The 140308-nt window shown below is 45.8% G+C and overlaps 3 protein-coding genes across 6 annotated transcripts in view; 1 reads left to right on the forward strand and 2 right to left on the reverse strand.

Annotated features, from left to right (window-relative positions):
- The first annotated feature begins 39058 nt into the window (after positions 1 to 39058).
- Positions 39059 to 66056, forward strand: LOC139410544 (fructose-1,6-bisphosphatase isozyme 2-like). Its single transcript, XM_071155814.1, has 8 exons — positions 39059 to 39338; positions 43234 to 43396; positions 45852 to 45944; positions 48834 to 48842; positions 52650 to 52790; positions 53836 to 53973; positions 63784 to 63903; positions 65826 to 66056. Exons 1-8 carry the CDS (start codon positions 39163 to 39165, stop codon positions 66009 to 66011), a joined length of 1026 nt encoding a protein of 341 aa, XP_071011915.1. The 5' UTR covers positions 39059 to 39162; the 3' UTR covers positions 66012 to 66056.
- Positions 66057 to 86964: 20908 nt separating this feature from the next.
- On the reverse strand, positions 86965 to 120653 carry LOC139410543 (threonyl-tRNA synthetase 1). Its single transcript, XM_071155813.1, has 18 exons — positions 120493 to 120653; positions 119238 to 119309; positions 118659 to 118849; positions 114964 to 115087; positions 113913 to 114034; positions 113351 to 113468; positions 111344 to 111408; positions 111177 to 111255; positions 108576 to 108722; positions 106547 to 106645; positions 103424 to 103590; positions 102998 to 103160; positions 102359 to 102496; positions 92400 to 92477; positions 92148 to 92248; positions 91812 to 91916; positions 89196 to 89383; positions 86965 to 87635 (listed from the first exon to the last, which is right to left on the reverse strand). The coding sequence occupies exons 1-18, from the start codon at positions 120550 to 120552 to the stop codon at positions 87487 to 87489; spliced, it is 2166 nt and encodes a 721-aa protein (XP_071011914.1). The 5' UTR covers positions 120553 to 120653; the 3' UTR covers positions 86965 to 87486.
- Positions 120654 to 130410: 9757 nt separating this feature from the next.
- LOC139410545 (protein RUFY3-like) overlaps positions 130411 to 140308 on the reverse strand; it is a 58936-nt gene continuing 49038 nt past the window's right edge. For 2 of the 4 annotated variants that reach the window (XM_071155815.1, XM_071155816.1), the window contains exons 11-15: positions 132206 to 132325; positions 131248 to 131371; positions 131049 to 131125; positions 130784 to 130811; positions 130411 to 130499 (exon numbers count right to left, since the gene is read on the reverse strand). In XM_071155815.1, coding sequence (XP_071011916.1) covers positions 130467 to 130499; positions 130784 to 130811; positions 131049 to 131125; positions 131248 to 131371; positions 132206 to 132325 — 382 coding nt within the window. In that variant the 3' untranslated portion in view covers positions 130411 to 130466. Of the gene's footprint in view, positions 130500 to 130783; positions 130812 to 131048; positions 131126 to 131247; positions 131372 to 132205; positions 132326 to 136788; positions 137768 to 140308 lie in introns of those variants that run through there. The other 2 variants (XM_071155818.1, XM_071155817.1) reach the window with 2 other exon arrangements.

Here is a 140308-nt window from a genome sequence, read left to right on the forward strand (position 1 = left end):
AGGGATGTTCTCTGTTTAGTGAGTCCTCCAGATCAGCGGCAGTAGGGATGACCAGGGATGTTCTCTGTTTAGTGAGTCATCCAGATCAGAGGCAGTAGTGATGACCAGGGATGTTCTCTGTTTATTGAGTCCTCCAGATCAGCGGCAGTAGGGATGACCAGGGATGTTCTCTGTTTAATGAGTCATCCAGATCAGAGGCAGTAGTGATGACCAGGGATGTTCTCTGTTTAGTGAGTCCTCCAGATCAGAGGCAGTAGAGATGACCAGGGATGTTCTATGTTTAGTGAGTCCTCCAGATCAGAGACAGTAGGGATGACCAGGGATGTTCTCTGTTTAGTGAGTCCTCCAGATCAGAGGAAGTAGGGATGACCAGGGATGTTCGCTGTTTAGTGAGTCCTCCAGATCAGAGGCAGTAGGGATGACCAGGGATGTTCTCTGTTTAGTGAGTCCTCCAGATCAGAGACAGTAGGGATGACCAGCGATGTTCTCTGTTTATTGAGTCCTCCAGATCAGAGGCAGTAGGGAGGACCAGTGATGTTCTCTGTTTAGTGAGTCCTCCAGATCAGAGGCAGTAGGGATAACCAAAGTTGTTCTCTGTTTTGTGAGTCCTCCAGATCAGAGGCAGTAGGGATGACCAGGGATATTCTCTGTTTATTGAGTCCTCCAGATCAGAGGCAGTAGGGATGACCAGGGATGTTCTCTGTTTAGTGAGTCCTCCAGATCAGAGGCAGTAGGGATGACGAGGGATGTTCTCTGTTTAGTGAGTCTTCCAGAACAGAGGCAGTAGGGATGACCAGGGACGTTCTCTGTTTAGTGAGTCATCCAGATAAGAGGCAGTAGGGATGACCAGGGATGTTCTCTGTTTAGTGAGTCCTCCATATCAGAGGCAGTAGGGATGACCAGGGATGTTCTCTGTTTAGTGAGTCCTCCAGATCAGAGGCAGTAGGGATGACCAAGGATGTTCTCTGTTTAGTGAGTCCTCCAGATCAGAGGCAGTAGGGATGACCAGGGATGTTCTCTGTTTAGTGAGTCCTGCAGATCAGAGACAGTAGGGATGACCAGCGATGTTCTCTGTTTAGTGAGTCCTCGAAATCAGAGGCAGTAGGGATGACCAGGGATGTTCTCTGTTTAGTGAGTCCTCCAGATCAGAGACAGTAGGGATGACCAGCGATGTTCTCTGTTTAGTGAGTCCTCCAGATCAGAGGCAGTAGGGAGGACCAGTGATGTTCTCTGTTTAGTGAGTCCTCCAGATCGGAGGCAGTAGGGATAACCAAAGTTGTTCTCTGTTTTGTGAGTCCTCCAGAGCAGAGGCAGTAGGGATGACCAGGGATGTTCTCTGTTTAGTGAGTCCTCCAGATCAGAGGCAGTAGGGATGACCAGGGATGTTCTCTGTTTAGTGAGTCCTCCAGATCAGAGGCAGTGGGGATGACCAGGGATGTTCTCTCTATAGTGAGTCCTCCAGATCAGAGACAGTAGGGATGACCAGGGATGTTCTCTGTTTAGTGAGTCCTCCATATCAGAGGCAGTAGGGATGACCAGGGATGTTCTCTGTTTAGTGAGTCCTCCTGATCAGAGGCAGTAGGGATGACCAAGGATGTTCTCTGTTCAGTGAGTCCTCCAGATCAGAGGCAGTAGGGATGACCAGGGACGTTCTCTGTTTAGTGAGTCATCCAGATCAGAGGCAGTAGGGATGACCAGGGATGTTCTCTGTTTAGTGAGTCCTCCAGATCAGAGGCAGTAGGGATGACCAAGGATGTTCTATGTTTAGTGAGTCCTCCAGATCAGAGGCAGTAGGGATGACCAGGGATGTTCTCTGTTTAGTGAGTCCACCAGATCAGAGGCAGTAGGGATGACCAGGGATGTTCTCAGTTTAGTGAGTCCTCCAGATCAGAGGCAGTAGGGATGACCAGGGATGTTCTCTGTTTAGTGAGTCCACCAGATCAGAGGCAGTAGGGATGACCAGGGATGTTCTCTGTTTAGTGAGTCCTCCAGATCAGCGGCAGTAGGGATGACCAGGGATGTTCTCTGTTTAGTGAGTCATCCAGATCAGAGGCAGTAGTGATGACCAGGGATGTTCTCTGTTTAGTGAGTCCTCCAGATCAGAGGCAGTAGGGATGACCAGGGATGTTCTCTGTTTAGTGAGTCCACCAGATCAGAGGCAGTAGGGATGACCAGGGATGTTCTCTGTTTATTGAGTCCTCCAGATCAGCGGCAGTAGGGATGACCAGGGATGTTCTCTGTTTAATGAGTCATCCAGATCAGAGGCAGTAGTGATGACCAGGGATGTTCTCTGTTTAGTGAGTCCTCCAGATCAGAGGCAGTAGAGATGACCAGGGATGTTCTATGTTTAGTGAGTCCTCCAGATCAGAGACAGTAGGGATGACCAGGGATGTTCTCTGTTTAGTGAGTCCTCCAGATCAGAGGAAGTAGGGATGACCAGGGATGTTCGCTGTTTAGTGAGTCCTCCAGATCAGAGGCAGTAGGGATGACCAGGGATGTTCTCTGTTTAGTGAGTCCTCCAGATCAGAGACAGTAGGGATGACCAGCGATGTTCTCTGTTTATTGAGTCCTCCAGATCAGAGGCAGTAGGGAGGACCAGTGATGTTCTCTGTTTAGTGAGTCCTCCAGATCAGAGGCAGTAGGGATAACCAAAGTTGTTTTCTGTTTTGTGAGTCCTCCAGATCAGAGGCAGTAGGGATGACCAGGGATATTCTCTGTTTATTGAGTCCTCCAGATCAGAGGCAGTAGGGATGACCAGGGATGTTCTCTGTTTAGTGAGTCCTCCAGATCAGAGGCAGTAGGGATGACGAGGGATGTTCTCTGTTTAGTGAGTCTTCCAGAACAGAGGCAGTAGGGATGACCAGGGACGTTCTCTGTTTAGTGAGTCATCCAGATAAGAGGCAGTAGGGATGACCAGGGATGTTCTCTGTTTAGTGAGTCCTCCAGATCAGAGGCAGTAGGGATGACCAGGGATGTTCTCTGTTTAGTGAGTCCTCCAGATCAGAGGCAGTGGGGATGACCAGGGATGTTCTCTCTATAGTGAGTCCTCCAGATCAGAGACAGTAGGGATGACCAGGGATGTTCTCTGTTTAGTGAGTCCTCCAGATCAGAGGCAGTAGGGATGACCAGGGATGTTTTCTGTTTAGTGAGTCCTCCAGATCAGAGGCAGTATGGATGACCAAGGATGTTCTCTGTTTAGTGAGTCATCCAGATCAGCGGCAGTAGGGATGTTTAGTGAGTCCACCAGATCAGAATCTGTAGAGATTACCAGTGATGTTCACTGTTTAGTGAGTACTCTAGATCAGAGGCAGTAGGGATGACCAGGGACGTTCTCTGTTTAGTGAGTCATCCAGATCAGAGGCAGTAGGGATGACCAGGGATGTTCTCTGTTTAGTGAGTCCTCCAGATCAGAGGCAGTAGGGATGACCAAGGATGTTCTCTGTTTAGTGAGTCCTCCAGATCAGATGCAGTAGGGATGACCAGGGATGTTCTCTGTTTAGTGAGTCCACCAGATCAGAGGCAGTAGGGATGACCAGGGATGTTCTCAGTTTAGTGAGTCCTCCAGATCAGAGGCAGTAGGGATGACCAGGGATGTTCTCTGTTTAGTGAGTCCTCCAGATCAGAGGCAGTAGGGATGACCAAGGATGTTCTCTGTTTAGTGAGTCCTCCAGATCAGAGGCAGTAGGGATGACCAGGGATGTTCTCTGTTTAGTGAGTCCTGCAGATCAGAGACAGTAGGGATGACCAGCGATGTTCTCTGTTTAGTGAGTCCTCGAAATCAGAGGCAGTAGGGATGACCAGGGATGTTCTCTGTTTAGTGAGTCCTCCAGATCAGAGACAGTAGGGATGACCAGCGATGTTCTCTGTTTAGTGAGTCCTCCAGATCAGAGGCAGTAGGGAGGACCAGTGATGTTCTCTGTTTAGTGAGTCCTCCAGATCGGAGGCAGTAGGGATAACCAAAGTTGTTCTCTGTTTTGTGAGTCCTCCAGAGCAGAGGCAGTAGGGATGACCAGGGATGTTCTCTGTTTAGTGAGTCCTCCAGATCAGAGGCAGTAGGGATGACCAGGGATGTTCTCTGTTTAGTGAGTCCTCCAGATCAGAGGCAGTGGGGATGACCAGGGATGTTCTCTCTATAGTGAGTCCTCCAGATCAGAGACAGTAGGGATGACCAGGATGTTCTCTGTTTAGTGAGTCCTCCATATCAGAGGCAGTAGGGATGACCAGGGATGTTCTCTGTTTAGTGAGTCCTCCTGATCAGAGGCAGTAGGGATGACCAAGGATGTTCTCTGTTCAGTGAGTCCTCCAGATCAGAGGCAGTAGGGATGACCAGGGACGTTCTCTGTTTAGTGAGTCATCCAGATCAGAGGCAGTAGGGATGACCAGGGATGTTCTCTGTTTAGTGAGTCCTCCAGATCAGAGGCAGTAGGGATGACCAAGGATGTTCTATGTTTAGTGAGTCCTCCAGATCAGAGGCAGTAGGGATGACCAGGGATGTTCTCTGTTTAGTGAGTCCACCAGATCAGAGGCAGTAGGGATGACCAGGGATGTTCTCAGTTTAGTGAGTCCTCCAGATCAGAGGCAGTAGGGATGACCAGGGATGTTCTCTGTTTAGTGAGTCCACCAGATCAGAGGCAGTAGGGATGACCAGGGATGTTCTCTGTTTAGTGAGTCCTCCAGATCAGCGGCAGTAGGGATGACCAGGGATGTTCTCTGTTTAGTGAGTCATCCAGATCAGAGGCAGTAGTGATGACCAGGGATGTTCTCTGTTTAGTGAGTCCTCCAGATCAGAGGCAGTAGGGATGACCAGGGATGTTCTCTGTTTAGTGAGTCCACCAGATCAGAGGCAGTAGGGATGACCAGGGATGTTCTCTGTTTATTGAGTCCTCCAGATCAGCGGCAGTAGGGATGACCAGGGATGTTCTCTGTTTAATGAGTCATCCAGATCAGAGGCAGTAGTGATGACCAGGGATGTTCTCTGTTTAGTGAGTCCTCCAGATCAGAGGCAGTAGAGATGACCAGGGATGTTCTATGTTTAGTGAGTCCTCCAGATCAGAGACAGTAGGGATGACCAGGGATGTTCTCTGTTTAGTGAGTCCTCCAGATCAGAGGAAGTAGGGATGACCAGGGATGTTCGCTGTTTAGTGAGTCCTCCAGATCAGAGGCAGTAGGGATGACCAGGGATGTTCTCTGTTTAGTGAGTCCTCCAGATCAGAGACAGTAGGGATGACCAGCGATGTTCTCTGTTTATTGAGTCCTCCAGATCAGAGGCAGTAGGGAGGACCAGTGATGTTCTCTGTTTAGTGAGTCCTCCAGATCAGAGGCAGTAGGGATAACCAAAGTTGTTCTCTGTTTTGTGAGTCCTCCAGATCAGAGGCAGTAGGGATGACCAGGGATATTCTCTGTTTATTGAGTCCTCCAGATCAGAGGCAGTAGGGATGACCAGGGATGTTCTCTGTTTAGTGAGTCCTCCAGATCAGAGGCAGTAGGGATGACGAGGGATGTTCTCTGTTTAGTGAGTCTTCCAGAACAGAGGCAGTAGGGATGACCAGGGACGTTCTCTGTTTAGTGAGTCATCCAGATAAGAGGCAGTAGGGATGACCAGGGATGTTCTCTGTTTAGTGAGTCCTCCAGATCAGAGGCAGTAGGGATGACCAGGGATGTTCTCTGTTTAGTGAGTCCTCCAGATCAGAGGCAGTGGGGATGACCAGGGATGTTCTCTCTATAGTGAGTCCTCCAGATCAGAGACAGTAGGGATGACCAGGGATGTTCTCTGTTTAGTGAGTCCTCCAGATCAGAGGCAGTAGGGATGACCAGGGATGTTTTCTGTTTAGTGAGTCCTCCAGATCAGAGGCAGTATGGATGACCAAGGATGTTCTCTGTTTAGTGAGTCATCCAGATCAGCGGCAGTAGGGATGTTTAGTGAGTCCACCAGATCAGAATCTGTAGAGATTACCAGTGATGTTCACTGTTTAGTGAGTACTCTAGATCAGAGGCAGTAGGGATGACCAGGGACGTTCTCTGTTTAGTGAGTCATCCAGATCAGAGGCAGTAGGGATGACCAGGGATGTTCTCTGTTTAGTGAGTCCTCCAGATCAGAGGCAGTAGGGATGACCAAGGATGTTCTCTGTTTAGTGAGTCCTCCAGATCAGATGCAGTAGGGATGACCAGGGATGTTCTCTGTTTAGTGAGTCCACCAGATCAGAGGCAGTAGGGATGACCAGGGATGTTCTCAGTTTAGTGAGTCCTCCAGATCAGAGGCAGTAGGGATGACCAGGGATGTTCTCTGTTTAGTGAGTCCACCAGATCAGAGGCAGTAGGGATGACCAGGGATGTTCTCTGTTTAGTGAGTCCTCCAGATCAGCGGCAGTAGGGATGACCAGGGATGTTCTCTGTTTAGTGAGTCCTCCAGATCAGAGGCAGTAGAGATGACCAGGGATGTTCTCTGTTTAGTGAGTCCTCCAGATCAGAGACAGTAGGGATGACCAGGGATGTTCTCTGTTTAGTGAGTCCTCCAGATCAGAGGAAGTAGGGATGACCAGGGATGTTCGCTGTTTAGTGAGTCCTCCAGATCAGAGGCAGTAGGGATGACCAGGGATGTTCTCTGTTTAGTGAGCCCTCCAGATCCGAGACAGTAGGGATGACCAGCGATGTTCTCTGTTTATTGAGTCCTCCAGATCAGAGGCAGTAGGGAAGACCAGTGATGTTCTCTGTTTAGTTAGTCCTCCAGATCAGAGGCAGTAGGGATAACCAAAGTTGTTCTCTGTTTTGTGAGTCCTCCAGATCAGAGGCAGTAGGGATGACCAGGAATGTTCTCTGTTTATTGAGTCCTCCAGATCAGAGGCAGTAGGGATGACCAGGGATGTTCTCTGTTTAGTGAGTCCTCCAGATCAGAGGCAGTGGGGATGACCAGGGATGTTCTCTCTATAGTGAGTCCTCCAGATGAGAGACAGTAGGGATGACCAGGGATGTTCTCTGTTTAGTGAGTCCTCCAGATCAGAGGCATTAGGGATGACCAGGGATGTTCTCTGTTTAGTGAGTCCTCCAGATCAGAGGCAGTGGGGATGACCAGGGATGTTCTCTCTATAGTGAGTCCTCCAGATGAGAGACAGTAGGGATGACCAGGGATGTTCTCTGTTTAGTGAGTCCTCCAGATCAGAGGCAGTAGGGATGACTAGGGATGTTCTCTGTTTAGTGAGTCTTCCAGATCAGAGGCAGTAGGGATGACCAGGGACGTTCTCTGTTTAGTGAGTCATCCAGATCAGAGGCAGTAGGGATGACCAGGGATGTTCTCTGTTTAGTGAGTCCTCCATATCAGAGGCAGTAGGGATGACCAGGGATGTTCTCTGTTTAGTGAGTCCTCCTGATCAGAGGCAGTAGGGATGACCAAGGATGTTCTCTGTTTAGTGAGTCCTCCAGATCAGAGGCAGTAGGGATGACCAGGGACGTTCTCTGTTTAGTGAGTCATCCAGATCAGAGGCAGTAGGGATGACCAGGGATGTTCTCTGTTTAGTGAGTCCTCCAGATCAGAGGCAGTAGGGATGACCAAGGATGTTCTATGTTTAGTGAGTCCACCAGATCAGAGGCAGTAGGGATGACCAGGGATGTTCTCAGTTTAGTGAGTCCTCCAGATCAGAGGCAGTAGGGATGACCAGGGATGTTCTCTGTTTAGTGAGTCCACCAGATCAGAGGCAGTAGGGATGACCAGGGATGTTCTCTGTTTAGTTAGTCCTCCAGATCAGCGGCAGTAGGGATGACCAGGGATGTTCTCTGTTTAGTGAGTCATCCAGATCAGAGGCAGTAGTGATGACCAGGGATGTTCTCTGTTTAGTGAGTCCTCCAGATCAGAGGCAGTAGGGATGACCAGGGATGTTCTCTGTTTAGTGAGTCCTCCAGATCAGAGGAAGTAGGGATGACCAGGGATGTTCGCTGTTTAGTGAGTCCTCCAGATCAGAGGCAGTAGGGATGACCAGGGATGTTCTCTGTTTAGTGAGTCCTCCAGATCAGAGACAGTAGGGATGACCAGCGATGTTCTCTGTTTATTGAGTCCTCCAGATCAGAGGCAGTAGGGAGGACCAGTGATGTTCTCTGTTTAGTGAGTCCTCCAGATCAGAGGCAGTAGGGATAACCAAAGTTGTTTTCTGTTTTGTGAGTCCTCCAGATCAGAGGCAGTAGGGATGACCAGGGATATTCTCTGTTTATTGAGTCCTCCAGATCAGAGGCAGTAGGGATGACCAGGGATGTTCTCTGTTTAGTGAGTCCTCCAGATCAGAGGCAGTAGGGATGACGAGGGATGTTCTCTGTTTAGTGAGTCTTCCAGAACAGAGGCAGTAGGGATGACCAGGGACGTTCTCTGTTTAGTGAGTCATCCAGATAAGAGGCAGTAGGGATGACCAGGGATGTTCTCTGTTTAGTGAGTCCTCCAGATCAGAGGCAGTAGGGATGACCAGGGATGTTCTCTGTTTAGTGAGTCCTCCAGATCAGAGGCAGTGGGGATGACCAGGGATGTTCTCTCTATAGTGAGTCCTCCAGATCAGAGACAGTAGGGATGACCAGGGATGTTCTCTGTTTAGTGAGTCCTCCAGATCAGAGGCAGTAGGGATGACCAGGGATGTTTTCTGTTTAGTGAGTCCTCCAGATCAGAGGCAGTATGGATGACCAAGGATGTTCTCTGTTTAGTGAGTCATCCAGATCAGCGGCAGTAGGGATGTTTAGTGAGTCCACCAGATCAGAATCTGTAGAGATTACCAGTGATGTTCACTGTTTAGTGAGTACTCTAGATCAGAGGCAGTAGGGATGACCAGGGACGTTCTCTGTTTAGTGAGTCATCCAGATCAGAGGCAGTAGGGATGACCAGGGATGTTCTCTGTTTAGTGAGTCCTCCAGATCAGAGGCAGTAGGGATGACCAAGGATGTTCTCTGTTTAGTGAGTCCTCCAGATCAGATGCAGTAGGGATGACCAGGGATGTTCTCTGTTTAGTGAGTCCACCAGATCAGAGGCAGTAGGGATGACCAGGGATGTTCTCAGTTTAGTGAGTCCTCCAGATCAGAGGCAGTAGGGATGACCAGGGATGTTCTCTGTTTAGTGAGTCCTCCAGATCAGAGGCAGTAGGGATGACCAAGGATGTTCTCTGTTTAGTGAGTCCTCCAGATCAGAGGCAGTAGGGATGACCAGGGATGTTCTCTGTTTAGTGAGTCCTGCAGATCAGAGACAGTAGGGATGACCAGCGATGTTCTCTGTTTAGTGAGTCCTCGAAATCAGAGGCAGTAGGGATGACCAGGGATGTTCTCTGTTTAGTGAGTCCTCCAGATCAGAGACAGTAGGGATGACCAGCGATGTTCTCTGTTTAGTGAGTCCTCCAGATCAGAGGCAGTAGGGAGGACCAGTGATGTTCTCTGTTTAGTGAGTCCTCCAGATCGGAGGCAGTAGGGATAACCAAAGTTGTTCTCTGTTTTGTGAGTCCTCCAGAGCAGAGGCAGTAGGGATGACCAGGGATGTTCTCTGTTTAGTGAGTCCTCCAGATCAGAGGCAGTAGGGATGACCAGGGATGTTCTCTGTTTAGTGAGTCCTCCAGATCAGAGGCAGTGGGGATGACCAGGGATGTTCTCTCTATAGTGAGTCCTCCAGATCAGAGACAGTAGGGATGACCAGGGATGTTCTCTGTTTAGTGAGTCCTCCATATCAGAGGCAGTAGGGATGACCAGGGATGTTCTCTGTTTAGTGAGTCCTCCTGATCAGAGGCAGTAGGGATGACCAAGGATGTTCTCTGTTCAGTGAGTCCTCCAGATCAGAGGCAGTAGGGATGACCAGGGACGTTCTCTGTTTAGTGAGTCATCCAGATCAGAGGCAGTAGGGATGACCAGGGATGTTCTCTGTTTAGTGAGTCCTCCAGATCAGAGGCAGTAGGGATGACCAAGGATGTTCTATGTTTAGTGAGTCCTCCAGATCAGAGGCAGTAGGGATGACCAGGGATGTTCTCTGTTTAGTGAGTCCACCAGATCAGAGGCAGTAGGGATGACCAGGGATGTTCTCAGTTTAGTGAGTCCTCCAGATCAGAGGCAGTAGGGATGACCAGGGATGTTCTCTGTTTAGTGAGTCCACCAGATCAGAGGCAGTAGGGATGACCAGGGATGTTCTCTGTTTAGTGAGTCCTCCAGATCAGCGGCAGTAGGGATGACCAGGGATGTTCTCTGTTTAGTGAGTCATCCAGATCAGAGGCAGTAGTGATGACCAGGGATGTTCTCTGTTTAGTGAGTCCTCCAGATCAGAGGCAGTAGGGATGACCAGGGATGTTCTCTGTTTAGTGAGTCCACCAGATCAGAGGCAGTAGGGATGACCAGGGATGTTCTCTGTTTATTGAGTCCTCCAGATCAGCGGCAGTAGGGATGACCAGGGATGTTCTCTGTTTAATGAGTCATCCAGATCAGAGGCAGTAGTGATGACCAGGGATGTTCTCTGTTTAGTGAGTCCTCCAGATCAGAGGCAGTAGAGATGACCAGGGATGTTCTATGTTTAGTGAGTCCTCCAGATCAGAGACAGTAGGGATGACCAGGGATGTTCTCTGTTTAGTGAGTCCTCCAGATCAGAGGAAGTAGGGATGACCAGGGATGTTCGCTGTTTAGTGAGTCCTCCAGATCAGAGGCAGTAGGGATGACCAGGGATGTTCTCTGTTTAGTGAGTCCTCCAGATCAGAGACAGTAGGGATGACCAGCGATGTTCTCTGTTTATTGAGTCCTCCAGATCAGAGGCAGTAGGGAGGACCAGTGATGTTCTCTGTTTAGTGAGTCCTCCAGATCAGAGGCAGTAGGGATAACCAAAGTTGTTCTCTGTTTTGTGAGTCCTCCAGATCAGAGGCAGTAGGGATGACCAGGGATATTCTCTGTTTATTGAGTCCTCCAGATCAGAGGCAGTAGGGATGACCAGGGATGTTCTCTGTTTAGTGAGTCCTCCAGATCAGAGGCAGTAGGGATGACGAGGGATGTTCTCTGTTTAGTGAGTCTTCCAGAACAGAGGCAGTAGGGATGACCAGGGACGTTCTCTGTTTAGTGAGTCATCCAGATAAGAGGCAGTAGGGATGACCAGGGATGTTCTCTGTTTAGTGAGTCCTCCAGATCAGAGGCAGTAGGGATGACCAGGGATGTTCTCTGTTTAGTGAGTCCTCCAGATCAGAGGCAGTGGGGATGACCAGGGATGTTCTCTCTATAGTGAGTCCTCCAGATCAGAGACAGTAGGGATGACCAGGGATGTTCTCTGTTTAGTGAGTCCTCCAGATCAGAGGCAGTAGGGATGACCAGGGATGTTTTCTGTTTAGTGAGTCCTCCAGATCAGAGGCAGTATGGATGACCAAGGATGTTCTCTGTTTAGTGAGTCATCCAGATCAGCGGCAGTAGGGATGTTTAGTGAGTCCACCAGATCAGAATCTGTAGAGATTACCAGTGATGTTCACTGTTTAGTGAGTACTCTAGATCAGAGGCAGTAGGGATGACCAGGGACGTTCTCTGTTTAGTGAGTCATCCAGATCAGAGGCAGTAGGGATGACCAGGGATGTTCTCTGTTTAGTGAGTCCTCCAGATCAGAGGCAGTAGGGATGACCAAGGATGTTCTCTGTTTAGTGAGTCCTCCAGATCAGATGGAGTAGGGATGACCAGGGATGTTCTCTGTTTAGTGAGTCCACCAGATCAGAGGCAGTAGGGATGACCAGGGATGTTCTCAGTTTAGTGAGTCCTCCAGATCAGAGGCAGTAGGGATGACCAGGGATGTTCTCTGTTTAGTGAGTCCACCAGATCAGAGGCAGTAGGGATGACCAGGGATGTTCTCTGTTTAGTGAGTCCTCCAGATCAGCGGCAGTAGGGATGACCAGGGATGTTCTCTGTTTAGTGAGTCCTCCAGATCAGAGGCAGTAGAGATGACCAGGGATGTTCTCTGTTTAGTGAGTCCTCCAGATCAGAGACAGTAGGGATGACCAGGGATGTTCTCTGTTTAGTGAGTCCTCCAGATCAGAGGAAGTAGGGATGACCAGGGATGTTCGCTGTTTAGTGAGTCCTCCAGATCAGAGGCAGTAGGGATGACCAGGGATGTTCTCTGTTTAGTGAGCCCTCCAGATCCGAGACAGTAGGGATGACCAGCGATGTTCTCTGTTTATTGAGTCCTCCAGATCAGAGGCAGTAGGGAAGACCAGTGATGTTCTCTGTTTAGTTAGTCCTCCAGATCAGAGGCAGTAGGGATAACCAAAGTTGTTCTCTGTTTTGTGAGTCCTCCAGATCAGAGGCAGTAGGGATGACCAGGGATGTTCTCTGTTTAGTGAGTCCTCCAGATCAGAGGCAGTAGGGATGACCAGGGATGTTCTCTGTTTAGTGAGTCTTCCAGATCAGAGGCAGTAGGGATGACCAGGGACGTTCTCTGTTTAGTGAGTCATCCAGATCAGAGGCAGTAGGGATGACCAGGGATGTTCTCTGTTTAGTGAGTCCTCCATATCAGAGGCAGTAGGGATGACCAGGGATGTTCTCTGTTTAGTGAGTCCTCCTGATCAGAGGCAGTAGGGATGACCAAGGATGTTCTCTGTTTAGTGAGTCCTCCAGATCAGAGGCAGTAGGGATGACCAGGGACGTTCTCTGTTTAGTGAGTCATCCAGATCAGAGGCAGTAGGGATGACCAGGGATGTTCTCTGTTTAGTGAGTCCTCCAGATCAGAGGCAGTAGGGATGACCAAGGATGTTCTATGTTTAGTGAGTCCTCCAGATCAGAGGCAGTAGGGATGACCAGGGATGTTCTCTGTTTAGTGAGTCCACCAGATCAGAGGCAGTAGGGATGACCAGGGATGTTCTCTGTTTAGTTAGTCCTCCAGATCAGCGGCAGTAGGGATGACCAGGGATGTTCTCTGTTTAGTGAGTCATCCAGATCAGAGGCAGTAGTGATGACCAGGGATGTTCTCTGTTTAGTGAGTCCTCCAGATCAGAGGCAGTAGGGATGACCAGGGATGTTCTCTGTTTAGTGAGTCCACCAGATCAGAGGCAGTAGGGATGACCAGGGATGTTCTCTGTTTATTGAGTCCTCCAGATCAGCGGCAGTAGGGATGACCAGGGATGTTCTCTGTTTAGTGAGTCATCCAGATCAGAGGCAGTAGTGATGACCAGGGATGTTCTCTGTTTAGTGAGTCCTCCAGATCAGAGGCAGTAGAGATGACCAGGGATGTTCTCTGTTTAGTGAGTCCTCCAGATCAGAGACAGTAGGGATGACCAGGGATGTTCTCTGTTTAGTGAGTCCTCCAGATCAGAGGAAGTAGGGATGACCAGGGATGTTCGCTGTTTAGTGAGTCCTCCAGATCAGAGGCAGTAGGGATGACCAGGGATGTTCTCTGTTTAGTGAGTCCTCCAGATCAGAGACAGTAGGGATGACCAGCAATGTTCTCTGTTTATTGAGTCCTCCAGATCAGAGGCAGTAGGGAGGACCAGTGATGTTCTCTGTTTAATGAGTCCTCCAGATCAGAGGCAGTAGGGATAACCAAAGTTGTTCTCTGTTTTGTGAGTCCTCCAGATCAGAGGCAGTAGGGATGACCAGGGATGTTCTCTGTTTAGTGAGTCCTCCAGATCAGAGGCAGTGGGGATGACCAGGGATGTTCTCTCTATAGTGAGTCCTCCAGATGAGAGACAGTAGGGATGACCAAGGATGTTCTCTGTTTAGTGAGTCCTCCAGATCAGAGGCAGTAGGGATGACCAGGGATGTTCTCTGTTTAGTGAGTCTTCCAGAACAGAGGCAGTAGGGATGACCAGGGACGTTCTCTGTTTAGTGAGTCATCCAGATAAGAGGCAGTAGGGATGACCAGGGATGTTCTCTGTTTAGTGAGTCCTCCATATCAGAGGCAGTAGGGATGACCAGGGATGTTCTCTGTTTAGTGAGTCCTCCAGATCAGAGGCAGTAGGGATGACCAAGGATGTTCTCTGTTTAGTGAGTCCTCCAGATCAGAGGCAGTAGGGATGACCAGGGATGTTCTCTGTTTAGTGAGTCCTCCAGATCAGAGGCTGTAGGGATGACCAGGGATGTTCTCTGTTTAGTGAGTCCTCCAGATCAGAGGCAGTGGGGATGACCAGGGATGTTCTCTGTTTAGTTAGTCATCCAGATCAGAGGCAGTAGTGATGACCAGGGATGCTCTCTGTTTAGTGAGTCCTCCAGATCAGAGGCAGTAGAGATGACCAGGGATGTTCTCTGTTTAGTGAGTCCTCCAGATCAGAGACAGTAGGGATGACCAGGGATGTTCTCTGTTTAGTGAGTCCACCAGATCAGAGGCATTAGGGATGACCAGGGATGTTCTCTGTTTAGTGAGTCCTCCAGATCAGCGGCAGTAGGGATGACCAGGGATGTTCTCTGTTTAGTGAGTCCTCCAGATCAGAGGCAGTAGAGATGACCAGGGATGTTCTCTGTTTAGTGAGTTCTCCAGATCAGAGACAGTAGGGATGACCAGGGATGTTCGCTGTTTAGTGAGTCCTCCAGATCAGAGGCAGTAGGGATGACCAGGGATGTTCTCTGTTTAGTGAGTCCTCCAGATCAGAGACAGTAGGGATGACCAGCGATGTTCTCTGTTTAGTGAGTCCTCCAGATCAGAGGCAGTAGGGAGGACCAGGGATGTTCTCTGTTTAGTGAGTCCTCCAGATCAGAGGCAGTAGGGATGACCAGGGACGTTCTCTGTTTAGTGAGTCATCCAGATCAGAGGCAGTATGGATGACCAGGGATGTTCTCTGTTTAGCGAGTCCTCCAGATCAGAGGCAGTAGGGAAGACCAGGGATGTTCTCTGTTTAGTGAGTCCACCAGATTAGAGGCAGTAGGGATGACCAGGGATGTTCTCTGTTTAGTGAGTCCTCCAGATCAGCGGCAGTAGGGATGACCAGGGATGTTCTCTGTTTAGTGAGTCATCCAGATCAGAGGCAGTAGTGATGACCAGGGATGTTCTCTGTTTAGTGAGTCCTCCAGATCAGAGGCAGTAGAGATGACCAGGGATGTTCTCTGTTTAGTGAGTCCTCCAGATCAGAGACAGTAGGGATGACCAGCGATGTTCTCTGTTTAGTGAGTCCTCCAGATCAGAGGCAGTAGGGAGGACCAGGGATGTTCTCTGTTTAGTGAGTCCTCCAGATCAGAGGCAGTAGGGATGACCAGGGACGTTCTCTGTTTAGTGAGTCATCCAGATCAGAGGCAGTATGGATGACCAGGGATGTTCCCTGTTTAGCGAGTCCTCCAGATCAGAGGCAGTAGGGAAGACCAGGGATGTTCTCTGTTTAGTGAGTCCACCAGATTAGAGGCAGTAGGGATGACCAGGGATGTTCTCTGTTTAGTGAGTCCTCCAGATCAGCGGCAGTAGGGATGACCAGGGATGTTCTCTGTTTAGTGAGTCATCCAGATCAGAGGCAGTAGTGATGACCAGGGATGTTCTCTGTTTAGTGAGTCCTCCAGATCAGAGGCAGTAGAGATGACCAGGGATGTTCTCTGTTTAGTGAGTCCTCCAGATCAGAGACAGTAGGGATGACCAGGGATGTTCTCTGTTTAGTGAGTCCTGCATATCAGAGACAGTAGGGATGACCAGCGATGTTCTCTGTTTAGTGAGTCCTCCAGATCAGAGGCAGTAGGGATGACCAGGGATGTTCTCTGTTTAGTGAGTCCTCCAGATCAGAGACAGTAGGGATGACCAGCGATGTTCTCTGTTTAGTGAGTCCTCCAGATCAGAGGCAGTAGGGAGGACCAGTGATGTTCTCTGTTTAGTGAGTCCTCCAGATCAGAGGCAGTAGGGATAACCAAAGTTGTTCTCTGTTTTGTGAGTCCTCCAGAACAGAGGCAGTAGGGATGACCAGGGATGTTCTCTGTTTAGTGAGTCCTCCAGATCAGAGGCAGTAGTGATGACCAGGGATGTTCTCTGTTTAGTGAGTCCTCCAGATCAGAGGCAGTGGGGATGACCAGGGATGTTCTCTGTTTAGTTAGTCATCCAGATCAGAGGCAGTAGTGATGACCAGGGATGTTCTCTGTTTAGTGAGTCCTCCAGATCAGAGGCAGTAGTGATGACCAGGGATGTTCTCTGTTTAGTGAGTCCTCCAGATCAGAGACAGTAGGGATGACCAGGGATGTTCTCTGTTTAGTGAGTCCACCAGATCAGAGGCAGTAGGGATGACCAGGGATGTTCTCTGTTTAGTGAGTCCTCCAGATCAGCGGCAGTAGGGATGACCAGGGATGTTCTCTGTTTAGTGAGTCATCCAGACCAGAGGCAGTTGGGATGACCAGGGATGTTCTCTCTATAGTGAGTCCTCCAGATCAGAGACAGTAGGGATGACCAGGGATGTTCTCTGTTTAGTGAGTCCTCCAGATCAGAGGCAGTAGGGATGACCAGGGATGTTCTCTGTTTAGTGAGTCCTCCAGATCAGAGGCAGTATGGATGACCAAGGATGTTCTCTGTTTAGTGAGTCATCCAGATCAGAGGCAGTAGGGATGTTTAGTGAGTCCACCAGATCAGAATCTGTAGAGATTACCAGTGATGTTCACTGTTTAGTGAGTACTCTAGATCAGAGGCAGTAGGGATGACCAGGGATGTTCTCTGTTTAGTGAGTCATCCAGATCAGAGGCAGTAGGGATGACCAGGGATGTTCTCTGTTTAGTGAGTCCTCCAGATCAGAGGCAGTAGGGATGACCAAGGATGTTCTCTGTTTAGTGAGTCCTCCAGATCAGAGGCAGTAGGGATGACCAGGGATGTTCTCTGTTTAGTGAGTCCACCAGATCAGAGGCAGTAGGATGACCAGGGATGTTCTCAGTTTAGTGAGTCCACCAGATCAGAGGCAGTAGGGATGACCAGGGATGTTCTCTGTTTAGTGAGTCCTCCAGATCAGAGGCAGTAGTGATGACCAGGGATGTTCTCTGTTTAGTGAGTCCTCCAGATCAGAGACAGTAGGGATGACCAGGGATGTTCTCTGTTTAGTGAGTCCACCAGATCAGAGGCATTAGGGATGACCAGGGATGTTCTCTGTTTAGTGAGTCCTCCAGATCAGCGGCAGTAGGGATGACCAGGGATGTTCTCTGTTTAGTGAGTCATCCAGATCAGAGGCAGTAGTGATGACCAGGGATGTTCTCTGTTTAGTGAGTCCTCCAGATCAGAGGCAGTAGGGATGACCAGGGATGTTCTCTGTTTAGTGAGTCCACCAGATCAGAGGCAGTAGGGATGACCAGGGATGTTCTCTGTTTATTGAGTCCTCCAGATCAGCGGCAGTAGGGATGACCAGGGATGTTCTCTGTTTAGTGAGTCATCCAGATCAGAGGCAGTAGTGATGACCAGGGATGTTCTCTGTTTAGTGAGTCCTCCAGATCAGAGGCAGTAGAGATGACCAGGGATGTTCTCTGTTTAGTGAGTCCTCCAGATCAGAGACAGTAGGGATGACCAGGGATGTTCTCTGTTTAGTGAGTCCTCCAGATCAGAGGAAGTAGGGATGACCAGGGATGTTCGCTGTTTAGTGAGTCCTCCAGATCAGAGGCAGTAGGGATGACCAGGGATGTTCTCTGTTTAGTGAGTCCTCCAGATCAGAGACAGTAGGGATGACCAGCAATGTTCTCTGTTTATTGAGTCCTCCAGATCAGAGGCAGTAGGGAGGACCAGTGATGTTCTCTGTTTAATGAGTCCTCCAGATCAGAGGCAGTAGGGATAACCAAAGTTGTTCTCTGTTTTGTGAGTCCTCCAGATCAGAGGCAGTAGGGATGACCAGGGATGTTCTCTGTTTAGTGAGTCCTCCAGATCAGAGGCAGTGGGGATGACCAGGGATGTTCTCTCTATAGTGAGTCCTCCAGATGAGAGACAGTAGGGATGACCAAGGATGTTCTCTGTTTAGTGAGTCCTCCAGATCAGAGGCAGTAGGGATGACCAGGGATGTTCTCTGTTTAGTGAGTCTTCCAGAACAGAGGCAGTAGGGATGACCAGGGACGTTCTCTGTTTAGTGAGTCATCCAGATAAGAGGCAGTAGGGATGACCAGGGATGTTCTCTGTTTAGTGAGTCCTCCATATCAGAGGCAGTAGGGATGACCAGGGATGTTCTCTGTTTAGTGAGTCCTCCAGATCAGAGGCAGTAGGGATGACCAAGGATGTTCTCTGTTTAGTGAGTCATCCAGATCAGAGGCAGTAGTGATGACCAGGGATGTTCTCTGTTTAGTGAGTCCTCCAGATCAGAGGCTGTAGGGATGACCAGGGATGTTCTCTGTTTAGTGAGTCCTCCAGATCAGAGGCAGTGGGGATGACCAGGGATGTTCTCTGTTTAGTTAGTCATCCAGATCAGAGGCAGTAGTGATGACCAGGGATGCTCTCTGTTTAGTGAGTCCTCCAGATCAGAGGCAGTAGAGATGACCAGGGATGTTCTCTGTTTAGTGAGTCCTCCAGATCAGAGACAGTAGGGATGACCAGGGATGTTCTCTGTTTAGTGAGTCCACCAGATCAGAGGCATTAGGGATGACCAGGGATGTTCTCTGTTTAGTGAGTCCTCCAGATCAGCGGCAGTAGGGATGACCAGGGATGTTCTCTGTTTAGTGAGTCCTCCAGATCAGAGGCAGTAGAGATGACCAGGGATGTTCTCTGTTTAGTGAGTTCTCCAGATCAGAGACAGTAGGGATGACCAGGGATGTTCGCTGTTTAGTGAGTCCTCCAGATCAGAGGCAGTAGGGATGACCAGGGATGTTCTCTGTTTAGTGAGTCCTCCAGATCAGAGACAGTAGGGATGACCAGCGATGTTCTCTGTTTAGTGAGTCCTCCAGATCAGAGGCAGTAGGGAGGACCAGGGATGTTCTCTGTTTAGTGAGTCCTCCAGATCAGAGGCAGTAGGGATGACCAGGGACGTTCTCTGTTTAGTGAGTCATCCAGATCAGAGGCAGTATGGATGACCAGGGATGTTCTCTGTTTAGCGAGTCCTCCAGATCAGAGGCAGTAGGGAAGACCAGGGATGTTCTCTGTTTAGTGAGTCCACCAGATTAGAGGCAGTAGGGATGACCAGGGATGTTCTCTGTTTAGTGAGTCCTCCAGATCAGCGGCAGTAGGGATGACCAGGGATGTTCTCTGTTTAGTGAGTCATCCAGATCAGAGGCAGTAGTGATGACCAGGGATGTTCTCTGTTTAGTGAGTCCTCCAGATCAGAGGCAGTAGAGATGACCAGGGATGTTCTCTGTTTAGTGAGTCCTCCAGATCAGAGACAGTAGGGATGACCAGCGATGTTCTCTGTTTAGTGAGTCCTCCAGATCAGAGGCAGTAGGGAGGACCAGGGATGTTCTCTGTTTAGTGAGTCCTCCAGATCAGAGGCAGTAGGGATGACCAGGGACGTTCTCTGTTTAGTGAGTCATCCAGATCAGAGGCAGTATGGATGACCAGGGATGTTCTCTGTTTAGCGAGTCCTCCAGATCAGAGGCAGTAGGGAAGACCAGGGATGTTCTCTGTTTAGTGAGTCCACCAGATTAGAGGCAGTAGGGATGACCAGGGATGTTCTCTGTTTAGTGAGTCCTCCAGATCAGCGGCAGTAGGGATGACCAGGGATGTTCTCTGTTTAGTGAGTCATCCAGATCAGAGGCAGTAGTGATGACCAGGGATGTTCTCTGTTTAGTGAGTCCTCCAGATCAGAGGCAGTAGAGATGACCAGGGATGTTCTCTGTTTAGTGAGTCCTCCAGATCAGAGACAGTAGGGATGACCAGGGATGTTCTCTGTTTAGTGAGTCCTGCATATCAGAGACAGTAGGGATGACCAGCGATGTTCTCTGTTTAGTGAGTCCTCCAGATCAGAGGCAGTAGGGATGACCAGGGATGTTCTCTGTTTAGTGAGTCCTCCAGATCAGAGACAGTAGGGATGACCAGCGATGTTCTCTGTTTAGTGAGTCCTCCAGATCAGAGGCAGTAGGGAGGACCAGTGATGTTCTCTGTTTAGTGAGTCCTCCAGATCAGAGGCAGTAGGGATAACCAAAGTTGTTCTCTGTTTTGTGAGTCCTCCAGAACAGAGGCAGTAGGGATGACCAGGGATGTTCTCTGTTTAGTGAGTCCTCCAGATCAGAGGCAGTAGTGATGACCAGGGATGTTCTCTGTTTAGTGAGTCCTCCAGATCAGAGGCAGTGGGGATGACCAGGGATGTTCTCTGTTTAGTTAGTCATCCAGATCAGAGGCAGTAGTGATGACCAGGGATGTTCTCTGTTTAGTGAGTCCTCCAGATCAGAGGCAGTAGTGATGACCAGGGATGTTCTCTGTTTAGTGAGTCCTCCAGATCAGAGACAGTAGGGATGACCAGGGATGTTCTCTGTTTAGTGAGTCCACCAGATCAGAGGCAGTAGGGATGACCAGGGATGTTCTCTGTTTAGTGAGTCCTCCAGATCAGCGGCAGTAGGGATGACCAGGGATGTTCTCTGTTTAGTGAGTCATCCAGACCAGAGGCAGTTGGGATGACCAGGGATGTTCTCTCTATAGTGAGTCCTCCAGATCAGAGACAGTAGGGATGACCAGGGATGTTCTCTGTTTAGTGAGTCCTCCAGATCAGAGGCAGTAGGGATGACCAGGGATGTTCTCTGTTTAGTGAGTCCTCCAGATCAGAGGCAGTATGGATGACCAAGGATGTTCTCTGTTTAGTGAGTCATCCAGATCAGAGGCAGTAGGGATGTTTAGTGAGTCCACCAGATCAGAATCTGTAGAGATTACCAGTGATGTTCACTGTTTAGTGAGTACTCTAGATCAGAGGCAGTAGGGATGACCAGGGATGTTCTCTGTTTAGTGAGTCATCCAGATCAGAGGCAGTAGGGATGACCAGGGATGTTCTCTGTTTAGTGAGTCCTCCAGATCAGAGGCAGTAGGGATGACCAAGGATGTTCTCTGTTTAGTGAGTCCTCCAGATCAGAGGCAGTAGGGATGACCAGGGATGTTCTCTGTTTAGTGAGTCCACCAGATCAGAGGCAGTAGGATGACCAGGGATGTTCTCAGTTTAGTGAGTCCACCAGATCAGAGGCAGTAGGGATGACCAGGGATGTTCTCTGTTTAGTGAGTCCTCCAGATCAGAGGCAGTAGTGATGACCAGGGATGTTCTCTGTTTAGTGAGTCCTCCAGATCAGAGACAGTAGGGATGACCAGGGATGTTCTCTGTTTAGTGAGTCCACCAGATCAGAGGCATTAGGGATGACCAGGGATGTTCTCTGTTTAGTGAGTCCTCCAGATCAGCGGCAGTAGGGATGACCAGGGATGTTCTCTGTTTAGTGAGTCATCCAGATCAGAGGCAGTTGGGATGACCAGGGATGTTCTCTCTATAGTGAGTCCTCCAGATCAGAGACAATAGGGATGACCAGGGATGTTCTCTGTTTAGTGAGTCCTCCAGATCAGAGGCAGTAGGGATGACCAGGGATGTTCTCTGTTTAGTGAGTCCTCCAGATCAGAGGCAGTATGGATGACCAAGGATGTTCTCTGTTTAGTGAGTCATCCAGATCAGAGGCAGTAGGGATGTTTAGTGAGTCCACCAGATCAGAATCTGTAGAGATTACCAGTGATGTTCACTGTTTAGTGAGTACTCTAGATCAGAGGCAGTAGGGATGACCAGGGATGTTCTCTGTTTAGTGAGTCATCCAGATCAGAGGCAGTAGGGATGACCAGGGATGTTCTCTGTTTAGTGAGTCCTCCAGATCAGAGGCAGTAGGGATGACCAAGGATGTTCTCTGTTTAGTGAGTCCTTCAGATCAGAGGCAGTAGGGATGACCAGGGATGTTCTCTGTTTAGTGAGTCCACCAGATCAGAGGCAGTAGGATGACCAGGGATGTTCTCAGTTTAGTGAGTCCACCAGATCAGAGGCAGTAGGGATGACCAGGGATGTTCTCTGTTTAGTGAGTCATCCAGATCAGAGGCAGTAGTGATGACCAGGGATGTTCTCTTTTTAGTGAGTCCTCCAGATCAGAGGCTGTAGGGATGACCAGGGATGTTCTCTGTTTAGTGAGTCCACCAGATCAGAGGCAGTAGGGATGACCAGGGATGTTCTCTGTTTAGTGAGTCCTCCAGATCAGAGGCAGTAGGGATGACCAGGGATGTTCTCTGTTTAGTGAGTCATCCAGGTCAGAGGCAGTAGTGATGACCAGGGATGTTCTCTGTTTAGTGAGTCCTCCAGATCAGAGGCAGGAGAGATGACCAGGGATGTTCTCTGTTTAGTGAGTCCTCCAGATCAGAGGAAGTAGGGATGACCAGGGATGTTCGCTGTTTAGTGAGTCCTCCAGATCAGAGGCAGTAGGGATGACCAGGGATGTTCTCTGTTTAGTGAGTCCTCCAGATCAGAGGCAGTAGGGATGACCAGGGATGTTCTCTGTTTAGTGAGTCATCCAGATCAGCGGCAGTAGGGATGTTTAGTGAGTCCAACAGATCAGAATCTGTAGAGATTACCAGTGATTTTCACTGTTTAGTGAGTACTCTAGATCAGAGGCAGTAGGGATGACCAGGGACGTTCTCTATTTAGTGAGTCATCCAGATCAGAGGCAGTAGGGATGACCAGGGATGTTCTCTGTTTAGTGAGTCCTCCAGATCAGAGGCAGTAGGGATGACCAAGGATGTTCTCTGTTTAGTGAGTCCTCCAGATCAGAGGCAGTAGGGATGACCAGGGATGTTCTCTGTTTAGTGAGTCCACCAGATCAGAGGCAGTAGGGATGACCAGGGATGTTCTCTGTTTAGTGAGTCCTCCAGATCAGCGGCAGTAGGGATGACCAGGGATGTTCTCTGTTTAGTGAGTCATCCAGATCAGAGGCAGTAGTGATGACCAGGGATGTTCTCTGTTTAGTGAGTCGTCCAGATCAGAGGCAGTAGGGATGACCAGGGATGTTCTCTGTTTAGTGAGTCCACCAGATCAGAGGCAGTAGGGATGACCAGGGATGTTCTCTGTTTAGTGAGTCCTCCAGATCAGCGGCAGTAGGGATGACCAGGGATGTTCTCTGTTTAGTGAGTCATCCAGATCAGAGGCAGTAGTGATGACCAGGGATGTTCTCTGTTTAGTGAGTCCTCCAGATCAGAGGCAGTAGAGATGACCAGGGATGTTCTCTGTTTAGTGAGTCCTCCAGATCAGAGACAGTAGGGATGACCAGGGATGTTCTCTGTTTAGTGAGTCCTCCAGATCAGAGGAAGTAGGGATGACCAGGGATGTTCGCTGTTTAGTGAGTCCTCCAGATCAGAGGCAGTAGGGATGACCAGGGATGTTCTCTGTTTAGTGAGCCCTCCAGATCCGAGACAGTAGGGATGACCAGCGATGTTCTCTGTTTATTGAGTCCTCCAGATCAGAGGCAGTAGGGAGGACCAGTGATGTTCTCTGTTTAGTGAGTCCTCCAGATCAGAGGCAGTAGGGATAACCAAAGTTGTTCTCTGTTTTGTGAGTCCTCCAGATCAGAGGCAGTAGGGATGACCAGGAATGTTCTCTGTTTATTGAGTCCTCCAGATCAGAGGCAGTAGGGATGACCAGGGATGTTCTCTGTTTAGTGAGTCCTCCAGATCAGAGGCAGTGGGGATGACCAGGGATGTTCTCTCTATAGTGAGTCCTCCAGATGAGTGACAGTAGGGATGACCAGGGATGTTCTCTGTTTAGTGAGTCCTCCAGATCAGAGGCAGTAGGGATGACCAGGGATGTTCTCTGTTTAGTGAGTCTTCCAGATCAGAGGCAGTAGGGATGACCAGGGACGTTCTCTGTTTAGTGAGTCATCCAGATCAGAGGCAGTAGGGATGACCAAGGATGTTCTATGTTTAGTGAGTCCTCCAGATCAGAGGCAGTAGGGATGACCAGGGATGTTCTCTGTTTAGTGAGTCCACCAGATCAGAGGCAGTAGGGATGACCAGGGATGTTCTCAGTTTAGTGAGTCCTCCAGATCAGAGGCAGTAGGGATGACCAGGGATGTTCTCTGTTTAGTGAGTCCACCAGATCAGAGGCAGTAGGGATGACCAGGGATGTTCTCTGTTTGGTGAGTCCTCCAGATCAGCGGCAGTAGGGATGACCAGGGATGTTCTCTGTTTAGTGAGTCATCCAGATCAGAGGCAGTAGTGATGACCAGGGATGTTCTCTGTTTAGTGAGTCCTCCAGATCAGAGGAAGTAGGGATGACCAGGGATGTTCGCTGTTTAGTGAGTCCTCCAGATCAGAGGCAGTAGGGATGACCAGGGATGTTCTCTGTTTAGTGAGTCCTCCAGATCAGAGACAGTAGGGATGACCAGCGATGTTCTCTGTTTATTGAGTCCTCCAGATCAGAGGCAGTAGGGAGGACCAGTGATGTTCTCTGTTTAGTGAGTCCTCCAGATCAGAGGCAGTAGGGATAACCAAAGTTGTTCTCTGTTTTGTGAGTCCTCCAGATCAGAGGCAGTAGGGATGACCAGGGATATTCTCTGTTTATTGAGTCCTCCAGATCAGAGGCAGTAGGGATGACCAGGGATGTTCTCTGTTTAGTGAGTCCTCCAGATCAGAGGCAGTGGGGATGACCAGGGATGTTCTCTCTATAGTGAGTCCTCCAGATGAGAGACAGTAGGGATGACCAAGGATGTTCTCTGTTTAGTGAGTCCTCCAGATCAGAGGCAGTAGGGATGACGAGGGATGTTCTCTGTTTAGTGAGTCTTCCAGAACAGAGGCAGTAGGGATGACCAGGGATGTTCTCTGTTTAGTGAGTCATCCAGATCAGAGGCAGTAGGGATGACCAGGGATGTTCTCTGTTTAGTGAGTCCTCCATATCAGAGGCAGTAGGGATGACCAGGGATGTTCTCTGTTTAGTGAGTCCTCCAGATCAGAGGCAGTAGGGATGACCAAGGATGTTCTCTGTTTAGTGAGTCCTCCAGATCAGAGGCAGTAGGGATGACCAGGGATGTTCTCTGTTTAGTGAGTCCTCCAGATCAGAGGCAGTAGGGATGACCAGGGATGTTCTCTGTTTAGTGAGTCCTCCAGATCAGAGGCAGTGGGGATGACCAGGGATGTTCTCTGTTTAGTTAGTCATCCAGATCAGAGGCAGTAGTGATGACCAGGGATGCTCTCTGTTTAGTGAGTCCTCCAGATCAGAGGCAGTAGAGATGACCAGGGATGTTCTCTGTTTAGTGAGTCCTCCAGATCAGAGACAGTAGGGATGACCAGGGATGTTCTCTGTTTAGTGAGTCCACCAGATCAGAGGCAGTAGGGATGACCAGGGATGTTCTCTGTTTAGTGAGTCCTCCAGATCAGCGGCAGTAGGGATGACCAGGGATGTTCTCTGTTTAGTGAGTCCTCCAGATCAGAGGCAGTAGAGATGACCAGGGATGTTCTCTGTTTAGTGAGTTCTCCAGATCAGAGACAGTAGGGATGACCAGGGATGTTCGCTGTTTAGTGAGTCCTCCAGATCAGAGGCAGTAGGGATGACCAGGGATGTTCTCTGTTTAGTGAGTCCTCCAGATCAGAGGCAGTAGTGATGACCAGGGATGTTCTCTGTTTAGTGAGTCCTCCAGATCAGAGGCAGTAGAGATGACCAGGGATGTTCTCTGTTTAGTGAGTCCTCCAGATCAGAGACAGTAGGGATGACCAGCGATGTTCTCTGTTTAGTGAGTCCTCCAGATCAGAGGCAGTAGGGAGGACCAGGGATGTTCTCTGTTTAGTGAGTCCTCCAGATCAGAGGCAGTAGGGATGACCAGGGACGTTCTCTGTTTAGTGAGTCATCCAGATCAGAGGCAGTATGGATGACCAGGGATGTTCTCTGTTTAGCGAGTCCTCCAGATCAGAGGCAGTAGGGAAGACCAGGGATGTTCTCTGTTTAGTGAGTCCACCAGATTAGAGGCAGTAGGGATGACCAGGGATGTTCTCTGTTTAGTGAGTCCTCCAGATCAGCGGCAGTAGGGATGACCAGGGATGTTCTCTGTTTAGTGAGTCATCCAGATCAGAGGCAGTAGTGATGACCAGGGATGTTCTCTGTTTAGTGAGTCCTCCAGATCAGAGGCAGTAGAGATGACCAGGGATGTTCTCTGTTTAGTGAGTCCTGCAGATCAGAGACAGTAGGGATGACCAGCGATGTTCTCTGTTTAGTGAGTCCTCCAGATCAGAGGCAGTAGGGATGACCAGGGATGTTCTCTGTTTAGTGAGTCCTCCAGATCAGAGGCAGTAGTGATGACCAGGGATGTTCTCTGTTTAGTGAGTCCTCCAGATCAGAGACAGTAGGGATGACCAGGGATGTTCTCTGTTTAGTGAGTCCACCAGATCAGAGGCAGTAGGGATGACCAGGGATGTTCTCTGTTTAGTGAGTCCTCCAGATCAGAGGCAGTGGGGATGACCAGGGATGTTCTCTGTTTAGTGAGTCCTCCAGATCAGCGGCAGTAGGGATGACCAGGGATGTTCTCTGTTTAGTGAGTCATCCAGATCAGAGGCAGTAGTGATGACCAGGGATGTTCTCTGTTTAGTGAGTCCTCCAGATCAGAGGCAGTAGAGATGACCAGGGATGTTCTCTGTTTAGTGAGTCCTCCAGATCAGAGACAGTAGGGATGACCAGGGATGTTCTCTGTTTAGTGAGTCCTGCAGATCAGAGACAGTAGGGATGACCAGCGATGTTCTCTGTTTAGTGAGTCCTCCAGATCAGAGGCAGTAGGGATGACCAGGGATGTTCTCTGTTTAGTGAGTCCTCCAGATCAGAGACAGTAGGGATGACCAGCGATGTTCTCTGTTTGGTGAGTCCTCCAGATCAGAGGCAGTAGGGAGGACCAGTGATGTTCTCTGTTTAGTGAGTCCTCCAGATCAGAGGCAGTAGGGATAACCAAAGTTGTTCTCTGTTTTGTGAGTCCTCCAGAACAGAGGCAGTAGGGATGACCAGGGATGTTCTCTGTTTAGTGAGTCCTCCAGATCAGAGGCAGTAGGGATGACCAGGGATGTTCTCTGTTTAGTGAGTCCTCCAGATCAGAGGCAGTGGGGATGACTAGGGATGTTCTCTGTTTAGTTAGTCATCCAGATCAGAGGCAGTAGTGATGACCAGGGATGTTCTCTGTTTAGTGAGTCCTCCAGATCAGAGACAGTAGGGATGACCAGGGATGTTCTCTGTTTAGTGAGTCCACCAGATCAGAGGCAGTAGGGATGACCAGGGATGTTCTCTGTTTAGTGAGTCCTCCAGATCAGCGGCAGTAGGGATGACCAGGGATGTTCTCTGTTTAGTGAGTCATCCAGATCAGAGGCAGTTGGGATGACCAGGGATGTTCTCTCTATAGTGAGTCCTCCAGATCAGAGACAGTAGGGATGACCAGGGATGTTCTCTGTTTAGTGAGTCCTCCAGATCAGAGGCAGTAGGGATGACCAGGGATGTTCTCTGTTTAGTGAGTCCTCCAGATCAGAGGCAGTATGGATGACCAAGGATGTTCTCTGTTTAGTGAGTCATCCAGATCAGAGGCAGTAGGGATGTTTAGTGAGTCCACCAGATCAGAATCTGTAGAGATTACCAGTGATGTTCACTGTTTAGTGAGTACTCTAGATCAGAGGCAGTAGGGATGACCAGGGATGTTCTCTGTTTAGTGAGTCATCCAGATCAGAGGCAGTATTGATGACCAGGGATGTTCTCTGTTTAGTGAGTCCTCCAGATCAGAGGCAGTAGGGATGACCAAGGATGTTCTCTGTTTAGTGAGTCCTCCAGTTCAGAGGCAGTAGGGATGACCAGGGATGTTCTCTGTTTAGTGAGTCCACCAGATCAGAGGCAGTAGGATGACCAGGGATGTTCTCAGTTTAGTGAGTCCACCAGATCAGAGGCAGTAGGGATGACCAGGGATGTTCTCTGTTTAGTGAGTCATCCAGATCAGAGGCAGTAGTGATGACCAGGGATGATCTCTTTTTAGTGAGTCCTCCAGATCAGAGGCAGTAGGGATGACCAGGGATGTTCTCTGTTTAGTGAGTCCACCAGATCAGAGGCAGTAGGGATGACCAGGGATGTTCTCTGTTTAGTGAGTCCTCCAGATCAGCGGCAGTAGGGATGACCAGGGATGTTCTCTGTTTAGTGAGTCATCCAGGTCAGAGGCAGTAGTGATGACCAGGGATGTTCTCTGTTTAGTGAGTCCTCCAGATCAGAGGCAGTAGAGATGACCAGGGATGTTCTCTGTTTAGTGAGTCCTCCAGATCAGATGAAGTAGGGATGACCAGGGATGTTCTCTGTTTAGTGAGCCCTCCAGATCCGAGACAGTAGGGATGACCAGCGATGTTCTCTGTTTATTGAGTCCTCCAGATCAGAGGCAGTAGGGAGGACCAGTGATGTTCTCTGTTTAGTGAGTCCTCCAGATCAGAGGCAGTAGGGATAACAAAAGTTGTTCTCTGTTTTGTGAGTCCTCCAGATCAGAGGCAGTAGGGATGACCAGGGATATTCTCTGTTTATTGAGTCCTCCAGATCAGAGGCAGTAGGGATGACCAGGGATGTTCTCTGTTTAGTGAGTCCTCCAGATCAGAGGCAGTGGGGATGACCAGGGATGTTCTCTCTATAGTGAGTCCTCCAGATGAGAGACAGTAGGGATGACCAAGGATGTTCTCTGTTTAGTGAGTCCTCCAGATCAGAGGCAGTAGGGATGACGAGGGATGTTCTCTGTTTAGTGAGTCTTCCAGAACAGAGGCAGTAGGGATGACCAGGGACGTTCTCTGTTTAGTGAGTCATCCAGATCAGAGGCAGTAGGGATGACCAGGGATGTTCTCTGTTTAGTGAGTCCTCCAGATCAGAGGCAGTAGGGATGACCAAGGATGTTCTCTGTTTAGTTAGTCCTCCAGATCAGAGGCAGTAGGGATGACCAGGGATGTTCTCTGTTTAGTGAGTCCTCCAGATCAGAGGCAGTAGGGATGACCAGGGATGTTCTCTGTTTAGTGAGTCCTCCAGATCAGAGGCAGTGGGGATGACCAGGGATGTTCTCTGTTTAGTTAGTCATCCAGATCAGAAGCAGTAGTGATGACCAGGGATGCTCTCTGTTTAGTGAGTCCTCCAGATCAGAGGCAGTAGAGATGACCAGGGATGTTCTCTGTTTAGTGAGTCCTCCAGATCAGAGACAGTAGGGATGACCAGGGATGTTCTCTGTTTAGTGAGTCCACCAGATCAGAGGCAGTAGGGATGACCAGGGATGTTCTCTGTTTAGTGAGTCCTCCAGATCAGCGGCAGTAGGGATGACCAGGGATGTTCTCTGTTTAGTGAGTCCTCCAGATCAGAGGCAGTAGAGATGACCAGGGATGTTCTCTGTTTAGTGAGTTCTCCAGATCAGAGACAGTAGGGATGACCAGGGATGTTCGCTGTTTAGTGAGTCCTCCAGATCAGAGGCAGTAGGGATGACCAGGGATGTTCTCTGTTTAGTGAGTCCTCCAGATCAGAGGCAGTAGTGATGACCAGGGATGTTCTCTGTTTAGTGAGTCCTCCAGATCAGAGGCAGTAGAGATGACCAGGGATGTTCTCTGTTTAGTGAGTCCTCCAGATCAGAGACAGTAGGGATGACCAGCGATGTTCTCTGTTTAGTGAGTCCTCCAGATCAGAGGCAGTAGGGAGGACCAGGGATGTTCTCTGTTTAGTGAGTCCTCCAGATCAGAGGCAGTAGGGATGACCAGGGACGTTCTCTGTTTAGTGAGTCATCCAGATCAGAGGCAGTATGGATGACCAGGGATGTTCTCTGTTTAGCGAGTCCTCCAGATCAGAGGCAGTAGGGATGACCAGGGATGTTCTCTGTTTAGTGAGTCCACCAGATTAGAGGCAGTAGGGATGACCAGGGATGTTCTCTGTTTAGTGAGTCCTCCAGATCAGCGGCAGTAGGGATGACCAGGGATGTTCTCTGTTTAGTGAGTCATCCAGATCAGAGGCAGTAGTGATGACCAGGGATGTTCTCTGTTTAGTGAGTCCTCCAGATCAGAGGCAGTAGAGATGACCAGGGATGTTCTCTGTTTAGTGAGTCCTGCAGATCAGAGACAGTAGGGATGACCAGGGATGTTCTCTGTTTAGTGAGTCCTCCAGATCAGAGGCAGTAGGGATGACCAGGGATGTTCTCTGTTTAGTGAGTCCTCCAGATCAGAGGCAGTAGGGATGACCAGCGATGTTCTCTGTTTAGTGAGTCCTCCAGATCAGAGGCAGTAGGGAGGACCAGTGATGTTCTCTGTTTAGTGAGTCCTCCAGATCAGAGGCAGTAGGGATGACCAGGGATGTTCTCTGTTTAGTGAGTCCTCCAGATCAGAGGCAGTGGGGATGACCAGGGATGTTCTCTGTTTAGTTAGTCATCCAGATCAGAGGCAGTAGTGATGACCAGGGATGTTCTCTGTTTAGTGAGTCCTCCAGATCAGAGGCAGTAGTGATGACCAGGGATGTTCTCTGTTTAGTGAGTCCTCCAGATCAGAGACAGTAGGGATGACCAGGGATGTTCTCTGTTTAGTGAGTCCACCAGATCAGAGGCAGTAGGGATGACCAGGGATGTTCTCTGTTTAGTGAGTCCTCCAGATCAGCGGCAGTAGGGATGACCAGGGATGTTCTCTGTTTAGTGAGTCATCCAGATCAGAGGCAGTTGGGATGACCAGGGATGTTCTCTCTATAGTGAGTGCTCCAGATCAGAGACAGTAGGGATGACCAGGGATGTTCTCTGTTTAGTGAGTCCTCCAGATCAGAGGCAGTAGGGATGACCAGGGATGTTCTCTGTTTAGTGAGTCCTCCAGATCAGAGGCAGTATGGATGACCAAGGATGTTCTCTGTTTAGTGAGTCATCCAGATCAGAGGCAGTAGGGATGTTTAGTGAGTCCACCAGATCAGAATCTGTAGAGATTACCAGTGATGTTCACTGTTTAGTGAGTAATCTAGATCAGAGGCAGTAGGGATGACCAGGGATGTTCTCTGTTTAGTGAGTCATCCAGATCAGAGGCAGTAGGGATGACCAGGGATGTTCTCTGTTTAGTGAGTCCACCAGATCAGAGGCAGTAGGATGACCAGGGATGTTCTCAGTTTAGTGAGTCCACCAGATCAGAGGCAGTAGGGATGACCAGGTATGTTCTCTGTTTAGTGAGTCATCCAGATCAGAGGCAGTAGTGATGACCAGGGATGTTCTCTTTTTAGTGAGTCCTCCAGATCAGAGGCAGTAGGGATGACCAGGGATGTTCTCTGTTTAGTGAGTCCACCAGATCAGAGGCAGTAGGGATGACCAGGGATGTTCTCTGTTTAGTGAGTCCTCCAGATCAGCGGCAGTAGGGATGACCAGGGACGTTCTCTGTTTAGTGAGTCATCCAGATCAGAGGCAGTAGGGATGACCAGGGATGTTCTCTGTTTAGTGAGTCCTCCAGATCAGAGGCAGTAGAGATGACCAGGGATGTTCTCTGTTTAGTGAGTCCTCCAGATCAGAGGAAGTAGGGATGACCAGGGATGTTCGCTGTTTAGTGAGTCCTCCAGATCAGAGGCAGTAGGGATGACCAGGGATGTTCTCTGTTTAGTGAGTCCTCCAGATCAGAGGCAGTGGGGATGACCAGGGATGTTCTCTCTATAGTGAGTCCTCCAGATGAGAGACAGTAGGGATGACCAGGGATGTTCTCTGTTTAGTTAGTCCACCAGATCAGAGGCAGTAGGGATGACCAGGGATGTTCTCGGTTTAGTGAGTCCTCCAGATCATAGGCAGGAGGGATGACCAGGGATGTTCTCTGTTTAGTGAGTCCTCCAGATCAGAGGCAGTAGGGATGACGAGGGATGTTCTCTGTTTAGTGAGTCCTCCAGATCAGAGAGAGTTGGGATGACCAGGGATGTTCTCTGTTTAGTGAGTCCTCCAGATCAGAGGCAGTAGGGATGACCAGGGATGTTCTCTGTTTAGTGAGTCCTCCAGATCAGATGCAGTAGGGATGACCAGGGATGTTCTCTGTTTAGTGAGTCCTCCAGATCAGTGGCAGTAGGGATGACCAGGGATGTTCTCTGTTTAGTGAGTCCTCCAGATCAGAGGCAGTAGTGATGACCAGGGATGTTCTCTCTATAGTGAGTCCTCCAGATCAGAGACATTAGGGATGACCAGGGATGTTCTCTGTTTAGTGATTCCTCCAGATCAGAGGCAGTAGGGATGACCAGGGATGTTCTCTGTTTAGTGAGTCCTCCAGATCAGAGGCAGTAGGGATGACCAGGGATGTTCTCTGTTTAGTGAGTCCTCCAGTTCAGAGACAGTAGGGATGACCAGGGATGTTCTCTGTTTAGTGAGTCCTCCAGATCAGAGGCAGTAGGGATGACCAGGGATGTTCTCTGTTTAGTGAGTCCACCAGATCAGAGGCAGTAGGATGACCAGGGATGTTCTCAGTTTAGTGAGTCCACCAGATCAGAGGCAGTAGGGATGACCAGGGATGTTCTCTGTTTAGTGAGTCAACCAGATCAGAGGCAGTAGTGATGACCAGGGATGTTCTCTTTTTAGTGAGTCCTCCAGATCAGAGGCAGTAGGGATGACCAGGGATGTTCTATGTTTAGTGAGTCCACCAGATCAGAGGCAGTAGGGATGACCAGGGATGTTCTCTGTTTAGTGAGTCCTCCAGATCAGCGGCAGTAGGGATGACCAGGGATGTTCACTGTTTAGTGAGTCATCCAGATCAGAGGCAGTAGTGATGACCAGGGATGTTCTCTGTTTAGTGAGTCCTCCAGATCAGAGGAAATAGGGATGACCAGGGATGTTCTCTGTTTAGTGAGTCCTCCAGATCAGAGGCAGTAGGGATGACCAGGGATGTTCTCTGTTTAGTGAGTCCTCCAGATCAGAGACAGTAGGGATGACCAGCGATGTTCTCTGTTTAGTGAGACCTCCAGATCAGAGGCAGTAGGGAGGACCAGTGATGTTCTCTGTTTAGTGAGTCCTCCAGATCAGGGGCAGTAGGGGTAACCAAAGTTGTTCTCTGTTTTTTGAGTCCTCCAGATCAGAGGCAGTAGGGATGACCAGGGATGTTCTCTGTTTATTGAGTCCTCCAGATCAGAGGCAGTAGGGATGACCAGGGATGTTCTCTGTTTAGTGAGTCCTCCAGATCAGAGGCAGTGGGGATGACCAGGGATGTTCTCTCTATAGTGAGTCCTCCAGATGAGAGACAGTAGGGATGACCAGGGATGTTCTCTGTTTAGTTAGTCCACCAGATCAGAGGCAGTAGGGATTACCAGGGATGTTCTCGGTTTAGTGAGTCCTCCAGATCAGAGGCAGGAGGGATGACCAGGGATGTTCTCTGTTTAGTGAGTCCTCCAGATCAGATGCAGTAGGGATGACCAGGGATGTTCTCTGTTTAGTGAGTCCTCCAGATCAGTGGCAGTAGGGATGACCAGGGATGTTCTCTGTTTAGTGAGTCCTCCAGATCAGAGGCAGTAGTGATGACCAGGGATGTTCTCTCTATAGTGAGTCCTCCAGATCAGAGACATTAGGGATGACCAGGGATGTTCTCTGTTTAGTGATTCCTCCAGATCAGAGGCAGTAGGTATGTCCAGGGATGTTCTCTGTTTAGTGAGTCCTCCATATCAGAGACAGCAGGGATGACCAGGGATGTTCTCTGTTTAGTGAGTACTTCAGATCAGATGCAGTAGGGATAACCAAAGATGTTCTCTGTTTAGTGAGTTCTCCAGATCAGAGGCAGTAGGGGTGACCAGTGATGTTCTCTGTTTAGTGAGTCCTCCATATCAGATGCAGTAGGGATGACCAGGGATGTTCTCTGTTTAGTGAGTCCTCCAGATCAGAGGCAGTAGGGACGACCAGGGATTTTCTCTGTTTATAGATTCCTCCAGATCAGAGGCAGTAGGGATGACCAGGGATGTTCTAGTACTACACTGACCAGGGATGTTCTCCAGACTCATATCAAACATCTCCAATCGAAAATCAAATCTAGAGTCGGCTTTCTATTCCGCAACAAAGCCTCCTTCACTCACGCCGCAAAACTTACCCTAGTAAAACTGACTATCCTACCGATCCTCGACTTTGGCGATGTCATCTACAAAATTGCTTCCAACACTCTACTCAGCAAACTGGATGCAGTTTATCACAGTGCCATCCGTTTTGTCACTAAAGCACCTTATACCACCCACCACTGCGACCTGTATGCTCTAGTCGGCTGGCCCTCGCTACATATTCGTCGCCAGACCCACTGGCTCCAGGTCATCTACAAGTCCATGCTAGGTAAAGCTCCGCCTTATCTCAGTTCACTGGTCACGATGGCCACCCGTAACACGCGCTCCAGCAGGTGTATCTCACTGATCATCCCTAAAGCCAACACCTCATTTGGCCGCCTTTCGTTCCAGTTCTCTGCTGCCTGTGACTGGAACGAATTGCAAAACTTTTATCTCCCTCACCAACTTCAAACATCTGCTATCTGAGCAGCTAACCGATCGCTGCAGCTGTACATAGTCTATCGGTAAATAGCCCACCCATTTTCACCTACCTCATCCCCATACTGTTTTTATTTATTTATTTTTCTGCTCTTTTGCACACCAATATCTCTACCTGTACATGACCATCTGATCATTTATCACTCCAGTGTTAATCCTCAAAATTGTAATTATTCGTCTACCTCCTCATGCCTTTTGCACACAATGTATATAGACTCTCCTTTTTTTCTACTGTGTTATTGACTTGTTAATTGTTTACTCCATGTGTAACTCTGTGTTGTCTGTTCACACTGCTATGCTTTATCTTGGCCAGGTCGCAGTTGCAAATGAGAACTTGTTCTCAACTAGCCTACCTGGTTAAATAAAGGTGAAATAAAATAAATATTTAAAAAATATCCTCAACACACTCATTTACCCAACTTGACTTAATTTCAAAGACACTCAAAGACCCATCACAACTTGACTTAATTTCAAAGACACTCAAAGACCCATCACAACTTGACTTAATTTCAAAGACACTCAAAGACCCATCACAACTTGACTTAATTTCAAAGACACTCAAAGACCCATCACAACTTGACTTAATTTCAAAGCCACTCAGAGACCCATCACAACTTGACTTAATTTCAAAGCCACTCAGAGACCCATCACAATAGTTTCCATTATGCTCCAGCTGCGGCCAGAGAGTGGAGTGTACACTGAAGACCAACGGGGGAGGAGCCGACCTTTACTCTGCAGGTCAACTAAAGAGCAGGTGACATTTGAGTCACACTTGAACTTCCCTGAACCAGTCTGGAACGAGCCTCAATGTCAGGTCTTAGACCGTGTCTCAAACAGCACACTATTTAGTGGGTACAGTTTGACCAAGGCCCATAGAGGTGGCATCCTATCCCCTATTTAGTGGGTACAGTTTGACCAAGGCCCATAGAGGTGGCACCCTATCCCCTATTTAGTGGGTACAGTTTGGCCAAGGCCCATAGAGGTGGCATCCTATCCCCTATTTAGTGGGTACAGTTTGACCAAGGCCCATAGAGGTGGCACCCTATCCCCTATTTAGTGGGTACAGTTTGGCCAAGGCCCATAGAGGTGGCACAGCCTGGTTCCTCTCTAGGTTTCTTCCTAGGTTTTGGCCTTTCTAGGGAGTTTTTCCTAGCCACCGTGCTTCTACACCTGCATTGCTTGCTGTTTGGGGTTTTAGGCTGGGTTTCTGTACAGCACTTTGAGATATCAGCTGATGTACGAAGGGCTATATAAATAAATTTGATTTGATTTGATTTTGATTTGGCACCCTATCCCCTATTTAGTGGGTACAGTTTGACCAAGGCCCATAGAGGTGGCATCCTATCCCCTATTTAGAGGGTACAGTTTGACCAAGGCCCATAGAGGTGGCACCCTATCCCCTGTTTAGTGGGTACAGTTTGACCAAGGCCCATAGAGGTGGCAGGTAGCCTATCGGTATCTGTAAATATCAGAGCTGAAAATATAATCTGTCTTTGCCCTCGAGCAAAGCACTTAACACTAATTGGCTCTGGGCACTACCATGGCTGACCCTGTAAAACAACACAATTCACCACTACTATGGCTGACCCTGTAAAACAACACAATTCACCACTACTATGGCTGACCCTGTAAAACAACACAATTCACCACTACTATGGCTGACCCTGTAAAACAACACATAGATACTGAGTCATAGATGATGATTAAATGATTAGACTCATCACATCGATGAGTCTACTCACTATCTATCTATGATGAGCCTACTCACTATCCATGATGAGTCTACTCACTATCTATGATGAGTCTATTCACTAGTATCTATGATGAGTCTACTCACTATCGATGATGAGTCTACTTACTGTCTATCTATGATGAGTCTAATCAATAGTATCTATGATGAGTCTAATCACTATCTGTGAATAGACTACTCAATATCTATGATGAGTGTACTCACTAGTATCTATGATGAGTCTACTCACAAGTATCTATGATGAGTCTACTCTAGAATCTATGATGAGTGTACTCACTAGAATCTATGGTGAGTCTACTCACTACCTTTGATAAGTCTACTCACTATCTATGATGAGTTTACTCACTATCTCTCTGTGATGAGTCTAATCAATAGTATCCATGATGAGTCTAATCACTATCTGTGAATAGACTACTCAATATCTATGATGAGTCTACTCACTAGTATCTATGATGAGTCTATTCACTCACTATCTATGATGAGTCTACTCACTATCTATGATGAGTCTACTCACTAGTATCTATGCTGAGTCTACTCACTTGTATCTATGATGAGTCTGTTCACTAGTATCTATGGTGAGTCTACTCACTATCTATGATGAGTCTACTCACTAGTGTCTATGATGAGTCTACTCACTATCTATGATGAGTCTACTCACTAGTATCTATGATGAGTCTACTCACTAGTATATATGATGAGCCTGCTCACTGGTATCTATGATGACTCTACTCACTATCTATGATCCGTCTACTCACTATCTATGATGAGTCTACTCACTATCTATCTATGATGATTCTACCCACTAGTATCTATGGTGTGTCTACTCACTAGTATCTATGATGAATCTACCCACTAGTATCTATGGTGAGTCTACTCACTAGTATCTATGATGAGCCTACTCACTATCTATGATGAGTCTACTCACTAGTATCTATGATGAGTCTACTCACTACTATGATGTGTCTACTCACTAGTATCTATGATGAGCCTACTCACTATCTATGATGAGTCTTCTCACTATCTATGATGAGTCTACTCACTATCTATGATGAGTCTACTCACTATCTATGATGAGTCTACTCTAGAATCTATGATGAGTCTATTCACTAGTATCTATGATGAGTCTACCCACTAGTATCTATGATGAGTCTACCCACTAGTATCTATGATGAGCCTACTCACTATCTATGATGAGTCTACTCACTATCTATGATGAGTCTACTCACTATCTATGATGAGCCTACTCACTATCGATGATGAGTCTTCTCACTATCTATGATGAGTCTACTCACTATCTATGATGAGTCTACTCACTATCTATGATGAGTCTACTCTAGAATCTATGATGAGTCTATTCACTAGTATCTATGATGAGTCTACCCACTAGTATCTATGATGTGTCTACTCACTACTATCTATGATTAGTCTACTCACTATCTATGATGAGTCTACTCACTATCTATGATGAGTTTACTCTTTAGTATCTATGATGAGTCTACTCACTATCTATGATTAGTCTACCCACTAGTATCTATGATGAGTCTACTCACTATCTATGATGAATCTACTCTAGAATCTATGATGAGTCTATTCACTAGTATCTATGATGAGTCTACCCACTAGTATCTATGATGAGTCTACCCACTAGTATCTATGATGAGTCTACCCACTATCTATGATGAGTCTACCCACTAGTATCTATGATGAGTCTACTCACTATCTATGATGAGTCTACCCACTAGTATCTATGATGAGTCTACTCACTATCTATGATGAATCTACTCTAGAATCTATTCACTAGTATCTATGGTGAGTCTACTCACTAGTATCTATGATGAGTCTACCCACTAGTATCTATGATGAGTCTACCCACTATCTATGATGAGTCTACCCACTAGTATCTATGATGAGTCTACTCACTATCTATGATGAGTCTACCCACTAGTATCTATGATGAGTCTACTCACTATCTATGATGAATCTACTCTAGAATCTATTCACTAGTATCTATGGTGAGTCTACTCACTAGTATCTATGATGAGTCTACTCACTAGTATCTATGATGAGTCTACTCTAGAATCTATGATTAGTCTACTCACTAGTATCTATGATGGGTCTACTCACTACTATCTAGTCTTTCTAGTCCTTCTAGCATGGACATGTCTTACTGCATCCTTCTAGTATGGACATGTCTTACTGCATCCTTCTAGCATTGACATGTCTTACTGCATCCTTCTAGTATGGACATGTCTTACTGCATCCTTCTAGTATGGACATGTCTTATTGCATCCTTCTAGTATGGACATGTCTTACTGCATCCTTCTAGTATGGACATGTCTTACTGCATCCTTCTAGTATGGACATGTCTTACTGCATCCTTCTAGTATGGACATGTCTTACTGCATCCTTCTAGTATGGACATGTCTTACTGCATCCTTCTAGTATGGACATGTCTTACTGCATCCTTCTAGCATGGACATGTCTTACTGCATCCTTCTAGTATGGACATGTCTTACTGCATCCTTCTAGCATGGACATGTCTTACTGCATCCTTCTAGCATGGACATGTCTTACTGCATCCTTCTAGTATGGACATGTCTTACTGCATCCTTCTAGTATGGACATGTCTTACTGCATCCTTCTAGCATTGAACTTCTGTCTTTGAAAGTCCAGACACACACAAAATAATAAAATGCAAATGAATTACTTAAAAATAATACAGTGTGATTTTCTGGATTTTTGTTTTAGATTCCGTCTCTCACAGTTGAAGTGTATCTATGAAAAAAAATTACAGACTTCTACATGCTTTGTAAGTAAGAAAACCTGCAAAATCAGCAGTGTATCAAATACTTGTTCTCCCCACGGTACATATCCGTCTGTCTGTGACCAAAGGTTTGCTTCCACTCTATACCCTTCTCTACTCTCCCCCTGTACTGCCATCACAAATATAACCTCGGCGTTCAGCCATGCTGCTGGAATGAGGTTGACCTTCTCTGTTAACAGCTGCTCTCTCCCTCTCTCTCACACACACACAGCCTGACCCTCTCACTCACTCATACACCTCTCACAGACACAGTCGTGCTTCCCTACCCAGGAGTATCAGCCTAACCCGGACCCAACGAGGTAGAACCCCAACACGGCTACAACATGTCGGATAATAGCTCTAAGATCGACACGGACGTGTGGACCCTAACTCGGTTTGTGATGGAGACGGGGCGCCAGGTCAAGGGGTCAACAGGAGAGCTGACCCAGCTGATTAACAGTCTGCTGACATCCATCAAAGCCATCTCCTGCGCCGTGCGTAAGGCCGGACTCGCACACCTGTAAGTACTACACTGTCTCCCTGACTACAGCACACCTGTAAGTACTACACTGTCTCTCTGCACCTCCACCTGTAAGTACTACACTGTCTCTCTGCACCTCCACCTGTAAGTACTACACTGTCTCTCTGAACCTCCACCTGTAAGTACTACACTGTCTCTCTGCACCTCCACCTGTAAGTACTACACTGTCTCTCTGAACCTCCACCTGTAAGTACTACACTGTCTCTCTGCACCTCCACCTGTAAGTACTACACTGTCTCTCTGCACCTCCACCTGTAAGTACTACACTGTCTCTCTGCACCTCCACCTGTAAGTACTACACTGTCTCTCTGAACCTCCACCTGTAAGTACTACACTGTCTCTCTGCACCTCCACCTGTAAGTACTACACTGTCTCTCTGAACCTCCACCTGTAAGTACTACACTGTCTCTCTGCACCTCCACCTGTAAGTACTACACTGTCTCTCTGCACCTCCACCTGTAAGTACTACATTGTCTCTCTGCACCTCCACCTGTAAGTACTACACTGTCTCTCTGCACCTCCACCTGTAAGTACTACACTGTCTCTCTGCACCTCCACCCGTACCTTTGAAACATAATTCAAAAGTTATTGGAAAGTCCTGATTGAAAGTTATGAACCACTTTCAATTCATTCATGCAACATGGATGGCAGAAGAGATTGAGAGACAGACAGTGTTTGTGATAGAGGCAGTATATAGTGTTAATTAAGGACGTTCCCCTCTGCAGTGTGACATGTTTCTACGGTACTCCCCTCTCAGTTGAATCAGAGCAACAGGATGTTAACGTCAGTTAGCTAACTACTGTTTGAGAGTAACCTACAGGCAGCAGCATGTGAATGAAATGGGTGTGGTGAGTTGAATGCATGGGGACACATGCTTCTGCCATGACCTGTGATATTTAAGGCTGAATGTACTGTATGCTCCAGCAAGAGATAGCTGTTCTCTGGGACAGTACAGGATGTTGTATTCAGCAGGAGATAGCTGTTCTCTGGGACAGTACAGGATGTTGTATTCAGCAGGAGATAGCTGTTCTCTGGGACAGTACAGGATGTTGTATTCAGCAGGAGAGCATTTTTAAAGCCCTTTTTGCATCAGCCGATGTCACAAAGTGCTATTCAGAAACGCAAGCAATGCAGATGTAGAAGCCTGGTGGCTAGGAAAAACTCCCTAGAAAGGCAGGAACTTAGGAAGAAATCTAGAGAGGAACCAGGGGCTGAGGGGTGGCCAGTCCTCTTCTGGCTGTGCCAGGTGGAGATAATAAAAGTACATGGCCAAGATGTTCATAGATGACCAGCAGGGTAAAATAATAATAATCACAGTGATTGTAGAGGGGGCAACAGGTCAACACCTCAGGAGTAAATGTCAGTTGGCTTTTCATAGCCGATCATTCAGAGTTAGAGACAGCAGACGCAGTAGAGAGAGAGTCGAAAACAGCAGGTATGGGACAAGGTAGCACGTCCAGTGAACAGGTCAGGGTTCCATAGCCGCAGGCAAAACAGTTGAAACTGGAGCAGCAGCACAACCAGGTAGACTGGGGACAGCAAGGAGTCATCATGTCAGGTAGTCCTGAGGCATGGTCCTAGGGCTCAGGTCCTCCGAGAGAAGAGAGAAAAGAGAGAAAGAGAGAGAGAAAGAGTTAGAGGGAGCATACTTAAATTCACACAGGACACCGGATAAGACAAGAGAAATACTCCAGATATAACAGACTGACCCTAGCCCCCCGACACATAAACTACTGCAGCATAAATACTGGAGACTGAGACAGGAGGGGACTGGAGGCACTGTGGCCCCGTCCGACGATACCCCCGGACAGGGCCAACCAGGCAGGATATAACCCCACCCACTTTGCCAAAGCACATCCCCCACACCACTAGAGGGATATCTTCAAACCACCAACTTACTACCCTGAGATAAGGCTGAGTATAGCCCACGAAGATCTCCCCCACAGCAAGAACCCGAGGAGGGCACCAACCCAGACAGGAAGATCACATCATTGACTCAACCCACTCAAGTGATGCACCCCTCCAAGTTACAGCATGGAAGAGCACCAGTAAGCCCGTGACTCAGCCTCTGTAATAGGGTTAGAGGCAGAGAATCCCGGTGGAGAGAGGGGAACCGGCCAGGCAGAGACAGCAAGGGAGGTTCGTCGCTCCAGAGCCTTTCCGTTCACCTTCAGGTGAATTAAGATCCACAATATTTATTCCACTGGACAAAACTAGGTCCAGACTGTGGCAGTGAGTCGGTCTGGAGACATGTTGGACAAAACTAGATCCACTTTTCCATGTGAATATTAAAGTCACCAAAAGTCACCAAAAATGTTTATATTATCTGCCATGACTACAAGGTTTGATAGGAATTCAGGGAACTCAGTGAGGAATGCTGTATACAGCCCAGGAGACCTGTAAACAGTAGCTGTAACAAGTGTTTGAGTAGGCTGCATAGATTTCATGACTAGAAGCTCAAACCGAAAACGCAGCTTCATTAACTAGCACCCTCAAACACCAGTCTCAACGTCAACAGTGAAGAGGTGACTCCGGGATGCTGCCTTCTAGGCAGAGTTCCTCTGTCCAGTGTCTGTGTTCTTTTGCTCATCTTAATCTTTTCTTTTTATTGGCCAGTCTGAGATATGGCTTTTTCTTTGCATCTCTGCCTAGAAGGCCAGCATCCCGGAGTCGCCTCTTCACTGTTGACGTTGAGACTGGTGTTTTGCGGGTACTATTTAATGAAGCTGCCAGTTGAGGACTTGTGAGGCGTCTGTTCTCAAACTAGACACTCTAATATACTTGTCCTCTTGTTCAGTTGTGCACCGGGGCCTCCCACTCTTTCTATTCTGGTTAGATCCAGTTCACGCAGTTCTGTGAAGGGAGTTGTACACAGCGCTGTACGGGATCTGCAGTTTCTTGGCAATTTCTCGCATGGAATAGCCTTCATTTCTCAGAACAAGAATAGACTGACGAGTTTCAAAAGAAAGTCCTTTGTTTCTGTCCATTTTGACCCACAAATGCTGATGCTCCAGATACTCAACTAGTCTAAAGAAGGCCAGATTTATTACTTCTTTAATCAGGACAACAGTTTTCAGCTGTGCTAACATCATTGCAAAATGGTTTTCTAATGATCAATTAGGCTTTTAAAATGATCAACTTGGATTAGCTAACACAACGTGCCATTGGAACACAGCAGCGATGGTTGCTGATAATGGGCCTCTTTACGCCTATGTAGATATTCCATTAAAAATCTGCCTGTAACATTATCTGTTACACCTTCTCCTAGTACTGGAGAGTCTCCCTGTAACATTATCTGTTACACCTTCTCCTAGTACTGGAGAGTCTCCCTGTAACATTGTCTGTAACACCTTATCCTAGTACTGGAGAGTCTGTCTGTAACATTATCTGTTACACCTTATCCTGTACTGGAGAGACTCCCTGTAACATTATCTGTTACACCTTATCCTAGTACTGGAGAGTCTACCCTGTAACATTATCTGTTACACCTTATCCTGTACTGGAGAGTCTGTCTGTAACATTATCTGTTACACCTTATCCTAGTACTGGAGAGTCTGTCTGTAACATTATCTGTTACACCTTATCCTGTACTGGAGAGTCTGTCTGTAACATTGTCTGTTACACCTTATCCTGTACTGGAGAGTCTGTCTGTAACAATGTTTATAACAAATCCTTAATGGATTTAAACCACAGCATCTTTGACTGACTGACAGCTAATGTTGCATGTCGCTCTGCACGGACACCCACAGACACAGAAGGCATCTGCTCCAGCAGGTAGACTTCTCACAGTACAGTGAAGGTGGCAGGAGACGTGGTAACAAGGGTGTGTGTGTGCGTGCGTGTGCGTGTGTGTGTGTGCGTGTGTGTGTTCCAGCCAGGGCATTGCAGGGACAGTGAACACGACGGGTGATGACCAGAAGAAGCTGGACATCCTCTCTAATGACCTGGTCATTAATATGCTGAGGTCTTCATACGGAACCTGCTGCATGGTGTCAGAGGAGAACGAACATGCCATCATCACACCCAAGGAAAAGAGGGTATCTTTTCATCTTCTCTCTAATTGTTTAGATAAAAGTTTGGGAGACTAGTCTCTTTCTCGGTTAATCTTTCATCGATTCCTCACATTCACTCTCCTTGCCTCTTCTAAAGGCCACTGAGGTTCCTTGGACCTTCTCCTCCAATACGGGTGACGAGGAGGCAAAAAGATGGGATTTGAGGAGTCACAGAAAGGCAAATTGAGAAAGAGACATAAAAATGTGCTATAAGCTTACATACAGTACAGTCTCTAACAGCCTTCGAACACGCATTTAATTACCCTGGTGGGAAGTCATGTAATTTAATGACCCAGATTGGAAGTCATGTCATTTAATTACCCAGATGGAAGTCATGTAATTTAATGACCCTGGTGCGAAGTCATGTCATTTAATGACCCAGATGGAAGTCATGTCATTTAATAACCCAGATGGAAGTCATGTAATTTAATAACCCAGATGGAAGTCATGTAATTTAATGACCCTGGTGCGAAGTCATGTCATTTAATGACCCAGATGGAAGTCATGTCATTTAATGACCCAGATGGAAGTCATGTAATTTAATGACCCTGATGGGAAGTCATGTCATTTAATGACCCAGATGGAAGTCATGTAATTTAATGACCCTGGTGGGAAGTCATGTCATTTAATGACCCTGGTGGGAAGTCATGTCATTTAATGACCCAGATGGAAGTCATGTAATTTAATGACCCTGGTGGGAAGTCATGTCATTGAATGACCCTGGTGGGAAGTCATGTCATTTAATGACCCTGGTGGGAAGTCATGTCATTTAATGACCCTGGTGGGAAGTCATGTCATTTAATGACCCTGGTGGGAAGTCATGTCATTTAATGACCCTGGTGGGAAGTCATGTCATTTAATGACCCTGGTGGGAAGTCATGTAATATTAGTGTAGCAATATACATGTCCCCCTACCTCTACCCTCAGTTGACCCCTCTGGTCTCTCCTCCAGGATATATACGTGGTGTGTTTTGACTCCCCTGGTCTCTCCTCCAGGGTAAATACGTGGTGTGTTTTGACTCCCCTGGTCTCTCCTCCAGGGTAAATACGTGGTGTGTTTTGACTCCCCTGGTCTCTCCTCCAGGGTAAATACGTGGTGTCTTTTGACTCCCCTTGTCTCTCCTCCAGGGTAAATACGTGGTGTGTTTTGACTCCCCTTGTCTCTCCTCCAGGGTAAATACGTGGTGTGTTTTGACTCCCCTTGTCTCTCCTCCAGGGTAAATATGTGGTGTGTTTAGACTCCCCTGGTCTCTCCTCCAGGATATATACGTGGTGTGTTTTGACGCCCCTTGTCTCTCCTCCAGGGTAAATACGTGGTGTGTTTTCACCCTCTGGTCCCTCCTCAAGGGTAAATATGTGGTGTGTTTGACCCTCTGGTCTCTCCTCCAGGGTAAATAGGTGGTGTGTTTTGACTCCCCTGGTCTCTCCTCCAGGGTAAATGCGTGGTGTGTTTAGACTCCCCTGGTCTCTCCTCCAGGGTAAATACGTGGTGTGTTTTGACTCCCCTGGTCTCTCCTCCAGGGTAAATACGTGGTGTGTTTTGACCCCCTGGTCTCTCCTCCAGGGTAAATACGTGGTGTGTTTTGACCCTCTGGTCTCTCCTCCAGGGTAAATACGTGGTGTGTTTTGACCCCCTGGTCTCTCCTCCAGGGTAAATACGTGGTGTGTTTTGACCCTCTGGTCTCTCCTCCAGGGTAAATAGGTGGTGTGTTTTGACTCTCTGGTCTCTCTTCCAGGGTAAATACGTGGTGTGTTTTGACTCCCCTGGTCTCTCCTCCAGGGTAAATACGTGGTGTGTTTTGACTCCCCTGGTCAAATCAAAATCAAATCAAGTTTATTTATATAGCCCTTTGTACATCAGCTGATATCTCAAAGTGCTGTACAGAAACCCAGCCTAAAACCCCAAACAGCAAGCAATGCAGGTGTAGAAGCACGGTGGCTAGGAAAAACTCCCTAGAAAGGCCAAAACCTAGGAAGAAACCTAGAGAGGAACCAGGCTATGTGGGGTGCCGGGTGGAGATTATAACAGAACATGGCCAAGATGTTCAAATGTCCATAAATGACCAGCATGGTCAAATAATAATAATCACAGGCAAAACAGTTGAAACTGGAGCAGCAGCACTGGTCTCTCCTCCAGGGTAAATAGGTGGTGTGTTTTTATCCCCTGGTCTCTCCTTCAGGGTAAATATGTGGTGTGTTTTTATCCCCTGGTCTCTCCTTCAGGGTAAATATGTGGTGTGTTTTTATCCCCTGGTCTCTCCTTCAGGGTAAATAGGTGGTGTGTTTTGACTCTCTGGTCTCTCCTCCAGGGTAAATACGTGGTGTGTTTAGACTCCCCTGGTCTCTCCTCCAGGATATATACGTGGTGTGTTTTGACTCCCCTGGTCTCTCCTCCAGGGTAAATACGTGGTGTGTTTTGACTCTCTGGTCTCTCCTCCAGGGTAAATACGTGGTGTGTTTTGATCCTTTGGATGGCTCCTCTAACATCGACTGCTTAGCTTCCATCGGCACCATCTTCGCAATCTACAAAAGGGTGAGTAAGTCTGTAGTACAGTGCAAAGCATGTCAACACATTAAATCCTTTTTAGACATTTGTGTGTTCAACTATACATTATGGAAATACTTTTTAAGAAACAGATATACCTGACCGAAGTGTAGAAACAGATCAAATCAAATCAAATGGTATAGGTCACATACACATGGTTAGCAGATGTTATTGTGAGTGTAGCGAAATGTTTGTGCTTGTAGTTCCGACAGTGCAGCAATATCTAATAAGTAATCTAACAATTCCACAACAACTACCTAATACGCTTCTGTCAGGTACAGTGCCTTGCGAAAGTATTCGGCCCCCTTGAACTTTGCGACCTTTTGCCACATTTCAGGCTTCAAACAGAAAGAAATAAAACTGTATTTTTTTTTGAAGAATCAACAACAAGTGGGACACAATCATGAAGTGGAACAACAAATTAGTCAGCCCCTTTACTTTCAGTGCAGCAAACTCTCTCCAGAAGTTCAGTGAGGATCTCTGAATGATCCAATGTTGACCTAAATGACTAATGATGATAAATACAATCCACCTGTGTGTAATCAAGTCTCCGTATAAATGCACCTGCACTGTGATAGTCTCAGAGGTCCGTCAAAAGCGCAGAGAGCATCATGAAGAACAAGGAACACACCAGGCAGGTTCGAGATACTGTTGTGAAGAAGTTTAAAGCCGGATTTCCCAAGCTTTAAACATCCCAAGGAGCACTGTGCAAGCGATAATTTTGAAATGGAAGGAGTATCAGACCACTGCAAATCTACCAAGACCTGGCCGTCCCTCTAAACTTTCAGCTCATACAAGGAGAAGACTGATCAGAGATGCAGCCAAGAGGCCCATGATCACTGGATGAACTGCAGAGATCTACAGCTGAGGTGGGAGACTCTGTCCATAGGACAACAATCAGTCGTATATTGCACAAATCTGTCCTTTATGGAAGAGTGGCAAGAAGAAAGCCATTTCTTAAAGATATCCATAAAAAGTGTTGTTTAAAGTTTGCCACAAGCCACCTGGGAGACACACCAAACATGTGGAAGAAGGTGCTCTGGTCAGATGAAACCAAAATTTAACTTTTTGGCAACAATGCAAAACGTTATGTTTGGCGTAAAAGCAACACAGCTGAACACACCATCCCCACTGTCAAACATGGTGGTGGCAGCATCATGGTTTGGGCCTGCTTTTCTTCAGCAGGGACAGGGAAGATGGTTAAAATTGATGGGAAGATGGATGGAGCCAAATACAGGACCATTCTGGAAGAAAACCTGATGGAGTCTGCAAAAGACCTGAGACTGGGACGGAGATTTGCCTTCCAACAAGACAATGATCCAAAACATAAAGCAAAATCTACAATGGAATGGTTCAAAAATAAACATATCCAGGTGTTAGAATGGCCAAGTCAAAGTCCAGACCTGAATCCAATCGAGAATCTGTGGAAAGAACTGAAAACTGCTGTTCACAAATGCTCTCCATCCAACCTCACTGAGCTTGAGCTGTTTTGCAAGGAGGAATGGGAAAAAATTTCAGTCTCTCGATGTGCAAAACTGATAGAGACATACTCCAAGCGACTTACAGCTGTAATCGCAGCAACAGGTGGCGCTACAAAGTATTACCTTAAGGGGGCTGAATAATTTTGCACGCCCAATTTTTCAGTTTTTGATTTGTTAAAAAAGTTTGAAATATCCAATAAATGTCGTTCCACTTCATGATTGTGTCCCACTTGTTGTTGATTCTTCACAAAAAAATACAGTTTTATATCTTTATGTTTGAAGCCTGAAATGTGGCAAAAGGTCGCACAGTTCAAGGGGGCCAAATACTTTCGCAAGGCACTGTATATCTGTTTCTACACTTCTGTTAGGTATATGTGTATTTTTTTGTTATCTGTGATCATTTTGTTTGTCTTATTTAGTTTTTTAATCATTGTACCTAAACTGTATGTGTAAACATGTATACGTAGGGCCCAGCTGTAAAAGAGACCTTGGTCTCAGTCTGTGTTCCTTGTTGAAATAAAGGTATAATAAAACACAATCTAAAGAGATGGAATACAAATATGTACATATAAATATTTGGATGGGCCCTGACCTAGCAGCATAGACAATATGCAATAGATGGTATAAAATACAGTATATACATCTGGGATGAATAGTGAAATATATGTAAACATCATTATTAAAGTGGCATTAATAAAGTGACTAGTGTTCCATTTATTAAAGTGGCCAATGATTTCAAGTATGTATGTAGGCAGCAGCTTCTCTGTGCTAGTGATGGATGTTTAACAGTCTGATGGCCTTGAGATAGAAGCTACTTTTCAGTCTCTTGGTCCCAGCTTTGATGCACCTGTACTGACCTCGTCTTCTGAATGGTAGTGAGGTGAACAGGCAGCGGCTCGGGGGGTTGATGTCCTTGATGATATTTTTGGCCTTCCTGTGACATCGGGTGCTGTAGGTGTCCTGGAGGGCAGGTAGTTTTCCTCCGGTGATGCGTTGTGCAGACCACACCACCCTCTGGAGAGCCTTGTGGTTGTGGGCGGTGCAGTTGCTGTACCAGGCGGTGATACAGCCCAACAGGATGCTCTCAATTGTGCATCTGTAGAAGTTTGTGAGGGTTTTAGGTGACAAGCCAAATTTCTTCAGCCTCCTGGCGCTGTTGTGCCTTCTTCACCACACAGTCTGTGTGGGGTGGACCATTTCAGTTTGTCCGTGATGTGTACGCCGAGTGGCAGAAGTGTAGAAACAGATATGCCTAACAGAAGTGTAGTGTATTTGTGACATTCAATACATGCTGAGTGGCAATTTAGTATGGGTAAATCTGTTGTTCATATGCACTCTGTCTGTGTCTGTTCTCTGACGTGTGTCTCCTTGTGTCTCTCTCCATGTGCCTCTCCAGATTGACGAGGTAACTGCCCCACTGATTGCCTGCCTGATCAAATACACAAGCTAAGCTATGGAATTATATTATGGAACTGTTAAAGCTAGGATTGACACATTCCTTAGAAATTAGACACTAGCATGGACACATTCTTTAGACATTAGTCATTAGGATTGACACATTCTTTAGACATTAGTCGTTAGAATTGACACATTCTTTAGACATTAGTCATTAGGATTGACACATTCTTTAGACATTAGACACTAGCATGGACACATTCTTTAGACATTAGTCATCAGGATTGACACATTCTTTAGACATTAGTCGTTAGAATTTACACATTCTTTAGACATTAGTCGTTAGGATTGACACATTCTTTAGACATTAGTCGTTAGGATTGACCCATTCTTTAGACATTAGTCATTAGGATTGACACATTCTTTAGACATTAGTCGTTAGGATTGACACATTCTTTAGACGTATCAGGACTCAGGCTAAGACACAGATCCAGACACAGGAGGTGGATTGTACAAGTCTCAGAGTTTATTATAGTACAAGGGACAGGCAAAAGGTAAGTCAAGGCAGGCAAAGAGTTGAGATCCAAATCAGAGTCAGGCAGGTACAGGACAGCAGGCAGGATCAGGACAGGCAGAAAGGTCAGAACTGGGAAGACTTAGAAAAACAAAAATACAGGAACACGCTGGTAGGACATGACAAGACAAACTTGGAACAGACAAACAGAAAACGTAGGTATTAATACACAGGAGATAATAGGGACAAATGGGAGACACCTGGTGGGGGGTGAAGACACCTGGTGGGAGGTGTCAAGCACAAGACAAGTAAAACAGATCAGGGTGTGACAAGACATTAGACACGAGGTTTGACACATTCTTTAGACATTAGACTAATTAACAACATGACACTAACAACAATAGTATTAGTATCAGACATGCATAATTGACAGAGAAATTCAGTCCAAGCTGTGATTGAGTTGAAGGAGCTACAAAAGATGAAGGATCCATCCAGCACCAGCACCAGCAGGCTTAGAAGGCCGCAGTTACAATAACCAACAATAGAGGGTGCTGTTGTCCCACAGATCTGACATGCAATAATCATATCACGCTCAACATTTACACAAATACTTTATTTTATGGTAGTAGTAGATTTTATTTCACTGACTCAAGTTAGCATGTTATATCCAGTGTGTATAGCTCTATTAGGGGGAATATCCAGCTGGCCCATGTTAGCATGTTAGCATGTTATATCCAGTGTGTATAGCTCTATTAGGGGGAATATCCAGCTGACCCATGTTATATCCAGTGTGTATAGGTCTATTAGGGGGAATATCCAGATGATCCATGTTAGCATGTTAGCATGTTATATCCAGTGTGTATAGCTCTATTAGGGGGAATATCCAGATGGCCCATGTTAGCATGTTAGCATGTTATATCCAGTGTGTATAGGTCTATTAGAAGGGATATCCAGATGGCCCATGTTCTATCCAGTGTGTATAGGTCTATTAGGTGGCATATCCAAATGACCCATGTTATATCCAGTGTGTATAGGTCTATTAGGGGGATATCCAGCTGACCCATGTTCTATCCAGTGTGTATAGGTCTATTAGGGAGGAATATCCAGCTGGCCCATATTCTATCCAGTGTGTATAGGTCTATTAGGGGGAATATCCAGATGGCCCATGTTAGCATGTTATATCCAGTGTGTATAGGTCTATTAGAGGGGATATCCAGATGGCCCATGTTAGCATGTTAACATGTTATATCCAGTGTGTATAGGTCTATTAGGGGGAATATCCAGATGACCCATGTTAGCATGTTAACATGTTATATCCAGTGTGTATAGGTCTATTAGGGGGAATATCCAGATGGCCCATGTTATATCCAGTGTGTATAGGTCTATTAGGGGGAATATCCAGATGGCCCATGTTAGCATGTTAGCATGTTATATCCAGTGTGTATAGGTCTGTTAGGGGGGATATCCAGATGGCCCATGTTATATCCAGTGTGTATAGGTCTGTTAGGGGGGATATCCAGATGGCCCATGTTATATCCAGTGTGTATAGGTCTATTAGGGGGGATATCCAGATGGCCCATGTTATATCCAGTGTGTATAGGTCTATTAGGTGGCATATCCAGATGACCCATGTTATATCCAGTGTGTATAGGTCTATTAGGGGGGATATCCAGTGTGTATAGGTCTATTAGGGGGGATATCCAGATGACCCATGTTATATCCAGTGTGTATAGGTCTATTAGGGGGAATATCCAGATGGCCCATGTTAGCATGTTAGCATGTTATATCCAGTGTGTATAGGTCTATTAGGGGGAATATCCAGCTGTCCCATGTTAGCATGCTAACATGTTATATCCAGTGTGTATAGGTCTATTAGGGGGAATATCCAGATGACCCAGATGGCCAATATAGGTCTAGCCAGTGGACACATCCCGTGTGTAGCTTATGTTCTAATTCATGTCTACTTGGCAGAATCACAATCATGAAAATTTAGACTGCTCTCGGGGCAGGTCTGATTGTAGCTAGATATGTTCGAGTCGTGTCAGGAACAATTTTAGCTAACCCTAACTGTTTTCCTACCTAATTCTCCTAACCGTAACCTAATTTTCCTAACGTACCACATTAATTCTCCTAACCTTAACCTAATTCTCCTAACCTGGCATGTTAATTCTCCTAAACTTAACCTAATTCTCCTAACCTGGCATGGTAATTCTCCTAACCTTAACCTAATTCTCCTAACCTGGCATGTTAATTCTCCTAAACTTAACCTAATTCTCCTAACCTGGCATGTTAATTCTCCTAACCTTAACCTAATTCTCCTAACCTGCCACGTTAATTCTCCTAACCTTAACCTAATTCTCCTAACCTGGCACGTTAATTCTCCTAAACTTAACCTAATTCTCCTAACCTGCCACGTTAATTCTCCTAACCTTAACCTGATTGTCCTAACCTGGCATGTTAATTCTCCTAAACTTAACCTAATTCTCCTAAACTTAACCTAATTCTCCTAATCTGACATGTAAATTCTCGTAACTTCTTAATGATCGGACCCTTTATTTCATTGACATACCCCAAATCTAACTGTCCTGAAGCAGGGATATGCATATTCTTGGTACCATTTGAAAGGAAACTCTTTGAAGTTTGTGGAAATGTAGAATATAACACATTAGATCTGGTAAAAGACAATACAAAGAAAATAACAACTGTTTTTTGTACCTTTATCTTTAAAATGCAAGAGAAAGGCCATAATGTATTATTCCAGCCCAGGTGCAATTTAGATTTTGGCCACAAGACGGCAGCAGTGCATGTGCAAAGTTTTAGACTGATCCAATGAACCATTGCATTTATGTTCAAAATGTTGTATCAAGACTGCCCAAATGTGCCTAATTTGTATATTAATAACTTTTCAAGGTTCAAAACTGTGCAATCTCCTCAAACAATAGCATGGTATTCTTCCACTGTAATAGCTACTGTAAATTGGACAGTGCAGTTAGATTAACAAGAATTTAAGCTTTCTGCCCATATCAGATATGTCTATGTCCTGGGAAATGTTCTTGTTACTTACAACCTCATGCTAATCGCATTAGCTTACGTTAGCTTAACCGTCCTGCAGGGGACCCACCAATCCTGAAGAAGTTTCTCCTAACCTTAACCTAATTCTCCTAACCTGACACATTCATTCTCCTAACATTAACCTAATTCTCCTAACCTGCTACTAAAAGTCAGTGATCGTCAAAACTGGCAGACTTGCCCTGAGAGTAGTGTGAATATCCACTAATATGATACAATGTCTATTTTTGTCAGACATCAACTAACGACGCCACAGAGAAGGATGCGCTGCAGCCTGGCAGCAAGATTGTTGCCGCGGGATACGCACTCTATGGTAGTGCCACCTTGGTTGCCCTCTCCACCGGACAGGGCCTCAACTTCTTTATGCTGGACCCTGTGAGTTTGTGGAAGTAATAGCCCCATATTCAAAGTTAATTCACAGGAGTTTCCTTAGCGCAGGCTAATCCACCACCCACACTGAGCAACAGTGTTTACTCAGACTCGAGGACAGATATAGAGGACAGAGAACAGAGACCGAGGCAGGGGACAAGGACAGAGACAGAGGTCAGAGACAGAAGAAAGAGGACAGAGACAGACAGAGGTCAGAGACAGAAGAAAGAGGACAGAGACAGAGGACAGAGACAGACAGAGGTCAGAGACAGAAGAGAAACAATGTAAAAAGACATACAGAGGACAGGGACAGAGACAGAGGACAGAGGACAGTGGACAGGGAGAGTGGACAGAGGACAGAGGACAGGGACAGAGACAGAGGCCAGAGGACAGTGGACAGGGACAGAGACAGAGGACAGTGGACAGAGGACAGAGGACAGTGGACAGTGGACAGAGGACAGTGGACAGAGGACAGGGACAGAGGACAGTGGACAGAGGACAGTGGACAGGGAGAGTGGACAGAGGACAGTGGACAGGGACAGAGACAGAGGCCAGAGACCAGAGGACAGTGGACAGTGGATAGGGACAGAGACAGAGGACAGTGGACAGGGACAGAGGACAGAGACAGAAGAGAAACAATGTAAAAAGACATGCAGAGGACAAGGACAAAGACAGAGGCCAGAGGGCAGAGGACAGAGGCCAGTGGACAGTGGACAGTGGACAGAGGACAGTGGACAGGGGACAGAGGACAGAGGACAGAGGACAGTGGACAGGGACAGAGGACAGAGGACAGTGGACAGAGGACAGTGGACAAGGACAGGGACAGAGGACAGTGGACAGGGACAGAGGACAGTGGACAGGGACAGAGGACAGAGGACAGTGGACAGAGGACAGAGGACAGAGACAGATGCCAGTGGACAGAGGACAGTGGACAGAGACAGAGGCCAGTGGACAGAGGACAGAGGACAGAGGACAGAGGACAGAGACGGAGGCCAGTGTCGGTAAAATAACAAGTGAATGTCCTTAACTAACTGTGTTGTTTGGTTTCCAGGCGATTGGAGAGTTTATCCTGACAGAGAAAAATGTGAAGATCAAGCCCAAAGGAAAGATCTACAGTCTGAACGAGGGATACGTCAAATACATGCACCCATCCATCAAGGCGTACCTGAAGCACAAGAAATACCCAGAGGTACACACACGCACACATGATCATCACCTGACACCTTGAGCTTTGGAACCACAAATAACTTTTAGCGATCTTCCATTTCCCCATTAAACACACTAGCCTTATGGAACCCATTAAACACACTAGCCTTATGGAACCCATTACACACACTAGCCTTATGGAACCCATTAAACACACTAGCATTATGGAACCCATTAAACACACTAGCCTTATGGAACCCATTAAACACACTAGCCTTATGGAACCCATTACACACACTAGCCTTATGGAACCCATTAAACACACTAGCCTTATGGAACCCATTAAACACACTAGCCTTATGGAACCCATTACACACACTAGCCTTATGGAACCCATTAAACACACTAGCCTTATGTATTCTTGCTGACAGTGAGTCCAGTAGTCAGTTAGCCTCACAGTAACCTCTCTGTCTAGCCTTATGGAACCCACCATAAGTGTATTCTTGCTGACAGTGAGTCCAGTAGTCAGTTAGCCTCACAGTAACCTCTCTGTCTAGCCTTATGGAACCCACCATAAGTGTATTCTTGCTGACAGTGATTCCAGTAGTCAGTTACTCTCACCTCACGGTACCACTCACTAGCTCATACTACAGGTAAAGGGGGGTCAAACACAACCCCATTCACATCGAGGAGGCTGTAGTGGAGTGGGTCGAGAGTTCCTTTGTGTCCACATCACCAACAAACTATCATGTTCAAAAACTCACCAAGAAAGTCGTGAAGAGGGCACCACAACACCTTCTCCCCCTCAGGAGACTGAAAAGATTTGTCATGGGTCCCCAGATCCTCAAAAATGTCTACAGCTGCACCATCGAGAGCATCCTGACCGGTTGTATGGTAACTGCTCGGCATCCGACCATACGGTGCTACAGAGGGTAGTGCGTATGGCCCAGGATATTCACTGGGGCCAAGCTTCCTGCCATCCCGTACCTATATACCAGGCGGTGTCAGAGAAAGGCCCAAAAGATTGTCACCCAATACTCCAGTCACCTAAGTCATAGACTGTTCTTTCAGCTACCGCACGGCAAGCGGTACCAGAGCGCCAAGTCCAGGTCCAAAAGGCTCCTTACCAGCTTCTACCCCCAAACCATAAGACTGCTGAACACCTTCTACCCCCAAACCATAAGACTGCTGAACACCTTCTACCCCCAAGCCATAAGACTGCTGAACACCTTCTACCCCCAAGCCATAAGACTGCTGAACACCTTCTACCCCCAAGCCATAAGACTGCTGAACAACTTCTACCCCCAAGCCATAAGACTGCTGAACACCTTCTACCCCCAAGCCATTAGACTGCTGAACACCTTCTACCCCCAAGCCATAAGACTGCTGAACACCTTCTACCCCCAAGCCATAAGACTGCTGAACACCTTCTACCCCCAAGCCATTAGACTGCTGAACACCTTCTACCCCCAAGCCATAAGACTGCTGAACACCTTCTACCCCCAAACCATAAGACTGCTGAACACCTTCTACCCCCAAGCCATTAGACTGCTGAACACCTTCTACCCCCAAGCATAAGACTGCTGAACACCTTCTACCCCCAAGCCATTAGACTGCTGAACACCTTCTACCCCCAAGCCATAAGACTGCTGAACACCTTCTACCCCCAAACCATAAGACTGCTGAACACCTTCTACCCCCAAGCCATTAGACTGCTGAACACCTTCTACCCCCAAGCCATAAGACTGCTGAACACCTTCTACCCCCAAACCATACGACTGCTGAACAGCTTCTACCCCCCAAGCCAGAACACTGCTGAACAGCTTCTACCCCCAAGCCATAAGACTGCTGAACACCTTCTACCCCCAAACCATAAGACTGCTGAACACCTTCTACCCCCAAGCCATAAGACTGCTGAACAGCTTCTACCCCCAAGCATAAGACTGCTGAACACCTTCTACCCCCAAGCCATTAGACTGCTGAACACCTTCTACCCCCAAGCCATAAGACTGCTGAACAGCTTCTACCCCCAAGCATAAGACTGCTGAACACCTTCTACCCCCAAGCATAAGACTGCTGAACACCTTCTACCCCCAAGCATAAGACTGCTGAACACCTTCTACCCCCAAACCATAAGACTGCTGAACACCTTCTACCCCCAAGCCATAAGACTGCTGAACAACTAATCAAATGGCCACCAGGACTATTTACATTGACCCCCACCATTTGTTTTGTACACTGCTGCTACACGCTGTTTATTATCATCAAATGTATTTATAAAGCCCTTCTTACATCAGCTGATATCTCAAAGTGCTGTACAGAAACCCAGCCTAAAACCCCAAACAGCAAGCAATGCTGTTTGGCACCTCAGGAGTAAATGTCAGTTGGCTTTTCATAGCCGATCCTTCAGAGTATCTCTACCGCTCCTGCTGTCTCTAGAGAGTTGAAAACAGCAGGTCTGGGACAGGTAGCACGTCCGGTACTATGCATATTATCTATGCATAGTCACTTTACCCCTACCTACATGTACAAATGACCTTGTTTTACTAACCTGTACTAATGCACAATGACTAGGCACCGGTACCCCCTGTATATAACCTTATTTATATAGCCTCATTATTGTTATTTTGTGTTACTTTTTAATTGATTTTTTTACTGTGTTTTATTTTGTAAATCTTTACTTAACTCTATTTTCCTAAAACTGCATTGTTGGTTAAGGGTTTGTAAGTAGGAATTTCACGGTAAGGTCTACTACACCTGTTGTATCCGGCTCATGTGACAAATAACATGTGTTTTGATTTGATTATATTTTATTTGATCTGTGTGAGGATGCATCAATCAAATGTATTTTTAAAGCCCTTTTTACATCAGCCGATGTCACAAAGTGCTGTACAGATACCCAGCCTAAAACCACAAACAGCAAGCAATGCAGGTGTAGAAGCATGGTGGCTAGGAAAAACTCCCAAGAAAGGAAGGAACCTAGGAAGAAACCTAGAGAGCAACCAGGCTCTGAGGGGTGGCCAGTCATCTTCTGGCTGTGCTGGGTGGAGATTATAACAGTACATGGCCAAGATGTTTAAACGTTCAAAGATGACCTGCAGGGTCAAATAATATTAATAATCACAGTGGTTGTAGAGGGTGCAACAGGTCAGCACCTCATGAGTAAATGTCAGCTGGCTTTTCATAGCCGAGCATTTAGAGTTAAAGACAGCAGGTGCGGAAGAGAGAGTTGAAAACAGCAGGTCTGGGACAGGTAGCACGTCCGATGAACAGGTCAGGATTCCATAGCCGCAGGCAAAACAGTTGAAACTGGAGCAGCAGCACGGCCAGGTGGACTGGGGACAGCAAGGAGTCATCATGCCAGGTAGTCCTGAGGCTTGGTCATAGGGCTCAGATCCTCCGGGAGGGAGAAGGAGAGAGAGAGAATTAGAGATAGTATACTTAAATTCACACAGGACACCAGATACGATAGGAGAAGTACTCCAGATATAACAAACTGACCCTAGCCCCCGACACATGAACTACTGCAGCATAAATACTGGAGGCTGAGACAGGAGGGGTCAGGAGACACTGTGGCCCCGTCCGACGATACCCCCAGACAGGGCCAACCAGGCAGAAAATAACCCCACCCACTTTGCCAAAGCACAGTCCCCACACCCCTACAAGGATATCTTCAACCACCAACATACTACCCTGAGACAAGAGTATTGATCACAAAGATCTCCCCCACGGCACAACCCAAGGGGGGGCGCCAACCCGGACAGGAAGATCACATCAGTGACTCAACCCATTCAAGTGACGCACCCCTCCTAGGGATGGCATGGAAGAGCACCAGTAAGCCAGTGACTTAGCACCCGTAATAGGGTTTGAGGCAGAGAATCAGGGTGGAGAGAGGGGAACCGGCCAGGCAGAGACAGCAAGGGCTGTTCGTCGCTCCAGTGCCTTTCCGTTCACCTTCATACCCCTGGTCCAGACTACACTCAATCATAGAACCTACTGAAGAGATGAGAATTCAATGAAGACTTACAGGTCGAGACCGAGTCTGTGTCTCTCACATGGATAGGCAGACCATTCTGTAAAAATTGAGCTCCATGGGAGAAAGTCCTGCCCCCAGCTGATTGCTTAGCCATTCTAGGGACAATAAGGAGGCCTGTGTCTTGTGATCGTTGCGAACGTGTAAGTATGTACGGCAGGACCAAATCGGAGAGATAGGTAGGAGCAAGCCCATGTAATGCTTTGTAGGTTAGCAGTAACCTACTTAAAATCATCCCTAGCCTTGACAGGAAGCCAGTGTAGAGAGGCTAGCACTGGAGTAATATGATCACATCTTTTGGTTCTTGTCAAGATTCTAGCAGCCGTGTTTAGCACAAACTGAAGTTTATTTAGTGCTTTATCCGGGTAGCAGAGCATAGCAGTAGTCTAATCTAGAAGTGACAAAAGCATGGATTAATTTTTCTGCATCATTCTTGGACATAAAGTTTCAGATTTTTGCAATGTTATGAAGATGGAATAAAGCTGTCCTTAAAACAGTCTTGAAATGTTCGTCAAAAGAGAGATCAGGGTCCAGAGTAACGCCAAGGTCCTTCACAGTTTTATTTGAGACGACTGTACAACCATCAAGATTAATTATCAGATCCAACAGAAGATCTCTTTGGGACCTAGAACAAGCATCTCTGTTTTGTCCGAGTTTAAAAGTAGAACATTGGCAGCCATCCACTTCCTTATGTCTGAAACACAGGCTTCTAGCGAGGGCAATTTTGAGGCTCCACCATGTTTCATTGAAATGTACAGCTGTGTGTCATCCGCATAGCAGTGAAAGTTAACATTGTGTTTCCAAATGACATCACCAAGAAATAAAATATATAGTGAAAATCATAGTGGTCCTAAAACGGAACTTTGAGGAACACAGAAACTTACAGTTGATTTGTCAGAGGACAAACCATCCACAGATACAACCTGATATCTTTCCGACAGATAAGATCTAAACCAGGCCAGAACTTGTCCTTATAGACCAATTTGGGTATCCAATCTCTCCAAAAGAATGTGGTGATCGATGGTGTCAAAAGCAACACTAAGGTCTAGGAGCACGAGGACAGATGCAGAGCCTCAGTCTGATGCCATTAAAAGGTCATTTACCAACTTCACAAGTGCAGTCTCAGTGCTATGATGGAGTCTAAAACCAGACTGAAGCGTTTCGCATACATTGTTTGTTTTCAGGAAGTCAATGAGTTGCTGTACAACAGTTTTTTCTAAACATTATGAGAGGAATGGGAGATTCGATATAGGCCGATTATGTTTCATATTTTCTGGGTCAAGGTTTGGCTTTTTCAAGATTGGCTTTATTACTGCCACTTTTAGTGCGTTTGGTACACATCCAGTGGATAGAGAGCCGTTTGTTATGTTCAACATAGGAGGGCCAAGCACAGGAAGCAGCTCAGATAGGTGGTTAACCAAGTTTATAGCACGGCTTTAGATGATCCTTGGTTGGGGTCTAAGCAAAATATTTGTTGCGATTGCAAACTTGATAAAATGGGGGTCCGATAGTCCAGGATTATGAGGAAAAACATTAAGATCCACAATATTTATTCCACGGGACAAAACTAGGTCCAGAGTATGACTGTGGCAGTGAGTAGGTCCGGAGACATGTTGGACAAAACCAAGACATGTTGGATGATGGCTCCGAAAGCCTTTTGGAGTGGGTCTGTGGACCTTTCCATGTGAATATTAAAATCACAAAAAATGTGAATATTATCTGCCATGACTACAAGGTCCGACAGGATTTCAGGGAACTCAGTGAGGAATGCTGTATACAGCCCAGGAGGCCTGTTAAGGGTTGTGTGGGGGATATGGTCACTTATGTAAGCAGGAGGAGAGGCCTCATTTAACAGTTAATAGACTTAAGCTATGTTTCAGTCAGGCTAATCACATCAAGATTATGATCAGGGATTTGTTCATTCAATATTACTGCCTTGGAAGTGAGGGATCTAACATTAAGTAGCCTTATTTTGAGATGTGAGATATCACAATCTCTTTAAATAATGACAGGAATGAAGGAGGTATTTATTCCAGTGAGATTGCTAAGGAGAACACTGCCATGTTTAGTTTTGCCCAACCTAGATCAAGGCACAGACACGGTCTCAATGGGGATAGCTGAGCTGACTACACTGACTGTGCTAGTGGCAGACTCCACTAAACTGTCAGGCTGGTTAACAGCCTGCTGCCTGGCCTGCACCCTATCTGCTGCCTGGCCCCAGCCTCAAACTCAGGTCATGTGTGTACCTAACTGACCCTCTCTGCCCATTCATCACCATTTACCCGTTGCTGTCTTAGCTCTCCTGATCAACACCTGTGATTGCTTTATGCCTCTCTCTAATGTCAATATGCCTTGTCTACTGCTGTCTCAGTTAGTACTTATTGTATCTCTGGAGGCACCAGTTAAGCTAGGTGAGGTCTCCTCATGTGTGGGGGGTGGGACAAAAGAGCTATCTAAGGCATGTTGAGCAGTCGAATAAAACAATCTCTTTCATTGTCACTCAACATCTAGGTTTACCTCCACTATACTCACATCCTACCATACCCTTGTCTGTACATTATGCCCTGAATCTATTCTACCACGCCCAGACGTCTGCTCCTTTAATTATCTGTTCCCAGTGCACTAGACGACCAGTTCTTTTAGCCTTACCCTTATCCTATTCCCCCTCTGTTCCTCTGGTGATGTAGAGGTTAACCCAGGCCCTGTAGCCCCCAGTACCACACCTATTCTCCAGGCACTCTCATTTGTTGACTTCTGTAACCTTAAAAGCCTTGGTTTCATGCATGTTAATTAACATCAGAAGCCTCCTCCCTAAGTTTGTTTTATTCACTGCTTTAGCACACTCCGCCAACCCTGATGTCCTTGCCGTGTCTGAATCCTGGCTTAGGAAGGCCACCAAAAATTCAGAAATGTCCATCCCTAACTACAACATATTGTCACACCCTGACCATAGTTTGCTTTGTATGTTTCTATGTTTTGGTTGGTCAGGGTGTGATCTGAGTGGGCATTCTATGTTGGATGTCTTGTTTGTCTATTTCTATGTCTGGCCTGATATGGTTCTCAATCAGAGGCAGGTGTTAGTCATTGTCTCTGATTGGGAACCATATTTAGGTAGCCTGGGTTTCACTGTGTGTTTGTGGGTGATTGTTCCTGTCTCTGTGTTTTGCACCAGACAGGGCTGTTTTTGGTTTTCCACATTTGTTGTTTTGTAGTGTTCGTGTTTATCCTTTTTGTTATTAAACATGAATCAATATAATCACGCTGTTTTTTGGCCCGCCTCTACTTCACCACAAGAAGACCGTTACACGTATTCCGTCAAGATAGAACTGCCAAAGGCTGCGGAGTTACAATCCACTGCAGAGTTCTATCATACTATCCAGGTCTGTGCCCAAACAATTCAAGCTTCTACTTTTAAAAATCCACCTTTCCAGAAACAAGTCTCTCACCGTTGCCGCTTGTTATTGACCCCCTTCAGCTCACAGCTGTGCCCTGGACACCATGTGAATTGATTATCACCCATTTATCTTCAGAACTCGTGCTGCTAGGTGACCTAAACTGGGACATGCTTAACACAATCTCACACAAATTATCAAGGAACCTACCAGTTACAACCCAAAATCTGTAACCACGGGCACCCTCTTAGATAACATCCTGACCAACTTGCCCTCTAAATACACCTCTGCTGTCTTCAACCAGGATCTCAGCGTCACTGCCTCATTGCCTGCGTCGGTAATGGATCCGCGGTCAAACGGCCACCCCTCATCACTGTCAAACGCTCCCTAAAACACTTCTGCAAGCAGGCCTTTCTAACCAATCTGGCCTGGGTATCCTGGAAGGATATTGACCTCATCCCGTCAGTAGAGGATGCTCTTCTAAAGTGCTTTCCTCTCCACCTTAAATAAGCATGCCCCATTCAATAAATGTAGATCTAAGATCTGATATAGCCCTTGGTTCACCCCAGACTTGACTCCCCTTGACCAGCACAAAAACATCCTGTGGCGTTCTGCATCAGCATTGAAAAGCCCCAGGAATATGCAACTCTAAAGGGAAGTCAGGAAGCAATATACTCAGTCAGTTAGGAAAGCAAAGGCTATCTTTTTCAAACAGAAATTTGCATCCAGTTGCACAAATTCCAAAAAGTTTTGGGACACTAAAGTCCATGGAGAATAAGAGCACCTCCTCCCAGCTGCCCACTGCACTGAGGATAGGAAACACTGTCACCACCGATAAACACCTCGCGACACAACGCCTCTCCCGTATTTGACCTAAATAGTTTGTATGTATGTATTGATATGTAGAGCATTTTAAAAATGTATATAGTTCTTTCCTTGAGCTGCTCTTGTCTAAAGATGTTCTGTATTATGTAATTCTGTTTCATGTTTTGTGTGGACCCCAGGAAGAGTAGCTGCTGCTTATGCAACAGCTAATGGGGATCTTAATAAAATACCAAATACCAAAATTGCATATTTCCCAGCATGCTTTTCAAGTGAATGTGAGAGATGTCCACCTATGACTATGTTTGTTAGTGACAGAGACATATTTGTTACATTAATACATTTGCAGCACTGGATCCTTCACCAAGTGATTGCCTAAGTGAATGTATTTGAATTTAAATTGAACTCGTTGTGACTTGTACATTATACACTTCAGAAGGCCTTTAGTTATGTACTAGATATCCTGAAAATCGTGTTCTGAAAATCCTGGCTCATGGGCCACATTAGACCTGCAAGTCACAATACGCTGGTGTGTGAAGTGATTAGTTATTCCTATCGGAATCCAGCCAGTGGGAGGATGTCCAACAATTGGAATATTTTATCCCCCACCACCTGCATTCAGCCTGACTGCTATTGTGAAGGACTTGACAACCAATACTACCTAAACCATGTAAACTGGAGTATCTCAGTAACAGGTGTAATAAGTCCAACCCCTTACAGATTGGATTAGTTTAGAAACATTTCAGTTATTTATCTTTGTATAGTATAAGATTAATGAATCAATGTGCATGCAGAAACATAGATATTAAAATAAAAAATGTCTAAAAATCAACCTGCAACAAAGCATCCTGGGAAATACTGTATGATAAAGAGGCCCTTCAACATATTCTTTCACTCCGAGAGTTAACGGAAATGAACTCAACACAGTCGATTAACCAACACCACGCAGTGTTGATACCACTGTAATTCAAATAACACTTTATTTATTCACCGCAGGTGGTGTCAATTTTAATCCCACTGGTGTTAACACCACTAGAATCAACACTCAGATATAACACTGGTGTTAACCCCATTAGAATCAACACTCAGATATAACACTGGTGTTAACCCCACTAGAATCAACACTCAGATATAACACTGGTGTTAAACCCATTAGAATCAACACTCAGATATAACACTGGTGTTAAACCCATCAGAATCAACACTCAGATATAACACTGGTGTTAACCCCATTATAATCAACACTCAGATATAACACTGGTGTTAACCCCACTAGAATCAACACTCAGATATAACACTGGTGTTAACCCCATTAGAATCAACACTCAGATATAACACTGGTCTTAACCCCATTAGAATCAACGCTCAGATATAACACTCACAACACTTTTTACCTTAACACTGAGATTTTAACACGTGCAAATGTGCTGTGTAGCTGTGCATAGCCTCCTGTTGCTTGCTACTGTAGCTTCATCTATCGCTCTGGCAAACGAATATGGTTGTGATGGTATCAATCAAAACTGTACATCAATCAATCAAAGTTGTTTTGATAACAGTGTATGGTGATGAGAGTGAGTTCAGTGTCTTGTTGTCTCTGCCCCTATAGGACGGGAGCGCCCCCTATGGAGCAAGGTATGTGGGCTCTATGGTGGCAGACGTCCATCGCACCATCGCATATGGAGGAATCTTCATGTACCCCGCCAATGAAAAGAGCCCTAAGGGAAAGGTAGGTTTAGCCTTAACCATTGACCTCTAACCCCTAAACCCTGACCTTTAGCCCTAACCCTATCAACAAGAAGAGCCCCAAGGGCTAGGTAGGCAGGCCCTGACCCTAAAAGTATCCCTTGACCTCTAACCCCTGACCTCTAACCACACCAGTGAAAAGATTAATTGAATTATAGACCACAGAAAACAGGTTAAGTGGTTATTTTTGTATTTTTATAATTTATCTTTTGGGTGGGGGGGGGGGGGGGGTCAAGGTGAGGAGGGGGATTATTTAAGATAATGTTTGAAGAGGTAGGGTTTCAGATGTTTTCAGAAGATGAGCAGGGACTCTGATGTCCTAGATTCAGGGGGAAGCTGGTTCCACCATTGGGGTGCCAGAACAGAGGAGGAGCATGGACTGGGCTGAGACAGGAGCTGCCCTCCCGTGGGGGTTGAAGGGCCAAGGGACCTGAGGTGACAGAACAGAGGAGGAGCATAGACTGGGCTGAGACAGGAGCTGCCCTCCCGTGGGGGTTGGAGGGCCAAGGGACCTGAGGTGACAGAACGGAGTGCTCGGGTTGGGGTGTAGGGTTTCAGGTGTAGGAAGGGGCAGTTCCTTTTGCAGTTCCGTAGGTAAGCATCATGGTCTGGTAGTGGAGCTTCAACTGGAGGCCAGTGGAGAGTGAGGAGGAGCGGCGTGACATGAGGGAACTTGGGTTCAAAACCAGGCGGCCTGCTGCAATCTCAATAGGTTGCATGGGTTTAACGGGACAAGCGGGGAGCCCAGCCAACAGAGAGTTGCAGATGTCCAGACGGGAGATGACAAGTCCCTGGATTAGGACCTGCGCCACTTCCGGTGTGAGGTAGGGTCATACTCTACGGTTGTTGTTGAGCATGAACCTGCAGTAGTCACTGCTTTGATGTTTGCAGAGAACAACAGGGTGTCGTCCAGGGTCACGCCAAGGTTCTTTGTACTCTGGGAGGGCGACACTGTGGAGTCAACCGTGATGGAGAAGTCTTTAATTCAGCGGGGAGGCCATCCCCGGGAGGAAGAGCAGCTCCGTCTTGTTGAGCTCGAGGTGGTGGGACGACATCCAAGCTGAGGTATCTGTCAGGCATTCAGAGATGCGTTTCGCCAACTGCGTGTCAGAAGGTGGGAAGAAGAAAAGTAGTTGAGTGTCATCCGCATAGCAATGACAGGAGAGACCATGTGAGGATATAGCTATAGTAATACCATTACAGTTGTAGTAGAGGCTCTGTCCATGGGGAAACAGGGGCCAGGTCTCTCCGGCTATGGGGAAACAGGGGCCAGGTCTCTCCGGCTATGGGGAAACAGGGCACAGGTCTCTCCGGCTATGGGGAAACAGGGCCCAGGTCTCTCTGGATGTGGGAAAACAGGGCCCAGGTCTCTCCAGATGTGGTGAAACAGGGCCCATGTCTCTCTGGCTATGGTGAAACAGGGCCCAGGTCTCTCTGGCTATGGGGAAACAGGGCCCAGGTCTCTCTGGCTATGGGGAAACAGGGCCCAGGTCTCTCTGGCTATGGGGAAACAGGGCCCAGGTCTCTCTGGCTATGGGGAAACAGGGCCCAGGTCTCTCCGGCTATGGGGAAACAGGGCCCAGGTCTCTCTGGCTATGGGGAAACAGGGCCCAGGTCTCTCTGGCTGTGGGGAAACAGGGCCCAGGTCTCTCTGGATGTGGGGAAACAGGGCCCAGGTCTCTCTGGCTGTGGGGAAACAGGGCCCAGGTCTCTCTGGCTATGGGGAAACAGGGCCCAGGTCTCTCTGGCTATGGGGAAACAGGGCCCAGGTCTCTCTGGCTAAGAGAAGGAAAGTTAAGAAAGGTATAAACAATAGCTAATCCAGTTAAATAGGTTGAAGCTGTGTATCACGCCTTCACATTCCCTCCTCTAATCTTGGTGTGTGTATTCCTTTCCCTTCCCTAGCTGCGTTTGCTGTACGAGTGCAACCCCATCGCCTTCCTGATCGAGCAGTGTGGAGGCGTGGCGACTACGGGAGAAGGGCGTGTCCTAGACGTGGTTCCAACCAACATCCACCAGAGAGTTCCGTTTATTGTGGGTTCACCTGATGACGTCAACGAGTACCTCGACTTTGTCAAGAAGCACAAGTAGAACGACAACAAAACTTGAATAAAAGTTAAATACCAACAAAAAAAACATGAGTAACTACATGTCTGTCCATCAGCAAGAAGAGCAAATAGTACCCTCTTCCTTATATACTGCACTGCTTTTGACCAGGGCCCATATTTCAGGATTCAGATATTCCACTCTTCCTGTTCATGTAACCCTATCCTCAACTCTACTAGAACCAGAACTCTGACAGCTGTTTGTCTCATGCAGTTTCCTTTCTCCTTATTTAGGCTCACTTTATTCTCTAGAGAGCAGCCTGCCAGTAGTGAGACACAGTATCAATAATATCACCCTAAAGCCAAACTAACCTGAAGTATTGAGAGACATCCGTGAGACCGGGCTGACTTGTCTGTGTTTTGTGAAGTGTGCTAAAGATTAGCTTGCTCCGCCAACGGTCCACCCTGGGGAACAGGAAAGGTTCACCCTGGCAATCAGAGAGAGAAGGATAGGAGGAAATAGAGACAAAGCTAAGTCTGCATAAAGCAGAGACAGGGTCCAGATAAAGTAGCAGTTACTTTCATAGGAACTACACAATAACACTGATCTAGGTCTGATAAACAACAAGCTCCTCTCCTATCCAACTAGGAACTACACAATAACACTGATCTAGGTCTGATAAACATGATGAAAGGTGACCTTTCAGAGTGTGCCATGACTTCTGACCTCTACCATAACAAGACATTCAGCTGGCTCGGAGCTCAGTGGTAAGGGAAAACACAAACACATCATATGACCACAACAGGGTCTCGAAGGCACGAGGGCATGCCAGAGATATCCCAATTACATCTTCAACACTCCACAGTGTGAGGGGTCTGGACAAGGAAAACCACTGCTTGTATAAATACTGTGTACATACAGACACACAATATACACACCCAGTTCTGTTGTTATAAAACACACCTAGTTCTGTTGTTATAAAACACACCCAGTTCTGTTGTTATAAAACACACCCAGTTCTGTTGTTATAAAACACACCCAGTTCTGTTATAACACACACCCAGTTCTGTTGTTATAAAACACACCTAGTTCTGTTGTTATAAAACACACCCAGTTCTGTTGTTATAAAACACACCCAGTTCTGTTGTTATAACACACACCCAGTTCTGTTGTTATAAAACACACCCAGTTCTGTTATAACACACACCCAGTTCTGTTGTTATAAAACACACCTAGTTCTGTTGTTATAAAACACACCCAGTTCTGTTGTTATAAAACACACCTAGTTCTGTTGTTATAAAACACACCCAGTTCTGTTGTTATAAAACACACCCAGTTCTGTTGTTATAAAACACACCCAGTTCAGGCCTCCCGGGTGGCGCAGTGGTTAAGGGCGCTGTACTGCAGCGCCAGCTGTGCCATCAGAGTCCTGAGTTCGCGCCCAGGCTCTGTCGTAACCGGCCGCGACCGGGAGGTCCGTGGGGCGACGCACAATTGGCCTAGCGTCGCCCGGGTTAGGGAGGGCTTTGTCGGTAGGGGTGTCCTTGTCTCATCGCGCACCAGCGACTCCTGTGGCGGGCTGGGCGCAGTGTACGCTAGCCAAGGTGGCCAGGTGCACGGTGTTTCCTCTGGCGCATTGGTGCGGCTGGCTTCCGGGTTGGATGTGCGCTGTGTTAAAGAAGCAGCGGCTTGGTTGGTTGTGTATCGGAGGACGCATGACTTTCAACCTTCGTCTCTCCCGAGCCCGTACGGGAGTTGTAGCGATGAGACAAGATAGTAGCTACTACAACAATTGGATACTACGAAATTGGGGAGAAAAAGGGGTAAAATTCAAAAAAATAAAAAAAACACACCCAGTTCTGTTGTTATAAAACACACCTAGTTCTGTTGTTATAAAACACACCCAGTTCTGTTATAACACACACCCAGTTCTGTTGTTATAAAACACACCTAGTTCTGTTGTTATAAAACACACCCAGTTCTGTTGTTATAAAACACACCCAGTTCTGTTGTTATAACACACACCCAGTTCTGTTGTTATAAAACACACCCAGTTCTGTGGTGCAGGAGATGCGGGAATTGACTGTGGAGTTGTATAAAAAATTCTGGGGAATAATTGGACTGGACTTTTGCGTGTTGCGTGAGTGCGTCGGGGTAGGAGAGTTGACTCTCCTGCCCAAGAAAGGGGACTTGTGTTTACTTAAGAACTGGAGGCCTGTGGCATTACTCTGCTGCGGACTACAGGATATTTGCCAAGGTCATCGTTAACTGACTGAAGTCCCATCTGGACTCTATAGTAGACAACGACCAGGCATATTGTGTACCGGTACTCTCAATCACGGACTTGTTCTTGTTCTTAATCAGGGACATGTTGGACTTGTCGAGAGTTTCTAATGTGAACTGTGGACTGGTCTCTTTAGACCAAGAGAAGGCTTTTGATAGAGTGGACTATGAGAATCTGTTTAATGTGATGTCTGTGTTTGGGTTTGGGGTAAGGCTTGTGGCCTGTGTGAAGATGTGTAAGCTGGGGCGTCATGTATGGTCAAGGTGGGAGAGGGGCTCAGTAGGCCAGTCTGGATGAGACGGGGCATTAGACAAGGATGCCCTCTATCGGAGCAGTTATATACACTAGCCATTGAACCTTTTTTGGGCCTGCTACGCAGGAGACTGCAGGGAGTGCGCTGGACAGGCATGGGTGTGTTGACAGGCATAGCAGTGTCGGCGTATGCAGATGACATTTCTATGATGGTCAGGTATTGGCAGGATATGCAGGCACTAGAGATTAGTCTGAAGGTGTACGAGGGAGCTTTGTCATCCTCCCTGTGGCATAAACTGGCAGTCCTCAACCCCCTTGCGGGTCTGCTCACAGACCATCTATGCAAGCTGGTGGATTTTTTCTGGTCGGGACATAGAGAGCAGGGTGGCAGCATGACTAACGGCGGCAGAAAGACTGCTGGGCCATACTGATGTCGGCAGGAAGAGCTGGTGGACTAGGGTTGGACCGGTGGCTGTTCCTCATAAGGCTGGAGAAGCTGAATACAGCAGGTCTCTCAGATGTTGACTCTGTGGTGCTGAGGGCCTGGCAGCTGTTAAGACCTACACGAGAAGGAGGTGTGGGAGGAGCCTATCTTCCACAACCCAGCCATCCTTTTGAGATCGGTTCAGTCTGCCACCCTGCAGAGGAGACTGATGCACAGGGTTTACTAAGGCTGGGTGACCTGCGGCTGTGGGGGGAGGAGGGGTGGAAAACCCTGGAAGTCCTAGCACAACAAACAGGACTAGATATATTTCTGGGGAAGGTCCAGGAGGCACTGTCTGAGCCGGTAAGGGGGTGTTTGAGCGGCCAAAGAGGGAGGGGGCACCAATATTTCCGCCACTGCAGGTGATGGCAGACAATAGGGACTGGCAAGGGGGTCTGGAGGAATTATATATTTTGTTTGTTTATCCGTTATTTTACCAGGTAAATTGACTGAGAACACGTTCTCATTTACAGAAACGACCTGGGGAATAGTTACAGGGGAGAGGAGGGGGATGAATGAGCCAATTGTAAACTGGGGATTATTAGGTGACCGTGATGGTTTGAGGGCAGATTGGGAATTTAGCCAGGACACCGGGGTTAACACCAGTTAGATTTTAACAATCCGAGCCTGGGGAAGTTTAAGATGGTGGAAGGTAAAAGCCCTCTGCATTAAGGTGCGGAACATTAGGAACCTAACAGGAGTGAAGGCAGGGGGTATGTGGGGCGGAGAGACCTCCAGTGGAAGGCTCTACATGGAGTCCTGGCCACTAACAGCAGTAACAGTGTGGCTGTAATACGGTCAGCGTAACAACCCTAGTGACTGGATTATCTGGTGTGACTGGATTATCTGGTGTGACTGGATTATCTGGTGTGACTGGATTGTCTGGTGTGACTGGATTGTCTGGTGTGACTGGATTGTCTGGTGTGAATGGGTTGTCTGGTGTGACTGGGTTGTCTGGTGTGACTGGGTTGTCTGGTGTGACTGGGTTATCTGGTGTGACTGGGTTATCTGGTGTGACTGGATTATCTGGTGTGACTGGGTTGTCTGGTGTGACTGGATTATCTGGTGTGACTGGGTTGTCTGGTGTGACTGGGTTGTCTGGTGTGACTGGATTATGTGGTGTGACTGGGTTGTCTGGTGTGACTGGATTATCTGGTGTGACTGGGTTGTCTGGTGTGACTGGGTTGTCTGGTGTGACTGGATTGTCTGGTGTGACTGGGTTGTCTGGTGTGACAGGGTTGTCTGGTGTGTCTGGGGTGACTGGATTATCTGGTGTGACTGGGTTGTCTGGTGTGACTGGGTTGTCTGGTGTGACTGGGTTGTCTGGTGTGACTGGATTATCTGGTGTGACTGGGTTGTCTGGTGTGACTGGGTTGTCTGGTGTGACTGGGTTGTCTGGTGTGACTGGATTGTCTGGTGTGACTGGGTTGTCTGGTGTGACTGGGTTGTCTGGTGTGACTGGATTATCTGGTGTGACTGGATTATCTGGTGTGACTGGAATGTCTGGTGTGACTGGATTGTCTGGTGTGACTGGATTGTCTGGTGTGACTGGATTATCTGGTGTGACTGGGTTGTCTGGTGTGACTGGATTATCTGGTGTGACTGGATTGTCTGGTGTGACTGGATTGTCTGGTGTGACTGGATTATCTGGTGTGACTGGGTTGTCTGGTGTGACTGGATTATCTGGTATGACTGGGTTGTCTGGTGTGACTGGGTTGTCTGGTGTGACTGGATTATCTGGTGTGACTGGATTATCTGGTGTGACTGGGTTGTCTGGTGTGACTGGATTATCTGGTGTGACTGGGTTGTCTGGTGTGACTGGATTATCTGGTGTGACTGGATTATCTGGTGTGACTGGAATGTCTGGTGTGACTGGATTGTCTGGTGTGACTGGATTGTCTGGTGTGACTGGGTTGTCTGGTGTGACTGGATTATCTGGTGTGACTGGATTGTCTGGTGTGACTGGATTATCTGGTGTGACTGGATTATCTGGTGTGACTGGATTATCTGGTGTGACTGGGTTGTCTGGTGTGACTGGATTATCTGGTGTGACTGGGTTGTCTGGTGTGACTGGGTTGTCTGGTGTGACTGGGTTGTCTGGTGTGACTGGGTTGTCTGGTGTGACTGGGTTGTCTGGTGTGACTGGGGTGACTGGTGTGTCTGGGGTGACTGGTGTGACTGGATTATCTGGTGTGACTGGGTTGTCTGGTGTGACTGGGTTGTCTGGTGTGACTTGGTTGTCTGGTGTGACGGGGTTGTCTGGTGTGACTGGGTTGTCTGGTGTGACTGGGTTGTCTGGTGTGTCTGGTGTGACTGGGTTGTCTGGTGTGACTGGATTATCTGGTGTGACTGGATTATCTGGTGTGACTGGATTGTCTGGTGTGACTGGGTTGTCTGGTGTGACTGGATTATCTGGTGTGACTGGATTATCTGGTGTGACTGGGTTGTCTGGTTTGACAGGGTTGTCTGGTGTGACTGGGTTGTCTGGTGTGACGGAGTTGTCTGGTGTGACTGGGTTGTCTGGTGTGACGGAGTTGTCTGGTGTGACTGGGTTGTCTGGTGTGACTGGGTTGTCTGGTGTGACTGGGTTGTCTGGTGTGACTGGGTTGTCTGGTGTGTCTGGGGTGACTGGATTATCTGGTGTGACTGGATTATCTGGTGTGACTGGGTTGTCTGGTGTGACTGGGTTGTCTGGTGTGACTGGGTTGTCTGGTGTGACTGGGGTGACTGGTGTGTCTGGGGTGACTGGTGTGTCTGGGGTGACTGGATTATCTGGTGTGACTGGGTTGTCTGGTGTGACTGGGTTGTCTGGTGTGACTTGGTTGTCTGGTGTGACGGGGTTGTCTGGTGTGACTGGGTTGTCTGGTGTGACTGGGTTGTCTGGTGTGTCTGGTGTGACTGGGTTGTCTGGTGTGACTGGATTATCTGGTGTGACTGGATTATCTGGTGTGACTGGAATGTCTGGTGTGACTGGATTGTCTGGTGTGACTGGATTGTCTGGTGTGACTGGGTTGTCTGGTGTGACTGGATTATCTGGTGTGACTGGATTGTCTGGTGTGACTGGATTATCTGGTGTGACTGGATTATCTGGTGTGACTGGATTATCTGGTGTGACTGGGTTGTCTGGTGTGACTGGATTATCTGGTGTGACTGGGTTGTCTGGTGTGACTGGGTTGTCTGGTGTGACTGGGTTGTCTGGTGTGACTGGGTTGTCTGGTGTGACTGGGGTGACTGGTGTGTCTGGGGTGACTGGTGTGACTGGATTATCTGGTGTGACTGGGTTGTCTGGTGTGACTGGGTTGTCTGGTGTGACTTGGTTGTCTGGTGTGACGGGGTTGTCTGGTGTGACTGGGTTGTCTGGTGTGACTGGGTTGTCTGGTGTGTCTGGTGTGACTGGGTTGTCTGGTGTGACTGGATTATCTGGTGTGACTGGATTATCTGGTGTGACTGGATTGTCTGGTGTGACTGGGTTGTCTGGTGTGACTGGATTATCTGGTGTGACTGGATTATCTGGTGTGACTGGGTTGTCTGGTTTGACAGGGTTGTCTGGTGTGACTGGGTTGTCTGGTGTGACGGAGTTGTCTGGTGTGACTGGGTTGTCTGGTGTGACGGAGTTGTCTGGTGTGACTGGGTTGTCTGGTGTGACTGGGTTGTCTGGTGTGACTGGGTTGTCTGGTGTGACTGGGTTGTCTGGTGTGTCTGGGGTGACTGGATTATCTGGTGTGACTGGATTATCTGGTGTGACTGGGTTGTCTGGTGTGACTGGGTTGTCTGGTGTGACTGGGTTGTCTGGTGTGACTGGGGTGACTGGTGTGTCTGGGGTGACTGGTGTGTCTGGGGTGACTGGATTATCTGGTGTGACTGGGTTGTCTGGTGTGACTGGGTTGTCTGGTGTGACTTGGTTGTCTGGTGTGACGGGGTTGTCTGGTGTGACTGGGTTGTCTGGTGTGACTGGGTTGTCTGGTGTGTCTGGTGTGACTGGGTTGTCTGGTGTGACTGGAGTATCTGGTGTGACTGGATTATCTGGTGTGACTGGGTTGTCTGGTGTGACTGGGTTGTCTGGTGTGACTGGGTTGTCTGGTGTGACTGGATTATCTGGTGTGACTGGATTATCTTGTGTGACAGGGTTGTCTGGTGTGACTGGGTTGTCTGGTGTGACTGGGTTGTCTGGTGTGACGGAGTTGTCTGGTGTGACTGGGTTGTCTGGTGTGACTGGGTTGTCTGGTGTGACTGGGTTGTCTGGTGTGTCTGGGGTGACTGGATTATCTGGTGTGACTGGGTTGTCTGGTGTGACTTGGTTGTCTGGTGTGATGGGGTTGTCTGGTGTGATGGGGTTGTCTGGTGTGACTGGGTTGTCTGGTGTGACTGGGTTGACTGGGTTGTCTGGTGTGACTGGGTTGTCTGGTGTGACTGGGTTGTCTGGTGTGACTGGATTATCTGGTGTGACTGGGTTGTCTGGTGTGACTGGATTGTCTGGTGTGACTGGATTGTCTGGTGTGACTGGGTTGTCTGGTGTGACTGGGTTGTCTGGTGTGTCTGGGTTGTCTGGTGTGACTAGGTTGTCTGGTGTGACGGGGTTGTCTGGTGTGACGGGGTTGTCTGGTGTGTGCGCATGCATGTGTATGTTTGTTTGTTCGTGTGAGTACCTACCTGCCTGCATTCTTATGTGTGTGTTTGTGTGTGTCTGCTGACAATCAGAGCCCTGACCTGTCTGTCTGAGTTCACTATAAACTATCAGTCTGTTTTGTAGGCTCATTAATATACTGGAGCTACTCTCTGTTGTAGAGAAACAGTCAGTAATATACTGGAGCTGTAGAGGAACAGTCAGTAATGTACTGGAGCTGTAGAGAAACAGTCAGTAATGTACTGGAGCTGTAGAGAAACAGTCAGTAATGTACTGGAGCTTTAGAGAAACAGTCGGTAATGTACTGGAGCTGTAGAGAAACAGTCAGTAATGTACTGGAGATGTAGAGAAACAGTCAGTAATATACTGGAGATGTAGAGAAACAGTCAGTAATATACTGGAGATGTAGAGAAACAGTCAGTAATATACTGGAGTTGTAGAGAAACAGTCAGTAATGTACTGGAGCTGTAGAGAAACATTCAGTAATGTACTGGAGCTGTAGAGAAACAGTCAGTAATCTACTGGAGTTGTAGAGAAACAGTCAGTAATGTACTGGAGCTGTAGAGAAACAGTCAGTAATGTACTGGAGCTGTAGAGAAACAGTCAGTAATCTACTGGAGCTGTAGAGAAACAGTCAGTAATGTACTGGAGCTGTAGATAAACAGTCAGTAATCTACTGGAGCTGTAGAGAAACAGTCAGTAATGTACTGGAGCTGTAGAGAAACAGTCAGTAATCTACTGGAGTTGTAGAGAAACAGTCAGTAATATACTGGAGCTGTAGAGAAACAGTCAGTCATGTACTGGAGCTGTAGAGAAACAGTCAGTAATATACTGGAGCTGTAGAGAAAGTCAGTCAGTCATGTACTGGAGCTGTAGAGAAACAGTCAGTAATGTACTGGAGCTGTAGAGAAACAGTCAGTAATCTACTGGAGCTGTAGAGAAACAGTCATGTCACACCCTGATCTGTTTCACCTGTCTTTGTGATTGTCTCCACCCACCTCCAGGTGTCCCCCATCTTCCCCATTATCTCCTGGGTATTTATACCTGTGTTCTCTGTCTGTTACCAGTTCGTCTTCTTTGTTCAAGTTAACAAACATTTTGTGTCTCAGCTCCTGCTTTTTCCAGTCTCTCTTTTCTCCCCCTCCTGGTTTTGACCCTTGCCTGTCCTGTCTCCGAGCCCGCCTGCCTGACCCCTCTGCCTGACCCTGACCCTGCCTGCCGTCCAGTACCGTTGTCCCACCTCTGGTTTATTGACCTCTGCCTGACTTCTCTATTGCCTGCCCCTGTTGGATTATAAAACCATTGTTTATTCAACATTGTTTGCATTTGGGTCTTACCTTCATAGCTGATAAAGTCATTTTGAACATCTTGAAGAACAATCTGGCCTTAATGGCCATGTACTCTTATAATCTCCACCCGGCACAGCCAGAAGAGGACTGGCCACCCCTCAGAGCCTGGTTCCTCTCTAGGTTTCTTCCTAGGGAGTTTTTTCTAGCCACCAGGTTTCTACATCTCCATTGCTTGATGTTTTTGGTTTTAGGCTGGGTTTCTGTATAGCACGTTGTAACACCTGTGGATCTAAAAGGGCTCAAAAAATACATTTGATTGATTGTTTGATTGAGTAATATAGTGGAGCTACTCTACTGTAGATAAACAGTAACATACTTTCTGGAGAAGATGGAGCCGACAGACATGGCAGCTCTGCTTTTAGCGCCTAACCAACTTTACAGTATTTTTTTAAAGTTTTTGTGTTATTTCTAAAATTATTAGCCCAAAACATTTTTTAGGTGTTATTACATACACACGGAAGTTTTGGCTATCAGAGCAGCGGTAACTCACCAGCATTCTGACCAGAAATATGACTTTCCCGAATTGGATCCTTTGTTGGTAGCCCCCAAGGCAATTTAACTTATCCCAGAGTCTGCTCCAGGATCCCGCAGCTGGAGAAGAGGTATTCGGAGTGGACCTCTAGTCCGCCTCAGGAGGCGTGCACACCATCCACTACTTCCGAGTATATTACTCGCTAATGTTCAGTCGCTTTATAATAAAGTAGTCAAGCTCAGGGCGAGGATCTTCTTCCAGATAGACATCAGGGACTGTAACATACTCTCTTTCATGGAATCATGGCTCTCTCCGGATATACTGTCCCTGTCCAAACAGCCAGCTGGGTTCTCAGTACATCGGGCAGACAGGAATAAAGAACTCTCTGGGAAGAAGAAAGGTGGTGGTGTATGTTTCATGATTAACTACTCATGGTGTGATTGTAATAACGTACAGGAACTCAAGTCTTTTTGTTCACCCGACCTAGAACATCTCACAATCAAAGGCCGACAGTATTACCTATATTACCTACACTGGACTTTCTGCAAACCACATATCCTGAGGCCGCTTTAAAAAAAAAAATATATATAAAAAAAAAATATATATACTGTATATATCTATATCTATAAATATATATATATATATTTATATTGTATATATCTATATCTATAAATATATATATATATATGTTACCTTTATTTAATTAGGCAAGTCAGTAAGAACAAATTCTTATTTACAATGACGGCCTACCCCAGCCAAACCCAGACGATGCTGGGACAATTGTGTGCCGCCCTATGGGACTCCCAATCACAGCTGGATGTGATTCAGCCTGAATTCGAACCAGGGACTGTATTCACGGTGGGTGGGGACTTGAACAGGACATGAGGAAAATGCTACCAAAGTTTTATCAACACATTACCTGTAGTACTCACTCTTCAAAAACTCTCAACCATTGTTACTCTCCCTTCCGGGATGGCTATGAGGCCCTCCCCCGCCGTAACTCTAACCCCCCAACCTCCCTCCCTAACTCTAAACCCCAAACTCCATCACTAAGTCTAACCCCCATCCTCCCTCCCTGAACTCTAACCCCCAGCCTCCCTCCCTCCCTAACTCTAACCCCCTCCCTCCCTAACACTAACCCCCCAACCTCCCTCCCTAACTCTAACCCCCTCCCTCCCTAACACTAACCCCCCAACCTCCCTCCCTAACTCTAACCCCCCTCCCTAACTCTAACCTTCCTAACTCTAACCCCCCAACCTCCCTCCCTCCCTAACTCTAACCCCCCAACCTCCCTCCCTCCCAAACTCTAACCCCCAACCTCCCTCCCTCCCAAACTCTAACCCCCAACCTCCCTCCCTAACTCTAACCCCCAACCTCCCTCCCTAACTCTAACCCCCCATCTCAATCTTTCTACCTCTCCTCGACTATCTGTGACCTCCCCAACTACCCTCCCTCCGAAACTCCACACACACACACACACACACACACACACACACACACACACACACACACACACACACACACACACACACACACACACACACACACACAGTGATCAGTCATGGGCGGCAGCTGCTGTTGTCACCTACCGCAGGCCTCTCCCACTGGCCTCATTGGTAATGCCAGGGCCTCACAGCGGACATTCCTCTAGCCGGCTCAGTCAGGACAGAAGTATCTTAATAATCTCAACATGTGCTGCATGGACAGAGCGAGGGGGGAAAAAACAATGTTGTTGTTTAGGTTTGTTTAGCACACACGTATGACCAGGGGAGTGCTGTTCTGAGAACTGCACACTAGGTTCCCGCTTCCTAGGTGTCGAGTTTAGTTTATTCTTTATGGTGGTAACATGTCTAGGTCTGCCTCTGTGGTTTACCCATCATACTCTCTGCCTCATGTTGTAACAGGAGAGGGCAGGTGAGTCCTTAAGGGGGTATGACCGAACAGACACAGAGCCCCTAGCAGGCATGCCGAAAGTGCATCACATAGTTGGCCTCTGGTTGTGAGGTATCCTGCATGAATGTGGAAGAGGATCTGTGTCAGGAGGGAGGCCAACCTGAGTCCCCTGATGCACTGCCCTGTCCAGAGTAAGGAGGACATCACCGTGTAGCATAACTGTGAGGTGGCACACAGGCAAGCACACATGTACACTCTCATACACACAAATATTCAGACACTTCTACTTCTCTTCCGCATCCTACTTCTATTCCTCCTCATCCTCCATCTCATATATACAGTGCCTTGCGAAAGTATTCGGCCCCCTTGAACTTTGCGACCTTTTGCCACATTTCAGGCTTCAAACATAAAGATATAAAACTGTATTTTTTTGTGAAGAATCAACAACAAGTGGGACACAATCATGAAGTGGAACGACATTTTTGTATATTTCAAACTTTTTTAACAAATCAAAAACTGAAAAATTGGGCGTGAGCAAATTTGCGTGTGGCAAAAGGTTGCAAAGTTCAAGGGGGCCGAATACTTTCGCAAGGCACTGTAGATGCGAGGAGAGACATGACAACTCTAGACGTGAGGAGAGGAGAGACATGACAACTCTAGACGTGAGGAGAGGAGAGACATGACAACTCTAGACGTGAGGAGAGGAGAGACATGACAACTCTAGACGTGAGGAGAGGAGAGACATGACAACTCTAGACGTGAGGAGAGGAGAGACATGACAACTCTAGACGTGAGGAGAGAGATGACAACTCTAGATGTGAGGAGAGGAGAGACATGACAACTCTAGACGTGAGGAGAGACATGACAACTCTAGACGTGAGGAGAGACATGACAACTCTAGACATGAGGAGAGGAGAGACATGACAACTCTAGACGTGAGGAGAGACATGACAACTCTAGACGTGAGGAGAGGAGAGAGGAATAGTGGAAGGAAAAGTCATCATTCAGGTTGTTCCTCTCTGTCTCTAGTCATCTCTAGGAGAGGATCCTAAACAGGACAAGTTGTTTTTCTCTGTCTCTTCCTGATTGACCTGTTAACAGGATACTACGAACTCAGTTTCCTGTATCTCACTGAAGTTTAGACCTGGTTAAATTTGTATTAAGTTGCATTGTTAGATATTACTGGTACACTGTAATCTTGGGAATCTCTCATTTGAGTCATTTAACAGACACTCTTGTCAAGAGCCACTTAGATGAAGTTCCCACCGCCCGATACTAGTTCTTTATTCAGAGTAAAAACACAATGAAACATCCCTTAGCAGGTCACAAACCTCAAACGCCCTAATCACTGTTCCAATAAAGGATATCTTTAGGGCATGCGCTTGACTTTCTCCACTTTTTGTTGTGTTACAGCCTGAATTTAAAACGGATAAAACAGAGATTTTGTGTCACTGGCCTACACACAATAGCCCATAATGTCAAAGTGGAATGACGTTTCTAGAATTTTTTACTAATTAATAAAAAATGTAAACTGAAATGTCTAGACTTAAAAAGTATTTGTCCCCTTTGTCATGGCTGAGTAAGTTCAGTAGTAAACATTAACAGGTAATATAATACGCTGCATGGCCAATAACAGTGTTTTGTCACGCCGTGATCTGTTTCACCTGCCTTTGTGCTTGTCTCCACCCCTTCCAGGTGTCGCCCATCTTCCTCATTATCCCCAGTGTATTTATACCCGTGTTCTCTGGTTGTCTGTTGCCAGTTCATTTTACTTTGTCAAGCCTACCAGCGGTTTTTCCCGTGCTCATTGTCTGTCTCTAGTTCCTGTTTTCTAGCTTTCCTGGTTTTTGACCATTCGACCTGCCCTGACCCTGAGCCTGCCTGCCGTTCTCTACCTTTCAGACTCTGCTCTGGATTACTGACCTCTGCCTGACCCTGACCCTAGTATCACTGCTCTGGATAGTATCACTGCTCTGGATAGTATCACTGCTAGTATCACTGCTCTGGATAGTATCACTGCTCTGGATAGTATCACTGCTAGTATCACTGCTCTGGATAGTATCACTGCTCTGGATAGTATCACTGCTCTGGATAGTATCACTACTCTGGATAGTATCACTACTCTGGATAGTATCACTGCTCTGGATAGTATCACTGCTCTGGATAGTATCACTGCTCTGGATAGTATCACTGCTCTGGATAGTATCACTACTCTGGATAGTATCACTGCTCTGGATAGTATCACTGCTCTGGATAGTATCACTACTCTGGATAGTATCACTACTCTGGATAGTATCACTACTCTGGATAGTATCACTACTCTGGATAGTATCACTGCTCTGGATAGTATCACTACTCTGGATAGTATCACTGCTCTGGATAGTATCACTGCTCTGGATAGTATCACTACTCTGGATAGTATCACTACTCTGGATAGTATCACTACTCTGATAGTATCACTGCTCTGGATAGTATCACTACTCTGGATAGTATCACTACTCTGGATAGTATCACTACTCTGGATAGTATCACTGCCCTGGATAGTATCACTGCTAGTATCACTGCTCTGGATAGTATCACTGCTAGTATCACTGCTCTGGATAGTATGACTACTCTGATAGTATCACTACTCTGATAGTATCACTACTCTAATAGTATCACTGCTAGTATCACTGCTCTGGATAGTATCACTACTAGTATCACTGCTCTGGATAGTATCACTACTCTGATAGTATCACTACTCTGATAGTATCACTGCTCTGGATAGTATCACTACTCTGATAGTATCACTACTCTGATAGTATCACTACTCTGATAGTATCACTACTCTGGATAGTATCACTACTCTGGATAGTATCACTGCTCTGGATTGTATCACTGCTAGTATCACTGCTCTGGATAGTATCACTGCTCTGGATAGTATCACTGCTCTGGATTGTATCACTGCTCTGGATAGTATCACTGCTCTGGATAGTATCACTACTCTGATAGTATCACTGCTCTGGATAGTATCACTACTCTGATAGTATCACTGCTCTGGATAGTATCACTGCTCTGGATAGTATCAGTACTTGTATCACTGCTCTGGATAGTATCACTACTCTGGATAGTATCACTGCTCTGGATAGTATCACTGCTAGTATCACTGCTCTGGATAGTATCACTGCTAGTATCACTACTCTGTATAGTATCACTGCTCTGGATAGTATCACTGCTAGTATCACTACTCTGGATAGTATCACTGCTCTGGATAGTATCACTACTTGTATCACTGCTCTGGATAGTATCATTGCTCTGGATAGTATCACTGCTAGTATCACTACTCTGGATAGTATCACTGCTCTGGATAGTATCACTACTCTGGATAGTATCACTGCTCTGGATAGTATCACTACTCTGGATAGTATCACTACTCTGGATAGTATCACTGCCCTGGATAGTATCACTACTTGTATCACTGCTCTGGATAGTATCACTGCTCTGGATAGTATCACTACTCTGGATAGTATCACTGCTCTGGGTAGTATCACTGCTCTGGATAGTATCACTACTCTGGATAGTATCACTACTCTGGATAGTATCACTGCCCTGGATAGTATCACTACTTGTATCACTGCTCTGGATAGTATCACTACTCTGGATAGTATCACTGCTCTGGATAGTATCACTGCTAGTATCACTGCTCTGGATAGTATCACTACTTGTATCACTGCTCTGGATAGTATCACTGCTCTGGATAGTATCACTGCTAGTATCACTACTCTGGATAGTATCACTGCTCTGGATAGTATCACTGCTCTGGATAGTATCGCTACTAGTATCACTACTCTGGATAGTATCACTGCTCTGGATAGTATCACTACTCTGGATAGTATCACTGCTCTGGATAGTATCACTGCTCTGGATAGTATCACTGCTCTGGATAGTATCACTACTCTGGATAGTATCACTACTCTGGATAGTATCACTGCTCTGGATAGTATCACTGCTCTGGATAGTATCACTGCTCTGGATAGTATCACTGCTCTGGATAGTATCACTGCTAGTATCACTGCTCTGGATAGTATCACTGCTAGTATCACTACTCTGGATAGTATCACTGCTCTGGATAGTATCACTGCTCTGGATAGTATCACTACTCTGGATAGTATCACTGCTCTGGATAGTATCACTGCTCTGGATAGTATCACTACTTGTATCACTGCTCTGGATAGTATCACTACTTGTATCACTGCTCTGGATAGTATCACTACTTGTATCACTGCCCTGGATAGTATCACTACTCTGGATAGTATCACTGCTCTGGATAGTATCACTGCTAGTATCACTGCTCTGGATAGTATCACTACTTGTATCACTGCTCTGGATAGTATCACTGCTCTGGATAGTATCACTGCTAGTATCACTACTCTGGATAGTATCACTGCTCTGGATAGTATCGCTACTAGTATCACTACTCTGGATAGTATCACTGCTCTGGATAGTATCACTACTCTGGATAGTATCACTGCTCTGGATAGTATCACTGCTAGTATCACTTCTCTGGATAGTATCACTACTTGTATCACTGCTCTGGATAGTATCACTGCTAGTATCACTACTCTGGATAGTATCACTGCTCTGGATAGTATCACTGCTCTGGATAGTATCGCTACTAGTATCACTACTCTGGATAGTATCACTGCGCTGGATAGTATCACTGCTCTGGATAGTATCACTACTCTGGATAGTATCACTGCGCTGGATAGTATCACTGCTCTGGATAGTATCACTGCTCTGGATAGTATCACTGCTCTGGATAGTATCACTGCTCTGGATAGTATCACTACTCTGGATAGTATCACTACTAGTATCACTGCTCTGGATAGTATCACTGCTCTGGATAGTATCACTACTCTGGATAGTATCATTGCTCTGGATAGTATCACTACTCTGGATAGTATCACTGCTAGTATCACTACTCTGATAGTATCACTGCTCTGGATAGTATCACTGTTCTGGATAGTATCACTACTATGATAGTATCACTGCTCTGGATAGAATCACTGCTCTGGATAGAATCACTGCTAGTATCACTGCTCTGGATAGTATCACTGCTCTGGATAGTATCACTACTCTGGATAGTATCATTGCTCTGGATAGTATCACTACTCTGGATAGTATCACTGCTAGTATCAGTACTCTGATAGTATCACTGCTCTGGATAGTATCACTGTTCTGGATAGTATCACTACTATGATAGTATCACTGCTCTGGATAGTATCACTGCTCTGGATAGTATCACTACTTGTATCACTGCTCTGGATAGTATCACTGCTCTGGATAGTACCACTGCTCTGGATAGTATCACTACTCTGGATAGTATCACTGCTCTGGATAGTATCACTACTCTGGATAGTATCACTGCTCTGGATAGTATCACTGCTCTGGATAGTATCACTGCTCTGGATAGTATCACTGCTCTGGATAGTATCACTGCTCTGGATAGTATCACTGCTCTGGATAGTATCACTGCTCTGGATAGTATCACTACTCTGATAGTATCACTGCTCTGGATAGTATCACTACTCTGGATAGTATCACTGCTCTGGATAGTATCACTGCTCTGGATAGTATCACTGCTAGTATCACTGCTCTGGATAGTATCACTGCTAGTATCACTACTCTGGATAGTATCACTGCTCTGGATAGTATCACTGCTCTGGATAGTATCACTGCTCTGATAGTATCACTGCTCTGGATAGTATCACTGCTCTGGATAGTATCACTGCTCTGGATAGTATCACTGCTCTTGATAGTATCACTACTAGTATCACTGCTCTGGATAGTATCACTGCTCTGGATAGTATCACTACTCTGGATAGTATCACTGCTCTGGATAGTATCACTGCTCTGGATAGTATCACTGCTCTGGATAGTATCACTGCTCTGGATAGTATCACTGCTCTGGATAGTATCACTACTCTGGATAGTATCACTGCCCTGGATAGTATCACTACTTGTATCACTGCTCTGGATAGTATCACTACTCTGGATAGTATCACTGCTCTGGATAGTATCACTGCTAGTATCACTACTCTGGATAGTATCACTACTTGTATCACTGCTCTGGATAGTATCACTGCTCTGGATAGTATCACTGCTCTGGATAGTATCACTACTTGTATCACTACTCTGGATAGTATCACTACTTGTATCACTGCTCTGGATAGTATCACTGCTCTGATAGTATCACTGCTCTGGATAGTATCACTGCTCTGGATAGTATCACTGCTCTGGATAGTATCACTGCTCTGGATAGTATCACTACTAGTATCACTGCTCTGGATAGTATCACTGCTCTGGATAGTATCACTACTCTGGATAGTATCACTGCTCTGGATAGTATCACTGCTCTGGATAGTATCACTGCTCTGGATAGTATCACTACTCTGGATAGTATCACTGCTCTGGATAGTATCACTGCTCTGGATAGTATCACTACTCTGGATAGTATCACTGCTCTGGATAGTATCACTGCTCTGGATAGTATCACTACTCTGATAGTATCACTACTCTGGATAGTATCACTACTCTGATAGTATCACTGTTCTGGATAGTATCACTGCTAGTATCACTGCTCTGGATAGTATCACTGCTAGTATCACTACTCTGGATAGTATCACTGCTTTGGATAGTATCACTACTAGTATCATTGCTCTGGATAGTATCACTGCTAGTATCACTACTCTGGATAGTATCACTGCTCTGGATAGTATCACTGCTCTGGATAATATCACTGCTCTTGATAGTATCACTACTAGTATCACTGCTCTGGATAGTATCACTGCTCTGGATAGTATCACTGCTCTGGATAGTATCACTACTCTGGATAGTATCACTGCTCTGGATAGTAATCACTACTCTAGATAGTATCACTGCTCTGGATAGTATCACTACTAGTATCATTGCTCTGGATAGTATCACTACTCTGGATAGTATCACTGCTCTGGATAGTATCACTACTAGTATCACTGTTCTGGATAGTATCACTACTCTGGATAGTATTACTGCTCTGTCTAGTATCACTGCTCTTGATAGTATGCTTTGAAGATGGACCAGTGGATCATGATCGACTAGGAATGCCTTGGAGATGGACCAGTGGATCGTGCTCGACTAGGGATGCCTTGGAGATGGACCAGTGGATCGTGCTCGACTAGGGATGCCTTGGAGATGGACCAGTGGATCGCGATCGACTAGGGATGCCTTGGAGATGGACCAGTGGATCGTGCTCGACTAGGAATGCCTTGGAGATGGACCAGTGGATCGTGCTCGACTAGGGATGCCTTGGAGATGGACCAGTGGATCGTGCTCGACTAGGGATGCCTTGGAGATGGACCAGTGGATCGCGATCGACTAGGAATGCCTTGGAGATGGACCAGTGGATCGTGATCGACCGGTTGGTGACCACTGCTCTAGAAGGTTGAGTGAAGTTAAATCTCTTCTTCTTACACGGAACCCAAACCGGCTGCGCGTGTGCACCATCGTGCATACGTTTATTTAGCCCCCGCACACCAAACGCGATCACGACACGCAGGTTCAAATATCAAAACAAACTCTGAACCAATGACATTAATTTGGGGACAGGTCGAAAATCATTAAACATGTATGGCAATTTAGCTAGTTAGCTTGCATTTGCTAGCTAACGTTAAATTTGTCCGATTTAGCTAGCTTGCTGTTGATAGCTAATTTGTCCTGGGATATAAACATTGAGTTGTTATTTTACCTGAAATGCACAAGGACCTCTACTCCGACAATTAATCCACACATAAAATGGCCAACCGAATCGTTTCTAGTCATCTCTCCTCCTTCCAGGCTTTTTTATCGTTTAACTTATATGGTGATCGCATCTAAATGTTAATTGTATTACCACGACGACCGGCAAAACAGTTTTGTCTTTCAATCACCCACGTGGGTATAACCAATGAGGAGATGGCACGTGGGTACCTGCTTCTATAAACCAATGAGGAGATGAGAGAGGCAGGACTTGCAGCGCGATCTGCGTCAGAAATAGAAAGGACTTCTATTTTAGATCTTGGCATCGCAGACGGTCGTTGGCACGCGCGAGCAGTGTGGGTGTAATAATTTAATAACGTGGGTTTCTAAATGTATTTTGCCACGCTCGCGACGTGTCCGATCTGGTCAGCATGTTAGACCAGGAATTCCACGTGGGTTGTGCACGCAGGGTACACTACATTAGAGAGGGTGCAGCCAAGGGGTGGGGGTGGCAGCTCTTCTTTACTCTGTGTGTTGTGTCCGGTCTGGTCAGCATGTTAGTGGGAACATTGCTCATGAAGGAAGTCGTGTTGCCCGTTACACAGCGGTTTCAAGTCCTGTGACCCGCACATTTAATTTGTTTTAGGAAGGCCAATAGTTTCTTCTCTAGGCTCCTAGTCTGATAAGATAACATGCTACCGTACCAGCCTATGAGAGATCCCAAGGATATGATAAGCACATTGAAGTCTATTGGGCATGCATCAAATAACTATATTTAAGAAACATTTAAAACCAATAAATTATACTATAGTCCTGCTAAATTACTCACAGCATAAAAAACAGAACAGAAAAAAAATTGTTTAGAAGATGGTCCAATTGTTAAGCAAACATTGGATGACTTGGTGAAGCCGTGGTAGAGACAAGCCGTGGTAGAGACAAGCCGCGGTAGAGACAAGGCGCGGTAGAGACAAGGCGCGGTAGAGACAAGCCATCCTAGTGAATCATTTAGATTCAAATGTAGTCCACTCCGGACCAGCTAAATGTTCACATTAGCAACGTAAGGATATACAACCCCAACACAACACTCGCTGTTGTTGTTCCAAATGCATTACTATTGTCTCACGTTAATCAGGACAGTCCTGATCAACAGCAGGAGTCTGGGACAAGGTAGAACTGACGGGGGAAATCAGAGGCCAGGTGTCGGAAAGGCTCAGCTCTTCCGGGAGCGGAGACACAGAGAGAAAAGGGGGGAATCTGTCAGGTCCCAAAAGTCAATATAATTTGATTCATTATGTAAAAGTAAAGACTGATCCTAGATCGGCACTCCTACTCTAAGACGCTTTGTGAATACAGGTCCAGATAAGGCCCTAGCCCACCGGCACATAAGATACTGTAGAATAAATACTGGGGACTGAGACAGGTTGGGAGACACTATGGCCTAGTCCAATGTCACTCCTGGACAGTGAGCCAGGAAGTAGTTTACAGTACAAATAGCAAGCTGATGTTCCAGCTAGCTAGCTGATGTTCCAGCTAGCTAGTTGATGTTCCAGCTAGCTAGTTGATGTTCCAGCTAGCTCACCCAAAGCAGGCATTTCTCCTCCTCACTGCTCTGCAGGACTACATGATAATGATGTTGTGGCTGTAACATTTAATGGACACTAGAACTAGCTAGCTATGTCAGACATGTTCAGGAAAAGCAGCTCATAGCAAGCCAATAAAATGTATATCACTGCATTGGTTCGACATTGACATCTAGCAATCAACACAGGGCTTCTACACAGCTTCCATTTCCTTTCCTAAATCAATAAACCAACCAATCTTTACAAGAGTGGTGCCATTTTGGACAGTGCCGGTGCTGATAGGACATTGGATAACAAAACCAAACTAATGTAAGAAATATTTTATTTTTTACGTTTTCAAAATTGTATTACATATTTACAATTCTTTGATGTCATGAAAACGGTTATTCCTACAGTTGACAGCATTAAACCTGTCTTTTTCTTGTTTCCCTTTATAATGTAAACCAACGAGGAGAAAGAGGCAAAGTGGTATAAATCAATTTAAAAGTAGAGGTCATCCCTTGTAACATTTCCACAACAGATCAGACAGTATCATGAGTTTCACATATTACAAGAGAGGACATTGGAGGTTCCATTGAAAGAGTTGTGATTTATGCTTTGTTTTATCAAAACGTTCAACGAATTAGAATGTGATCTCAAAAAGCAAAAAATAAAATAAAAAACAATTTATTAAGAAATGCAGACAGATGCGTAGTCAAGTGAAGTAAAAGACTGAGCGAGTGCGCTCCCTCTAAGGACTCGGAAGTTGTGCACTTTGTGTTTGAAGTTGAACCAGTGAAAAGTTTAAATCCTCTGAGATGCGGTTCACTGAAGGACCGTCAGAGGAATCAGAATTCCTCCTCCGCGTTGCGGCTGCGTGAGGCCTTCAGCTGTTTGAGACGCTCCATACACTCATTGACGCTGCGCTCTCCGTGCACCTTGTTGTCACGCGTACGCACGTTCACCGTCTCGCTGGTCTTCTCCTTCTCTCCCACAACTGGACAGAAAAGAGGATTTCATTATGATTTAATGTCTTGACTGTTTAGTGATAAAACCGTAAAATGCTTCTCTGTTACGCTTTCAAGTAGAATCCCTGAGATGACTAATACAATCAATTATGGCCCGTCATTTCCAGCTGTCTATTTAACACGTGTAGTTTTCAGATCGTATTGGATCTCCCTGCTGCATGTTGCTCTGGTTGTCGTGGTCTAATAACATGTGGAAATAGACAGTCAACCTATAGAACGAGATTCATAGTCAGCTTAACATTTTTACATGTTGTTCAAGGCTCAAACTCCCATGATTCCATCTGGCAAAACCACTCCCACCATCACCGGCCGAAGCTGTAGCTCCGGCAGCCATTGTGCACTTTCTAAACAGCCTATAACTTCATACATTTTAATAGGCCTCCAGTGTTGTTGGATGGCTGCTTGGACAGTATTTGTCAGTTATCGCTGAACAAACCTTTTCAGATGCAGCGTGTTTAGCTAGCTAGCATTGCTAACGTTACATTAGCACCAAAGACAGGCTGAGAGACTAGGATTCCGTAATGATTTGCCTGTAAATTTCATAATAAATGTGTTCTTCTAACAGGCCTACGTGTTGTTAGATGGTTGTTTAGGACAGTCACTAGTTGAGGGTCCGGGACCCATGTTGGGGCCCCTGAGAGAGTATTTACTCTTATCAAACACGTCGACTTGTTTCTCTTCAAATGGGTTTATAATACAACATTTAGAGTCAACTAAGGGCCTTTTACACCGCCAGAATTCACTGTCATGTCAGGACAGCCGGTGGGACCTAAAATTGGGTGAAAAACAGTATATAGACAATTTAAATATAAAGACTATTTAATATTATGTTCACTGAACAAAAATATAAACACAACAATTTCAGAGTTTACTGAGTTCCAGTTCATATAAGGAAATCAGTCAGATAAATGTTTTTCTTTCAAAAACAAGGACATTTCTAAGTGACCCCTTTGACCCCGCCACTCAGCCCACACCCCGCCACTCAGCCCACACCCCGCCACTCAGCTCAAAGCCCATACCCTAGACCCCGCCACTCAGCTCAAAGCCCATACCCTAGACCCCGCCACTCAGCTCAAAGCCCATACCCTAGACCCCGCCACTCAGCTCAAAGCCCATACCCTAGACCCCGCCACTCAGCTCAAAGCCCATACCCTAGACCCCGCCACTCAGCTCAAAGCCCATACCCTAGACCCCGCCACTCAGCTCAAAGCCCATACCCTAGACCCCGCCACTCAGCTCAAAGCCCATACCCTAGACCCCGCCACTCAGCTCAAAGCCCATACCCTAGACCCCGCCACTCAGCCCAAAGCCCATACCCTAGACCCCGCCACTCAGCCCAAAGCCCATACCCTAGACCCCACCACTCAGCCCAAAGCCCATACCCTAGACCCCACCACTCAGCCCAAAGCCCACACCCTAGACCCCACCACTCAGCCCACACCCTAGACCCCACCACTCAGCTCAAAGCCCATACCATAGACCCCACCACTCAGCTCAAAGCCCATACCATAGACCCCACCACCACTTACCCAGGATGAAGTTGTACTGTGCCAGCTGTGCGTTGCGTATCTTCTTGTTCAGGGTGCAGCTGGCATCACAGTCTACGTCTGTCATCAGACCTCCACGGTGGAAATCATCACGGATCTTCTGAGCATAGTCATCCAGTGTGGGTCCTACAGGTACCACCATCACCTGACGAGGAGACAGCCACAGCGGCCTGGGGAGGGGAGGGTATTGACATCTTATTACAGAGTTTAAGCGGTTAAAACTAACAGCTGCTCTGGATCCGGTACCAGCTCCTGAGATTTGTTTTGGGGCAACCAATGCATTTTCTTTTCAAGTGACAATTAAATTTGAAATCTACAGCCGTCGTCGTTTTGGAAATCAAACTCCAATCTTAAATTCTGCATACAGAACTCGGCGAAACAAAAAAGGCTGTACTCCCTAAAAATCTTCTCTTGAAAAACAATATTACGGCTGTTTGTCACTCTTGAGCCACCGTAGCAACATACCCACTATCACTTCCTCAAAATAAGTTGAATTCATCTAAGATAAAGCAAGTAATCTGTAATTCATTGACATTCTTGCAGAGGTCTTAGTCACGTCAAAGAATCCAATCTGTAGTTCCCACTAGGAGTAGACTAGGAGTAGACTAGGAGTAGACTAGGAGTAGACTAGGAGTAGACTAGGAGTAGACTTCGGCTGCCGAACTTTGACTGTGTTCGCGCACGAAAATAAAATCCCGCCGATGACCAAAACAAACAAAAAAGTCACAGGTCACAGGTGTGTGAATTGTTGGTTCGACTGGAACGCATACAGTAACCTTAGGGGGGAAAGTATTCCTGTATGACGAAAAATTGTTGCACTTCTGCACTTCTGAAACGGCTGTGTTCCTATGGGAATGTGTTCATGTTTAGAGCCGCACAATCAGGTAATTTTAATTACCAGCTACAGTAGATTAGATATTAGTAGAGACAGTATTACCAGCTACAGTGGATTAGATATTAGTAGAGACAGTATTAACAGCTACAGTAGATTAGATAGTAGTAGAGACAGTATTAACAGCTACAGTAGATTAGATAGTAGTAGAGACAGTATTACCAGCTACAGTAGATTAGATAGTAGTAGAGCGTATTACCAGCTACAGTGGATTAGATATTAGTAGAGACAGTATTACCAGCTACAGTGGATTAGATATTAGTAGAGACAGTATTAACAGCTACAGTAGATTAGATAGTAGTAGAGACAGTATTACCAGCTACAGTAGATTAGATAGTAGTAGAGACAGTATTAACAGCTACAGTAGATTAGATAGTAGTAGAGACAGTATTACCAGCTACAGTAGATTAGTTAGTAGTAGAGACAGTATTACCAGCTACAGTAGATTAGATAGTAGTAGAGACAGTATTACCAGCTACAGTAGATTAGATATTAGTAGAGACAGTATTACCAGCTACAGTAGATTAGATATTAGTAGAGACAGTATTACCAGCTACAGTAGATTAGTTAGTAGTAGAGACAGTATTACCAGCTACAGTGGATTAGATATTAGTAGAGACAGTATTACCAGCTACAGTGGATTAGATATTAGTAGAGACAGTATTAACAGCTACAGTAGATTAGATAGTAGAGACAGTATTAACAGCTACAGTAGATTAGTTAGTAGTAGAGACAGTATTACCAGCTACAGTAGATTAGATATTATTAGAGGCAGTATTAACAGCTACAGTAGATTAGATATTAGTAGAGACAGTATTACCAGCTACAGTAGATTAGATAGTAGTAGAGACAGTATTAACAGCTACAGTAGATTAGATATTAGTAGAGACAGTATTAACAGCTACAGTAGATTAGAGAGTAGTAGAGACAGTATTAACAGCTACAGAAGATTAGATAGTAGTAGAGACAGTATTACCAGCTACAGTAGATTAGAGAGTAGTAGAGACAGTATTAACAGCTACAGAAGATTAGATAGTAGTAGAGACAGTATATTAGATAGTAGTAGAGACAGTATTAACAGCTACAGTAGATTAGTTAGTAGTAGAGACAGTATTACCAGCTACAGTAGATTAGTTAGTAGTAGAGACAGTATTACCAGCTACAGTAGATTAGTTAGTAGTAGAGACAGTATTACCAGCTACAGTAGATTAGATAGTAGAGACAGTATTAACAGCTACAGTAGATTAGATAGTAGTAGAGACAGTATTACCAGCTACAGTGGATTAGATATTAGTAGAGACAGTATTAACAGCTACAGTAGATTAGATAGTAGTAGAGACAGTATTAACAGCTACAGTAGATTAGATAGTAGAGACAGTATTACCAGCTACAGTGGATTAGATATTAGTAGAGACAGTATTAACAGCTACAGTAGATTAGATATTAGTAGAGACAGTATTAACAGCTACAGTAGATTAAATATTAGTAGAGACAGTATTAACAGCTACAGTAGATTAAATATTAGTAGAGACAGTATTAACAGCTACAGTAGATTAGATAGTAGAGACAGTATTACCAGCTACAGTAGATTAGATATTAGTAGAGACAGTATTAACAGCTACAGTAGATTAAATATTAGTAGAGACAGTATTACCAGCTACAGTAGATTAGATAGTAGTAGTATCAGTACTAATATAGCCCCTTACCATTTCCCTCCGTAGTTCTCAGTGAGGATAGCGATCATCCTCTCTACTGATCCCAGGATGGCTCTGTGGATGATGACTGGCCTCTGCTTATCGTCTCCATCATGGCTACACACACACACACAATTCCATCAGACACATCTAGCACAAAAATAAGTCCTCAAAATGAGCTTTAGTTCCACACAGTGACCCCGTTCTCCCCATTTCTTGCCAGTTGACAAACCAACTACAGAAGACCATTAGAAAAAGTGTGACCAATCACGATGCTGCTCTGTCAACAAACTCCTGTCTAGCAACCAATCGCAAACTGTGTTACAGAGATGTCAGAGGAAGTGTTACCTGACAAAGGTGAGGTTGAAGCGGATTGGTAGCTGGAAGTCCAGCTGGATGGTGGCACACTGGTGGTATCGACCAATAGCATCCTTGATCTGGATGTCAATCTACAACCGGGTACCACACACAGCATGGCGTCACTACCGCTTGGCGTATAAGCAATGTTTCCATTCCTCCATGATGAGTTATAGGAGACGCCATATTCCCTTTCCATCCTTATAACGTTCAATACAACATGACAACATGGGTCGGTCTTACCTTCGGTCCGTAGAAGGCCCCGTCTCCAGGGTTGAGGACCCACTTCTCGCCAAACTCATTCAGACTGTTCTCCAGTTGCTGCAATCACACAGGAGAGAACAGAGTTTGGAGGTTTGCTAAATTACCAACTTACATTTTTCATTTAGCAGAGACTCTTATCCATAACAACCACATATCACCAGTATATAACAGTATACGCTTAACTTTACATTAACCCTTCATAAACAACTCAGTACATCGCCGGGGCTGAGCTCTCTGCCATCCAGCCCTATTTATCAGAGGGTAGTGAGGACAACCCAGGATATCCCTGGGGCTGAGCTCTCTGCCATCCAGCCCTATTTATCAGAGGGTAGTGAGGACAACCCAGGATATCCCTGGGGCTGAGCTCCCTGCCATCCAGCCCTATTTATCAGAGGGTAGTGAGGACAACCCAGCATATCACTGGGGCTGAGCTCCCTGCCATCCAGCCCTATTTATCAGAGGGTAGTGAGGACAACCCAGCATATCACTGGGGCTGAGCTCCCTGCCATCCAGCCCTATTTATCAGAGGGTAGTGAGGACAATCCAGGATATCCCTGGGGCTGAGCTCCCTGCCATCCAGCCCTATTTATCAGAGGGTAGTGAGGACAACCCAGGATATCACTGGGGCTGAGCTCCCTGCCATCCAGCCCTATTTATCAGAGGGTAGTGAGGACAACCCAGGATATCCCTGGGGCTGAGCTCCCTGCCATCCAGCCCTATTTATCAGAGGGTAGTGAGGACAACCCAGGATATCAATGGGGCTGAGCTCCCTGCCATCCAGCCCTATTTATCAGAGGGTAGTGAGGACAACCCAGGATATCCCTGGGGCTGAGCTCTCTGCCATCCAGCCCTATTTATCAGAGGGTAGTGAGGACAACCCAGGATATCCCTGGGGCTGAGCTCCCTGCCATCCAGCCCTATTTATCAGAGGGTAGTGAGGACAACCCAGGATATCCCTGGGGCTGAGCTCTCTGCCATCCAGCCCTATTTATCAGAGGGTAGTGAGGACAACCCAGGATATCCCTGGGGCTGAGCTCTCTGCCATCCAGCCCTATTTATCAGAGGGTAGTGAGGACAACCCAGGATATCCCTGGGGCTGAGCTCCCTGCCATCCAGCCCTATTTATCAGAGGGTAGTGAGGACAACCCAGGATATCCCTGGGGCTGAGCTCCCTGCCATCCAGCCCTATTTATCAGAGGGTAGTGAGGACAACCCAGGATATCCCTGGGGCTGAGCTCTCTGCCATCCAGCCCTATTTATCAGAGGGTACAGACAAACTGAACAAGTTCCACAGACATGTGACTAACAAATGGAATGTGTCCCTGAACAAAGGGGGGTCAAAAGTAACAGTCAGCATCTGGTGTGGCCACCAGCTGCATTAAAAACTGCAGCGCATCTCCTCATCTTGAACTGCACCAGATTTACCAGTTCTTGCTGTGAGATGTTACCCCACTCTTCCACCAAGGCACCTGCAAGTTCCCGGACATTTCTGGGGGGGGGGGGGGGGGGGGGGGGGGGGTGGCCCTAGCCCTCAACCTCCGATCCAACAGGTCCCAGACGTGCTCAATGGGATTGAGATCCGGGCTCTTCGCTGGCCATGGCAGAACACTGACATTCCTGTCTTGCAGGAAATCACACACAGAATGAGCAGTATGGCTGGTGGCATTGTCATGCTGGAGGGTCATGCAGGAAGGGTACCACATGAGGGAGAAGGATCTCTTTCCTGTAACGCACAGTGTGGAGATTGCCAGCAATGACAACAAGCTCAGTCCGATGATGCTGTGACACACCGCCCCAGATCATGACGGACCCTCCACCTCGATCCCGCTGCAGAGTACAGGCCTTGGTGTAACGCTCATTCCGTCGACGAAAAACGTGAATCCGACCATCACCCCTGGTGAGACAAAACCGCGATCTGTCAGTGAAGAGCACTTTTTGCCAGTCCTGTCTGGTCCAGCGACGGTGGGTTAGTGCCCATAGGTGGGATTGTTGCCGGTGATGTCTGGTGAGGACCTGCCTAACAGGCCTACAAGCCCTCAGTCCAGCCTCTCTCAGCCTATTGCGGACAGTCTGAGCACTGATGGAGGGATTGTGCGTTCCTGGTGTAACTCGGGCAGTTGTTGTTGTTGCCATCCTGTACCTGTCCCGCAGGTGTGATGTTTGGATGTCCCGATCCTGTGCCGGTGTTGTTACACGTGGTCTGCCACTGTGAGGACGATCAGCTGTCCATCCTGTAGCGCTGTCTTAGGCGTCTCAGTACGGACATTGAAATGTATTGCCCTGGCCACATCTGCAGTCCTCATACCTCCTTGCAGCATGCCTAATGCATGTTCACGCAGATGAGCAGGGACCCTGGGCATCTTTCTTCTGGTGTTTTTCAGTCAGGACACTAAAGAAGCCTACTAAGTTTTCATAACTGTATTTTTATTTTTTGGTTTTGTAGTTTTCTATTCAATGCCATTACAGTATTCATTGACTTAGGACTCAATCTGCAGTTCCTATGCCTTCCACTAGATGTCCACAGTCTTTAGAAATTGTTTCAGGCTTGTATTCTTATGAATGAGGGAGTAAGACCAGTCTGAATATGTGGACCCTGACGTGTCACAAAACTTTTCCAAATCCAGACCTCCATGGGTTGATAAATTTGATTTCCATTGATAATTTGTGTGATGATGTTGTCAGCACATTCAACTAAGTAAAGAAAAAAGTATTTACCTTGTGACTAGGGGGCAGTATTTTAATTTTTGGAAAAATAACATTCCTGTAGTAAACGGGATATTTTATCAGGACCAGATGCTAGAATATGCATATAATTGACAGCTTAGGATAGAAAACACTCTAAAGTTTCCAAAACTGTAAAGATATTGTCTGTGAGTATAACAGAACTGATGTTGCAGCTGAAAGCCTGAGAAAAATCCAATCCGGAAGTGCCCCATGTTTTGAAAGCGCTGCGTTCCAATGAGTCCCTATTGAGCAGTGAATGGGCTATCAACCAGATTACTCTTTCTCCGTATTCCCAAAGGTGTCTACAGCATTGTGACGTAGTTTTACGCATTTATGTTGAAGAATACCCGTAAGCGGCTACATTGCGCAACTAGGTCACCTGATGGCTCCCAGAGTGATTATCGCGTAAAATACAGAGGTAGCCATTATTCCAATCGGTCCTACTGAAAAACCAATTGTCCCGGTGGATATATTAATCAAATAGATATTTGAAAAACACCTTGAGGATTGATTATAAACAACGTTTGCCATGTTTCTGTCGATATTAGGGAGCTAATTTTGAATATTTTTCAGCGTTTTCGTGACTGCAATTTCCGGGCGATTTCTCAGCCAAACGTGAAGAACAAACGGAGCCATTTCGCCTACAAAAATTATATTTTTGGAAAAAAGGAACATTGGCTATCTAACTGGGAGCCTTGAGTGAAAACATCCGAAGCTCATCAAAGGTAAACGATTTAATTTGATTGCTTTTCTGATTTGTGACCAAGTTAGCTGCTGCTAGCTGGACAAAATGCTATGCTAGGCTATCGATAAACTTACACAAATGCTTGTCTTGCTTTGGCTGTAAAGCATATTTTGAAAATCTGAGATGACAGGTTGATTAACAAAGGGCTAACCTGTGTCTCAATATATTTCACTTGTGATTTCATGAATAGGAATATTTTCTAGGAATATTTCTGTATATATTGATCTGACCCTGTATATAGTATGGTATTAACTGACCCTGTATATAGTATGGTATTAACTGACCCTGTATATAGTATGGTATTAACTGACCCTGTATATAGTATGGTATTAACTGACCCTGTATATAGTATGGTATTAACTGACCCTGTATATAGTATGGTATTAACCTGACCCTGTATATAGTATGGTACTGACTGACTGACCCTGTATATAGTATGGTATTAACCTGACCCTGTATATAGTATGGTATTAACTGACCCTGTATATAGTATGGTATTAACTGACCCTGTATATAGTATGGTATTAACTGACCCTGTATATAGTATGGTATTATCTGACCCTGTATATAGTATGGTATTAACTGACCCTGTATATAGTATGGTATTAACTAACCCTGTATATAGTATGGTATTAACTGACCCTGTATATAGTATGGTATTAACTGACCCTGTATATAGTATGGTATTAACTGACCCTGTATATAGTATGGTATTAACTGACCCTGTATATAGTATGGTATTAACCTGACCCTGTATATAGTATTAACTGACCCTGTATATAGTATGGTATTAACTGACCCTGTATATAGTATGATATTAACTGACCCTGTATATAGTATGGTATTAACTGACCCTGTATATAGTATGGTATTGACTGACCCTGTATATAGTGTGGTATTAACTGACCCTGTATATAGTATGGTATTGACTGACCCTGTATATAGTGTGGTATTAACCTGACCCTGTATATAGTGTGGTATTAACCTGACCCTGTATATAGTGTGGTATTAACCTGACCCTGTATATAGTGTGGTATTAACCTGACCCTGTATATAGTATGGTATTAACTGATCCTGTATATAGTATGGTATTAACTGACCCTATATAGTATGGTATTAACTGACCCTATATATAGTATGGTATTAACTGACCCTGTATATAGTATGGTATTAACTGACCCTGTATATAGTATGGTATTAACTGACCCTGTATATAGTATGGTATTAACTGACCCTGTATATAACTACTGACCCTGTATATAGTATGGTATTAACCTGACCCTGTATATAGTATGGTATTAACTGACCCTGTATATACTATGGTATTAACTGACCCTGTATATAACTACTGACCCTGTATATAGTATGGTATTAACTGACCCTGTATATAACTACTGACCCTGTATATAGTATGGTATTAACTGACCCTGTATATAGTATGGTATTAACTGACCCTGTATATAGTATGGTATTAACTGACCCTGTATATAGTATGGTATTAACTGACCCTGTATATAACTACTGACCCTGTATATAACTACTGACCCTGTATATAGTATGGTATTAACTGACCCTGTATATAGTATGGTATTGACTGACCCTGTATATAGTATGGTATTAACTGACCCTGTATATAACTACTGACCCTGTATATAGTATGGTATTAACTGACCCTGTATATAGTATGGTATTAACTGACCCTGTATATAGTATGGTATTAACCTGACCCTGTATATAGTATGGTATTAACTGACCCTGTATATAGTATGGTATTAACTGACCCTGTATATAGTATGGTATTAACTGACCCTGTATATAGTATGGTATTAACTGACCCTGTATATAGTATGGTATTAACTGACCCTGTATATAGTATGGTATTAACTGACCCTGTATATAGTATGGTATTAACTGACCCTGTATATAGTATGGTATTAACTGACCCTGTATATAGTATGGTATTAACTGACCCTGTATATAGTATGGTATTAACTGACCCTGTATATAGTATGGTATTAACTGACCCTGTATATAGTATGGTATTAACTGACCCTGTATATAGTATGGTATTAACTGACCCTGTATATAACTACTGACCCTGTATATAGTATGGTATTAACCTGACCCTGTATATAGTATGGTATTAACTGACCCTGTATATACTATGGTATTAACTGACCCTGTATATAACTACTGACCCTGTATATAGTATGGTATTAACTGACCCTGTATATAACTACTGACCCTGTATATAGTATGGTATTAACTGACCCTGTATATAGTATGGTATTAACTGACCCTGTATATAGTATGGTATTAACTGACCCTGTATATAGTATGGCATTAACTGACCCTGTATATAACTACTGACCCTGTATATAACTACTGACCCTGTATATAGTATGGTATTAACTGACCCTGTATATAGTATGGTATTGACTGACCCTGTATATAGTATGGTATTAACTGACCCTGTATATAACTACTGACCCTGTATATAGTATGGTATTAACTGACCCTGTATATAGTATGGTATTAACTGACCCTGTATATAGTATGGTATTAACCTGACCCTGTATATAGTATGGTATTAACTGACCCTGTATATAGTATGGTATTAACTGACCCTGTATATAGTATGGTATTAACTGACCCTGTATATAGTATGGTATTAACTGACCCTGTATATAGTATGGTATTAACTGACCCTGTATATAGTATGGTATTAACTGACCCTGTATATAGTATGGTATTAACTGACCCTGTATATAGTATGGTATTAACTGACCCTGTATATAGTATGGTATTAACTGACCCTGTATATAGTATGGTATTAACTGACCCTGTATATAGTATGGTATTAACTGACCCTGTATATAGTATGGTATTATTTCACCCTGTATATAGTATGGTATTAACTGACCCTGTATATAGTATGGTATTATTTCACCCTGTATATAGTATGGTATTAACTGACCCTGTATATAGTATGGTATTATTTCACCCTGTATATAGTATGGTATTATTTCACCCTGTATATAGTATGGTATTAACTGACCCTGTATATAGTATGGTATTAACTGACCCTGTATATAGTATGGTATTAACTGACCCTGTATATAGTATGGTATTAACTGACCCTGTATATAGTATGGTATTAACTGACCCTGTATATAGTATGGTATTAACTGACCCTGTGTATAGTATGGTATTAACTGACCCTGTATATAGTATGGTATTAACTGACCCTGTATCTGGTATGGTATTAACTGACCCTGTATATAACTACTGACCATGTATATAGTATGGTATTAACTGACCCTGTATATAGTATGGTATTAACCTGACCCTGTATATAGTATGGTATTAACTGACCCTGTATATAGTATGGTATTAACTGACCCTGTATATAGTATGGTATTAACTGACCCTGTATATAGTATGGTATTAACTGACCCTGTGTATAGTATGGTATTAACTGACCCTGTATATAGTATGGTATTAACTGACCCTGTATATAACTACTGACCCTGTATATAGTATGGTATTAACTGACCCTGTATATAACTACTGACCCTGTATATAGTATGGTATTAACTGACCCTGTATATAGTTTGGTATTAACTGACCCTGTATATAGTATGGTATTAACTGACCCTGTATATAGTATGGTATTAACTGACCCTGTATATAACTACTGACCCTGTATATAGTATGGTATTAACCTGACCCTGTATATAGTATGGTATTAACCTGACCCTGTATATAGTATGGTATTAACTGACCCTGTATATAGTATGGTATTAACTGACCCTGTATATAGTATGGTATTAACTGACCCTGTATATAGTATGGTATTAACTGACCCTGTGTATAGTATGGTATTAACTGACCCTGTATATAGTATGGTATTAACTGACCCTGTATATAGTATGGTATTAACTGACCCTGTATATAACTACTGACCCTGTATATAGTATGGTATTAACTGACCCTGTATATAGTATGGTATTAACTGACCCTGTATATAGTATGGTATTAACTGACCCTGTATATAGTATGGTATTAACTGACCCTGTATATAGTATGGTATTAACTGACCCTGTATATAGTATGGTATTAACTGACCCTGTATATAGTATGGTATTAACTGACCCTGTATATAGTATGGTATTATTTCACCCTGTATATAGTATGGTATTATTTCACCCTGTATATAGTATGGTATTAACTGACCCTGTATATAGTATGGTATTATTTCACCCTGTATATAGTATGGTATTAACTGACCCTGTATATAGTATGGTATTATTTCACCCTGTATATAGTATGGTATTATTTCACCCTGTATATAGTATGGTATTAACTGACCCTGTATATAGTATGGTATTAACTGACCCTGTATATAGTATGGTATTAACTGACCCTGTATATAGTATGGTATTAACTGACCCTGTATATAGTATGGTATTAACTGACCCTGTATATAGTATGGTATTAACTGACCCTGTGTATAGTATGGTATTAACTGACCCTGTATATAGTATGGTATTAACTGACCCTGTATCTGGTATGGTATTAACTGACCCTGTATATAACTACTGACCATGTATATAGTATGGTATTAACTGACCCTGTATATAGTATGGTATTAACCTGACCCTGTATATAGTATGGTATTAACTGACCCTGTATATAGTATGGTATTAACTGACCCTGTATATAGTATGGTATTAACTGACCCTGTATATAGTATGGTATTAACTGACCCTGTGTATAGTATGGTATTAACTGACCCTGTATATAGTATGATATTAACTGACCCTGTATATAACTACTGACCCTGTATATAGTATGGTATTAACTGACCCTGTATATAACTACTGACCCTGTATATAGTATGGTATTAACTGACCCTGTATATAGTTTGGTATTAACTGACCCTGTATATAGTATGGTATTAACTGACCCTGTATATAGTATGGTATTAACTGACCCTGTATATAACTACTGACCCTGTATATAGTATGGTATTAACCTGACCCTGTATATAGTATGGTATTAACCTGACCCTGTATATAGTATGGTATTAACTGACCCTGTATATAGTATGGTATTAACTGACCCTGTATATAGTATGGTATTAACTGACCCTGTATATAGTATGGTATTAACTGACCCTGTGTATAGTATGGTATTAACTGACCCTGTATATAGTATGGTATTAACTGACCCTGTATATAGTATGGTATTAACTGACCCTGTATATAACTACTGACCCTGTATATAGTATGGTATTAACTGACCCTGTATATAACTACTGACCCTGTATATAGTATGGTATTAACTGACCCTGTATATAGTATGGTATTAACTGACCCTGTATATAGTATGGTATTAACTGACCCTGTATATAGTATGGTATTAACTGACCCTGTATATAACTACTGACCCTGTATATAGTATGGTATTAACTGACCCTGTATATAGTATGATATTAACCTGACCCTGTATATAGTATGGTATTGACTGACCCTGTATATAGTATGGTATTAACTGACCCTGTATATAACTACTGACCCTGTATATAGTATGGTATTAACTGACCCTGTATATAGTATGGTATTAACTGACCCTGTATATAGTATGGTATTAACCTGACCCTGTATATAGTATGGTATTAACTGACCCTGTATATAGTATGGTATTAACTGACCCTGTATATAGTATGGTATTAACTGACCCTGTATATAGTATGGTATTAACTGACCCTGTATATAGTATGGTATTAACTGACCCTGTATATAGTATGGTATTAACTGACCCTGTATATAGTATGGTATTAACTGACCCTGTATATAACTACTGACCCTGTATATAGTATGGTATTAACTGACCCTGTATATAGTATGGTATTAACTGACCCTGTATATAGTATGGTATTAACCTGACCCTGTATATAGTATGGTATTAACTGACCCTGTATATAGTATGGTATTAACTGACCCTGTATATAGTATGGTATTAACTGACCCTGTATATAGTATGGTATTAACTGACCCTGTATATAGTATGGTATTAACTGACCCTGTATATAGTATGGTATTAACCTGACCCTGTATATAGTATGGTATTAACTGACCCTGTATATAGTATGGTATTAACTGACCCTGTATATAGTATGGTATTAACTGACCCTGTATATAGTATGGTATTAACTGACCCTGTATATAACTACTGACCCTGTATATAGTATGGTATTAACTGACCCTGTATATAGTATGGTATTAACTGACCCTGTATATAGTATGGTATTAACTGACCCTGTATATAACTACTGACCCTGTATATAGTATGGTATTGACTGACCCTGTATATAGTATGGTATTAACTGACCCTGTATATAACTACTGACCCTGTATATAGTGACATTGAAACTTAGACTTTATAAAGGGTTTATTATCGTTACCTTCTCAGCCTGATCCCAGACCGCAGGCTCTCCCAGGAACTTCTCAGGCCGGGTGGACAGGTTGAGTTTGAAGGAGAAACCAAAACAGTCGTAGACTGTACGCAGGAAGTCCAGACAACCCTTAATCTCCTCCTCAATCTGGAGGTTGAGGAAAAGACAAAACCACACAATTTTCCTTCAGCTTTAGTCAAGGCTTCATGGTGTTTAAAATAGTGTGACAGCTGAAATGGTCCACTGGAAGATTATCCCAGGAGGTGAACTAACTGACCCATGCCGTGTGGCGCTACATGGAGAAGAGGAGTGTGCCTGACCCACAGGAGGGTTAAGGCCTGACCCGCAGGAGGGTTAAGGCCTGACCCGCAGGAGGGTTAAGGCCTGACCCGCAGGAGGGTTAAGGCCTGACCCGCAGGAGGGTTAAGGCCTGACCCGCAGGAGGGTTAAGGTCTGACCCGCAGGAGGGTTAAGGTCTGACACGCAGGAGGGTTAAGGTCTGACACGCAGGAGGGTTAAGGTCAGTCTGACTGCTCCACAAGTGATTGGGGGGGGGGGGGGGGGATGTTTTACGATGTATCAAACTCCTTTCGATTACCCGGCCCAGTCCCCATAATGCTTACCCGGCCCAGTCCCCATAATGCTTACCTGGTCCATGGTGCAGAAGATGTGGGCATCGTCCTGCTGGAAGCGTCGTACACGGGTCAGCCCAGTCAGAGCGCCAGACAGCTCGTTACGATGCAGCACGCCGAAGTCAGCCATTCGCAGAGGCAGCTCCCTCCAGGACCGCGGCCGGTGGTCAAACATCAGACTAGAAATGGGGGAGGGGGGTCACCGTGAGAGAAAGAGACAGGGCGAACCTGAACCAAACTGTGCTGGCGCATGTTCTTCTTCTAAATAGATTGGCAACCAGGGTAATTATGCGTAACCAGGGTAATTTTGCGTAACCAAGGTAATTATGGGTAACCAGGGTAATTATGGGTAACCAGGGTAATTATGGGTAACCTGGCCAGCTCAGTACAGCATAACTCACCAGTAGCTCAGTAGTATGAAAAGCCCTAAAGCTGTACTCACCAATGTCCCGGGCAGTTCATAGGTTTGAGGGCGAACACCTCCTTCTCCACTTCGAAGGAGAACATGTTGTCACTGTAGTGCTGCCAGTGGCCTGATGTCTGCCACAGCTTACTGTTATAGATGTTGGGGGTTACCACCTCCTGGAAGCCTCGCTTACGGTACTCAGACTAGAGAGAGAGACACTACATGACTAAACGCATGTGGACACCTGCTAGTCCAACATCTTATTCCAAAATCATGGACATTAATAAGGAGTTGGACCCCCCTTTGCTGCTATAACAGCCTCCACTCTTCTGCTAAGTCATTAATATGGAGTTGGTCCCCCTTTGCTGCTATAACAGCCTCCACTCTTCTGCTAAGTCATTAATATGGAGTTGGTCCCCCCTTTTCTGCTATAACAGCCTCCACTCTTCTGGGAAGGCTTTCCACTAGATGTAGGAACATTGCCGCGGGGACTTCTTCCATTCAGCTACAACAGTATTAGTGAGGTCGGGCACTGATGTTGGGCGATTAGTCCTGGCTCACAGTCGGCGTTCCAATTCATCCCAAAGGTGTTCGATAGGGTTGAGGTCAGGGTTGTGTGGGCCAGTTAAGTTCTGCCACACCGTTCAACCAACCAGTTCTGTATGGACTTCGATTTGTTGTCATTCTGAATCAGGAAAGTGCCTTCCCCAAATTGTTGCCACAAAGTTTGCATAATCGTCTAGAATGTTATTGTATTCTGTAGCGTTAAGATTTTCCTTCACTGGAACTAAGGGGCCTGAACCATAAAAAAACAGCCCCAGACCATTATTCCACCTCCAAACTTTACAGTTGGTACTATGCTTTCGGGTAGGTAGGGTTAAATGCAACACTTTACATGTTGCATTTATGTTATTGTTCAGGACAGATTAAATAAAAAATATAAAATAAACTAGGCAAGTCAGTTAGGAACAAATTATTATTTACATTGACAGCCTACACCAGCCAAACACACTGAGATGCAGTGCCTTGCGCCACTCGAGAGCCCAGATGTTAGGGGTCTATTCAACTATATTCTTACGGGGGCGTGGTTAATTGGGGGGGGGGGGGCAGAGATTCTCCACATGCGATTATTCGTAGGAACTGTATAAAGAAGCAACACACCAATAAAGCACTTCCCTTAAAAATAAATGTTGCTTAAAGTAATTAGGGAACCGGAGGGCACTCAACCAATTAAAGTCGAGCTGCAACAAAAATACATGATTGAAAAAGGCGCTCACGCACCATCATTTATTTAACCTATTAAAAAGCTTCAAAGGTTATTATGTTAAAATCTGAAAAATTAAGAAACTAAGTGTCTCAATAAATAAAGACATGTCAAATCAGGTCAAATTCCAGTCTGAAGGAAGAACGCTTTGAATTAATTTCCCTCAGTCATTAGGTGTTCTTTTGGTCACTTCTAAACGAGTCCTTGTGAGCATCAGAGAGGAAACAGCAGGTCTGTGTAGCTGAGAACCATAGTTTTCAGGAATGTAACCAAAACCTTTTGTAGCTTAAACCACTCAAAACGCTAGAGCCAACTTCATTAGAAGAAAAACACATCACCGTCTCATAGGGGCTAGAAAGCCCCCTATATAAACCACAGTGCTTATCCTTCTGGCACTGAACGGTGGATTATTATTCATGTTCAGAAAGGGCCAGTCTAGATTAATAAATTAAATAGCCCTGGTCCAAAGGTACTGCATCTGGCCACCAGTTAAATAGCCCTGGTCCAAAGGTACTGCATCTGGCCACCAGTTAAATAGCCCTGGTCCAAAGGTCCTGCATCTGGCCACCAGTTAAATAGCCCTGGTCCAAAGGTCCTGCATCTGGCCGCCAGTTAAATAGCCCTTGTCCAAAGGTACTGCATCTGGCCGCCAGTTAAATAGCCCTGGTCCAAAGGTACTGCATCTGGCCGCCAGTTAAATAGCCCTGGTCCAAAGGTACTGCATCTGGCCGCCAGTTAAATAGCCCTGGTCCAAAGGTACTGCATCTGGCCGCCAGTTAAATAGCCCTGGTCCAAAGGTACTGCATCTGGCCGCCAGTTAAATAGCCCTGGTCCAAAGGTACTGCATCTGGCCGCCAGTTAAATAGCCCTGGTCCAAAGGTACTGCATCTGGCCGCCAGTTAAATAGCCCTGGTCCAAAGGTACTGCATCTGGCCGCCAGTTAAATAGCCCTGGTCCAAAGGCACTGCATCTGGCCGCCAGTTAAATAGCCCTGGTCCAAAGGTACTGCATCTGGCCGCCAGTTAAATAGCCCTGGTCCAAAGGTACTGCATCTGGCCGCCAGTTAAATAGCCCTGGTCCAAAGGTACTGCATCTGGCCGCCAGTTAAATAGCCCTGGTCCAAAGGTACTGCATCTGGCCGCCAGTTAAATAGCCCTGGTCCAAAGGTACTGCATCTGGCCGCCAGTTAAATAGCCCTGGTCCAAAGGTACTGCATCTGGCCACCAGTTAAATAGTCCTGGTCCAAAGGTACTGCATCTGGCCGCCAGTTAAATAGCCCTGGTCCAAAGGTACTGCATCTGGCCACCAGTTAAATAGCCCTGGTCCAAAGGTACTGCATCTGGCCGGCGGGCCGCCAGTTAAATAGCCCTGGTCCAAAGGTACTGCATCTGGCCGCCAGTTAAATAGCCCTGGTCCAAAGGTACTGCATCTGGCCACCAGTTAAATAGCCCTGGTCCAAAGGTACTGCATCTGGCCACCAGTTAAATAGCCCTGGTCCAAAGGTACTGCATCTGGCCACCAGTTAAATAGCCCTGGTCCAAAGGTATTGCATCTGGCCACCAGTTAAATAGCCCTGGTCCAAAGGTACTGCATCTGGCCACCAGTTAAATAGCCCTGGTCCAAAGGTACTGCATCTGGCCGCCAGTTAAAAAGCCCTGGTCCAAAGGTACTGCATCTGGCCACCAGTTAAATAGCCCTGGTCCAAAGGTGCTGTTACCATCGCCTGGAAACCTCACAGTTCTCTATAGGGTTAGATATATACTGTACCTAACCCATAGGGAGAGATACCGTACCTATAGAGATAATTACAGCGCTCACTCTAGGGCTATCAGACATAGAACAGACAGAGTTCCCATTCTACAGGGGCTGCCCATCTTACGGCAATGACTACTCACCCTGATAAAGTCCACCAGACTGTTGTAGATGTAGGATCCTTTAGGCAGGAAGAAACAACTGCCTGGAGACAGATCATGGAAGAAGAACAGATCCTGTTCCTGTAGGAGAGAGCAGAGAGAGTTGAATGATCAGTGTTACCCTACAGCAGATACTAACCAGGAGGACATGTGCACCACGTCACTGATCAGTTCCCCCCCCTACCCCTCTAAAGACAGAGGACCCAGTAATCTCCTGCTGTTCCCAGACAATATTTCCACAATGTTTCTGTAAAAACTGCTGTATAAAAAACATTTGATTGATTGACTGTAGTGGAGCAGGTCAATAAATGAATACCAGGCAGTGTCAGAGGAAGGCCCCCCAAAACTGTCGAAGGCTCCAGTAACCCAAGTCACAGACTGTTTTCTCTGCTACCACATGGCAAGCAGTGCCGACGTAGCAGGTCTGGAACCAACAGGACCCTGACCAGCTTCTATTACCAGGCCTGCTAAATGGTTAGTTAAGTAGTAACCCAAATAGCTACCCGGACTACGTGCACTGACCCCCTTTTCACTAACACGGTTGGTACTGTTTATCATCTTTCCTGTCATCTAGTCACTTCACCTCTACCCATACCGTACCTGTCAAACGTTTGGCCACCTACTCATTCAAGGGGTTTTATTTATTTTGACTATTTTCTACATTGTAGAATAAAAGTGAAGACATCAAACTATGAAACAACACATGGAATCATGTAGTAACCAAAAAAGTGCTAAACAAATCAAAATATATAAGTAGCCACCTTTTGCCAAATAACTATTGAATTAGGTGGTGCTGTCTGGTACTGTATGTACATACAGCATTACCTCCATTACCTGGTACTGTATGTACATACAGCATTACCTCCATTACCTGGTACCTCTGCACATTACCTCCCCGTGTATAGCCACGTCATTACCTCCCCGTGTATAGCCACGTCATTACCTCCCCGTGTATAGCCACGTCATTACCTCCCCGTGTATAGCCACGTCATTACCTCCCCGTGTATAGCCACGTCATTACCTCCCCGTGTATAGCCACGTCATTACCTCCCCGTGTATAGCCACGTCATTACCTCCCCGTGTATAGCCACGTCATTACCTCCCCGTGTATAGCCACGTCATTACCTCCCCGTGTATAGCCACGTTATTACCTCCCTGTGTATAGCCATGTTATTACCTGGTACTCCCTGTATATAGCCATGTTATTACCTGGTACTTCCTATATATAGCCATATTATTACCTGGTACTTCCTGTATATAGCCATGTTATTACCTGGTACTCCATGTATATAGCCATGTTATTACCTGGTACTTCCTGTATATAACCATGTTATTACCTGGTACTCCCTGTATATAGCCATGTTATTACCTGGTACTTCCTATATATAGCCATGTTATTACCTGGTACTTCCTGTATATAGCCATGTTATTACCTGGTACTCCCTGTATATAACCATATTATTACCTGGTACTCCCTGTATATAGCCATGTTATTACCTGGTACTTCCTATATATAGCCATGTTATTACCTGGTACTTCCTGTATATAGCCATGTTATTACCTGGTACTTCCTGTATATAACCATGTTATTACCTGGTACTCCCTGTATATAGCCATGTTATTACCTGGTACTTCCTATATATAGCCATGTTATTACCTGGTACTTCCTGTATATAGCCATGTTATTACCTGGTACTTCCTGTATATAACCATGTTATTACCTGGTACTCCCTGTATATAGCCATGTTATTACCTGGTACTTCCTATATATAGCCATGTTATTACCTGGTAATTCCTGTATATAGCCATGTTATTACCTGGTACTCCCTGTATATAACCATATTATTGTTACTCATTGTGCATTTATTCCTTGTGTTATCATTCTATTACATTCTTCTCTCTGCATTGTTGGGAAGTGTCTGTAAATAAGCATTTCACTGTTCATCTACACCTGTTGTTTAAGAAGCATTTGACAAATACCATTTGAGTGATTTGAATAACAGTCCCGTACCCGTCCCAGTTTGCGGTGGTCCCTGTTCTTGGCCTCCTCCTGGAAGCGTTCCCACTCCTTTAGCATCTTAGGATCAGGGAAGGAGATGCCGTAGATCCTCTGAAGAGTCTCCATGTCAGCCTTGCCCTCCCAGTAGGTAGAGGAGTTCTGGAGGTTAGAGAAGCAGACTAGAAGAGTCTAAAACACGCTCCATGTCAGCCTTGCCCACCCAGTAGGTAGAGATTATGTGCACAATTTGGTTAAGGAACTTAAAAGCTGTAAAAACAGTCCAACATATTTCTGATAGTATTTCAGTTAATCTTGGATGAATATTTAGAAAGTTAAATACTAACCACGTTTCCATCCAGTTTTTATGCAAGTCATACCGAATAAATAAAACTAAATTGACAGCTGTGATGGAAAAAGGATATTTGTTTGTGTTACTGTAATTTAATTATGCCAATGTGCTTTCATCAATTGAAAGCCCTTAATCTATTTTATGAGAATTTCTAAGACTTCTTGTTTGCATAAAATAGACGCAGACCAGTCTTTCAATAATAGGTTATATATTTTATTCCCGGAGCGCGCTGCCACTTAACCACGAACAACAGTTTATATACAGATCATGACGTCATTTCATTGCTTTAACAGAACCCCTCCTCTCGACCGGGACAAAGGTGAAAAGTTCATTCTAACTTACTAACACACCCCCAGATTACTTTTGACCCCTCAACATTATCGATCACCACTGAACTGACAGTTTTAATTAACAGAAAACCTAGGAATGCACTCACTGCCTTATCTAAAAACCCCAGAGCTAAGTTTCAGTAGGTTCAACGTTAGGCTAACGACCTTATCTGTTTTCACAGTCCACAACCCATTTGTTTCTTCCTAGTTGGAATGGTGTTCATGAACTTTAATTACTCCTTGTCCGTGTCTCACAATCCCTTCTTATGAACTCATATTGTTAATCAGATATAATAAAACAGAGTATAAGTTTACTTAGTTACAGTTCCATTTAAAATGATTTGTTCAGTCATATCATAATTTCCCAACAGTTTGTTTAACAACCTCTTGAATCTAGTATTTTCATTTTTGAAAAAATAACGTTCCCAAAGTAAACAGACTATTTTGTCAGGAAAAGATGCTAGAATATGCACATAATTGACAGCTTAGGATAGAAAAGACTAAAGTTTCCAAAACTGTAAAAATATTGTCTGTGAGTATAACAGAACTGATATTGCAGGCGCAAGCCTGAGAAAAATCCAATCAGGAAGTGACTCTTATTTAGAAACCTCTGCGTTCCTATGCGTCCCTATTGAGCAGTGAATGAGATATCAAACAGATTCCTTTATCTATGGCTTCCCTAATGTGTCTAGTGTCACGATACATAGCTTCAGGCTTTTATTTTGAAAAATGAGCCTGAACGTCAACATTGCGTCAGTGGTCAGCTGAAGTCTGAGTGTTTTGTGCGTAAGGGACAAATGCGGCCATTGTTTCTCTCTATCCTACTAAGTAGCCACGAGACCCGGTGGATATATTATCGAATAGATATTTGAAAAACACCTTGAGGATTGATTATAAACAACGTGTGCCATGTTTCTGTCGATATTATGGAGCTAATTTGGAATATTTTTCGGTGTTGTAGTGACCGCAATTTTCGGTCGATTTCTCAGCCAAACGTGAAGAACAAACGGAGCAATTTCGCCTACAAAAATAATATTTTGGGGAAAAAAGGAACATTTGCTATCTAACTGGGAGTCTTGTGAGTGAAAACATCCGAAGCTCATCAAAGGTAAACGATTTAATTTGATTGCTTTTCTGATTTGTGATCAAGTTGCCTGCTGCTAGCTAGGCATAATAGGCTATGCTAGGCTATCAAACTTACAAAAAAGCTTGGTCTTGCTTTGGCTGTAAAGCATACTTTCAAAATCTGAGATGACAGGGTGATTAACAAAGGACTAAGCTGTGTTTCAATATATTTCACTTGTGATTTTCATGAATAGGAATATTTTCTAGTAATATTTATGTCCGTTGCGTTATGCTAATTAGTGTCAGTTGATGATTACGCTCCCGGACCCGCGATGGTAGAGACAAGAGGTTAATAAGGGATCTTTTAGTGTCTAAAATGAATTCAGGGAGAAATGGCGGTAGAAACGCAGTAAACTTGATGGCATGGTGCTCCCCCTCCCACTACAACTAGCGAAACCATACAGTTTAAATCTGGCTGAAGGAAACCTGAACTTCAAAAAGGTGATATCAACTGAGCCTGGGAGACCACAACAAACAGGAAACGGATAAAACACGTCAAGGTATCCAGTCTAAGATCAGCATATCCCAGGCATCTTTTTCAGCACTCTCATAACTGGGAAAGGAGCCGATTCAGGTTATTGTAAAACAGGATATGTTTATATGAGACAACATCAAGACCGAATACTTGAATCCCGAATAATACCGGGATGTTGGAGTGTAAATGTGGTCATGGAAACCTTAGAGTGGTAGGACATGTACAACTGGGACGACTTCAGAGAACTATCAAGAGAATTAAAATAAAGATCCTTCAAAAGAAACTAAATAGAAGAATGAAAACATAGCGGAGACAAAAACAGAAGTGTGCTTTACCTTGTGGATCTTCAGGGCCTTGATCTTTCCAGTGTGTCGGACATGGGGTCCTCGGCACAGGTCAATCAGCGGACCACACCTAGTCAGCACAGACAGGATAAATACACAGGGAATCTGGATCGGCCCAAACACCCATTCCAGAACGACCGGGTCGGGATGCAGCTCACCTGTACACAGTAGTGGTTGGGGTGGTCACCTTCTCATTCAAGATCCGGCACTTAAATTTGTTGTACTGCAGAGGAGGAGAGAGATGTTCAGATCAGTTGTGGAACAGCAGAAATACATCACACTAGAGAGGACGGAGAGAGAGCGAGAGACCAGACAGGAAGAGAGAGAACAGACAGAATATTGCAAAGCAAAATTATTTATTACAATGTATATTATATATAGTGTTGCTTTGGCAATATTGATACAATGTTTTATGCCAATAAAGCAGCTTGAATTTGAGACAGGGAGAGACAGTAACATGGCACTACCATACAGGTTCTCAAATTACAATTCCACTGGATTCTCCAATTACAGTGAATGAACTACAGGACAAAATACAAACCCTTCAACCCAAAAAGGCAAGTGATGTTTATTGTATCCTGAATGAAATATACAGACAAATTCCTATTGGCTATACTAAAACTAACATCATCCTTCACTCTGGCATCTTCCCCAATATTTGGAACCAAGGACTGATCACCCCAATCCACAAAAGTGGAGACAAATTTGACCCCAATAATTACTGTGGGATATGCATCAACAGCAACCTTGGGAAAATCCTCTGCATTATCATTGACAGCAAACTCGTACATTTCCTCAGTGAACACAATGTACTGAACAAATATCAAATTATATTTTTACCAAATGACCGTACAACAGACCACGTATTCAGCCTGCACACCCTAATTGACAAACAAACAAACCAAAACAAAGGCAAAGTCTTCTCATGCTTTGTTCAATTCAAAAAAGCTTGACTCAATTTGGCTTGGGGGGGGGGGGGGGGGGGGGGACCTATGAGATTCTAAAATCAAATTACACAAACAAGCGTATGGTTAAAATTGACAAAGAAAAAAATATATTTCCACAGGGCCGTGGGGTGAGACAGGGATGCAGCTTAAGCCCCCACCCTCTTCAACCTACATACATACGAATTCGCAAGGGCATTAGAACAGTCTGCAGCGTCTGGCTAAAGATACTTGAATCAGTTATAGAACCCATTGCCCTTTATGGTTGTGAGGTCTGGGGTCCGCTCACCAACTAAGAATTCACAAAATGGGACAAACACCAAATTAAGACTAAGCTGAATTCTGCAAAAATATCCTCTGTGTACAACGTAGAACACCAAATAATGCATGCAGAGCAGAATTAGGCCGATACCCACTAATTATCAAAATGCAAAAAAGAGCTATTAAATTCTACAACCACCTAAAAGGATGCGATTCCCAAACCTTCCATAACAAAGCCATCACCTACAGAGAGATGAACCTGGAGAAGAGGACCCTAAGCAAGCTGGTCCTGGGGCTCTGTTCACAAACGGCACATAGCCTGTCTTCTCTTGAGAGCCAGGTCTGACTACGGCAGCCTTTCTCAAAAGCAAGGCTATGCTCACTGAGTTCAAGTTGCATTCTAGTTTGCTCAGTTTTTTTGTTAATACTTTCCAATGTGTCAAGTAATTATCTTTTTGTTTTCTAATGACTTGGTTGGGTCTAATTGTGTTGCTGTCCTGGGGCTCTGTTTTAAAACTGACCACAAAATGTGGAAACTGAGCTGCACTTCCTAACCTCCTGCCCAATGTATGACCATATTAGACACACATATTTCCCCTCAGATTACACAGATCCACAAAGAATTAGAAAACAAACCCGACTTTGAAAAACTCCCATATCTACTGGGTGAAATAACAGTGTGCCATCACAGCAGCTAGAGTTGTGACCTGTTGCCACAAGAAAAGGGCAACCAGTGAAGAACAAACGCCATTGTAAATAAATCCCATATTTATGTTTATTAATTTTCCCTTTTGTACTTTTATCCAGTCGCACATATGACATTTGAAATGTCTTCATTCTTTGTAACTTTTGTGAGTGTAATGTCTACTTTTAATCAGTATTGTTTATTTTCTAGTTCACTGGCTTGGGAAATGTAAACATGTTTCCCAATAAAGCCCTTTGAGTGAGAGAGAGATCTACCTTGAACATCTCCAGGAGAGTCTCCTTCTTGATCTCCAGCCTCTCGAAGGGCTGCTTCTCCTTGATGATCTTCTTACACAAGTTCTCCAAGCAGGGGAAGTCATTACTGGACACCCCCCTGGAGAGGTGGAAGAGTGGAGGAGGTGGGGAAGGAGGCAGCAGAGGAAGAGACTGAGTACAGGGATGGAAGAAAAGAAGTGCTGGCTGGCAGAGAGAACTAGTGGTAGACTTGGGGGCTTCCGTCCCCAGAGTTCGTTAACGGGACTGCTTGCCAAGCCAACTGGCATCAACATAACCTGAGGGAAGAGTCAGTTCCGTCAATTCAGGAAGCTACATTTAAATTGGATTTCTAGGAATTGGTTTTCTATTAATTGAGTTTCCTGAATTGACCCAAACACTGTGTCAACTTAGATGATGAAAGTACATTGGGATTGGATGAACATACAATCATCTAAACACTGGAACTTCCTGGTGCGCTCACGCTTTCTACTCATTCCCTGTCAGCCAGCTAGACCAGTGTTTACCCAGCTGAAACTGGCCAATGAGACGAGGCGTTACTCACTCTTGGTCCAGGAACATGTCGTAGTAGAAGCCGTTCTCGATGGGCGGACCGTAACACAAGCAGCCTCCGTAGACCCTCTCCATTGCCTCACCCATTATGTGGGCACTGGAGTGCCAGTACACCTGACGAGGAGGAAAGGATGTCGGGGGGAGGAAAGAGAGCGGGGAGGATGTCGGGGGGGGGGGGGAAAGAGAGTGGGGAGGATGTCGGGGGGGGGGGGGGGGGGAAAGAGAGTGGGGAGGATGTCGGGGGGGGGAAGAGAGTGGGGAGGATGTCGTGGGGGGGGAAAGAGAGTGGGGAGGATGTCGTGGGGGGGGAAAGAGAGTGGGGAGGATGTCGGGGTCAGGGGGAAAGAGAGTGGGGAGGATGTCGGGGTCAGGGGGAAGAGAGTGGGGAGGATGTCGGGGGGGGGAAAGAGAGTGGGGAGGATGTCGGGGGGGGAGAGAGTGGGGAGGATGTCGGGGGGGGAGAGAGTGGGGAGGATGTCGGGGGGGAGAGAGTGGGGAGGATGTCGGGGGGGAGAGAGTGGGGAGGATGTCGGGGGGGAGAGAGTGGGGAGGATGTCGGGGGGGAGAGAGTGGGGAGGATGTCGGGGGGGGAAAGAGAGTGGGGAGGATGTCGGGGGGGGAAAGAGAGTGGGGAGGATGTCGGGGGGGAAAGAGAGTGGGGAGGATGTCAGGGGGAAAGAGAGTGGGAAAAGAGAGTGGGGAGGACGTCGGGGGGGGAAAAGAGAGTGGGGAGGACGTCGGGGGGGGGGGAAGAGAGTGGGGAGGACGGCGGGGGAAGATATATTGGTTTCAAAGTTCCACTGTGAAGGACTTAAAACAGTTAATGTCATTATTTGCCAATGAACAAACTTGGCTCTAACTAACTACTGTTTATAATCGCAGTTAAAAATCACTAGCTAGGTTAGCTAAACTAGTGTATTTATCTAGAAGGTTTAATCCAAATAGCATTATTTTAGACTTATAAGGCCAGTTTCCCAGACATAGATTAAACTCAGGAGAGACTGTACCTGTAAGTCTTTAAAAGACCTGGAGGTTGTACTTACAGCTTTAGCCTCGTCGTCATCAAACTTGAGTAGCTGCAGACTGCAGTTTTCCTCTAGAGGTCGGTCCAGGTCCCACACAGAGTTGTTCACCTTAGCTATCACTGTGGCGTCAGCTAGACCCTGACTATGAGAGAGTGAGACACACACATTATAAAGTTATAACTATTCAAATTAATCTGTTATAATAGAGGCCTGTCCAGGTTGTCTGCAAGAGCCTAAATGTAGGGATAGCTGTGTTATTACAGAGTCATCATTACAATACAGGGATAGCTTAGTGTTTCTTCAGGATCGGTGGGTACCCCACGGGACGGTTGAGCTAACGTAGGCTAATGTGATTAGCATGAGGGTGTAAGTAACAAGAACATTTCCCAGGACATAGACATATCGGATATTGGCAGAAGGCTTAAATTCTTGTTAATCTAGTGAAATAATACCATGCTATTATTTGAGAAGAGTGCACAGTTATGAACTTGAAAATGTATTAATAAACCAATTAGGCACATTTGGGCAGTCTTGATACAACAGTTTGGACAGAAATGCAATGGTTCATTGGATCAGTCCAAAACGTTGCAAATGCACTGCTGCCATCTAGTGGCCCGAAATCCAAATTGCGCCTGGGGCTTGGGCTCCGTGAACACATGCTGCTCTTCCTCCCATCTGCTCCGTGAACACATGCTGCTCTTCCTCCACTCTGCTCCGTGAACACATGCTGCTCTTCCTCCTCCGTTCTTCCCCCCTCTGCTCCGTGTACACATGCTGCTCTTCCTCCCATCTGCTCCGTGTAAACATGCTGCTCATCCTCCCATCTGCTCCGTGTAGACATGCTGCTCTTCCTCCCCTCTGCTCCGTGTACACATGCTGCTCTTCCTCCCATCTGCTCCGTGTACACATACTGCTCTTCCCCCCTCTGCTCCGTGTACACATGCTGCTCTTCCTCCCCTCTGCTCCGTGTACACATGCTGCTCTTCCTCCCATCTGCTCCGTGTACACATGCTGCTCTTCCTTCAGAAAAGCATCCACCACAACTTTGTTCATTTGCAAATATCTCTCGTTCACTTTCGCTTGTAAATGTCCACACTCACCGAAAATGACATAAGGAAGCTACTAGCTATTGTTCTATAACTTTATAAAGCTGGATTTGCCTCTTTGCATATAGTTTGTTTTCACTCGTTAGCATTTTGCTAAGAGTGTGTGATTTCTCTATTAATTTGTGCAAATTGTGTTAGCATTCTTACAATAGAATGCATACTTTTGCACTCCTTGTGTGCCATGCCGGTAAAACCATAAATCCCAGGACGAGAAGAACAGTATGAACATCTGAGTACCGCCCATCCTACTGAATAGCATACCAGGCCAGTCACCACACCCTAAAAAATGTTCACAATATATCAAAATTAACTTTTACCAGTTGAATGTAGACAAACAACTTTTCTATTATCAACAACTTTGCACATTTCTGGGGTTTAAACAAAATATGCAAATGAGTTATGTTGGGTAATAAAGTATGTTGAGTAATGTCGCGTAACGGATTACGGATAGAAGCAAGCTACCTGGCCTGCGCCCAAATGTAGAAATGTGTCCATTTGGGATGTCTGATAGTTAAGACAATCAAATACTCACCACCACTAATGAACTGTATTGTATTCTCCACCTCAAATCAAATCAAGTAAACAAAGTATTTTTTTTTTTTACATCGAATGACAATAATTACTCAATGAAGTTGTAAAATTGTTCGAGCTCTCTCCAATTTTGATAACCACCGATAGCACCGAGGCTCATAAAATGCCCGATTAATTTGTTATCCCTTGTGGAAATACAGCTGTTTCTGTCCTTACATCTCCCTCATGGACACAGCCCATCTGTAAATAGCCCACCCAATCTACCTACCTCATCCCCATATTGTTCTTATTTACTTTTCTACTCTTTCTACTCTTTTGCACACCAGTACTTACACATCATCATCTGCTCATCTCTCACTCCAGTGTTAATCTGCTAAATTGTAATCACTTTGCTACTATTTATTGCCTTACCTCACTCCAATTGCACACACTGTATATAGATATTTTATTGTGTTATTGACTGTACGCTTGTTTATTCCATGTGTAACTCTGTTTTTGTTTCTGTTGCACTGCTTTGCTTTAACTTGGCCAGGTCCCAGTTGTAAATGAGAACTTGTTCTCAACTAGCCTACCTGGTTAAATAAAGGTGAAATTTAAAAAAAATACACAATTGGAAATAGGCACGCCACATTTAAAAGGTTGCAGACCCTGGGTGTAGCCCGTTACCGGCAACTTCAGGAGCTTAACAGAATCGGCGAAGGCCAGCAGGTGAAAGATTATTTCATCAAACAGTGTACTTAAAGCATTAAACAAGCTCAGTGCATATAGCCGATTTTATTAAAAGACATTCATTCATTAAAATGTTTTAGCAGGATGTTCCAAATACCTGTATTGCAAGAATCAAGTTGATTTTTTTTGTTCTCGTCACCTTGGCTCCTCCTGCCACCCACAGACAGACCCCCAAGCCCCTCCTCCTGCCACCCACAGACAGACCCCCAAGCCCCTCCTCCTGCCACCCACAGACAGACCCCGAAGCCCCTCCTCCTGCCACCCACAGACAGACCTCCAAGCCCCTCCTCCTGCCACTCACAGACAGACCCCCAAGCCCCTCCTCCTGCCACTCACAGACAGACCCCCAAGCCCCTCCTCCTGCCACCCACAGACAGACCCCCAAGCCCCTCCTCCTGCCACCCACAGACAGACCCCCAAGCCCCTCCTCCTGCCACCCACAGACAGACCCCCAAGCCCCTCCTCCTGCCACCCACAGACAGACCCCGAAGCCCCTCCTCCTGCCACCCACAGACAGACCCCGAAGCCCCTCCTCCTGCCACCCACAGACAGACCCCGAAGCCCCTCCTCCTGCCACCCACAGACAGACCCCCAAGCCCCTCCTCCTGCCACTCACAGACAGACCCCCAAGCCCCTCCTCCTGCCACTCACAGACAGACCCCCAAGCCCCTCCTCCTGCCACTCACAGACAGACCCCCCAAGCCCCTCCTCCTGCCACCCACAGACAGACCCCCAAGCCCCTCCTCCTGCCACCCACAGACAGACCCCCAAGCCCCTCCTCCTGCCACCCACAGACAGACCCCCAAGCCCCTCCTCCTGCCACTCACAGACAGACCCCCAAGCCCCTCCTCCTGCCACTCACAGACAGACCCCCAAGCCCCTCCTCCTGCCACTCACAGACAGACCCCCAAGCCCCTCCTCCTGCCACCCACAGACAGACCCCAGTTGAGGTTTGAACCAACAGAATCAGTGGATGTGCATGGATCTGGTTAAATTTGTAGCAAAAAAGGGCATTTTGATATTGACTTGAAAACAGATCAATGATTGCAAAAGTACAGGTAAAATATTTTCATAAAATAATTACATTATTTATGGTCTTATGGTTGTGGAAGGCTTATATTTATACTAGGTATGAATACAAGCGCTCCATTCATTGGATTATTTGTGACAATTTGAAACGCAATGTATTGATCTTTAAATTGTGCAACAAAATGTATTTAGAGAACTTTTCAAAAATCGAGATGTATCAAAAACAGCCCATAGGTTTGTAAAAAAACAATATATAATTTTTAGGCCACATAGCCCTGCCCTATGGTAGGGTTAAGGTAGGTAAGGGGACTGTCTTACCTGATGCCAGCAGCCACCTGGTAGGGTGTGGTCTTCCAGGACTCAGCCTCCACCACCTTCCCATCTGGCAGAGTCACCTTGATGGATTTACTGTCCTTCTCTGCCCTCTCTGCCATCAGAGCATCATGCTCCTCCTTCAGTTTAGTGTACAGGGACAGACGCTCCTCCATGTACCCGGGAGGAGGGGACAGCTAGAGGGGGAAGAATGAAGAGAGTGAGTCTGGTGAACAGAGAGAGATGCTCCGCTATCCACAGGAGAGGAGGGAACAGATAGAGGGGGAGAGTGAGAATGGACAGGGGGGGTGGTGAGAGAGTGTAAGTAGTGAACAGACAGCTAGCTAGATAGATGGGAAAGGGGAGAGGTGAGAGAGCTAAGTAGTGAACAGACAGCTAGATGGGAAAGGAGAGAGAGGTGAGAGAGTGTAAGTAGTGAACAGACAGCTAGAGGGGAAAGGAGAGTAGTCTTCAGCTGTGTGTACCAAGACAGCCCCTCAATCTACTGTGGAGGGGACCACTAGAGGGAGAAGAGACTGACAGAAAGAGATTGAGACAGTGACTGCCATCTACTCCGCCACTTACCTCCGTCTTCCCACCAGCGTCTCCCGCTGCAGCCTTCTTCTTCTTCTTCTCTCCATCTTTGGCTCCTCCTCCCTGAACAGAAGTCAGATAATGGGTGTGGTTAGCTCCTTAATAAAACATTGACCATAACTGCATTAGTCATAACTAACCATTTTTATTTCACCTTTATTTAACCGGGTAGGCCAGTTGAGAATACGTTCTCATTTACAACTGCGACCTGGCCAAGATAAAGCAAAGCAGTGCGACACAAACAGAGTTACAGTACATTTAACTACATGATCTAGGCCACACAGAGCAGCCAAACCTGCTGTGCAAACAAGATCGAGACTGTTGTTGACACGACTAGTTAGGATGACGAACATAGCGCTCAAACTGTAGGCGGCATTCTACCAAAGGTACGTTCATTATGAACGAGGCTTTGAGGAATCGAACTCCGACTACAACGATTAGGCAAAGGTAAATACTCAAACATTTAAAATATGAAATGTACACGTTGCACATGTGTTTGTCCTTTGTAGTTGCGTATATTTCCTTGCATAAATCTCTAGTTTTTCAATAACCGTTAATCAAATATAACCACCGCCCGGTTTGCTCATTGCGGTTGCTCCAAAACGGCAACTGAGCGCATGTACTCATTTAATTCAACAAGGCAAGTCGGTAGTGGTATTTGATCAACGTTTATTGAATAACTGTTTCAGCAAACAAAAAGGCACGAAACTAGAGGACAAACATAGATACAAGGTGGGCATTTCGTGATTATAATATATATTAAGTATTGATGTAGTAGGAGCTGGAGACCACAATGCCGGGTCTCGGCTCCACGCCGTTAGTGAAGTTCATCAGAAACTTATTTCACCAAGACGCCTTCGTCCAACAACGTAGCTATGTGTAACAGAAATGAGTCCTGATCAAGGAATAAACATAGAACAAATGGCATATAGGGCATCAATACAGAATACGATACAATAGTCGAAAAATACTATTCACACGGGAGACATTAGATGCTACTGTAATTAATGCTACAATCAAAAGCCTATAGCTAGCTAATTCGAAGAGAGTATTAAATAGTTAACGAATGTTTAAGATAAAGAATATTCTTTGAAAAGCCGTGATTATATATTGAGGAGTAAAGCCCTTGCTTTACTCATACATATGATAGCAAGCTAACAGTTAGCTATCTAGTTAGCTTAGTTTCAGGTCAACAATGCTGACAGCTGCATGCGTGATGGTATACAACAGGACTTAGCCACGCTACCTTTTTCCCGTCGTCAACTTTCAACTCCTTCATTTGCTCCGCCATGCTCTTTTCCGCCATTATACGAATACTATACCCGTAAATATATTGTTTCAATGGTGTTAAGTGAATCAGTTCAGCCAGCTCACCGGCAAGATCGTGTCCCGGATATTGCGTCAATAACTGATGCAATCCTTGCTGATTTGATTGACAGCAGCGTTGAGCCAATTATGTCTCGCGTCGTGGGTTTGTGAGCCACACATTCATACACCCCGCCTATTTCTACCATTTCGCTTCTCTAAAATCTATTTCTTAACCTAACCACACTGCTAACATTATGCCTAGACCGAACCTGTAATGAAGACCAAAAAACACATGTATTCTTGAATTTTTACCATAAATTCAATTTGACTTTGTAGCTGTGGTAACTAATGGAAACAATTTGTGGTTGCAATATTATGCTGTGGTGGGGAGAATTTAAAAAATAATCCGTATAACATGATTCACAAATTTCAGAAGAAATTTGAATGCCGTCCCTAGGAGGGGTGTGTCACTGGCATGGTCTTCCTGTCTGGGTTGGTGCCCCCCCTCCTCCCCCCTAGATTGTGCCTTGGTGGAGATCTTTGTGGGCTATACTCGGCCTTGTCTCAGGATGGTAAATGGTTAGTTGAAGAGGCAGGCTAAAGTTAAATCTAGACTTGGTTTCCTCTATCACAATCGCTCCTCTTTCACCCCAGCTGACAAACTAACCCTGATACAGATGACCATCCTACCCATGCTAGATTACGGAGACGTAATTTATAGATCGGCAGGTAAGGATGCTCTCAAGCGGCTAGATGGTCTTTACCATTCGCCACCAATGTTCCTTGTAGGACACATCACTGCACTCTATACTCCTCTGTAAACTGGTCATCGCTGTATACCCGTCGCAAGACCCACTGGTTGATGCTTATTGATAAAACCCTCTTAGGCCTCACTCCCCCCATCTGAGATAGCTACTGCAGCCCTCATCCTCCACATACAACACCCGTTCTGCCAGTCACATTCTGTTAAAGGTCCCCAAAGCACACACATCCCTGGGTTGCTCCTCTTTTCAGTTTGCTGCAGCTAGCGACTAGAACGAGCTGCAACAAACACTCAAACTGGACAGTTTTATCTCAATCTCCTCATTCAAAGCCTCAATCATGGACAATCTTACTGACAGTTGTGGCTGCTTTGTGTGATTTCTCTACCTTCTTGCCCTTTGTGCTGTTGTCTGTGCCCAATAATGTGTGTACCCTGTTGTGTGCCGCTACCATGTGTTGCTGCCATGCTGTGTTGTTATGTGTTGCTGCCGTGCTGTGTTGTTGTCTTAGGTCTCTCTTTATGTAGTGTTGTGTTGTCTCTCGTTGTGATGTGTGTTTCGTCCTATATTATTTTATCCCAGATATTTCATAGTATTCTATTGTTTCCAGTACATGTCTTATATTGGAGATAATATATCGTCCCGGGGAACGTTCTCCGGCGACAGTCCCCGGTCCGTCCCCGGTCCGAAGCCTCCAGCGACGGTCTCCGGTCTGCTTCTACAAAGGCGGAGGGATCAGCGTAAAGAGGGGGGGCTGCGTCCAGAACCGGATAGATGCCCACCCAGACCCTCCCCTATAGGTTCAGGTTTGCGGGGGGGGGGGGGGGGAATTATAACTTTGCAATCTGAATATTTTCCTTAGTGCCCCGACTTCCTAGTTAATTACAGTTACATGATTGATCAGTTTAATCGCATTATACTAAGTACAGAGAATCTTTGATAAAACTAAGTCTTCAATTGAATGATAGTAAAGGTACAACACCGTGTCCCCTCGTATCGTCGCCATTCCTCTTGCGCTATCTCCACCTGCTTCCATGGCAGGGTCTAGTCCCCTGCCATTACCTCCACCACCAGGATGTCCTCCACTCCTCTTTCTCCCGAGCCCAGGATGTCCGCTCCTCTTGAACATGCTACTTAGTCCTTTCGTGGTGGGATCTTCTGTCACGTTCGTTATAAGGATCGGACCAAGGCACAGCGTGGTATGCGTACATTCTTATTTATTAAAGAATGAACACTGAACAAACTAACAAAACGAACCGTGAAGCTATACAAACGAGTGCTGACAGGCAACTACACATAGACAAGATCCCACAAACACCAAAGGGAAATGGCTACTTAAATATGATCCCCAATCAGAGACAACGATAAACAGCTGTCTCTGATTGGGAACCATATCAGGCCAACATAGATATACATAACCCCCTAGACCTACAACAACCCTAGACATACAAAAACCCTAGACAATACAAAAACTAGCGTACCCACCCTAGTCACAGCCTGACCTAACCAAAATATAAAGAAAACAGAGATATCTCAGGTCAGAGCGTGACACTGCCCTTCCAAGCCACAGGAGACATCATTCAGGTACTATTATCATGGTTTCCACCACCGTGCTGTCTCAGAGCGAGACCGTGCAACTAGCGTCAGAGAACTTTGAACAAATGATGACTTTCTGTAACATCCACACTCAAGATCCAGGCTGTATCACAACCGGCTGTGATTGGGAGTCCCATAGGGCCGCGCACAATTGGCCCAGCGTCGTCCGGCTTTGGCTGTCATTGTAAATAAGAATTTGTTCTTAACTGACTTGAGTAGTTAAATATATATAATTAAATGTAAAAAAAGAAAAAGATTCAGAACTTTGAGAGCCTTCTGTCACTTCTTCTGTCCTCTAGCGCTGTCTAGGATTCATAGCCTTCTGTCACTTCTTCTGTCCTCTAGGGCTGTCTAGGATTCATAGTGTTCTGTCACTTCTTCTGTCCTCTAGGGCTGTCTAGGATTCAGTGTTCTGTCACTTCTTCTGTCCTCTAGGGCTGTCTAGGATTCATAGTGTTCTGTCACTTCTTCTTTCCTCTAGGGCTGTCGAGGATTCTGGTAGAGATCAGGCCAGACTGGAGGGCCAGCGGAGAGGCTGATGTTTTCTTCACATCACACCAAGACGCTGTCTCAGCCATAATCCGGGACAAGGCATACATGTCTGTCCATATCAACTCAGCAAGAAAAGAAACGTCCTCTCACTGTCAATTGCATTTATTTTCAGCAAATTTAACGTGTAAATATTTGTATGAACATAAGAGATTCAACAACTGAGACATAAACTGAACAAGTTCCACAGACATGTGACTAACAGAAATGGAATAATGTGTCCCTGAACAAAGGGGGGGGGCCTGCAGGAAGGGTACCACATGAGGGAGGAGGATGTCTTCCCTGTAACGCACAGTGTTGAGATTGCCTGCAATGACAACAAGCTCAGTCCGATGATGCTGTGACATAGCGCCCCAGACCATGACGGACCCTCCACCTCCACCTCCTCCAAATCAATCCTGCTCCAGAGTACAGGCCTCAGTGTAACGCTCATTCCGTCGACGATAAACGCGAATCCGACCATTACCCCTGGTGAGAAAAAAACGTGACTCGTGAGTGAAGAGCACTTTCTGCCAGTCCTGTCTTGTCCAGCGACGTTGTTGCCGGTGATGTCTGGTGAGGACCTGCCTTTACAACAGGCCTAGCCCTCAGTCAAGCCTCTCTCAGCCTATTGAGGACAGTCTGAGCACTGATGGAGGGATTGTGCGTTCCTGGTGTAACTCGGGCAGTTGTTGCGGAGTACGAACATTGCAATTTATTGCCCTGGCCACATCTGCAGTCCTCATGCCTCCTTGCAGCATGCCTAAGACACGTTCACGCAGATGAGCAGGGACCCTGGACATCTTTCTTTTGGTGTTTTTCAGTCAGTAGAAATGCCTCTTTAGTGTCCTAAGTTTTCATAACTGTGACCTTAATTGCCTACCGTCTGTAAGCTGTCAGCATCTTAACAACCGTTCCACAGGTGCATGTTTATTAATTGTTTATGTTCATTGAACAAGCATGGGAAACAGTGTTTAAACCCTTTAGAATGAAGATCTGTGAAGTTATTTGGATTTTTACGAATTATCTTGGAAAGACAGTGTCCTGAAAAGGGATGTTTCTTTTTTTGCTGAGTTTATGACTCATTCTCTATACTCTATATATTCCCGTTTACTCCTAGAAGCAGAATGTCAACCTAAACCCGTTTTTGTTTTCTGTGCAGAAGAGAGATGCATTGAGCTGTTCCTGAATTTAGCATCAACAGATGAGGGGAAATGAAGTTTGTAAGGTTGGTCTGAATTTAAAGTTCTAGGTTAGATTATAAGATTAAAAATGAAATATTGTAATATGAAACTGAACTGGGGAATATTGGCTAAATTATTTAGGATCAGAAATGTATTTGGTTATGTTTGGGTCTGCAGGTGATTCCACCTGGAGGGCTGTCCTCTCCAAGGCTGAACGATCGGTATCAGAATGACTAGGAGGGCTGTCCTCGTCAAGGCTGAACGATCGGTATCAGAATGACTAGGAGGGCTGTCCTCTCCAAGGCTGAACGATCGGTATCAGAATGACTAGGGCTGTCGTCGTCAAGGCTGAACGATCGGTATCAGAATGACTAGGAGGGCTGTCCTCTCCAAGGCTGAACGATCGGTATCAGAATGACTAGGAGGGCTGTCCTCTCCAAGGCTGAACGATCGGTATCAGAATGACTAGGAGGGCTGTCCTCGTCAAGGCTGAACGATCGGTATCAGAATGACTAGGAGGGCTGTCCTCTCCAAGGCTGAACGATCGGTATCAGAATGACTAGGAGGGCTGTCCCCTCTAAGGCTGGACGATCGGTATCAGAATGAATAGGACTGGAGTTCTGCTCTCTGTATTAGTGCTCTGTTGTTCTGTGGATGGCGTGGTCCCAACACCATCAATACCTTCCTGCTGAAGCCATTGTTGGTAGCCGTTTTCAATCTACTCCATTACATTGACATTTTAGTGGAGACTCAGGCTCTTGTGCAGGTGGTGTCTGATGTTTTCATACTCTGGTGGAAGATGGGCAGGGACTACTGTCCAACAGCAAGCCATGTGCCATATCACTATGGAACAGGTTTATAATAAGGAGTGGGGCTATGTCACTATGGAACAGGTTTATAATAAAGAGTGGGGCTATGTCACTATGGAACAGGTTTATAATAAGGAGTGGAGCTATGTCACTATGGAACAGGTTTATAATAAAGAGTGGGGCTATGTCACTATGGAACAGGTTTATAATAAGGAGTGGAGCTATGTCACTATGGAACAGGTTTATAATAAAGAGTGGGGCTATGTCACTATGGAACACGTTTATAATAAGGAGTGGGGCTATGTCACTATGGAACAGGTTTATAATAAAGAGTGGGGCTATGTCACTATGGAACAGGTTTATAATAAGGAGTGGAGCTATGTCACTATGGAACAGGTTTATAATAAAGAGTGGGGCTATGTCACTATGGAACAGGTTTATAATAAGGAGTGGAGCTATGTCACTATGGAACAGGTTTATAATAAAGAGTGGGGCTATGTCACTATGGAACACGTTTATAATAAGGAGTGGGGCTATGTCACTATGGAACAGGTTTATAATAAAGAGTGGGGCTATGTCACTATGGAACAGGTTTATAATAAGGAGTGGAGCTATGTCACTATGGAACAGGTTTATAATAAAGAGTGGGGCTATGTCACTATGGAACAGGTTTATAATAAGGAGTGGGGCTATGTCACTATGGAACAGGTTTATAATAAAGAGTGTGGCTATGTCACTATGGAACAGGTTTATAATAAGGAGTGGAGCTATGTCACTATGGAACAGGTTTATAATAAGGAGTGGGGCTATGTCACTATGGAACAGGTTTATAATAAAGAGTGGGGCTATGTCACTATGGAACAGGTTTATAATAAGGAGTGGGGCTATGTCACTATGGAACAGGTTTATAATAAAGAGTGTGGCTATGTCACTATGGAACAGGTTTATAATAAAGAGTGGGGCTATGTCACTATGGAACAGGTTTATAATAAGGAGTGGAGCTATGTCACTATGGAACAGGTTTATAATAAGGAGTGGGGCTATGTCACTATGGAGCAGGTTTATAATAAGGAGTGGGGCTATGTCACTATGGAACAGGTTTATAATAAAGAGTGGGGCTATGTCACTATGGAACAGGTTTATAATAAAGAGTGGGGCTATGTCACTATGGAACAGGTTTATAATAAGGAGTGGGGCTATGTCACTATGGAACAGGTTTATAATAAGGAGTGGGGCTATGTCACTATGGAACAGGTTTATAATAAGGAGTGGGGCTATGTCACTTTGGAGCAGGTAGTGAAATGTTGTAATTGTGTCACCGAGTTGAAAAAGGATCCCAATAGTGGGATGAAGAAGCAAGGTGTAGCGGGTACAGAACAGGAACAGCAAGGTGTAGCGGGTACAGAACAGGAACAGCAAGGTGTAGCGGGTACAGAACAGGAACAGCAAGGTGTAGCGGGTACAGAACAGGAACAGCAAGGTGTAGCGGGTACAGAACAGGAACAGCAAGGTGTAGCGGGTACAGAACAGGAACAGCAAGGTGTAGCGGGTACAGAACAGGAACAGCAAGGTGTAGCGGGTACAGAACAGGAACAGCAAGGTGTAGCGGGTACAGAACAGGAACAGCAAGGTGTAGCGGGTACAGAACAGGAACAGCAAGGTGTAGCGGGTACAGAACAGGAACAGCAAGGTGTAGCGGGTACAGAACAGGAACAGCAAGGTGTAGCGGGTACAGAACAGGAACTTCCACCATAAATAGAACCAGGACACATTTAGTAAACTTGATCAAAGTTTATTGTTGAGCGTCTGGTCCAGTGTTTCTTTAAAGTATCAACAAAAATAATAATTAGTATTTTTCATGAAGATAATTATGACGTAGAACCCAACACATGAGGACGTAGAAACCAACGACGTAGAACCCAACACAACGACGTAGGAACCCAACACATGAGGACGTAGAAACCAACGACGTAGAACCCAAAACATGATGTAGAACACAATGACGTAGAACACAACACATGAGGACGTAGAACACATGAGAACGTAGAACCCAGCACACGAGGACGTAGAACACAACGACGTAGAACCCAACACGAGGACGTAGGAACCCAACACAACGACGTAGGAACCCAACACATGAGGACGTAGAACACAACGACGTAGAACCCAACACAACGACGTAGGAACCCAACACATGAGGACGTAGAACCCAACGACGTAGAACCCAACCTGTCTGGCCTTGATCTCTGAGCTGCCAGATCAATAGTAAAAATGTATTGTGGAAGGACCACCAGAGGGCAGGCTGGGCTCACGGATAGTAGCCCAACAAGGCATGGGAGACAAGGTAACCAGAGGGCAGGCTGGGCTCACGGATAGTAGCCCAACAAGGCATGGGAGACAAGGTAACCAGAGGGCAGGCTGGGCTCACGGATAGTAGCCCAACAAGGCATGGGAGACAAGGTAACCAGAGGGCAGGCTGGGCTCACGGATAGTAGCCCAACAAGGCATGGGAGACAAGGTAACCAGAGGGCAGGCTGGGCTCACGGATAGTAGCCCAACAAGGCATGGGAGACAAGGTAACCAGAGGGCAGGCTGGGCTCATGGATAGTAGCCCAACAAAGCATGGGAGACAAGGTAACCAGAGGCAATTAAGCACAGCTGACGGTACGAATGACATATTCTCCTTCCCCTATAAGAGAGAGAATGGAACCAGCAGAGAGGGGGGGAAAACTATCTCTGGAAGATGGCCACCGAGAGAGAGGAGCTATCCAGGAAGAACCACTGAGACGGTGACAATCCCATGACTTTTTGTTGTAGTTTAAAGATAATCCTATTGTGTTCCTGTTTCATCTGGAGAAGAAGATGTATGTTTTTCCTTGGAAGATTTTCATTGATTATGTTGAGTGTTTGTGTTGACCCAATGCCCTCAATAGAGAACTGTGTTCAATCCAGAAAACCTACTCCTGACTCGTTTCTTCCACCTTTCTGCTTTAGAGTGACGCCCAATTACTTGGTCCGCTCACAGTATATTCAATGTTGCTTTTTGTTTGACCGCTAGGTTTTATGTCTCATAATGTGGTGCTCATAGAATCTCTGTGGGCCTAGGTCAAATCAAATCAAATGTATTTATATAGCCCTTCAGCTGATATCTCAAAGTGCTGTACAGAAACCCAGCCTAAATCCCAAACAGCAAGCAATGCAGGTGTAGAAGCACGGTCGCTCGGTGTAAAGATTTGTCATTTAACTTTTATTGTGGGATAAACATAACCAGTCATGATGTTTTCACCCAATTGTCAAATAACTACTTCAAAAGGACCCTTTACGAGGCGACCCTCACACGTTCATCCACTTGAGACATATTTCCAGCATCCGAACAGGAGTGAATGGAAAGAAATATGTAACCCAAAACACCCCAAAGTGTTTGGGCCAGAATGTCCTCGTCCGCTGCTGTCCGCGTGCGTCTCGGTCACTCATCTCTGCCGTGGCAAAATGCCTGTTTTCTCCATTGGAAACACAACGCATTTTGGAATGTAGGCTATATCACATGCTTTCAAGTAGACTATATCACCTGTTTCCAAGTAGGCTATATCACCTTTTTCCATGTAGGCTCACATGCATCACATGCATCACATGCTTCCAAGTAGACTATATCACCCATTTCCAAGTAGACTATATCACCCATTTCCAAGTAGACTATATCACCCATTTCCAAGTAGGCTATATCACCCATTTCCAAGTAGACTATATCACCCATTTCCAAGTAGGCTATATCACCCATTTCCAAGTAGACTAAATCACCTGTTTCCAAAGCCATTTCTTCTCCTCTGACGTGGTAATGAGAAATAATGCTGTTATAGCCAACGTTTTTTAATTATAAAAAAAAAATGATTGATGGATTACTGGTATTTCTTTTGCCGGGACGCCGAATAAAAATATACCCTCTCTACCACCCCCCCCCCCCCCCCCTCCTCCAACCCCCCCATACAGATCGGTGTACAGGCTGTGAACGTTTACCTTTCTACCAACCCCCCCCCCCCCCTCCTCGTACAGATCTGGGATCAGTCTGTGAACGTTTACCTTTCTACCAACCCCCCCTCACAGATCTGGGACCAGGCTGTGAACGTTTACCTTTCTACCAATGCCCCCTCCTCTAACCCCCCGTACAGATCTGGGATCAGGCTGTGAACGTTTACCTTTCTACCAACCCCCCCCCCTCCTCCAACCCCCCGTACAGATCTGGGATCAGGCTGTGAACGTTTACCTTTCTACCAACCCCCCCCCCCCCCCCTCCTCCAACCCCCCGTACAGATCTGGGATCAGGCTGTGAAACGTTTACCTTTCTACCAACCCCCCCCCCCCCCTCCTCCAACCCCCCCTTACAGATCGGTGTACAGGCTGTGAACGTTTACCTTTCTACCACCTTTGAACGTTTGGTGTCTCTCTCAGGCAGGGCTGGGTGTGTACTGCTGCGTTGGCAGGAGTCACATATATGTTGACGGAGGGGAGGGGAGGGGCAGCCCATTGGCCAGACAGCTGTCATAGAACACCCTGGCTCTATAGAAGGAGTTAAATCCTTCTGTTTTAAGGCAGAGCTTATTTTCAGTAACCAGTTGAGACATTAGAGGAGCTCAGGGGGAGGATCATGTCAACTAGATTGAGACATGGTCAGTGAAACCCTTCAGTTTGAGGAAGTCATTATGTCAGAGGAAGACAGACATCATGGTCAGTGAAACCCTTCAGTTTGAGGAAGTCATTATGTCAGACATCATGGTCAGTGAAACCCTTCAGTTTGAGGAAGTCATTATGTCAGAGGAAGACAGACATCATGGTCAGTGAAACCCTTCAGTTTGAGGAAGTCATTATGTCAGACATCATGGTCAGTGAAACCCTTCAGTTTGAGGAAGTCATTATGTCAGACATCATGGTCAGTGAAACCCTTCAGTTTGAGGAAGTCATTATGTCAGACATCATGGTCAGTGAAACCCTTCAGTTTGAGGAAGTCATTATGTCAGACATCATGGTCAGTGAAACCCTTCAGTTTGAGGGCTGATCAAGACAAGACTCCTCCTGGAAAAGAGAAGGCAACATCTGATAGTTCGTAAACAGCAATAATGGCAGATCCTATGTAGATGTATTAATCTGAGTATAGATCCTATGTAGATGTATAGATCCTATGTAGATGTATAGATCCTATGTAGATGTATTAATCTGAGTATAGATCCTATGTAGATGTATTAATCTGAGTATAGATGTATAGAGCCTATGTAGATGTATAGATCCTATGTAGATGTATTCATCTGAGTATAGACTAGAACCAAAGTATGAATCAGTTTAAAATAGTTTTAACTTACCTGCTCATCCTCATTTTGTGACATTGACCTTCAAGACGAGAGAGAGATGTTAAACTTTAATTTAGCAAGGCAATGAGAATACACTGATTAAACTTTAATTTAGCAAGGCAATGAGAATACACTGATTAAACTTTAATTTAGCAAGGCAATGAGACTACACTGATTAAACTTTAATTTAGCAAGGCAATGAGACTTTTACACTGATTAAAAGGACTAAACTTTACTCAACCCTGCACAAGTTAAACCTAACTAAACCATTACTTACATGTTGGACCCTGGACCGCTCGTGTCATCTACCACAGCACATAGTTGATGATTCTCCTTCTTCACTGCCTCCAGTTCCTATAACAAACATCATTATTAGTGGGGGGTACTTTGAACATGTTCAGATGAGCTTGAAAATATGATTGTTAAAGATGTTTTTTTAAATTCCCTGTGAAGGAGCTAGGAGCACGGTGCTGTACCTTCCGGATGTCTTCCAGGTCTCTCTGGGGGGCCGAGGTCAACTTCTCCCCAGACACAGGCTCTATATACTGGCTACCTCCACCACTACCCCTCCCTCTCCTCAGCTCCAGCTCCAAACATGACCTGACACCACACACAATAAGAGTTGCTATAGCGATAGCCTGGAGGATACAGACCAGCAGACACAATAAGAGTTGCTATAGCGATAGCCTGGAGGATACAGAACACCACACACACAATAAGGGTTGCTATAGCAATAGCCTGGAGGATACAGAACACCACACACACAATACGAGTTGCTATGGCGATAGCCTGGAGGATACAGAACAGCAGACACAATAAGAGTTGCTATAGCGATAGCCTGGAGGATACAGAACACTACACACACAATAAGAGTTGCTATAGCGATAGCCTGGCGGATACAGAACACCACACACAATAAGAGTTGCTATAGCGACAGCCTGGAGGATACAGACCAGCAGACACAATAAGAGTTGCTATAGCGATAGTCTGGAGGATACAGACCAGCAGACACAATGAGAGTTGCTATAGCGACAGCCTGGAGGATACAGACCAGCAGACACAATAAGAGTTGCTATAGCGATAGTCTGGAGGATACAGACCAGCAGACACAATGAGAGTTGCTATAGCGATAGCCTGGAGGATACAGAACAGCAGACACAATAAGAGTTGCTATGGCGATAGCCTGGAGGATACAGAACAGCAGACACAATAAGAGTTGCTATAGCGACAGCCTGGAGGATACAGAACACCACACACAATAAGAGTTGCTATAGCGACAGCCTGGAGGATATAGACCAGCAGACACAATAAGAGTTGCTATAGCGATAGCCTGGAGGATACAGAACACCGCACACAATAAGAGTTGCTATAGCGACAGCCTGGAGGATACAGAACAGCAGAGTGGGCCAGTCTTGTGTCACCCCCCCTAGTTACCTGTGTTTCCTGAGATGTTCCACCTCCAGCTGTAGAGCGTCTATCTTCTCTCCAAACTCCTGTTTGAACATTCTATTATCCTCCCCTGCCTGGTCCCTCTCTGTCTCCGCCTGACGGGATCTGAACCAGGGGTGGGAGGGGATGAAAACTACAGAAGACGTCATGAACTTAAGATAAAATGAAAAGTAAAGGACAGGGAGAAACCTTTTTTTCAAAAGAAGATAAACAGGGAAAACAAAGCTAGGATGAACATAAAGAGAACAACAGACGCTCCCCTCCAATCACCCGGGAGAACGACAGACGCTCCCCCTCCAATCACCCGGGAGAACGACAGGGGCTCCCCCTCCAATCACCCGGGAGAACGACAGACGCTCCCCCTCCAATCACCCGGGAGTACGACAGGGGCTCCCCTCCAATCACCCGGGAGAACGACAGGCGCTCCCCTCCAATCACCCGGGAGAACGACAGACGCTCCCCCTCCAATCACCCGGGAGAACGACAGACGCTCCCCCTCCAATCACCCGGGAGAACGACAGGCGCTCCCCTCCAATCACCCGGGAGAACGACAGGCGCTCCCCTCCAATCACCCGGGAGAACAACAGGCGCTCCCCTCCAATCACCCGGGAGAACGACAGACGCTCCCCCTCCAATCATCCGGGAGAACGACAGACGCTCCCCCTCCAATCACCCGGGAGAACGACAGACGCTCCCCCTCCAATCACCCGGGAGAACGACAGACGCTCCCCTCCAATCATCCGGGAGAACGACAGGGGCTCCCCTCCAATCATCCGGGAGAGAGACAGGGGCTCCCCTCCAATCACCCGGGAGAACGACAGACGCTCCCCCTCCAATCATCCGGGAGAATGACAGACGCTCCCCTCCAATCATCCGGGAGAACGACAGGCGCTCCCCTCCAATCACTCGGGAGAACGACAGGCGCTCCCCTCCAATCACCCGGGAGAACGACAGGCGCTCCCCTCCAATCTCCCGGGAGAACGACAGGTGCTCCCCTCCAATCTCCCGGGAGAACGACAGGCGCTCCCCTCCAATCACCCGGGAGAACGACAGGCGCTCCCCTCCAATCATCCGGGAGAACGACAGACGCTCCCCCTCCAATCACCCGGGAGAACGACAGACGCTCCCCCTCCAATCACCAGGGAGAACGACAGACGCTCCCCCTCCAATCACCCGGGAGAACGACAGACGCTCCCCCTCCAATCATCCGGGAGAACGACAGACGCTCCCCCTTCAATCACCCGGGAGAACGACAGACGCTCCTCCTTCAATCACCCGGGAGAACGACAGACGCTCCTCCTCCAATCACCCGGGAGAACGACAGGCGCTCCCCTCCAATCACCCGGGAGAACGACAGGCGCTCCCCTCCAATCACCCGGGAGAACGACAGGCGCTCCCCTCCAATCACCCGGGAGAACGACAGGCGCTCCCCTCCAATCACCCGGGAGAACGACAGGCGCTTCCCTTCCAATCATCCAGGAGAACGACAGGCGCTCCCCTCCAATCACCCGGGAGAACGACAGGCGCTCCCCTCCAATCACCCGGGAGAACGACAGGCGCTCCCCTCCAATCACCCGGGAGAACGGCAGGCGCTCCCCTCCAATCATCCAGGAGAAGCAGACCAGTAGGAGAAGTTTGATTGGATCGTTTTTATTATGCTAGTATTGACGTCCACAGACACATCATTTAGCCTTGCTGTGCTCTGGGATTGCTTTATCGTCATGCTATCCTGGACTGACCCTTCACATTTTCAGTCAAGGTTATGGTTGATCCAGGACATATTATAGACCCTGACATGATAGATGCGTTTAAGTGTGCTCCGCGCTCCGACTTGTTATTTTAGCCACAAACTGATCTGAGACCAGGCTACTGCTCCATACAGCACAGACTGATCTGGGACCTGGCCACTGCTCCATACAGCACAGACTGATCTGAGACCAGGCTACTGCTCCATACAGCACAGACTGATCTGAGACCAGGCTACTGCTCCATACAGCACAGACTGATCTGAGACCAGGCCACTGCTCCATACAGCACAGACTGATCTGAGACCAGGCCACTGCTCCATACAGCACAGACTGATCTGAGACCAGGCCACTGCTCCATACAGCACAGACTGATCTGAGACCAGGCCACTGCTCCATACAGCACAGACTGATCTGGGACCAGGCTACTGCTCCATACAGCACAGACTGATCTGGGACCAGGCTACTGCTCCATACAGCACAGACTGATCTGGGACCAGGCCACTGCTCCATACAGCACAGACTGATCTGGGACCAGGCCACTGCTCCATACAGCAGTGAGTGGCCAACAGCATGGTTCCACAGAAAGCTGTATGGAGTCAGACTAGCGAAGGAAGCACAGCTACAAACTGTGTGTGCTGTATGGTCTAGATGTCATGGTACGGTACTTTATACCATGACATTAGGGTTGGGCCTAATGCTGATTGGTTAAAACCGCATTCCAGGCGGTGTCTATTCCACAAGTTACCACCGGTTAAATCTATGACGTTAAAATGCTTATTTACTCTGTTCCATCTGACTGCACCAATCCACTGTCTCATCAGCCCAGCCAGGCAATTTATAAACCCCATCTCCACTGTAAAAAGCATCAAGACATTATCTCCCACTTCTTTTAAACTAGCAATTGGTTTTCAACAGCGGAGATTTAATAAAACTTGCGGTCTGTCTCTCTGACATTTGCAATGTCAGTTTCAAAATTGAAATTCCATCTCCAGCTGACCCATTGTAATGAAAGTGTAGGGGTCGGGACTCAGCCAGTCCAAGTCATGAATCCGCATAATTCTTATGGATATATACAAACAAATGTTAATATAAAAAAGGGTCAAACGAAGTGCAGCTAGTTCGTCAGTCTTTCCAGCTTCAGTTTGAAGTGATGATGTTCGCTGTGTTTTTGGCTAGCTCCTTTGAACAACAGTGTCCTGGTGAGTGAGCACATTTTCCTTGCCAGGCAAAATCGCGCTTCTTTTGCTAATTCTTATGAATGTATCCAAATAACTGTCACTAGAAAACTACTTAAACAAGCATGCAAATACAGCTACTTTGCTGTTATCTGGCTGCACTTTTTGATGTGACTAAGTTAGCCGTAGTTGGCTAGCTAGCAAGCAAAGGACAAGAACGTTGCCAGCCAGTATGGCAATAGAACATTGAGAACGAACGACTGTGTTGCATCCATAGATACAGAACAAAACGACTGGGTCGCGTCTCTGGTAACCGAACTGATACAACGAACGACCAGCCAGCTTGGATAGCAACCCTAGATTTGTGTAAAGATGAAACGGTATGAATACATTTATTAAAAATAAAGCTAATGAAAATGTCAATAATTATTTGAATAGGTTGGTAACCTGCTGTATAAAAGTGATAATGCCTGAGAAGCCCGTGTTTAGAGGACATATTGGCACGGTTTGCCTCAACTTCGTCTCGGGCCTAACAACACCCGTGCCAATATGTCCTCCAAACACGGCCTTCTCAGGCATTATCACTTAACGGTGAAGGAGGCCAGCCCTTTATTAATCATGGGGTGAGAAAGAGGGCTGCTCAGTGGCTGGTTAAGCACGTATGTCTGTATGGTCTAAGGACAAGCTGTACGTAGCATTGGGCTGGTCTAAGGACCTACGGTATGCCACTGTAGGGGGCGTCTGGGTGTGTTGATGTTCAAGAAATAGCAAATATTTAGAGTTTTCAGAACAGTAACATCTCTCTTACTAAAATGGCAGACATCCCAAACCTCTTATCAGGGAACATTCATTACAGCTGTGGGTCTGATATCTTTATTAGCACAGAAAGATGTAGTACTGTGAGTGGAGTCACCCTGCACTGCTAGTCCGACAGAAAGATAGTCTCTGGTGCCCTCTAGCCTGTCTCAGTACAACAGAAAGATAGCCTCTGGTGCCCTCTAGCCTGTCTCAGTATAACAGAAAGATAGCCTCTCTCTGGTGCCCTCTAGCCTGTCTCAGTACAACAGAAAGATAGCCTCTCTCTGGCCCCCTCTAGCCTGTCTCAGTATAACAGAAAGATAGTCTCTGGTGCCCTCTAGCCTGTCTCAGTATAACAGAAAGATAGCCTCTCTCTGGTGCCCTCTAGGCTGTCTCAGTACAACAGAAAGATAGCCTCTGGTGCCCTCTAGCCTGTCTCAGTATAACAGAAAGATAGTCTCTGGTGCCCTCTAGCCTGTCTCAGTACAACAGAAAGATAGCCTCTCTCTGGTGCCCTCTAGCCTGTCTCAGTATAACAGAAAGATAGCCTCTCTCTGGTGCCCTCTAGCCTGTCTCAGTATAACAGAAAGATAGCCTCTCTCTGGCGCCCTCTAGCCTGTCTCAGTATAACAGAAAGATAGCCTCTCTCTGGCGCCCTCTAGCCTGTCTCAGTATAACAGAAAGATAGCCTCTCTCTGGTGCCCTCTAGCCTGTCTCAGTATAACAGAAAGATAGTCTCTGGTGCCCTCTAGCCTGTCTCAGTATAACAGAAAGATAGTCTCTCTCTGGTGCCCTCTAGCCTGTCTCAGTATAACAGAAAGATAGTCTCTGGTGCCCTCTAGCCTGTCTCAGTACAACAGAAAGATAGCCTCTCTCTGGTGCCCTCTAGCCTGTCTCAGTATAACAGAAAGATAGCCTCTCTCTGGTGCCCTCTAGCCTGTCTCAGTATAACAGAAAGATAGCCTCTCTCTGGCGCCCTCTAGCCTGTCTCAGTATAACAGAAAGATAGCCTCTCTCTGGCGCCCTCTAGCCTGTCTCAGTATAACAGAAAGATAGCCTCTCTCTGGTGCCCTCTAGCCTGTCTCAGTATAACAGAAAGATAGTCTCTGGTGCCCTCTAGCCTGTCTCAGTACAACAGAAAGATAGTCTCTCTCTGGTGCCCTCTAGGCTGTCTCAGTATAACAGAAAGATAGCCTCTCTCTGGTGCCCTCTAGCCTGTCTCAGTACAACAGAAAGATAGCCTCTCTCTGGTGCCCTCTAGGCTGTCTCAGTATAACAGAAAGATAGCCCCTCTCTGGTGCCCTCTAGGCTGTCTCAGTATAACAGAAAGATAGCCTCTCTCTGGTGCCCTCTAGCCTGTCTCAGTATAACAGAAAGATAGCCTCTCTCTGGTGCCCTCTAGCCTGTCTCAGTACAACAGAAAGATAGCCTCTCTCTGGTGCCCTCTAGCCTGTCTCAGTATAACAGAAAGATAGCCTCTCTCTGGTGCCCTCTATCCTGTCTCCAGTCCATGCTGCTAATCAAAGTAATGCTGTCAGGAAAACTGTTTAAGGAGAGTTTAGTTTTAGGAAACATAAGATTGTTTAACAGTTAGAAATGAAAAGGTTTAACCGCAACAGATATCATATCAAAATAAATACCCTAGCTTAGTCATTTCTATACTATGCAAAGGTTGGTTGTATGTTTCGATTGGGAATCAGATTTCTGAAACGATGATGTCATTGTGGGGAGCGAAAGGGAAGAGAGGAGAGTCCTATAGTTGCTTCTGAAGCAGTTTCTCTGCATTGGAACTCAAGCTTCTGGCCTGCTTCACACAGTCTTTCTCACTGAGAAGAAGAGAACCAAGAAATGAAAGAAATGGAGAGATAAAAGGACAGAAAGAAGAAGAGGAAGAAGAAGAGGAAGACAGTGGTTATTACAGGGAAAGTATCTGGCTGTAACTCCCTGTGAAGAGAACCTGATTAGACAATGAAACACATTGGTGAGGTTTATTAGACAGACTAGACCTGATAAACACATTAGTGAGGTTTATTAGACAGACTAGACCTGATAAACACACTGGTCTGAGGTTTATTAGACAGACTAGACCTGATAAACACATTAGTGAGGTTTATTAGACAGACTAGACCTGATAAACACACTGGACTGAGGTTGACTAGACCTGATAAACACATTAGTGAGGTTAATTAAACAGACTAGACCTGATAAACACACTGGACTGAGGTTTATTAGACAGACTACACCTGATAAACACACTGGACTGAGGTTTATTAGACAGACTAGACCTGATAAACACACTGGACTGAGGTTTATTAGACAGACTAGACCTGATAAACACATTAGTGAGGTTTATTAGACAGACTACACCTGATAAACACACTGGACTGAGGTTTATTAGACAGACTAGACCTGATAAACACACTGGACTGAGGTTAATTAGACAGACTAGACCTGATAAACACACTGGACTGAGGTTTATTAGACAGACTAGACCTGATAAACACATTAGTGAGGTTAATTAGACAGACTAGACCTGATAAACACACTGGTCTGAGGTTAATTAGACAGACTAGACCTGATAAACACATTGGACTGAGGTTTATTAGACAGACTAGACCTGATAAACACACTGGACTGAGGTTTATTAGACAGACTAGACCTGATAAACACACTGGACTGAGGTTTATTAGACAGACTAGACCTGATAAACACACTGGACTGAGGTTTATTAGACAGACTAGACCTGATAAACACATTAGTGAGGTTTATTAGACAGACTAGACCTGATAAACACACTGGACTGAGGTTTATTAGACAGACTAGACCTGATAAACGCACTGGACTGAGGTTTATTAGACAGACTAGACCTGATAAACACACTGGACTGAGGTTGACTAGACCTGATAAACACATTAGTGAGGTTAATTAAACAGACTAGACCTGATAAACACACTGGACTGAGGTTTATTAGACAGACTAGACCTGATAAACACATTAGTGAGGTTTATTAGACAGACTAGACCTGATAAACACACTGGACTGAGGTTTATTATACAGACTAGACCTGATAAACACATTAGTGAGGTTTATTAGACAGACTAGACCTGATAAACACATTAGTGAGGTTTATTAGACAGACTAGACCTGATAAACACATTAGTGAGGTTTATTAGACAGACTAGACCTGATAAACACACTGGACTGAGGTTTATTAGACAGACTAGACCTGATAAACACATTAGTGAGGTTTATTAGACAGACTAGACCTGATAAACACATTAGTGAGGTTTATTAGACAGACTAGACCTGATAAACACACTGGACTGAGGTTTATGAGACAGACTAGACCTGATAAACACATTAGTGAGGTTAATTAGACAGACTAGACCTGATAAACACACTGGACTGAGGTTTATTAGACAGACTAGACCTGATAAACACATTGGACTGAGGCTGTCAAGAGCTTTGTTTCAGTGGGATCTAAAACAGAACACAGCCAGAAAGCCTCATTCACTCAGGGCCTGTTTCTGGGACTCAGAAAGCCTCATTCACTCAGGGCCTGTTTCTGGGACTCAGAAAGCCTCATTCACTCAGGGCCTGTTTCTGGGACTCAGAAAGCCTCATTCACTCAGGGCCTGTTTCTGGGACTCAGAAAGCCTCATTCACTCAGGGCCTGTTTCTGGGACTCAGAAAGCCTCATTCACTCAGGGCCTGTTTCTGGGACTCAGAAAGCCTCATTCACTCAGGGCCTGTTTCTGGGACTCAGATAAAGACTGACAAAAAAGCATAACAAGTAGATGAAGAATCCCAATGACAGAGCTGCTTTAAGTCCTGGAAAGCAGTTCTGAATGCTTAGTAAACTCATGCGTCCTGTTCTAATCTACTGTGGAAGTACGGTTTCTTGATGTGTTTAGACAGGTTAGCTGACAACGTCTGGAAAACGACGCACACACTTCCACAGAGGTGTGTGTGGTGTTGTGATTCTGGATGGCCAGACAGCTAGCAACAATGACAAGAAGCTGCCATGTGAGGAATCTTAGGTGGCTTGTTTCATCTTGTTCTTGATATCATGTATTGTTTTGACAGGATGTCACATCTATGCTAAAATGGCCAAAATTTGCTAGCTAGCAAACAAACAACTGTAACGATGTATTTGAGGAACAAGTGTTCGTTGTGCAAATGTATTTATGTTTTTAACAAACATTGGCGGCGAAATAGTTTACATGTTGTCAACAATCTGAGCCAATCCTGTCTGTTTGGCACACGCCTCTGTTTTGTTGCTAAACAACGAACCCATCTATAGGCTCCGCCCTGGTCAAATTCCTAGTCAGACCCATAGTCACTTCCTGGTTTGCGTGGATATAGGA

The sequence above is a fragment of the Oncorhynchus clarkii genome, chromosome 6, assembly GCF_045791955.1.
Source record: "Oncorhynchus clarkii lewisi isolate Uvic-CL-2024 chromosome 6, UVic_Ocla_1.0, whole genome shotgun sequence".
Taxonomy (NCBI): Eukaryota; Metazoa; Chordata; class Actinopteri; order Salmoniformes; family Salmonidae; genus Oncorhynchus; species Oncorhynchus clarkii.

Bases quoted from the DNA above. Each gene is read 5' to 3' on its own strand.
- LOC139410544 (XM_071155814.1), top strand. From the start codon at position 39,163: ATGTCGGATAATAGCTCTAAGATCGACACGGACGTGTGGACCCTAACT. The intron at 39,339-43,233 runs GTAAGTACTACA...TGTGTGTTCCAG, and splicing joins AAGGCCGGACTCGCACACCT to CCAGGGCATTGCAGGGACAG. The intron at 63,904-65,825 runs GTAGGTTTAGCC...TCCCTTCCCTAG, and splicing joins AAAAGAGCCCTAAGGGAAAG to CTGCGTTTGCTGTACGAGTG.
- LOC139410543 (XM_071155813.1), bottom strand. From the start codon at position 120,552: ATGGCGGAAAAGAGCATGGCGGAGCAAATGAAGGAGTTGAAAGTTGAC. The intron at 102,497-102,997 runs GTAAGCATTATG...CTCAACCTCCAG, and splicing joins TCTTCTGCACCATGGACCAG to ATTGAGGAGGAGATTAAGGG. The intron at 87,636-89,195 runs GTAAGTGGTGGT...TTTTCTGTCCAG, and splicing joins ACAGTACAACTTCATCCTGG to TTGTGGGAGAGAAGGAGAAG.